Below are 144,179 nucleotides of genomic sequence, written 5' to 3'. Positions count from 1 at the left end.
GCATGTGTCACGCCCGATTGCAGTTGTGGATGGGAATTTCTAATGCACAGAGGTGCACATCTATGGTGAGGATAGGGCATTGTGTATTATTATGGTTAGTACTATAGATGTGCAGATATGTTGTATCAATCCTATACCAAGGCCACACATGTGTCTGCTGACAAAAACTCCCTCTCACAACTACCTAGGACCCTCTGATCTGCATATGGGATAGCAGCCTGAAGCTGGTGAGTATTATTTATTTTTATTTTATTTTTATTTATTTTTTTATTTATCATTTGTTAACCGGGAAAGTCCGACTTGGAACAAAGCCAATTTTCAGTGGAGGCCTGAGGAGAAAGGCTCCAGATGCATGTCTTTGTAATGTGGAAGGAAACCGGAGCACCCGGAGGAAACCCACACAAACGCAGGGAGGACGTGCAGACTTCACACAGAAGGCACCCCAGCCGAGAATCGAACCGGAGAACCTCATGCTGTGAGGCGACAATGCTACCGCTGCACCACTGTGCCATAGAACATTGCTCTGTTGTTGCCTGGCAATACCCCAGGCATGTGAATCACATGCAATTTACCATGCACACAACCTTCAGTAATAGCTATATTGCTTTATGTAATAGCTATCTATATTGCTTGTTGTGCATGTTCACTTGTGCTGGGGTTAAATGTATTGCATCACCGTGGTCACCACTGGGGCCTATCTGACGTGAATTCAACATTCCTGTAGCATACCTCACAACTTGTCAGTGCCAAAATGTCTTGACAGAGGCTAGCAAATTGTGCTGGGCAAACTGCCTATGATAAGGTCATGCGTGACATATTACTAGTATACAGTGGATATAAATTGTGTACACATCCATCTTAAGATGCAAGGTGTTCCTGTTACATACTAATTAGGACCACAGTATGACAGTCCACAACCTTAAAGAAAGCAAGGTAACATATCTTTCTCTATTACAGTGTAAATACTTACAGTCATGTTTTTTCTAACTCTGAATGATGTTTAGATAGTTCATTTATAAATTACCTGCCTTTTACTGCTAGTATAGAATATGATGTATTTACACTGACATATTAATGTGGTGTGTTTAAATGAGCATGATTCATTTTTATATTATTTACACTAAGCTGCATGAAATATCTAAACTGATGTATTTAATACACATAATAATATATAAAAACTGATAGTAATAACTGTCAAAAAGTGCCTTGAAAAGTAATTGTCTATTCTTTGATGCTAAAAGTGCCTTTTTGACTAACAAACAACTGTTTGGCTTGTATATCTGCCCTTAATGTTAAGAAAACTAATAGAAGTTTAATGAGCTGGTGTTCAGTTTAAGAAAGCCCTAAAAACTTCACTTACTTTGTTTTTGTCTTCCCGCCATGGTCACGAGCTGGGAACTCTTATTTTACCACCCCTGAATGAAGGTTCTTCAGTTAGAATCCATTACAGTGCGTTAAACCTTCTAATAGCACAAAATGAAAGTAAACAGTCATGAGTGATGTCAGCACTAAAACAAGACAGTATGGGTGTGGTGTCAGCTCCTAAGCTACTTAAAGTAACCAGCACACTATTTATGAGATGGCAAACTGCTTTTACAGTTTTAACAAATATTAAAAGTACACTGAAGTACCTAATAAATTTAGAAGGTATCAACACATACATGACGTTTTATTATATTGTAATATTTGTTATTCATTTTGAATTGTACACATAAATAGCACACAAAGCTTAAAAAGAAGTAAATCACTTGGAAGAAACTGTATGAATAGTTAACACATACAGACTTTACTATAATCTTTTCTGATAAGATCACCCACGTAAATTACTATAATTTAACTTAATTTTATAAAAATTTAATATATTTAAGTCCTTGACTGGAACTATATAACATATTTGTAAACACACTGCAGCTAGTGTACTCAACCTTAAGGACAGTAAGTCAATTAAGGTTCATGAATGTAGCTATGTGTTATTAGGCATTTTAAGGGTAAAAAGGAGTTGCTGTTTAATTATGAAGATACTCTGTAAATATTAAATTGTTCAAGTAGCACAATCATTAAGCAGTAATGAGCAAGAAAAAATCTCAGACTTGCTTATGAAATTGTTTTTTATATAAATATATATATATATATATATATATATATATATATATATATATATATATATAGGAAAGAACTGCTGAATTATAAGTATGCTTTTATTAAAGGCACGTTATATTAATATTGAACATCCTCACTGAAAATGAATGGTTGTGTAGAGACACAGTAACTCCCATTATATAACCAAGGCTAAAGAGATTGTCTTGTATGTCTAAATTGATCAGCCTTGAACCTTAGATTGCAAATAGACATGCAACATACTTTTACTTATAATACTGAATATATATTATATAACATCACAAACACTAAAGCCATTGTCAGCTACATCTCATATCAATCAGCATTAAAATATGATTTGAATAGCATAGGCATTTACTAACATATTGCTGATGGTACCTGATATGCATATAAGTAACAGGTCTAATTTCTGTCTATGAAAGTAAATACCAGGCTGTGTGCATTTGTTAATTATGAAACAAGAGAGTGCTATCTATTCTTTTTAATATCCTAAAGTATGTACTTGTTAGAGACACACACATGCTGCAAAGCTGCTAGTTATTGCATATTCATTAGTATATTTCTGACTGCAGTGTTATAAATATATGGTGTGGACCACTTGACTTGAGAATATGTCTCTATATTGGGCATGTTCTCTGTTTGAACATTGTATATTATCTATAATATGATATGGAGTACCCTCACTAAATTCAAAGAAGCCACGATAGAAACAAATATTTATTAAAAATGGAGAATAGAAGGATGAAGAGAAAAATGAAGGAAAATGGTTGATGGTCATATAAGGTTATCTTTTCCTGTGTATGTAGAAGAGGTGACAGTAATAAGTACCAAACAATTGTGTTATAGCAGATTTAAAGCCTACTTTGCTTCTCATATTTTCCAACCTTACAGTTATAATGCTGCAGATAAATCCTGTAATATCATAAGGAGTATGAGTTGCTATTTGACATATGACATATGTGGTACACTAGCGATGAAATATGCCAGTGACACTAACAAATATATAGGAATTGTTAAGAAATATAGTCTTAAACTATATAATACCAATGCCAAAAACAAATTGGTAGCATTCATACCACTAAAATATGACTTTTTGAATTAAAAGAAAACTATAAGATTACTGATAAATGACAATACAAATGTAACGTTATATTCATTGTTACGGATACTTTCTGATTTAATCAACTTGTGGCATGGTTAACTGATGCATATAATGCTTAACATTTTTTTTATGTATGTATGCATATATGTGTGTATGTATGTATGCGTATATATATATATATATATATATATATATATATATATATATATATATATATATATATAGATATATATGTGTGTGTGTATGTGTATGTATGTATATGTATATATATATATATATATATATATATATATATATATATATATATATAGGTAGACCATTACAATAAATTTGATACCTATGAATGCCACTCACACTATAAGGGAGATAGACAGCAAGCATATTATTTTTAAGATGCATAACCGTTATTGCTACACAAAAGATATATTAAAATAAAAGATTTTCCTTTACAATTTAAACAAAACCAAATAGTTAAGTATTACATCTATGTATAGTTGTGTTGCCTTAGTGTTTTATAAAATATTAAAAATAGATAAAGACTGTATTTAAGTAATTTGTAAAGACAGATACATGTATACTTAAAAGATATATAAGATACTTTTCATTATAAAACTACCATATGGCGGGGCCGGGGGAGGATGCTGAAATGCAGACTTAGAGAGATTGCTTGAATGATTAGATCATTCAAGGATGAGATGTTTTTTCTCATGGAGGGGTTTGGTGGTTGTTTATCTTATATTGTTCTCAGTTATGATTCTAATTTACTTTTATTTGGTGTCTATAATCTATTGTAATACTGTTGGAAGAAGAAAGAACAAGTAATTCTCTTCATGTACACACATCTACACATTGTTACAAGTATATGAATATGGATAAAAGCAAAGCTAATATAAATCCAATTGCAAAATGTATATATCTTAATGTAAATGGTTTAAATAATAGCTGCAAAAAGGGAAGTCTTTATAGATATTTAAAGCTATGTGAAGCTCAACTAGTATTTTTACAGGAAACACACCTTACACAGGAAGACATAAATAAAATAAGCAATAAAAATTATACAATACTAGTAAGTTCCACCTATAATCAGAAGTGAAGGGGAGTAGCAATTTTGTGGAAAAACACTACTTTAATGCCTAAAATCATAAACACGTTCCATGACAACGCAGGAATGTTTTGTCTAGTGACAATATCTATCAATGAAATGATATATACATTAGTGAATATTTATTGGATACCAGGACTAGGTGTTAGAGTGGCCAAACAACACTTAGAAGACATTGTACAATATACCAAAGGCAATTTAATCATAGCTGGAGATTTCAATTGCATTATAAAAGTAACTGACACAAATACTAAAACTACACGTAAGAGATCACCTTTAACAAATTTGTTATCTGAGTTTGTTGAAATTTTTAATATAGTTGACATAAATGAGTATGCTATCCCAGATTCACTATTCTTTACACATTTTTCCCATAGACATAATACATACACTAGAATAGATAGACTGTACATAACAAAGGATTTAACCTCTAAATTAAATAAATTAAAGACAATTTCATGTCCATTTTCGGACCATAACACCATAACGTTTGAGATAGACTTATGTTTCAAGAGAAGGATATCAGTAACAAGAATACCATCTTACATAACAAATCTCAAAGATTTTAAGGAATTTTATATTAAGGAGACCCAAACATTCCTAGATATCAATCTTACAAAAGATGTATCTGAAATATATATATGGGATGCATTGAAAGCATACCTATATGGAAGAGCGGTGGGATGGTATAAAAATAAACAAAAACAGTGGAATAAGGAATTAATGGAATTACAGTCAAAAGTAGATAATTTAAAGCTTGATATTCAAAATGGAAACACCAACTTAATAAAAGAACTAGAAGATACTAATAAAAAATACTCAGACGCTACACCACAAAACAATGATCAACTTAGAAAAAATTAAACTATGTTACTATTCAATGAACCCTAAAAACCAACGAAGAATAGCAAATAGGACTAAAAGGATTATTAAAACAAATCAAATCAAGGAAATACATAATATAGAAACCAAAAAAAAGTATCTGATTTAGAAGGAATACTAGAAGCTTTTAGGCTATTTTTTCATAAACTTAATAATCAAAATGAGAAAACAGAAACACATTCAGTATTGAAAGCTTTTCTCAAAAACAATATTAAAGTTAGGTTATTAGAGGAGCAGGTACAACTAATAGATAAACAAATAACAATGACAGAACTTAAAGCTGAAGTAAATAAGCTAAAATTAAACAAAGCTCCAGGTATAGATAATATCACCCTAGAAATGTTTAAATTACTATCAAATGAGGCTTTGCTGTTGTTATTGAATGTCTTTACATCAGTTAAAAATGGTAAAGACATTCCTCCTTCTTGGAAGTACACATTAATATCACCAATTCTGAAACAAAATAAAGATCCCAGTGAATGTTCATCATACAGACCCATTTCACTTCTTAATATAGATTATAAAATCTTTATGGCAATACATGCTGCTCAAATAAAACAATTACTACCACTTTTGATAGAGGAGGATCAAACAGGTTTTATAAAAGATAGGAACACTTATGACAACATTAAAATAATTATTTCCTTAATTGATTATATACATGTCACAAAAAACAAAATGAATGTTATTAGCTTAGACATAAATAGCGCATTTGATTCAGTGAACTGGGATTATCTGTGGTTAGTTTTAGAAGAATATGGCTTCTCAAACAACTTCACTTTGTTAATAAAATCATTATATGAAAAATCATTGGCTTATATAAAACTGGGATCTTGTCTGTCTAAATCTATTATAATAACTAAGGGCACAAAACAAGGCTGCCCTCTTTCTCCGTTATTGTTTGCGCTAGTCATTGAACCCTTAGCAAATAATAAATGTATGGATAAAAATATTGAAGGAATACAACTAGACAACAGCCTAGAGCTTAAAATTCAACTTTTTGCTGATGATATTTTAATTACCTTAAAAAATAATAATAGCAGTTTAAAAGCATTATGGGACTCAATTCAAAACTTTCAAAACTTTTCAAGTCTTAAATTTAATGAGAACAAAACAAATGTATTGCTTATAAATACTAATAAAAAAGATCTAAATAAAAAATACTATAAATATATCTCTACCTGTAATATAATTAAATACTTGGGAATTATAATAACTAACAACCTAGATACTACAATTGAAACAAATTATAAAGAGACCTTAAATAATATTAAAAATCTAATACAAAGATGGAATAAATTCTTCTTTTCAATAGAAGAAAGGCTTTATATAATTAAAATGATCATATTTCCAAAAATTCTTTATGTCATACAAGCTTGTTCTTTGCCATCAGCTAAATTGCACTTAAAACAATTAAATGATTTAATGGTAAGATTCCTATGGTATCCAAAAAAACCAAGGATAGCTATGAAGTATCATCTAGATGATTGGGATATAGGTGGCATAGGTTTACCAGACATAGAAATATATTTGCATTCATCCATTATTAAAACAATATCATTATGGCTAAATACAAAATATACATCAAAATGGAAACTAGTTCATGAGAGAATCTGGTTAAAATCAGGATTTGTAGTAGCAAATAAGTATACAGATTTCATACCAAACAATTTTCTATGGCTGATGAAGGAATATATGATGATACATAAGAATAAAAATATAAGTTCCAAATACATTACTTATACATTAAAAAGTTTCCAAAATCTTATTAATAGCAATCCTGGTATTAAAGCATGGTAATTTCTTTTATATCCAGTAGCGTACACACAAGGTAATATAATAACATTTAATATGGAAGTAGTCAACATGCTTAAAGAAAAGGGATTAATATATTGGCATTAATTGCTAAACTCTGGAAAACCTCTGACAATAGACCAGATTAAACAGAAATTAAATATGGAAGATAGTTCGTGGTTACATGTACAAGAATTAAGACAGTATATATTAAGCAAACAAGAAACAATGCAACCATCAATAAAACAAAATGTTCCTAACCTTATAGAACATATAATATTACTAACGAATCAACACATTACTGGAAAGGGATACTTATCATCTATTTATAAAACAAACAAAAAAATAAAAATGCATAATAATGACAAAATATGGAATTATTATAGATCAGTTAATGGACATGTGCCAAATGACAGAGATACAAAACTAATTCTTCTCTCTCCAAAGCAGATATCACTTTCATTACATTGGAGACTTTTTACATGACAATTCATACGCAGATCTTATGTAACCCCTCATAAAATGGAACTTATGTTTAAGAAAAATATTGGCTGCTGGAGGTGTGATTTATCAATAAAAGCAGACTGGCAACATATGTTCTATGAATGCCATTTGATTAAACCATATTGGGATAAAATAAATTATTTTCTGCAAATGGTATTCAATGATAAATTCCAGATTTCCAAATCTATTATTTTGTTTAATGCACCTGTACCTGACTGTGTGCCAAGAACAACATATGTAATCTTATGGACTCTCCCAGCTATTGCAAGGAAGAACATTACATCAAACTGGAAATCCAAAGCTTCTCCAACTTTTAAGCAATTCATGAATACGGTGTCAGAATTATCGCAATTGGAAATGAACACTATTAAAGGAAGAACTGAAAGAACTACATCATTATATGTAGCATGGCAAAAAGTAACTGAAATACTGGAGAATAATGACTGCAGCAGATTATAATCAGGAAACAATTGTATAGAAAGTCAATTATATGTCAACAATAGACACCCTTGTAAATACTTTATTTTGGTTTTAATGTTTGATATCTGTTTAGAGGTTTTAGCCTACCTTTTTAAATAATTTGTAAATACTTCATTGTCATAAATAACCTGCATTCATGTTTTCTTGTTTTTGGAAATGAATAAAACAATTAAAAAATATATATATGACAGTCCACATCTCTTCCAGCCTTTAATGTGACCAATAACAGGTACAGTTCACTTGCAAAACCAACCATCTGTCCTCATGTATTGCACCTACAAGGCAGGCCACCTGTGAGGATGGCAGACATCCTATCAGCATAATGTTTCAGTCAGGTATGATACCTCATGCTGCCATATGTGACAGTACACTCACTGTGGTCTATTTGGCTATAATATCACATACATGGGCATTGTTAAGGCACACAGACCACTTCCAACCACGTATAGGTTTCAAACATATGGATATTCCAGACACATCTGAACAAGGACTGTACAATGGTTTAACCTACTGCATGTGAGGCAGATGCTGTCACCATACTATATAAAGTAAATGGCAGCGGAAGGTGGTCACCAGCTATGTATGGTATACACATCAAAATGGTATAAGCCACACATGGTATGATCCTCCCACACACACAGTTGCCAGCATTAGGATTAGAACTCCTGCATATCTATGTATTCCTACTATAGTGCTACACAGGTATGAGATGATCCACAGAGCTTATACATTTCCACCTCTTCCAAAGTACTTCTAAGGTGGATGACATCAACAGGTCTACTAAATTGGAGTGAAGGGAAGTGTAAAGGGTAGTATACAGGTCAAAAATGACATGAGCCAGACAGTACATGATTCACACACACTTGCCAGTACTGGGATTAGAACTCCTGCTTATCTAGTTATTCTTACTACAGTGCTATACAGTTATCAGACACGTCAAAGAGCTTATACATTTCCACCTCTTCCAAGAGTACTTCTAAGGTGGATGACATCTATAGGTCTATTAAATTGGAGTGAAGGGAAGTGTAAAACCTAGTACACAGGTCAAAAATGGAATGAGCCAGACAGTACATGATTCACACACCCATACACACACACACACTTGCCAGTATTGGAATTAGAACTCCTGTCTATCTAGGTATTCCCACTATATGGTTACACAGTTATGAGATGCATCCAAAGGCTTAAACATTTCCAACTCAACCAAAGGTACTTCTGAGATGGATGACATCAACAGGTCTAATAAATTGGAGTGAAGGGAAGTGTAAAGGGTAGTACACATGTCAAAAATGGTATGAGCCAGGTAGTACATGATTCACACACACACCTGCTAGCATTGGGATTAGAACTCCTGCCTACCTAGGTGTATCTACTATAGTGTTACACAGTTACCACTTGCACTACAGCACTTACTAAACTTTCACTTGTCCAAAGCTGCTATTAACTGCACAACTCTGGTAAAGTATTACAGGTGGCAGACAGTCTGCCTTCTGTTCCACCTGTACATCATGCTAGCTCTTTCTGTCTTGCACTTCAACTAGTATTATGGCTTGGTACTTCACCAGGTTATTGTATCAAGAAGTGTGGCACACCTGTGAGCTGTCAGCAGTACTTGTTCATCACAGATGTCAACCCAGTACTTATTGGTTATGTCCACCCCTCCTGGCATGTTTGAAGGGTGCTTATCTGTGCTTTCACCAATTTACCTGGTGCACTTGTTCATTCTGAGGCACTGTTGCAACTGCCGCATGTACACAGACAGCCCTCCTCTCTAAACTTCAAACATCAGACCTGTGTGGGTTACCCATGTATCACCCAATGTGGACATATGCACTCTCCAGCAAAGACTGGACCAGCAGGTCAAGAGGATAAGATCAACACCTGCACTACACCATGTAGAACACATAGCTCACCATGGCACCCACTTTGACAGACATGACATACAGTGAAAAGCCACAAACCCAACTTCCCAGAGGCAGTCAATGGACATCTAACCAAACAGCACAGACCAGCAAGGCAAACACCCACTCAGACACCACGACATGGCACATGCCAAGGGACACATATTTAACCTACACAGTATGCTCCCAAACTAAGCCCCTAAGGCTAACCACCTTGCATAATACAATGATCATGGGTAACTCAATACTGAGGCACACACATCCCACTCACTAGGTTGAATATGGAGCAGGTAACAGCCAAATATCAATCACATGCCAGCATCTAACACATGGCACAGCCAGTCATGTCACTCCACAACAACTATGAGTATCACTCCATATCCATGTGGGTGTGAATGACTTGGGACACACCTCCCTGAACTACAGGACAGGATACGTGGTTGAACTGTCTTATTATGTGGTTCAGGCAGGTGTAACAGTAGCCCTGGGCAGTCTACTGCTGTCATCCAGAAGGATGCTGAGGTACTATCAAAAGATGGTTGACTGCAACATTGGCTTATGTGTTATGTGTCAGCCTCAAGGATTCCAGGACCTCTCTGCTTGGGATATCATGAGTGACAGAACGCAATGACTTGCTATGGTTGTCCTACATCTGTCACCACTGGGTTGCCAGGTACTGGCTGAGTGTCTTGTGACCCCTATCATGCCTTATTAGGTAGTGTTCCTAATGTTATTACCACCATAACAGCTACACATGTATTCAATCTGAGGGTCATGCTGCTCAACAGTGGACATCTAACTGTCAAGATGCAGTCACTCATAGCAGTTGTTGGGGTGGAGGACACATGTCTGCTGTAATGGAGAGGTAGTTCACAGCAGCAGACAGCAGACCTGCAGTATCAGGCTATGACACATTCCACAGCTGTCAGCCCCCAAACATGGACCACACCACACCTCCACAGGTGGTGTCTACATATTCATTATGAATAGGAACCCCTCCAGACAAGTATCATATCCGATATCAGACCCATCATAATGCATTGGAGATACTTCTGGCACAACTGCCTTAGGGTAATAATGCAATCCAGACCATAGCTTGCTATGGGTCCACATCTCAGTCCCTAGACTGTCAATGCACATTCCTCAACACCCTGCCATCTCTGAAGGTCCAATGCAACACTGACATAACATGAGTCTTCAACTACCCCTCCATCACCTGGGGAATGTAGCCAGTCACCAGTACAGTGACCCAACACTTCTGGGTTTCATTTTCATTGCCCTAGACCAGCTCATACTGACCCCTGGTAGAGCATGTAACAACCTTGACCTGTGTTGACCACTTAAATATGGGACTGTTGCTCATCCCCAGATGTCAATCCCTGCATGGTGAAATTTACACAGGCTGTAATCAACATGGAACTCAACATGTCAGCCACACACCCCACAAAGATAACCACCTGGCAAAAACTCTCCAAAGCTGACTTTGTAGCCATGAAAACAGGGGTGGATGTCTTCACTGCACCCATGGTAATGAGATGTAGCTGCATGACTGTGGAATCATACAGATAGGCACTGTACAAACAGATACATGAATGCATGGCACTAGCCAGAGCCAACAGAACCCAGACACTGTCCTCCAAATACTGGGAGACAATGTGATGGTCACCTGCCATTACTAAAGTTTACATCAGAAGGAGGACACTGTTGTAGGGAACAGTGGTGTCCCATGACTGTTGAACTCCCTTATTAGCCTCAAACACAACTTTGGATCCCTTATGGAATCCATGACAGGCAGCTATGGGAGCAGAGATACAGCAGACACTAATGACAGTCACAACAGCCTTGATAGTTATATCATCAACCTCCACAGCATTAAACACAAGTGCTGTGAGTTACTGCACAAAGCTAATACCTACCATGAGACAACAGATATTGGCCATAGTCTTGGCAACACATTCAGTGCCAGCTTTATCCCTCTCTCCCCCCCCACAAGTGAAGTGCTGAGTGAATGTGTTCTCACATGCTGTATCCCATTTTTGTTCTAGGCATCTGTGTCACCAGGAGGTGGCCCTGCAGCAAGGCCACAGGATATGGCAGTCTGGTGACACATCCACCATATCATAGGCAGGGTACAGTATGTGCACTGTAATTCCTGGTCTATAACACAGTGATTGCATATGCCTCACAGATTATATGGCTGAAGGTTGTACATAGGTACATGTTGATGTACAACATCTGTTGTAGAATGGAGAATGGTACATGTTCTGGTTTGGACACACCTCCAATTGCTAATAACCACAGCCACAGGGGATATTCATCGACCAAACACATTGGGATTACTATTCGCACACACACACACACACACACACACACACACACACACACACACACACACACACACACACACACACACACACACCCACTTGCCAGTACTGAGATCCATAGGGTCATTGCTTCATAGGTGTGTAGCAGGTGAATGGGCCTGAAGGCTCTACAAGGCTAGCCCAAGGGAATGCCTTGGCATCAAGCCACATGACAATAGTCACCAGTGTGGCTCAGGAGTATAGTCACTGGAGTGGTCCCCAGGAGTAGGTATTGTATTCCCCAGCCACTCATCCGGGTTTCTATTGTGGGTGGCCCATGATGTGCACTGCTTCCCATGTATGTGATCTATATTTCATAACATGGACAGTGTCTGGGTTGTGCCCATGCTCCACATGCATGTTCTTTGATGTGTGGAAGTGTGCTTAAGGTCTCTGGGGCATGTTGTGTGGACAGACTGGCATCTTCTGATGTAGCATTCCTGACCTCATTTGTTGAGACCTGGCTATGTAACTGATGTAGTGATTGCACCTGCTTTGACAGTATGATACTGGTATTCAGTGGAGTTAGTGGCATCTGACCATACAGGGCATGCGTATAAGGCATGGTATTCCCTTTATGGGGTACATTTGCAGACTCTACAGTTGTTGCTGGCATCCAGTAGGGAACATGGCAAAAGGGCCATTTACACATTGATTAGACTACTGAGGGGATGGATCAGGGTGCCTTATCCTTTTACTTGCTGGATAACACACACTCAGTCAGGAGATGTAACACATCAAAGTACTTTCTAATGTCAATGGTACTGTAGTGGTCAACAGGCATATAGCCCACGGCAATCACACAGGGGGTACTATCTGTGAGGCAATCTGTGGGGGAACTACCAATATAGTGGTTGCTGCCTAGCCAAGAGTGTTTGTGTATGATACGTGGGTGGAGAGTGTTCTCTGAGTAATAGAAAGTTTGCCTATATTGTTCACTAGTCCATACTGTCACATAGTTATTGCACATGGCACTAGACATTTAGGGCTGTGGATTGTCAACACCAACATCTACAATGTTTGACAACTGTTAGTCTTGTAATGTGGACATTGTGACATATTAAAACCAAGCAACGACACACTTAACTCAGAAGCACTCTGTACAACTGGCGTAACCAACGTTTCCTGCTTCTGAGTTAAGTGTGTCATTGCTTGGTTTTAACGTGGTTTGTCCGTTGGCTGCCAGTGAGGAGGGATGGAAGATACAACGGAAGGGGGCGACTCCTCACAGGGAAACCTCACACAATTGCTTCAACTCATCAATACGAGGCTCGACCGCTTATCGGAGAAGGTGGACGGCATTACCAACTCCAGCAGGGACCCTAGAAGCACAACAATCAGTACCACTACAGCAGCTTCGGGAGCACAATCTTTACACAACAACAACAGTGCAGCTTTGCCCCAACGTAACCAGCATGGTGAAGCAAATGTGAACATAGGTCGTAGGAATAACCCTGGTTCCAACTTGGGTAATAACTTCAATGTGGGAACTTGGCTTAACGTCGAATTGGATATGGATTGCCTACAGGCAAGTAATGAGGTTATTTATATTAACGAAAGTAACCATTCAATTATGGACAAATTGAAACTCTTTGACTCTAAGTTGTTTAAGATTAAAAAACTACAACTTGAACTGAACTATTTTAATAAGTGTATAAAAGAGAAAATCGTCCCAAAGTGGTTGAGACACCACTCATACCCCTCTGGATTGGACCACGGGTCAGACTTTTTCAATGACCTAACAAGTATGTACAACAAGCACGGCTTAGAAGTCATGCAATGTATGGTAAAACATTACCAAATTAGTCTTGATACACTAACCAAAGAGACTATCTCCCTTGAACAAGACATAAGAGTAGACGCTGATTTTAACAGGAATGAGTTTGAATACGACAGGATCCTTTCTAGTATAGCCCAACAGATGACGAAACTTAAAGCAAACAAAATCAAAAAACTGCCGAGAGACTTGAAAGCTTACCAAGAAGGGGTAGCTTACCCCAAACCACCAACATTCCAAAGCGCTGCAAGTAACTATAAAAACTCTGCAAATTATACCACACACAGAGAACAAAGTGGTCAAAAGTCTAACAGAAAATTTTCTAGTAACCCAGACATAGGGGCTGAAATGGATGTTGGGTTTATTGACAATGATGGTGACATCTTTGAAGGAGAACCAAACGGTTCAAATTCAAATCAGTTTTACTCTACTGACAATAATCAAAAACAACATCAAGCACCACAAAAAAACTACAGATGGGGGAGGGGGGGCAATTGGAACTCGAACCCAACACAGGGGTTCAAGCGGAGATACAATACCCGCAGCAACAACAACAACTACAACTAACTGGGGTAAAATTATATGAAACATTGCAAAACAGTGAGGGTGACTTTTCTATATATAATTTTACAGAGTGCAGGATAGACCACATGCTGGTCGACTTATTTGCTAAGGGTCTGACCTTTGTTCCTTTTAAAAAATGTGACATTGCTGAGTTGCTTGTTGACTTTAAATTGTTTATCCGTAAACTGAACCTGAACCTATTGTTTGGAAAATCTTCACAAAATGAAAATAACTTGAGAATAGCAAGTACATTCAATCCACCCCAGAATAGTACATTAAAAATTTTTGAATATCTTTGTGAAAACGAATTTAGAGAAGTTTTGAAATATTCTAACAAAGTCCAATGTAATTTGTCCACTGAGGAAAGAACCCTATTAGACTTATTAAGAGACTTGCCACTTAGACTTATGAAGCCGGACAAAGGCGGAGGCCTGGTAGTTTTTTATAAAGAAGACTACTCTAACACTATGTTGAAGCTGTTAGAAAGTAATACTTATGAATCAGTCAGTAGAAATGAACTGAACCAAGCATACAGTAGAATTAAAATGTTCATCAGTGACTTATTCACAGATGGACTTTTAACTTTAGAGCAACACACATACCTTACAATGTTAGCCCCAAGAATCCCAAAGATTTTTGGGATTCCGAAACTACATAAAAATACTTTGAATCCACCATTTAGGGCACTAGTTGACGCAAGGCAGTCAATATCTTACCCCTGTGCCAAATTAGTGGACAGTTTCTTAAAGAAATTTGTTAAGTTAGAACATCAAATATTAAAAGACTCATGGGCTTTCTTGCAACACCTGCAATCCATAAGATACGATGAGACTATAAACTTTTTAACAGTGGACATAATAGATTTGTACTCTTGTATCCCACATGACTTGGGAACTGAATGGGTAGTGGACTTTATTAGATCTAAAGGGGCAAATGACAATGAGTGTATATTAATAGAACAACTACTTGACATCATCTTAAAAAACAACTTTGTGTCATTTGAAAACAGGTTATTTTTGCAAAAAATTGGAGTGGCAATGGGTTCACCAGTGGGTTCCAGTTTTGCAAATCTGGTTTTGGGCCACTGGGAAAACAATTATATTTTCAACAGTCACTGGTTCAAACAGATATATAGTTACAGAAGATTTCTGGATGACATTTTTATTTTATTTAAAGGAAACAAGGAAGACGCAAGCCAGTTTGTGGACTTTCTTAATTCAACAACTACTTTCTCGAGGTTCACTTATAACTTTCAAGAAAGTACAATTAACTTCTTAGATGTTGAATTAAGGAAAAACAAGGTATCCTACACAGCAAAAATTTTCAGAAAAGCCACGTACTCTAACAACTTCCTTCATTTCACTAGCATGCACCCTCTCTACCAGAAAAAAGCTGTAGTTAAAGGACAGCTGGTCAGGGCAGCGAGGATGATTACCTTACAAAGTGAATTTGAAGATGAGTGTGATTTGTTACACCAAATGTTTTCAAGGAGAGGGTACCCTAACTCGTTCTTGGATAATATTTTCCAGGAAGTGTTGGAAAAAAGGAAAAAAAAGGTTTCTATGCCCCCCTTTTGGCTAGTGAGAAAGATAGCGAAAGATCCAATGTAATTACTGATTTGAGTGTCCACAATGGCAGTACATATGCTGACACAGACAGTAACTTAGTTCAGGGATCTTTGGTGAAAGATGGTACTGACAAGAACTTTACAATCGCATTCACCTTCACTTACTGCCCAGAGGCAGGGGCTATAGGTAAAATAGTGAGGAAATACTGGTGTTATCTATCAATGGACAAAAGTGTTTCTAAAGTCCTAAATTTTAACCCTGTAATATCATATCGAAGGGGTACAAACATGAAAAGACTTCTTGAAACAAAACCTACCAGTACAAAGATTAAAGGGGGAACAAAAAAATGTGGTGCATGTGAATACTGTAAAGACATTGAAACATCAAATGTCTTTATTATTAGATCGGTTAGTTACTATGTCAGGGGTTCTTTCTCATGTAACTCTAAGGGCATAGTTTATTTGGCACAGTGTACACAATGTCCGTCCTTTTATGTAGGAAAGATGGACAGACGACTGCGAGACAGAATTTATGAACATTTATACGCAATTGCAAAATTTAAGGACGAGAATGCCTTGGCTAGACACTGTGCCAATAACCACGGCCATGCTTTTGTTTTTATGGTCATTGATGAAATTGACAAGCATAGTTCAAGTAGTAGTTTTGTTAATGAAAACTATCTAAAACTAGAACTAGAGAAAAGGGAATTAGCCTGGCAACTACGTCTTGCTGCATGTAGTGAACCAGGCATTAATGATTCTTGTTCTATTTCATGTATTTTAAAGCTTAAAAACCTTCTGAGGTAGGTTTTAATTTTAAATTTGTTTTGGTGTATTTAGAGTAATTTAACTCTTGTACACCATTATTCTTTTACAATTATTCTGTATATTTGGGTACTTTTACCTTTTAAGGTTAGAACCACTGATTGTCTATTAAACTTGTACATAAAATAGTTTATTTATTAGAGCAAACCCAAATGGTATTTTAATCTAGTTAAATTTGAAGTTAGTAATTGTTTTTATAGTGTGAACTACATGTACATAAAGCACTTAGAAAAGACAATACATCATGTATTTTACTTATGTACTGACTTGAAGGATTACATTTAATACTAAATTCTATATATTAGACTTTAGAAAACAGAAGATCATTTTGCAATATGGTTTACAATATGTATAACTTTCAGGTTATGTCGAGACTTTTAGTAGCTGTTATATATATAGACACTAGTGCTTTGAATGAAGAATCTATGGCTCTAATGTTAATTGTAAGCACCTGGATTACTAATTCAGAGGCTACTTAAGTACTACTTGTAAATTTACTGGTTGTTGTCTGAGGAAGTTCTACTATTGGGTGGAACGAAAAACGCTGGTAGCGTTTCACATACTGTTTTATCTTTATACGTTGTTTATAAAAAGGTGAATATTGCGTGGTTTTTACTTAATTAAAGTACACTTGAACTCGTGCACAAGACTCCATTCTGTACAACTGGCGTAACCAACGTTTCCTGCTTCTGACATTGTGACATATACTAGGTCCCCAATATAATAATTTAACAAGCTCCACCCCCCAATGGATCCTGTTATTACACAATCACACCGACCCCTACACAGGATACTGTTGTCATACACACACACTTGCCAGTACTGAGTTTCAAACCCCTATCTAGCTATGTATTGTGATTACATTGTACCACATTTATTGCATGCATCACAGAGCTTATAGGAGGGATGTTGTCCCAAGATACTTCTAAGGTGAGGTATATCACCAGCCCTTGTAAATACTGGCATTGGGTGATGTAGTGGGTGAGAGATTCAAAATATATTTAACCCTACACACATCTACATTTGCCACGGGTGAGGTTTAAACCTCTATCTAACTATCTTTTCAGACTATTATGCTATGCATTTACCACATGCACCACTGTCCCTACATGGTTTAGGGTTGCCAACAGGTACTTCTAAGGTAGATGATATCTGCAGGACTGCTAAAGTCAAGCACTGAGATGTGTACTGGGTGTAAGGGGGCCAAAATCTTTGAGGTACAGACATATATATGTACACACACAAACTCTTGCCAGGGATGAGATTCAAACTCATACCTGTGTAGTTATTGCTACTATAGTGTACTGCATTTATTGCATGCAGCACAGAGCTTATAGGATGGATGTTGTCCCAAGGTACTTCTAAGGTGAGAGACATCACCAGCCCTTGTTAATACTGGTATTGGGTGATGTAGTGGGTGATAGATTCAAAAAAATATTTTACCCTACATGCACATTTACATTTGTCAGGGGTGAGGTTCAAATCTCTATCTAACTAACTATCTTTTTGGACCATTATGTTACGCATTTATCACATGCACAACTGACCTTACATGGATTAGGGTTGCCAAAATGTACTTCTAAGGTTATGATATCTGCAGGACTGGTAAAATCAGGCACTGAGATGTGCACCGGGTGTAAATGGAGCCAACATATTTGAGGTACAGACATGCATATGTACACACACAAACACTTTCTCACATTTACACAGTTGCCACGATCAGGATTGGGACACCTACCTAACTAGTTTGCTACACTATAGAATTGCACAGTTATACCATGTGCCATGGAGCTTATATGTTAGAGAGCTGTCCAAAGTTATCTTTGAAGGGGAGTCACATCAGCGGGAGTGCTAAAGGAGGGGTAAGGGGAGTGTTGTAAATGCGAATGACCACAAAATTTGGTCTCTACAAGGACACACACTCTCTCTCACATTTACACAGTTGCCAGGGGCAGGATTGGAACTCCTACTTAACTAGTGTACTGCACTACATTATTACGTGGTTATCACAACCACCACAGAGATTACATGCTGGGGACCTGTCCAAAGGTATCTGTGAAGGTGAGTGACATCAGCAGCAGTGCTGAAGGGGGGGTACAGAAGATTTAGTGAGTGTGAATGGCCTCAACCACATTAATCTAAAAACACACACACACACACACACACACACACACACACACACACACACACACACACACACACACACACACACACACACACACACACACACACACACACACACACACACACACACACACACCTTTACATTTGACAGGACTGAGATTACAACTGATACATGGATACCTATTTGTACTGTAGTGTTACACAGTTATCACAAGCACCACTAACACTATAGGTCTGAGGGCTAACCATCAGCACATCATGTGATATAGGCCAATGGGATATGTAGTGGGTGGAACAGGCCTCATAATGGGATTCTCTCTGTTGCTGTCTGTCTTTCTCTTCCCCATGTATCTGTGTGTATGTTTGACATATTATATTATGTTGGTCTTAGATATGTGTGTGTATTCCTATCCAATGTGAGTGTGTGAAGTATCAATGGTGTACAATTTGGAGTGTGTGCACAGACAGCTGCAAATAACAGATATCTGTAGTCCACTGTGTTGTGAGACATGGGCTTCATTTCTCTAAGTGTAGGAGCATGCCCAGCATGACCTTCTATATTGAGTGTGTGCATCCATTCCAGGGAGGGTTGGACTCCAGTTCAGGGTTTTGTGTGCTACAGCTACACCTACCAAACTGTTTCTGCAGGATATCTGTAGATAGGTTGCAAATATGGAGACACAATGGGCTTAACATACAGAGGATATTGTAACTATTGCTGTTTGGGCTGCTTGTGTGACATGTTTGGTTGTAGCATAGGTATTCTGACATATGTACTGTTTTACACTGTGATGTGTTATGTCATCAACTGCTGACACTTGTTATTCTTTGCTCATAGTTATTTACTGGGAAATACAAGATGAATGAAGCTGAGACCAATATTCGGAGGCATATAGACTACACATTCTGGCACACACCTGCCATTGTGGAGGGTGGCTACAGACAATAGACTGCTGGTTCTGTGTAAGTGATGCAGTGCCTTGTTAGTATGATGGCTGGGGTTCCCCTCCTTCTGCTTTTCTCAACTTCATGGAATGGCCATATCCTGCTGGGACCATACCTCTCAGATGTACAGATACACCCGGGTTATTCAGAGGCAGGACTCCTATATCTGGTCAGTTTACCTTCACATTGTGGTTTACAAGTGGTTTTGTGGCTATTCATTCATGGGTTTGCAGTCGGGAGTAGTGTGGGCGGACATTAGAGTTTCAGGCTTCACACACTCCATGACATCCATGCTTTTACATCCCCCCTCTGTTAATCTATCCTCACCTAACATTATGTAAGCAATATTTTAGATGTATCCCTATGGTTGGGCCTTTATCCCAGTAGTATTTATGGCCTGATCTACAGTCCTTGCAGTAGGACATGGGGAGGCATGCTACTGGCATTTGTCAACATGGCCTTGCATTTGGTTTCTGATTACTATTAGGTTGTTAGTTGGGATCCCCTGATATTCCATACATTGGCACTATGAGTGAGGCATGGGCCTTTCCCAGAGGACTGTAGGCCATTTGAGAATGCTGTAGGCCAGCTGTTACTGCATTTCTACATGGGATTGTGTGTGTGTGTGGGGGGGTGCACACCTGCAGACTTTAACATTTGAAATGACTGTACTGGTATTTAAGTTACTCTGTTGGCTTCCATTTCATATTGTATTGTGTTCTATCATGCAGACAGGAGGCATATCAGTAGAGTACACATGTTAGATCTTATCTACCACTATCACTTGTCTACCACTACCACAGAGGCTACCACTCCACCCATACAATATAAGAAGGAATCAGTACTACAAACTAAACAAGGATATACATTTTGAGCCTCAAGAGCAGGAGCACAGTCAAGCAAATCTGCAGTTTGTGGCTACCACTCCACCCATACAATATAAGAAGGAATCAGTACTGCAAACTAAACAAGGATATACATTTTGAGCCTCAAGAGCAGGGTCAGTTCACCCAGGCATTCTACTTGTATGTTTTATGAGAGTGAAACTATTACTTTAGCAGTATTTCTTAGTAGTTCTCAGCTTGCTAATAAAACTGACTGTTGTAGCCTTGTGTCCTCCCCCCCCACTAGTACACTAATCCTAACTGTCCAATACACAGTATACATTTAATTCACATCCCTGTGACTAAATTAACCATCAAGCAGCCCTCTCAGTTCTTTCTGCCTTAGTTTGTATCCCTTGGAGGCCCACCTGTTTATTTGCATCTCTATACATTCCCCTTCATTGCTAATGTATCTCCCTACTCTAATCTGTGCACAAACTGGTTACTAATCAGAAAGTCAATGTGAAGACACACTCCCAACCTTAATAAACTTTGCTGTCTCTTCTCTCCTTCACTTTCAGGTAGTTTGAATTATTACTTACCCCCTCTGAGGCCTTCACTGATTTCCACTGATTGCCTCTCTGGTTTCTTTGCATTCCACCTGGTTTACACCCCTTGTGCTATCTCCCTCCCCCGATACAAAGTCTATATTAGAATCCTGCTGAGCAAGGAGCCATCTTTAAGTTTCTAGTCTCCCACCAGGACACAAGTGCTCTTCAGCAATTACATTCTGCTTGCCGGTAAGCCATTAGTCCTCAGGAATTTATTTTAAGTGTTCAGATTTGTAAAGTAATACTTACTTTTTACTTTTTTCTCTTGTCTTGTTGGCTCTGCCCCGCTCCGTTTGCCCTTGCTAATGCTCGGGCTTTTCTCTGCTCTTCTACCCTGCCCCCTATTCCTTCCCACCCCCACTACCTCTACATTTATAGTAATCACAGCCACACCCACAGCTCACCCTCGCATCACCTCCACTAATCACAGCTCCTCAAGTCATATCACATTATACCACACCAACTTGCTCCACACAAAATACTCCCAATCACTCTCATTCCCACTAGGCATTTTTTACATCACCCACACTATTTCCCCATCCGCATATAGTGCAACCGTATAATTCCTATTCAGAACCCCCACCTAGAAACAACTTAAACTTTATAACCATGACTATCACACAACTAAGTCTAGTCTGTCTTCTCATAATTCTTTACAACACCACAAGTTATCACTCTAGCAATATCCCTAAACTTAGTAGCACAACAATACATTATGCACTCTTGTATACAGACACCACACATTATAATAATATCTGCCCACAATTATTCAAGAACTACATAACGGACCAATTCAGAACTAAACACATATGCTCTCATTCCTACTCCAAAAAAACACAATACTTTCTCACACTCCTCATCAAATTCCAACATCTGTATAACCATTTTAACTCCAGGCTCACCATAAGTGGGGATATCCAACCCAACCCAGGCCCAAATCCATCCTGTCCAACACAAACTGCTCCAACACAACTGTCAGAACACACCACCCCCACTTTCTTCATCCCTGGGCAAATCAACAACAGCAACAAAACCAACCATCTTTTAATGCTAAATATTAATATTAGCAGTATCAAAAATAAAATAGCTGAACTCTAGGCCACAATAGCACACTACTCCCCAGACATAGTTGCTTTAACAGAAACCTGGCTAAATAAAAACATAACTAACTCAGAAGTTCTCCCTACCAGCTACAATATCATTAGACAAGACAGACCACTTCGTAAAGGGGGTGGAACTGCCTTACTGTACAAGTCCAACATAACTGTCCATCAATTACCAAACTCCTACCCCTCTCCCAATAATTGGGACATACTTATCTCACAACTTCAATTTCACCCTAAAAAGGTCATCACCACAATTGTGATCTATATTCCACCTGGTAATACACCTGCTAGCCTTGAAGACTTCTTATTCTGGTGTTCTTCCACATACTCACAAGAAACCCTTATTCTGGGGGACTTCAACCTAGATTGGTTCACCTGTATATCAGAACCACCAAGTAATCTAATAAATCTCCATGGCTACCAGCAGCTAGTCCAAATTCCAACTAGATGTGATAAAAAATCTAAAAGGGAATCCATCCTTGACTGGGATCCACATTGTACCCTCACACAGGCAGTCTCAAAGACACCTTAAGTGACCACAACATAATATACTTTATGCATAGTAAAACAAGCATATGCAAAGCCACTAACTATATATCCACAAAAATATTCTCTCCTGAGGTCCTCAACACTTTACTCTGTAACTGTGAATGGACCCCCCTAAAAACCCTCCCACTTGACCAGGCTGTAGCATATTTCAACAAAACATTTCTACAACACCTAGACGCTGTTGCTCCATTGCACAAAATCAAGGTTAAAACCTCTACAAACCCCAGGCTCAGTAAAAAAACCAAACAAATCCTCAAGTCCAGACACTGCCTGGCTTTACTATCAAAAAAACAAAGAAACACAAAGCCTAACTAAGTACCAAGTACTGCGCAACCATGCAAAAAATGTATTAGGCTGGACAAAAAATCCTACTACACAACTTTACAAACTAAATACCAACACAACCCACAAAATTTTGGAAAAATGTAAACCAGCTAATAAACTCCACCCAAAAGGCTACCCCCAAACCAACCACCCCTGACACTAAAGTTCCCATCGAAACACAATTCAACTCCCACTTTGTGAACTCAATTCTATCCTTAGTATCACAGGACAGTTCCTTCCTCACTATCCCCCCAACACAAATAACACTAATACAAGCTTTACCCTCAAAACAGTTTCCACCACTTCAATCAAAAGCATGCCCTCCAAACTAAAAACCTCATCAACAGCAGCCGACCTACTCCCCAGCTATTTCTTGAAACTCACAGCAGATGCTATTGCTGTCCCAGTCTCCACTCTCATAAACAGATCAATTGTTGAAAACTATGTGCCCAAACTCTGGAAAATATCCTATGTTACACCCATACATAAAGGCGGGACCTCCACTGAACTTAATAACTACAGACCCATTGCTTTACTCTCCCCCCGGCCAAAATCCTAGAAAAATGCATCCATACCCAGATGCTAAAATATCTCCTAGACAGCAACATCCTGTCACCTAGTCAGCATGTTTTCAGACCTGCCCATAGTACCACTACAGCCCTCCTCTGCTTCACAGACACAGTAAACCATCTCAAAAATGAAGGCCTACAATTGCCAATTCTTTTTTTGGATATGTCCAAAGCATTTGACACAGTCTCACACCAAATCCTGCTAAACAAACTAAACCAATATCATCTATCAAATTCCACTCTTACCTAGTTCCATAGCTACTTAACTGACAGGTACCAAGCTGTGAAATGGGAAAATTCTCTCTCTCCTCAGCTGCCCATAACTATAGGAGTCCCACAGGGTTCTGTCTTAGGACCACTACTATTCACAGTCTTCACAAATGACCTCCATACCTCCACACAGCATGCATCTATAATTCAGTATGCAGATGACACTACCTTAATCTGTGCTGCACAAAACATTCCCACCCTCCTGCACACAACTCAATTAGCATTCTCTGATGTTGAAAACTACCTTACCAAAGCCCAACTTATCCTCAATCCAAAGAAAACTCAGCTTATGATTATAACCAGTTCTAACAAAAACACTAACAGTCAATTCACTATCTACTCCACAAATGCTACTCCAATTGCTCCAGTGGCACAGGCTAAGCTATTGGGAATAACCATAGACTTCCACCTAATATTTCATAGTCATCTCAACTTAACTATTAAAAATTACATGCCAAACTGGGGTCACTCTACCGTATCAAATCATTTCTTACCAACAACACAAGATCAGCCATTGCTCACTCCCAACTTCTATCCACCCTACTCTATGCATCTCCCATTCTGACTAATCTCAACAAAACTGAACTAAGCAAAATGGAAGCCTGCTATAACAGAATTGCCCACTTTGCTGCAAATTGCTCATATAGAATTCATCACTGTACTGCTTTGAGACAGCTCCACTGGCTTGAACTGCCCAACCTCCTAACCTACAATCAGCTCTGCCTCTGTCATTCTCTCTATTACCTCCCCAATAAGTGTCCTGCCCTCAAAAACCTAGTACAACATCACTCAGCCAAAAGGCCTCTTAGATCATCAAGCAAACTACTACTAGAAGTCACCAACAGCTACAATAGCTTTGGAGATGCACTATATAGTAGTTCAGTGGCTAAAAAATGGAACTCTGTCCCTACAAGCATTCAAAACACATCATCCAAAGCCTCCTTTAAAGACCTCATCAGGCAACATCTTAAGCAAAGTTGGCAGTGCCATGATTGCTCCCCAGGCTAGTGAAAGCAGATAACATATACATACTAAATCTAGAGCACTTGATAATAGTTTTCACTCTTACTCACAAACACTGGCTAATCTACAATGTACGTACTGTACCTGTGTACTATGTATGTATTCTACCTATGTTCCAAATTTCAGTTGTATACCACAAATCTATTAATTACCTTTATTTTTAAAATTATTTTTTTGTTTATTCTCTCCACTGTAACTGTTTATGTGCCGCATACCACTGTAAAAACACGTCTCTTGTAATTTGTGTGTATACTAATCATGTCTAAATAACTAAATGTGTCTGTAATTTTTCTTTGTTGAGCTTTTCTCCCCGTGCCTCTGCTGAAAAAGGGCCTTTTCGGCTCAGACACCCCCAGTTAACAAATGTAAAATAAATAAATAAAACAAATTAATGGTATATATTTCAGTTTCAGACTTCTTACCCTTTAGAACGGGAATGCAATTGCTAGACATGTTGTAGTATGGCTGTGTAGGTCTGGTGGGAGGCTGTTCACCATTGCCATCATTTGGGGGCCTTAACCCAGCCTTTCTTCATGGTTATCTACACCTGTCCTGCTGGGTGAGGCTGGTGGTGGGTATGTGACCTTCATTGACATCCATGTGTGTGACCTATTGACACTCACAGTTCTTTGGGCCATCACATGTACAGCGGTGGGGGTTGTCACCTTTTGTAGTGCTGCCTAGTATGTTGACACCAGTATTTGTTGTGAATTTCCTGCTGTCCCATATAGCTGTCTGCTGCTATCCCATTCAGACACCCAATTCCCTTGCATGCTTGCATCCATATCATACATACAAGTATGAGAACATACTACTTCATTCAGTAATTGATAGGAAGAGCTTCTTACTTTATTTCTGGGCCAGTATTGAGGACAGTGCTGGAGGTCTGACTATGTTGGATGCACATAGTACACTCCCTGTACATGGTTAAGCTCAGGTAGTGTCATGTTTGGCATCCCTTTTACTGTATGTACAAATCGGAGAGAGGTATCAGTCCCTGGGTCCCTACAGTGTCAGTGTGTGTGCTATGTGTTGCCTCTTTACCAAGGCCTGGGCATACTGTGCATGCCTCTTTCTGTCTACAGGGGCAGAATCAGGATGTTCCACCTGCGAGTCCCTCTGTTCCAGTGCTGGTCTTGGCAATGGTGAGGGACTGTGTGGCCCTGCCCCATGCTGTTCCTGCTGCAGCTGTTTACACAGGATCATATTGTGTAGCATGGCACATACTATGAACATTTGTGTACATATAGCTGGAGAGTACTGCAAGGCTCCACCGGATATGTCAAGGCAACAGAACCATGACTTCAGCATCTACAGTGATCCTAGTTTGTGCGTGTGCCTCATTATGGTGTTCTTATTCTGGTGTGTGTACATTTCTGATTGTATCATCAGCCACGGCTCCAGTGCATAGCCAGCATCCCCCATGAGATGGTCATATGGGATGTCCCCCCCGGCAAACGCCTGATACAGCTGTTAGCAATGCCAGATGTAGGAGTCATGATAGCTTCCAGGGCTGCCAGCGCACACATTCATGATAATGCCCTGGGCATCACACATGACCTGACAGTTGATGGAGGGGAAGCCCTTGCAGTTTATGTAGACCCTGCCCCACTCACTGGGTGATGCTTTGATGTGGATATGCATGCAGTCTATAGCACCAATGACCTGAGGGTATTCTGCTATACGGTGGAAGAGATGCACACGTGTGGTCAGCACCTCATGGGTGGTGGGGAAATATATGTGCTCATTGGCATGTTGTGTCATGGCATCCAGGAACTGGTGGAGTACCCTGGATGCTGATGCCTGAGAGACCCCCATGATAACCCCATTTGGTCTTTAGAAGGTACCTGTGACTAGCATTCTTAAGCCTAGACATACCTTGGGTTCCCCTCTATTAGTTCTGTCTGTAAGGCATGGCTGGCACAGCTCAATGATTTGCTGTAGAATGTCCCTGTTCACCCTATAGTGCTCTACTATTTCCAGTTCATGTAGGCCCTGGTAGGTTAACCTGGGTCTGTACACTCTTCTCCTGCTTCTCACTGTGGGTCATTTCTCAGCATTCTCCTCCTCACCACCCTCAGATTCTAGCACATATTGATGGAGTAAAGCAGCAGCAGCCTCTAACATATTTAGTTATTACTGCCAGTTAAAAATCCCCTACCTGTGTACACCAGTGGTGCAGAGTTTGTGGGAAAAAACAGTCTATAGGGTGTTTGCATAGTTTATATCAGTGTGCTGGGTTGCTGCATGTGTAATTGGCTGATTCTGATACATTCTACCTGCCAGCTATGCAAGTTCACCTTGACTGCCTTCCTACTGCTGTTTCCCCTTCCCACTTCCTCCCTACTAAAGCCTTGAGGCATGTCATGCATACCTGGTGTTCAAATGTAAACAGTTCTGCTATTTCCTGTGTGTTTTTTTTAAGGCCCGTTGCTCGCCACGCATACCTGTTTAGCTAATGTAAGTACTTTTAGGCAGAAATGGCCCTCCCTGGATGCAAAGACATTCTGCATTTCATGGAGTAAGGCAACACAGCCTCAGACACACACCCTTCCTTAGCTGCGCTTAGCTAAGGGCAAACATGGGCCACAGTGCTCCAATGAGCTTACAGGAAGAAAGACTCACCCCCTTATGAAGTCATTCAGCTCTTATACTTGCACTGTTGTATTGCTGCACCTACACGGTTAAGTACAAGCTGGCACTTTGAGGAAATCTGTGATAACTGTATAACTCCCATCATTGGCTTACCCCAGTGTGTAAGTCCTTAGTTACTGCACTTAGACAGACCCTTTCCCCTTGATAACCAGTGTTCCCCGGTATTGTTTACATTCTGCATGCCATTGACTATAATAGCAAAATGTAGAATTACCTTAAAATTGACTTTTCTCATTTTTTTTTAAATTTCGGCATGATCCCATTTGCACGCCACTGCCCTAATTTTAAACGGCCGTGACCGGCCAAAAAAAGTTTAATTTTATAAAAAAAACTGTTATTAATGCCAGTGTCCTTATATTTGGCCATTGGCATGTGTGTTTAACTGTAATGCATGCTTTCCATGAGATGTCCTGCCTCCGTTTACTCAGATGCAGAAATGTATTCAGTTACTAACTGAATAAATTTCTGCTCTGACACGGTTCCTGCACGGAGTCCAGCCAGCTTCGTGAATTGCAAAATCACCTCATTTGCATGTTTTTTACCAGCAAATGAGGTGATTTGCATTCCGCATGGCTTTCCATGCAGGAACAGTGTAGGACCACTCATGCACATGAAAATGGCACTTTCTTGGATTGCTCACAGCTATATTCCATGCAGGAGCTCCTACACTGATCTTGCATGGAAACTGTCCATTCCTGAATCCAGGGAGGTATCTGTCCCTTTTCAGTGAGCTACAGACATAATATCTATACTAGGGAGCTTTCTGCATTGTCTTTGGGGTGAAATAATTACTAGTCTTAAAATGTGGAGGAATGTAATTATTTCATGACTTACAGTGTCTGCCAAAGATCTGATGTCTATGTATTTTCACAGGTAGATGCTAAATACTGCCAGATTCCAGCAGTAGGGGGTTGACCTGGGATAGAGTCTGATGACAAGAAATGATGTCATTCTGCAAACTATTCCAGCAGTAATATTTGAGATATTAATTTGAGAACTCTCTTAGAGAGACAGAGCATTCTGTATTCTGTCTTGGACCTGACAAGGACTATTCACCACATATCTGCCTTGCTCTATTTAAGTTAACTAGGATGTAGTAATTCTCTTAGATTCAGTTAGGAATATTGTAAAGCTTAGTTCAGACATTTTCTTTATTTATTTGAGACTGTTCTGCAGTGCTGTTTTAAATATTTCTTATGGCTTTGAACTCTGATCTCACTGTGGATATACATTTAGTGTTGCCTTGCTCTTTTATTATTTATTATTAAATATATTTAAACCTTTTATCGTGGTTGATCTGTGTAGAGATATTTAAGTTTTGAGAATACTTATATTTATATAAGTGTAGATATATTTATATATGTGTATATGTATACACACATAATATATATATATATATATATATATATATATATATATATATATATAGTTCCCCTTTAGAAGGTCAAACCGCTGAAATCTCGAAAGTCATATGGTCGAGACTATATGCTCGAAATTTCCAACCTTCTGAATGGGATTAGCATACTGCATGGAACGGGAGATTTTCTGTTCTGCACTGTAGTGCGATCTTGGAATTAGAATAAATAAGTAGAGGGGGTGTGGGGGGTGAAGGGGGGCTTGCCCCCCTGCAGAAACATTGTTTTGTGTTTTTTTTTTTTTTTTATGTTCCCTTTCAGAAGGTTGAGCTACTGAAATTTGAGCATATAACTTTGGCCATATGACGTTTGAGATTTCAGTGGTTCAACCTTCTAAAGGGGAACCATATATATATATATATATATATATATATATATATATATATATATATATATATATACATGCACACATATATAGTAACTGCTGCATTTAACTATTTATTTTTCATTAGCTCCATCGTAGTATGAAAACTGAGTTGTCATTCTTGCAATTATATTATGGGTATGGCTCTACAAAGAATACTTCTGTCATTTATCAATGAATAATTCTGCTAAAATTAAAGGACTAAATAGAGGTGAGGATAAGGTAATAAGAATCATACAGTAATATTTTGTAGGGGGCAAGCCCCTCTGCACTCTTTGATATTATGGTAATCACCATACTCTTTATATGTATAAAAAATGTATATATATATATATATATATATATATATATATATATATATATATATATATATATATACATATATATATATATATATATATATATATATATATATATATATATATATATATATATATATATATATATGGTTTCCTATTGAAATGTCGGCGTAACATTATACACCTATGAACTATTCGAACTACAGATATTCGAATAATTCATATGTGTGCAAGCTACATAATCGAATGGTATAGTGTGGATGTACTGTGCATTCGCAAATATAACATTCGATTATGTACTGGGATCGATGTACAATGCGGTTAGGGAAATACATCCCTTTCCTCACTGTAGTGTGATCTCTGAGTTAGAATATTTAGTAAGGGGGGTGTGGGGGGGCAGTCCCTCCACAGAGAGATGCAGGGGGCTTTCCCCCTTGCATGAACAGGATGTTAAGTGTAGGAGTTAGGAAGTTATGATAAGGGTCGCATTGATGTTAATGCTGTAAAATGTCGTTGATGACATTTTCAGCATTAACAGCTGATTTTTGACAGTAGAACCATTAGGTTATGTGTACTTTCGGTGAAACAATTCACTGTTAAGTACCATTTTTATCTTAAACTTCGACATTTTAATAGTAAACTATATATATATATACATATATATATATATATATATATATATATATATATATATATATATATATATATATATATATATATATATATATATATATATACACACACACAGATCTCCCTTGGAACTTCGAAATGCATATGGCCAAGACAATATGACTGAAGTTTTGAAACTTCAAAGTAAAATAAAAAATAAAATTAAAAGAAAAAAATGATTTCTTTAAATTTTTGCACAGGTGCAAGCCCCTCTTCACCCTCTCACCCCTTGCTAATTAAATACACCAATTCAGAGATCACATTACAGCGAGGAAGATTGTACATCTCTCATTCTGTACTGTGCAGTCACCTCCATTTAAAATGTTCAAAGTTTCAAAACTTCATCATATGTTCTTGACCATATGCATTTCGAAGTTTTGAAACTGTAATAATCTGAAGGGGACCGATATATATATATATATATATATATATATATATATATATATATATATATATATATATATAAACACACACACACACACACACATTTATATATATATATATATATATATATATATATATATATATATATATATATATATATTTAGGTCCCCTACGAAATCCGAAACGCACAATTAGCTAGACAGAGAGACAGAGCTATGAAAGATGTGCAGCAGGTAAGGGTGATAAAGGACAATGAGGGAAACGTACTCACAAGTGAGGAGAGTGTGTTGAGTAGATGGAAAGAGTACTTTGAAGGGCTGATGAATGAAGAGAATGAGAGAGAGAGAAGGTTGGATGATGTGGGGATAGTGAATCAGGAAGTGAAGCAGATTAGCAAGGTAGGAAGTAAGGACAGCTATGAAGAGGATGAAGAATGGAAAGGCTGTTGGCCCAGATGACATACCAGTGGAAGCATGGAGGTGCTTAAGAGAAATGGCAGTGGAGTTTTTAACCAGATTGCTTAATGAAATTTTGGAAAGTCAGAGGATGCCTGAGGAGTGGAGAAGAAGTGTTTTGGTACCTATCTTTAAGAATAAGGGTGATGTGCAGAGCTGCAGTAACTACAGAGGGATAAAATTGATCAGTCACAGCTTGAAGTTATGGGAAAGAGTAGTGGAAGCTAGGTTAAGAAGGGAGGTGATGATTAGTGATCATCAGTATGGTTTCATGCCAGGAAAGAGCAATATAGATGCAATATTTGCTCTGAGAGTGCTGTTAGAGAAATACAGAGAAGGTCAGAAGGAGTTGCATTGTGTCTTTGTGGACTTAGAGAAAGCATATGACATGGTGCCTAGTGAGGAGTTGTGGTATTGTAGGAGGAAGTCGGGAGTGGCAGAGAAGTATGTAAGAGTGGTACAGGATATGTACAAGGGTAGTGTGACATTGGTGAGGACTGCAGTGGGAGTGACAGATACGTTTAAGGTGGAGGTGGGTTTACATCAAGGATCAGCTCTGAGCCCTTTCTTATTTGCAGTGGTGATGGATAGGTTGACAGATGAGATTAGACAGGAGGCCCCATGGACTATGATGTTTGCAGATGACATTGTGATATGTAGTGAGAGTAGGGACCAGGTTGAGGAGACCCTGGAGAGGTGGAGATATGCTTTAGAGAGGAGAGGAATGAAGGTCAGCAGGGCTAAAACAGAATATATGTGTGTAAATGAGAGGGAGGGTATAGGAATGGTGAGGATGCAGGAAGTAGAGTTGCTCAAGGTGGATGAGTTTAAGTACTTGGGATCAACAGGATGCAGGAAGTAGAGTTGCTCAAGGTGGATGAGTTTAAGTACTTGGGATCAACAGTTCAGAGTAATGGTGAGTGTGTAAGAGAGATGAAGAAGAGAGTACAGACAGGGTGAAATGGGTGGAGAAGAGTGTCAGGAGTGATTTGTGACAGGCGGGTACCAATAAGAGTGAAAGGGAAGGTCTACAAGAGGGTAGTGAGACCAGCTATGTTATATGGGTTGGAGACGGTAGCATTGTCAAAAAGGCAGGAGTCAGAGCTGGATGTAGCAGAGTTAAAGATGTTAAGATTTGCACTGGGTGTGACTAGGATGGACAGGATTAGGAATCAGTATATTAGAGGGTCAGCTCAGGTTGGACAGTTTGGAGACAATGCAAGAGAGGCGAGATTGCATTGGTTTGGACATGTGCTGAGGAGGGATGCTGGGTATATTGGAAAAGGAATGCTAAGGATGGAGCTGCCAGCTAAGAGGAAAAGAGGAAGGCCTAAGATGAGGTTTATGGATGTGGTGAGAGAGGACATGCAGGCAGTTGGTGTGAAAGAGCATGATGCAGAGGACAGGAAGAAATGGAAACAGATGATCCGCTGTGGCGACCCCTAACAGGAACAGCCGAAAGAAGATGATGATGATGATATGTATATATATATATATATATATATATATATATATATATATATATATATATATATATAGTTATATATTATATTTATATATATATATATATATATATATATATATATATATATATATGTGTGTGTGTGTGTATATGTGTGTATATATATATATATATATATATATATATATATATATATATATATATATATATATATATATATATATATATATATATAGGCGCCACGGAGGTGCAGTGGTTAGCATTGCTGCCTCACAGCAAGAGGTTCTCCGGTTCAATCCTCGGCTGGGGTGCCTTCTGTGTGGAGTCTGCATGTCCTCCCTGTGGTCGCGTGGGTTTCCTCCGGGTGCTCCGGTTTCCTCCCACATCCCAAAGACATGCTGCAGGTGGATTGGACACTCTAAATTGGCCCTAGGTGTGCGTGTGAGTGTGCCTTCTGTGGAAGGTTGGGCGCCGGGCTGGCAACTCAACACCGTAAAACTCCACTGCCATTCAATGTGCGGACAAGGTGATCCGCTGTGGCGACCCCTAACCGGGAAAAAGCCGAAAGAAGAAGAAGATATATATATATATATATATATATATATAGATAGTTATAGATTTTATATAATATATATATATATATATATATATATATATATATATATATATATATGTGTATATAGTTATAGATTATATATATATATATATATATATATATATATATATATATATATATATATATATAGTAGAATCGCAAAACACCAACAAACTGGAACAAAAAGCAGAAATAGGCAAATGGAATCCACGAACACAGACAAGGCAGAAATAAGCCAAATGACCCTTTATTGTTGTAAGCGCTTTCGGTAAGGAAAATTTTCCCTACCTTCCTCAGACAAAAAATGTTACAACCATAAAACAGTAAAGTGCTGTTAAATACTTAATTGGTTGTGACCTCATAATTATTCTCCAAAAACTTAAAAGGCTAACACCATTCTTTTTAAAAAACATTAACTAAATACAAAATAAACTTATATTTCTAAAATCAGTTGGATGAAAGTGTATATAAATATATATATTTAAAAGTTATTCATGTATATACACCCCTAGTAGCCAAAAAGTTAACACACAGCAAGCAAGCAAAAAATTGAGCAAAAAAAAAAATGAACTCAAGCTAGATGTAAAATGACAAACAGATTGAACACTCACCTTATGTTAAAGGTGCTGATTATTATAACTCCTCAACTTCAAATTCTGTATTATTTTATGTTGAATATTAAACAAATAATGGTAAACTTGATGACATGTAAAATATAACTTGTAAAATAGGAATTATATACAATAAAATATAATGAAATATAATACGATAAAATATAATATAACAAGTGGACAACTATTCAGATATATATATATAATTCTCAAAGAATTTAGATGTAAAAGATGTTAAACATCTAACCACCTAGATCTCAACTATATAATGAAAATAAATAATTTCATCTATTTAGTGCCATTAGTTTCAAAAAACACTTAATGGACACTATCTCGTTCAAGCCAGGGGCCAAGTATGCAGCAGTGCGAATCTGCCAAAAAACCTCTTGTTGTTCGAGCTTTAACTGCCATGGACCCCCCCTCCCCTGTGGTTGTACTTGTTGTAAAACTGCAAAAGCAAAGCTATGATCTAAGTTACCATGAACATGTTTAGTTAATGCATTATTCAAGTCATTCTTTTCAATAGCATAAAGATGTTCGTATATCCTTTTCTTGAGTGGTCTATCGGTCTTACCTATGTAAAAAGCTGGACACTTTTTACATAGTGCCGTATAGACCACACCCTTAGAATTGCAATTGAAAGAGCCATGTATGTCAAAACTTCTACCAGCCATAAAGATGGTAGGAGTGACTAAAATGTGTTTGCAAAAATGACAGGTGCCACACTTTTTCATTCCCGTTTTTTTATTATTATTAGTTTTAATGCTGGTCATTTCCAATAGTTGTTTTAAATTTTGCCCACGCCTGTACGTAATTGTAGGTTTATCCCCCAATAATTTTAACAGTATGTGGTCCTCTGTAATAATTTTCCAATTTTTAAACACAATATTATTAATAATCTGGGCATCTAAGCTAAAGGTGAACAAAAATTTAATATTATTGATCATACCATCATTTTTATGAATCTTAGTGCCCATGTTCCCACCTCTAAGTAGTGGTTCAAAATGTCCTGATTCCCTTTTAGTGTAAACCTCTTGTTTTAAATCTTCCACAAAATCTAGGGGATATCCCCTTGTGATAAACATGGATTGAATGTTTTCACATTCAGTTAAAAAATCTGATAAGTTCGACACCATATGGGCCGCTCGGACAAATTGTCCCTTGACTACACTTCGTTTTTGAATAATGCATTAACTAATGGCACTAAATAGATGAAATTATTTATTTTCATTATATAGTTGAGATCTAGGTGGTTAGATGTTTAACATCTTTTACATCTAAATTCTTTGAGAATTATATATATATATATATCTGAATAGTTGTCCACTTGTTATATTATATTTTATCGTATTATATTTCATTATATTTTATTGTATATAATTCCCATTTTACAAGTTATATTTTACATGTCATTAAGTTTACCATTATTTGTTTAATATTCAACATAAAATAATACAGAATTTGAAGTTGAGGAGTTATAATAATCAGCACCTTTAACATAAGGTGAGTGTTCAATCTGTCATTTTACATCTAGCTTGAGTTCATTTTTTTTTTTTTTTTTTTTTTTTTTTTTTTTGCTCAATTTTTTGCTTGCTTGCTGTGTGTTAACTTTTTGGCTACTAGGGGTGTATATACATGAATAACATTTAAATATATATATATTTATATACACTTTCATCCAACTGATTTTAGTAATATAAGTTTATTTTGTATTTAGTTAATGTTTTTTAAAAAGAATGGTGTTAGCCTTTTAAGTTTTTGGAGAATAATTATGAGGTCACAACCAATTAAGTATTTAACAGCACTTTACTGTTTTATGGTTGTAACATTTTTTGTCTCAGGAAGGTGGGGAAAATTTTCCTTACCGAAAGCGCTTACAACAATAAAGGGTCATTTGGCTTATTTCTGCCTTGCCTGTGTTCGTGGATTCCATTTGCCTATTTCTGCTTTTTATATATATATATATATATATATATATATATATATATATATGGCTATATAGATATATAGATATGAGTGTCTCATCAAATACTAAACGCTCATAAGAATGAATGAGGAAAGAATGATAATTTATTATATAAATGCTAAAGAACACTATAGTTTGACTCCAGTTGCAAAATAAAAGCAAATATGAAAATTGCCAGTTGGCAAAAGCAGACTTTATTTTAAAAAAAGTTGTGAATACTTTCAATACAAGGACTTTTTCAGATGGGTCCGATGATGTTTTTATCTTGAAAGTGCTTGCTGCTATTGCTAAAGTAAGGTCTGCTTCTGCAAACTGACTTCATTTATTTATCTATTTATACATTTACTGTTTGCTGTTTGGGAATGTCTCATTTGATAGAAATCAAATGATATGGTAAGTGGTTTGCATTTGTTGAAGTCTTATGAAGCTTTAGGAAAGAAGCTGAGCAATGTTTGGAGACGATAATAGAAATGCCAATGATAGGTACTGAACAAAGGCAAACAATGTATGATCAATGTATTTTTAGCAATCAGCTGTAAGATACACAGCTTGGTAAGTTTAAATATTATAATAAGTAGGACGCTGATGAGGAGAACAGACTAGTAAAGACGTATTATTTTTTGTCCCCTTTCTGACATGTTACCAGCCTGGCACCCCAGTGTTCCATGTCAATATCAAGTCTAGTAGCCCCCCCCAAGATATATTCCAGTATAGTGTGACTGGTCATGCATCCTAAGAACATCCTGGGTCATCAGACATCTTCACCTCTGGATAGGGTTTATTTTCCTGTATGATATACCCACTCCACCATCCCTCATGGTGACTTGTTTACATCCAAGGAACAGGTGTGCAATGGGATCATTATGGCATATGGCCCCCAACCTCTGTGGCAGTCCAGCTTGGTACATCTCACTTGCTCTTTGTCCATGCTTCCTCTTTGGACCTTGCCGCCTCCCAAAGTCATCCTCAGCCTCCACCAGGGATCATCACAGGAAATGCTGATGTCATCAACCTAACCCCAGGATAGGCACGCCCATCCTTCTGTGCCACTCTGTCAGTTTCCCAAGCCTCTAATGAAATGCAGGTCACCTGAGGCATAGTCAGTGTTTTATCCCTGTATGCTACCAGAGCAGGCAGTAATGATCCATTGTTGGCAGCAGACTGTGGGGGCTTACTACTCAATGTACATTTAAAAGTTATAGTTTACAGAGAGGGCTGTAGATCCAGAAAACAAATTGTTATAAGAAGTTATGGAGAGGGTTTGACAGAGACATTCAAGTGGGAAAGGGGCAGAAGGGGAAAGAAAAATAAGAATGTGGAGATAAATAGTAATTAAAATGTTAAGAGCACTTAAAAAGTGTGCTATGCAGGCTCATCATCTCCCTTCTCTCAAAACAATGTAATGTAATGCAGTCGACTGCTCATCTAGGGCAAATTTCTTGGTTATGTTTGATTAAAATTATACTAAATATAAAAAGTGGTAGCTTTCATCTTTATATATATTTTCTATCCCTGTGAACATGTTTTGTATGCTTGTTAAAGATAAAGATCAGAAGTAAATGCAGGCTAGTTTTGCAAGTGTTCAACAGATGATAAAACAAGTTAAAAAGTCACAAAAATGACATATGGCATAGAGCCTGGGGCTGTCATTTCTGGGATATACATTATATAGTGATAATTAGAGAGCAGTCTCTAGAGGTGGTAGAGAAACAATTTGTGTGAAAGACAAAATTAATATACACCAAATTCCCCTTGCAATTTAGAGATAAATACATTCAGCTGTTAGTAAAACGTAAAACCTAAATATTTGCTCATTTTATGCATTTACAAAGCTGCTTGAGGCAGTTTCATTTCACTACCATACTCTTTTGAAAAATGTCTGTCCATTACAGGGGAGAACAAAATTTTCAGCTGGTACATAAAATCTAAGTAATGGAGACTGGTCTGCATATGATAAATGTGACTTCCTTGATAGATTTCTGCACACAGAGCACCTTCAGCTTGTTATCTGTATGCTCTGCTATTATTCAAAAACTGCTCAACTCTATTGTTGTTGTTAAACTGCAATGAGCTCTGTGTGTACAACTTGAACATTTATGGACTGTGTACAGTGTTTCTGACATAACTAAAGGCAACATAGCTTTCACTGGAATGAGAAAGAGTGCAAGGTCATGATTTCATGCCTTAATAACTAGCCTTCTTATTCATTAATGAACATTGTGTATATAGATAAAGTTTGGATTACCTTTAGACATAAGGATTTTGAAATAAGGCAACTATAGTTTCCCAAAGTGTTTGAATCCCTCACTTCAATGTCCTATAAAACTGAATATAAACAGTAAATGCATTATAGGCAAAACAAATAAATACATATGCAAGAAAAGCATATAAAAGCTCTATGCAGATAAGGTAAAATTGATATGAGAAATGACAAGTTAAAGAGAGAAAAAGATTCTGTCAATAATATGTTTGACAAATTATACAGAACTTTCTTTGCACCTACAAGTATGCATCTTAACAATAAGGTGCTTTGCCTACCCTATGAGCTCAATCCACCTGGTAGCAACCCTCCTCAAAAAATATAAACAGACATTTTTTAATTCACCTTACCATGAATGTAAGAGTCTATATCACGTAATCGAACAGCATTTCCTCAAAAATGCCATTCATCAAATTCCCCTCACTCCTCCACAAACCCACTAATTATATACACCAACACTAAGATCGCACTACAATGCGGAAAGGGCAAATTTCCCAGTCACCATTGTTCTGCAGTCTGAGTATGAACAGTTCTATGAACAAAATGTTCAATGTAATTGCACTGAAAATATCATTCAATGAACTGATTTTTATATGACTTCATAGGGAGCCAAATGCAGTGAGGTCTGGGCCTTGCATACCTTCTGCTATGTCAATAACTGTTATGTTCTCATGTCTAGTGCAGCTTTTCACATCTTCAATTTGCTTCTATTGCGTTTGTACTTTATTGCTTCATACTCCAGCTGCCAGACATGTTTCAAATAGCCTACTCACTCGCCCACTACCACCACCACTCCTTCCTGCAATCAACTTGTACCTGACTTCATCACGGACGGTGTCCCACTTGATTATTACTCCCTGAAAGCATTTCAGAATATCATCAGTTTTTGCTTCCATGTTTCAAAGCACACAATGAGATTACTTCATAATTGCACACTCACCTCCACATTCCCTATAACAAACTTTTTATTTTAACCAGCCTTTTTGTCCCAGCAGCCGCAACTAATGGTGGAACAATGCATCTAAGTAGCTGTCTTCTTGCTTGGCTCAATAGCACCACTATATTTTTTTTAGCTTTCATGCATTTTGTTGATGCATATTTATCAACCTCTTAGAGCAAGAAATCTGGACAAAGCCATAAATAGTGGGGGGACAAAGGGCCAAAATTACGGGTGATTTTTTAAATATTGCTCTTACAAACTTAGAAAGTTGATAGAATGACAGGTTTTGCTTTAGAATTAATTTTCTGTAGGGTATGATGCCTGAAATTCAAATTATCTGTCATTATTTTTTTACTTAAATCTTTAATGAGTTGCCAATAATTTGCCATAAAACTACAATTTTATGAAAAATGGACTTAAAATATAAAGCAAAAATCTAGACATTTTGCAAAAATCTGTACTGCTAAGAGGTAGGCTCAGAAAGCAACGAGGCCAGATTAGCTCAAGTAATTTTATAGGTAAGCAGAACACTGACTGGCTAAGTGCACTAATCCTTTTGACAAGTTGATGTGCAAGGTATCAGTGAGAAGACCTGCACTGAGGTTGAATTTAATAGATTTAGTCATATTGGCTACACGGTTCCCTATTAGAAGACCGAAGACGCATTCTTTCGAATGTGTCTTGGCCGAACTCAAAAGCCTGAAATGGCAACATATCGAAGTGGCTTTTAAGCAAATTCTTTCCCTGGGAAAGAATTTGCTTGGCCGCTTTGTTACTGTGCTATTTTTGGCACTGTAGTGAGGTCTCAGAGTTGGTATATTTAAGTAGGAGGGGGTGTGGGGAGCAAAGCCCCCCACTTAATGTAATGTTTCAAGTGTATTTTTTATTTTTGGAAAAAAATCGCTGTTCTGACAGTTCGAAATTGTAAGCTTTCGCTTACATAGAATCGATTAATCACCGTTTGCTTTTTTAAGCGTTCGGTGATCTAATATAGACCCTAGCTACACTTATGCCCACTTTGCAGCATAGCAGAAACCATGCAGCTTACAAGACACAAAACAGTTATAATCCAGATATGATAACAGCTTTGTCTACCAACCACCCATTCAAGAAATGATGCAAAAAAGTACCAGAGAGTATTGGGTTAATAACCATAAAGAATATCTGCAGGTTGACCCTTATATAAGTGAACAATGTGTGGCACTTTCCAAGGCTGACTGAATACTCCTTCAGGTGGTATGCCACAGAAAAAGTACAGTTGGGTAAGTTGAACTTACCATAACAGTAGATGCTGAAATGGTCACTGCTGTAGTAGCCTTAACTGTATGAGTTATATCCTGCCAAGGATATAACAGCAAGCCAGCTTTCAATGCTTCAGGGCACCTCCCATGTACGCAAACTGTCAAGCAGTTTGAGATGAGCAGGCTAAAAGACAAAAAAGGATGTGAAGCCCTTCACAGCTTTCTTGTGACAGAGAGAGAGAGAAGGAGGCTGTGCAATGGAAGAACAATGCTATGAATAACAAAAAATAAATTTCCACTCCCTGGAGTAAACAGTACACCAAAAATCAAGGGGGATGGATGAATGGAGCACCTACTGCAGCAATGATCATTCAAACTCCTACTGTTATGGTAAGTTCAGTGTACATAACTGTACTATGTTCTTCATATTGAACATTGCTGCAGAAGCATTAGCTACATGGGTAGACTACCATAACTAACTATATTTGGGTTGAGGAAGGAAAATGGTCCAGGAGCTCCTGGAGAATTGTCATAGTAACATGTGACTAGACCTAGAGAAGGAATCAAGCTTATAGTGGTATGGTCAGAGGACTAAGTAACAGCTTCTTCAATGCTTCTAGTATTCAAGTCTTTCCAAAACACCATAGATGAAGCCAATGCCCTGGTAGTGTGGGCCTTGACCCTGATTTGAATAGATTTATCATAGTGAGTATAACAAAAGGTAATAGCCTTAGGCAACCATTTGGAAATGGTCTGGTTTGACACAGGTTGTCCCTTCTTACCTTCATACCTTCATGAGAAATGAACAATTGATCTGAATATTTGAAAGATTTAGCTCTGACAAGATAGTACCTGAGTTGTCTGTGGACATCCAAAATATGGAATATCCTTTCTCCCAGATTTTTAGGTTCAGGAAAGAAAATGTGGAGATGGGTAGTTTGGCTGAAAGTAAATGTGGAAACCACTTTAGGCATAAAAGAATGATTAGTTCACAAAGAAACACTGTCCTGTGGAAAATGCGGTAAGGTTGACTCACCATACGAGCTTACAACTAAGATAATCTTCTTGCAGAAGTTAGAGTAATCAATAAAATTAGTTTCTATGTTAACAACCTCAATTCAGCCAGATTAACTGATACAAAGGCAGTAAGTGTTAGCTTCTCTAACACAAAATGAAGATCCCAAGGAGGGGCCACTGGTTTACTTGGAGGCCTTTTATGCAAAACCCCTTTCAAGAACATTCTGACATGAGACTGCCTTGAAAGATGAGTATTCATGGACAGACATGCTGAAATGGCTGATAAATGTGCCTTGATAGAGAGATAAGAAAAGCCATAGAATAGTAATTCACACAAATACCATAAAACCAGAGAACAACTAGCCCTGAATGTCCAATAGTTATGTTGGCACCAGAACCTTTTCTATTTTCTAATATAGTACTTTCTAATAGCAGGCTTTCTTGCTTCCATTAGAATTTGGTGCTCATCTTCAGAAAACATGTGCCTTAAAGGAATTAAGACCCTATCAACCAGGCTGTCAGTTGAAGATGATTGATGTTAGCGTATATGAAACACCCCTGTTCTTGTGTGAGTGGATCATTTCTGCAAGGAAGCTTGTGGTAATTGCCCCTTACCATTAGCAAAAATAAGGGAGGACCACTGTTGGCTTGGCCAGAAGACAGTCACCATAATGATTTTGGGAGAGTTATTCTGAATCTTCAGAATTACCCTGATATTAGTGGAAAGGGTGAAAGCATTCAGGTACTTTCCTGTCCAAAGAAAAGAAAAGGCATCTGTCTTACATGTCTTTTGCCCTAGAAAAGTATTTTGCCAGTTGATTGTTCAAACAGAAGTCAAATAAGTTTACTTAAGGAATTCCTAACTGCCTAATCCAATTTCAATTTGTGAGGGGTTTCCCTGGTCCTGCTCAGCTTGGCAGACATGCAATTTTCTCTGATAAAATGTAGGATGCCTGTAGAATGAGATTGTGCTGTGAAGCTGTATCCCAGTCTATCAAGGCTAGTCTGCAATGTGGGTATGACTAGGTGCCCCCTTGCTGTTGATGTACTACATGGCTGTGGTATTGTCTGTAACCAACTGAAGAGGCCCCAGGGACCAAATATGGTTCAAAGAGTTGAGTGGCTTGATCAGGGTAAACATCTCTTTAATATTTGCCCTTGCATCTGTCCATGGTGTCCCACACCCCATGCACTTTTCTTCCTCCTGAAGCTGCTCCCCAAGCAAAGTCTAAAGCATCTGTAGTGACTATTTTGGAGCAGGGATGGAGAAGTGGAAACTTGCATTTAAGGATATCTATTGTTTCCAACAAAAAAAAAATATTTCCTGACAAACCCTAGTACTTTGATCTGAAAAGATAAAGAGTGTTGATGCTGGGACCAATGAAATTTCAGACACCACTTTATCTTTCTCATATGGAGTCTTACCAGGGGTATTGTGGGAATCACAGATGCCATGAAACCCAAAAGTCTGAGATAGTCCCTCTCACTGCCTGAAGTTTGAGTGAAAAAACATAGAAACAGATCTAGATAAAGATTTTTTTCATGTGGAATAAAGTTCTTTGAGAGAGTCAAGAAAGAATTTTGAATGTTCTCTTGGAATCGCAACTTGTGGAAGACATCTCTCACCTAAGAGAAAGACTCCTGATATTTTGAAAAAGACTCTGCAAAGATAAGCAAGTTATCTAAATATGGAAAATGTGGATATCCTGTGGCCTGAGATGAGCTAAACTGGAGCTAGACACTTTATGGACACTCTTTGCAGTGGACAGTTTAAAGGGTAAGGCAGAGAAGTGATAATGTGATGGGATGAGATGATAAGCATCTTTGTAGTCTAGTGTTACCAAGAAACTTGAAAGAGGAAGAAGAGGCAACAGGTTGTGAAGTGTCATCATTTTGAATTTGGGCACTAACACAAATAGGTTTAAGAAAGAAAGATTCAGAACTGGTCTCCAATCATTTATTGTCTTTGGTACTAGGAACACCATTGATTAAAACCCCTTCCTTACCTAGGAAGGACTAGATGTATCACTCTTTGGGACAGCATATTTTGAAGAAAAGGTGGATACCAGTGTCTGATCTGCAGGATGAGGAATGACCCCCATGGTGAGAAGTAATTTCTTCCCACTGTCAGCTGTTACCCTGTTGAATAATTTTCGGCACACATTTGTCTGAGACAATTTGTTTCCAAAGAGAAAAAAATGCATATTCCCACTTTCTGGAATAGAAGATGGACCGGGGTGAGAGGGGGTCATAAGGCCATTTGAATAGTCATTCAGACTTGTCAAACTTTCCTTTGTTTTGGAAGGTGCATTTTAGCAATAGTCTCAAAGAAAGAGAAACACCCACAGCAAGAGTCAGAAGCTAAGTTTTCATCTGAGTCTGATTCAGAAATCTGAAGATAAAACCCTGAATCTGTTCCTGCATCTTCCCATTCAGAATCCATAATCTTTCCCTGAAAAGAGGCATCTCTCTTTCTTTTACCAGAATCTACTCTACAAGAAGGATCGCTAGCTTGAATTAAACCATAAGTCAGTCATAGTTTCTATGTTAACAACCTCAATTCAGCCAGATTAATTGATACAAAGTCAGTAAGTGTTAGCTTCTTCTCAAATTTATTTGAATAGGAATAGTTTTATTCCTATTCAAATAAATTTGAGAAGGAGTTTTTTTTATGTTACAGGAAAAATGGGGCCAACTGTGTTACTAACAGCAACAGCAGCTGCCTCCCAGGGATTGAGTACAGCATTCTGACATAACAAGGAAAGCTTTACTTTTCTCTCTGCCATGACCCAAAGAGTGGATCTCCCTTGCCCACTTAGTGGACTCCAGTAGTTACAGAGGATGAGTCTAACCTCCAGTCCATAGCTGCTGTAAGTTTTATACCAGAGGGGTTCAGGGTAAATTATGAGTGGTCTGAGGTATAACAAGTGGCACAGCCGTGGCACCCACCTACAGCTCAGGCAAATTACTAGCCTGCTGTGAAAAGGCTGTTTACTTAACTTTTTCTTTTTTGTGGCTGGAAGAAGGGCTGACCATGGGACTGGCAATCCATTCCATGGTCAAGCCAAAAATGTGCCTATTTTCCAGGCAAGAAAAGCAGCAAATGCAAGTAAAACCACCAGTCCACAGAAGTTACTTTTTTGACAGAAAAAATAACAATAAAAAGCAGTTTCAGGCACTTTGGCAGCCGCACAATGGAAAATTACCTGACATTTCAATAAGTTATCAATTAGTTTATACTGCTTTAAACAGAATGAAAAATGAGTACTCTGCTTAAAGGTACATTACAGTCTTTAATTTGCATTAATTGCTATCATATTTCTTTAATTTATCATACTTCCCATATAATATTATATTCATATTTATACATTTAAACACTTTAAATCTATTTTCATTTTTAAAATGTTTGTAAATTCTTTATTCTTTTTACAAACCAGAAAAAAAATGTGTTGTTGTTTTTTTTCATCACTGTGGCCAACACATTTTCTTTTCCGATCACCTTATATACAAAATCTCTACAAAAAAATGCACAGCTTCATTAAAGTTTCCAGACTGTTTTCTTTTGTCTTTTATTGTATTTGCTCATCTTCTTTTAATTCATTTCATGGGTACACCAAAGTTTTTTTTTTTAATTATATTATACTATTACTTCTTTTCCCATATGTCACACTTACTTTTAACTATCAAATTTTATTTTTGTCATATTCTTTTCCTTCTGTGCTATCCCTTTTTTGTTTTGTTTTTCCACATTTTTCCTTCAATACATGTTTATGTTTTTTTCATATACCTCACCTATTATTTCTTTTTGTCTTTCTTTTACCCTTTTCATTACCCAAATAAATACATAGATGATAAATGCAGCACTGGATTTATTCTTTTTATTATATATTATCTCTCTTCTCAGCATGTTCAGCCTAGAACCCCAACATGAAGCTATAAAAAGTTACTAATAACTCTTTTTCCATTTCAGTGGAAAACATACATCCCCCTAAATATGCTGTATTTCCTAACATATAAGTATTCAAAATATGTCTTTTTCTAAAATTTTAAGTAAAAACTTTTCCACTAAGCTAACATTTTTTATTTGTTCCAGTATCTGTCTCCATTGACTTATACTTTCAAACTCACCAAATATAATTCCCAAGATCTTTACTTCCTAGTTTTCTGAAATGTATTCCATTTATTTGATATCTCACCAAATCTCTTACTCCATTGTGTTTAACTGTAAGCCAGTTTTTTTAACAGCTTTTTGATCCTTAATACAACCTCACTTATCCACCCCTTGTTTTTTGTTATTAGAAGTAAATCACCCACATATGCCATATATATTGGTAAGGTAACATTTCCTTCCATCTCACATCTTGCTTCCCTCATTTCATGCATACATGTCTGTACAATTGCATTCATTACTAATACAAATAAGTACATACTCAGTAGGCATCCCTGTTTTATTTTAATCAATGCTTATTTTTGCCTATACATTTATAACATGCACCAATGAATTGTCATAACATTTCTTTATTATATTAATATTTTCTCCTATACCATACATCTTTAAAATCTGCTACATTACTTTATGGCTCATTTTATCAAATCATATCATATCGGTCCAACTTTTTTATTTTTTTTCAGTATCAACTCTAGTACTTTTTTACTACAGTTGATATTTATTTTCCCCTTCCTTTTATACCATAAATCTCTTCAGCTACTACTTCATCCAATGCTTTCTCATTTGTTGTAGTATTTTCATAAATATTTTATAGTCAATATTCCTTTGTGTTATAGGTCTCTGTTTTTATATTTTTTCACCCTTTTCCATATTACTTTTATCAGTCCACACAGTTCTTCTTCCATTATACATTCCTTCATCCATTCATTTAATATTTTTTAAATAAACTCTTTCATCTTTATTCATTTTCTTATAATACTCTTAGTTTATACCATTTAATCCTGGCACTGATTAATTCTTACAGTTTTTATGAACTTCACTATTTGTTCTATTGTCATATCATTTTCAAAAAACGTCCTTCCTTTTTGAGATATTTTTTTTTTCACTTTCCATTCTTCTTGCACACCAATTTCCTCTTTTTCATACATTTTCTCTGAAAACCTTTCTACCACTTCCTTACTTCTTGTTATCTAAGAAAGCATAAATCATTCTCGCATTTTACTTAGTTTCCTAAATAAGTAAAAACCGTAAAAACTTCCTCTTTTTTTATTTCCAAAAAAAAAAAAAATCTTTGCCCTATGTAACCTCATTTTTACTTTGTCTATCCATAATGTCATACATCTTCAAATCACCATAATTTTTACATTTTATTCTTACTGCTGTTTATTTTCTCTGTGTCTGTTGAGAAACCACAACTGTTTGTCTCCTCTGAGTTCCTTTTTCCACTCTTCCTTGCTTTGTTGCACTAGTACATAATTTCTTCTTTCTTGTACAAAAAAAAAAAAAAACTGTTGCAGAGCTTACCCTGAAAGCTGGCTACTCTACCAGATGAGAATGCCTCCATTATTTTCCATTCACTGGCAGTTGCTCATGTTTATAATCCCTCACTTTTTTTTAACAAAAAACTTTCTTACAGAGGTAAACCCTGAAAACTGAATATCCCCGTTGCTTTATCTTCACCAGCAGTTGTTTGTGTTTCCAGTCTCCCAGTTTCTTCTTCATGTAATATTCTCTCTACTATGGCACTCCATCTAGCTTCTTCTTCCTCTTCTGGATCTGCCTGGTTAATCAAATTTATCAGCAATTGTGTCTCCAGTCCTACATTTTCCATCCTTGTAATCTCCTTTAATCTCCATCCCTTTCCTTCCATAAGTTTTATTCCTACTCCTCTCTCAAGGACTGCTGCACTCTCCTCCATCATGGGATTCCAATAATTGAAGTAGCAGTCTTCCAACACCACCTAGCAGTTCCAGAGAAGGCTTCCCTTCCTCCCCTCCAAAAGAGTAGGGGAATGAATTTCCTTAATGTTCTGACCAAAGTTTCTCTAGACATTATAACTACCACCTTGAGACTTCTCTGAAAAGAGACTACTAGCCTAGTAGAACTAACATGGTCAGCAACACAAGTGTTAAAATAGATTATTTTACTGCAAGCAGATATCTGAAGTGAACACTGTCAATAAAATTGGTTTAATTGCTAGTTACAGGCTCTTTCTCTGGATAAAATAAACTATTAACTGGTATCATTTGTTTAAATTAAGCAGTCATTATTCTGACTTTGCAGAACTAGTGAGCATTTGTGTGAAAGTAACTGTAATATTCTGCTGTGTTTTTTAACTCAATCAAACATCTGAGGTGTACAGAATCAAAAAATGTAATTGCGTGTATGTGGGGGGATTCAGTGCATGTAAAAGCAGCAGGTTTCCCATATTTGTCACTTTCCATCATAGTATGACATTAGCATTGTACACAATAAGTGGCTGTCTATAGCTGTTGAGGCAGGATGTGCATGATGGCAATTGTCAGAAAAACTGTCTAGTAGTTTTCTGTGTGTGACTAGCTCAAGTTGATGTTATTAGATGTAGTGAAAGGTGTTCTGTTGTCAATGTGTGATTTTGGTGTTAATAGTAGTATAAGAGTTAAAATTTTCAGTCAAGTTTCTACAAATGAGAAAGAATCCTGGGCTAGCTTTTGAAGTTCTGGAAGAAGATGGACAGGTAAGTGTTGAATTCTTAGCATATTGAATATGAGTGACATATCTAGTAGCTGAGCACAGATCACTTGTGAATATATTCAACAACAGTGGGCCTAGTCTGAATTGTTGTGGCACTTAGAAACAGGAAGCAAAGAAGGATGGATGGGAGGAAAAGCATTCATTCTGCCATTTGACTGAGATTTGATGGACAGGTAGCTGTACCATCTAACAGATTTCAAACACAGATGTTCCACTGTCGTCATGTCTAAGGCAAAAGTAGCTTACATTTAGAAATGTTGTGGAAGTAATCTACAGCTTAAGCTACATCTTAAGCAAATTGATGTTTGATGAAGTTTATAGTGGTCCTGCTGCATTGAAAGTGCTTCTAATTGTCAGGCAAATCATCTTTAAACCTTTAGCTTTAGCCTTAAGTTGTTCATGCCTCACAGAGATGCAAATATCTGTTAATTATGGATCAAGGTTTGGTTGTATAATTCTATGATAAATTAAGTAGATAGATGGCACGCAAAGGCCTAATTAAATTTTTTGTCTTGTGTAGAATCTGAATGAACAAACAGCATTTAGACATATCTGCATCAGCACATTCTGCTTGAGAATAAGATGTGCTCTCCGAACAGGAAAAATAAACTGGAAATAACTGTGAGGTAGTGAACTGTGTGTTATTTATTTAAAATTGTATTTATTTTTCTTGACTAAGTAAGTCTGAGTGGGCAGAGCCTATTTGCAGACAGGGCCTGGAGAGAAAAGTGCCGCAAATAAATAAATAAATAGGTTCATGAAGTACTTAGACTGTAGGATAAAATACAAGCTTCAAGAGGTGCATGACATGATGTACAGACATGAAGAATATTTTTTGAGCACATGTTCCAGTCTTTTGATTTGTGTATGCACAGCAAGGCTAGAACATCATATTGCTAAAATGGGAAACTCTTCTAACGAGTACAGTATACTGAAACTGGTGATGGCATCATATTATGGATGTGTTGGGAAGGACTTAGGGGGAGCACACAGTAAGCAACTATATAACAGAGAGTCAGTCAATGTAGAAAAAAATAACGCGTAGAAATTCTTTTGGTAAGAAATATTGCACATCTTACTGACATATTTGGAAAAGGGGCAGACTACAATTTGCCAGCTATTGTCACCTAATGAGAAAACAGTACTAGTAGCATCACTTACTAACAGATGATGGTTCTAAAGTTCATTTTGTGCCAGACCACTGGTATGAATGATGAGGTTACAGTAATGGGTAAGGAAAAAAGTGGGGCCTGCAATAGGCATAACAGCATCAATTTACCTTTGGCTTTTCTTCTTCTAGGAGATTTGGATGTGGATGTGGTATTTAGAAAATGTGACAATGGTTTCTACAGGAGGTTAGAACATGCTGGAGAAAGATATGTAGGAAAAACTGTGGATAAGGGACAGTAAATCACTGTCTTGTGTCACATGTTCTATAATACCTGGATACTGTTTTTAGTTGGAACTGTTTTTTTCTTATTTAGCTAAACTAAAGCCATTGCCCACTCATGCAGAATGAACAGCCACTGCACACAATGCTATGCTGCTTATGAAATTACTTCTGAATTTCTCCAGTTAATGAAAGGCATAGCTCCGTTTAAAGGATTGTGATAATAAGAAAATAAAATATGTTGTACAACACTGATTATTAAATGGCTTTTCAAACTTTGAAGGCTGTGTGAGATGACCTTCTGCTTATGTCACTGCATTGTTCCAGATGTTAATCCTGTTGTACTATAATGCAGAGAATCATACACTAATTGGATGCCACTGCTATATTATGTAAATCTGTTCTTAGTAACAGCTGTTCCTTGAAAATGATTATGCACATTTACTGAAAATAGCAACTCTAATATTCATGCTTCAGTTATGAATCTCTGGTAATAACCCTAGATAGCAACTCTGACAGAAATCCAGGCATTTGGGGGTAATTACTTGTACTAAATTGCATCCACAGTAACTTAGTTTTTTTCCTATTATTCTAAGAGAATACAGGTTTATAAATTTTGGAGTCAAGCTTATTCAAGCAGAGATATGCATATGGAATCTGACATAAATATAAAATTGGTGATTATTTATGGATGATTGCTGTACAGTAATGGAACATAATGTAACATATTGATGTACTAAATGTCCTCAGCTGCTAAATACATTCTGCATCCAGTGAATGTCTCATACAGTAGCTTCCTGTTCTAACTGGCATATAAACATAAAAAAACAGCGTATCTTCTAACTAATGTCATTGACTTGGGGAGGCATGATCACAGCTTAGAGATTTAAATGATTTATACAATACAGTCAAATTAATTTGTCGAAGTAAACAGATAAAACAAGTGGATTGGTTTACTAGTAAAGTGGGAGTTAATCAGAAAAGCAGAATAGAAATAGCTAAATGAAATTGTCCCAGACAGTCTTAGCAAGAAGCAGAATGTTCGATGCAGAAAAAAACAGGCTGGCTTGGCATGGATCATTCTGCCAGAGGGGAATTTTAAGTTATGCAAAGTGAATATGATATGCTATAAGCAAACTTCATGTCATCTTAACGAACTTTCCATCAGCACATGGAATCTCATGTTCCAAAAGGACTGATAAAGTTGTCTGTTAATGTACGGCCTGCTACATGCATCATGCATGATTCACGTAAATTGGAAGCCATCTTTGTACCCTTATCAGTATGGCCTGCCATACTTATGAAGTATTAATGACACAGTTGCTAACTATACATGATGTGCAGGATGGTCTTATACAACTTATGAATCTAAGGGTATATAGTCCTATAAAAAAATAAATTATCCACAACCGTGGTTTCATATTTCCTTAAAAAAAGACATTGTAGGTCCTAGTTTTATTTCCCAGGTTTTTTATCACTTTTACCAAAGTACAGCAAGAAACAAATTCCAAGTTAAAATAAAACCTCTTTATGTGTCCAAGTATAATAAAATATACACCTGAAACAGAGAAAATAGAAATGTGTTATGTATTTCTTCAGCAAAATTTCTCAAATAATCATGTAACAGTCTAACTGTATAATTCATAAGATTTTTTATCCTTGTGTTATGTTGCAGTAACCTTATTTTAAAGTAAAGCATGTTTCAAAATTACAAACAAGAAAAAGTTTTACATGAATTGAAAACTTTTATTAAAGGAAACATGTTATATCTTCTCCCATTATATGTGTTTGTCCACTGACATTTAAAACTAATATACAGTCCCTGTACATAACCTTTCATATAATATAGTCTGAAGTCATCTTGTCATGCTAACACATACAATAAATTTGCTTCCAAACAAGAAGTTTAAACAATAGTTTGTTATTTTATCAGACTAAAAGGTGAATTATTAATCTTTTTCTTAAAAAACGTTAAAAGAAATGCAACAAAAACTGAAGTTTAGCATCCTGACTTATAGAAAACTGCACACTGACATATAATTGTCTCTATCTGCCTTGTTTTGTAACAGAGAAATGCTAACATTGCATGCCCCCTGCAAGACGATCATCCTTTTTTTTCATAGTAAACAGTGCTCCCATAGTGGTTGTCCCTTATACCAATAAAACTAAGCCAAGCAACTACATAATATCTTGTAAGAGAAGAGATACACCTGGATTTACTAATCTTCCATGCAGGACTAGCTTAGTCCTGCACGGAAGTGGCTGTTTAGGAGCAGGACGGCAGCGCGCCATGCATATTAATGAAGGCACGCTGCCTGAGCTCCAAATCTTACACGGAACATGTAAGAGTGCAGGTGGCATGTCTGAGAACAGAGCTCTCAAAATATACATGCCCCCGCAATGAAGAACAGCAGAAAGGCCAAAAGAATGAACGAGACTGCTCATAGGTGTCCGCATACCCCCAGCAACATCTCCTCACGTGTACAACAGCAATAGTAAATACAAACAAAATAAGCATACCATTTTTTTTAATGAATCCAATTAAATCTAATCGTAGGTGAGCAGGTTTGCCCATCGCTTAGCTACAGTTAATGCAGCTTAAATGGCTGAAAAGGATAACAAGGAAGATATAAGCAAATGAAGCAGTACAGCAATAGTGTAGTGGGCAGAGCATTCGCCTTACGCGTAGACATTCCATTTTCCATGTCAAATCACGTTATGACCAATATTTTAGTTGCATAATCTACTAAATAACATATATTTGTGAACTGGAGTACTGCATTAAATGCAGAAGTGAGGTGTCAGTGTCATAATGTTGCAAAGTGCACAGATAATCACAAGTGCCCCATACAGTATATGTACACAGGAATCATGGATACAAATCAAAGGTAAAATGTGTAATGAATGATAACTCCATACAGCTTCCAAATCTCCCACCTTCCCAAGAGCCATTAAACATTACTGTCTAAACCAGTGCAGTTGTAAGTGGGAGTAAGCACTAGTAATCAAGTGTAGCACTATCAAGCAGTAATAAGCATAAGTAAGCACTAGTAAGCGGGTTTAAGCCCGTTTGCACGGAGGTAAGCAATGCACACACAGGTTAAGCAATATTGAAGCTAACACACTGTAAGCATCATTAACCGGAGGTTAGCAGTGCTTACCCTCACACAAACCAGCGCAAACCCGCTTACAACTTCTTAAAAGCACCTTAATCACTCTGTATCCAATGGCTCTTGTTCTGCCCAGCAACAAAATAAACAGCCTTGCAGGTCTTGAACCCAGGACCTTATACACTATAGTCACAGTAGTTAACCACCAAGCCATCACAGCAGTAGATAAGAATGAGGTATCACCAAACAAATCCTTACTATAGTAAAATCAAACTGAACATGTGAAAGGAATCAGTAAACAGTCATATGTTTTACAACCCACTACATAACATAAATATGTGAACTGGAGTACAGCAGTAAGCCCAGATGTGAGGTGTAATTGTAATAGAGTGTTGAAGTCCCCAATTAAACACAAGGACCCCATACAGTGTACGTACACATGAATCATGGATACCAGACTTATGTATAAGATGCAATGAATAATAAATCAATGCCAAAAAGCAAATATAATGCAAACTAAATATTAAGCAACACTAAGCATTGCACAGGCCAGCTTAGTTGGTGTAAGCAATGTGTAGGCCAGCTAACTCAATGTGCCCAGTGGTATACCCCTTTAAACAATGCCAACCTTAGGTAAGCAGGTTTGTCCATTCCTTAGCCTTTTCAAAACTGGCCAATCATGGCAAAGTGCAGGAATTCAGCCCTACTTAAACCCAGCAGGCAGGAATACGTCTCATAACTGGTTGTAGCTTCCCCTTGCAGGAACCATGGCAGAAAGGGGAGAGGGAGTGTGCTTCTGGGTGCAGTGTTGGGGCATCCAGGAGTCCAGAGTCATGGCAGAACTCCTTGTCAAAGACCATGAGCAGAGACTGCTGCAGGGCCAGTACCAGGGTTCCCAATATAAGGCAGAAGCCTGGGACCATCTCGCCCCTGACCTCACCAGTGCCACTGGCATACCCCGAACTGGTGAGCAGGTCAGGCATCATTATGCCGACCTGAAGCGGCGTAAGGGGGATCTCTTGGATCAGTGGATATAAGAGGCTAGGACGGCAGGGGCTGTCCCAGCTGTGTGTAAGTATCACTCCACTATGTGTGTAATAATTGCTGGCTCATGTATATTATGGATAGTTATGGCTAAATATTCTTCTTATGTTCTTCACAGCAGCAAGTGAGTGGGCCACGAACCAGGAGGCCCATGGCTGTCACCTGCAGAGGTTGCAACGTGAGGCAGGTCAGTAAAGTAATACTCGTGCATGTACTGTCATAGGAAATAAATCTAAAAGCATTAGTAAGGTAATTGAAAGTATAAAACCTGTATTGTTTAAGGCAAGTACAGCATACACCAAAAAATATGGCAGGAAGAGACTCATATAGTTTGTATGTAAATGAAAGTATAATAGCCTGACAGTAAAGGTTTAACTGCTGGACTGCATGTGTATACTCTGGTATCATATAGTAATGTAGATTTGCAATCACTTAATAGTTCTCCTATATAAAGCACTGTTACCCACACTGTGCAACATAAATATAATGTGTAGGAATGTATGTATATGACTGGTGTAATCCCCAGAGGTCATTTAGTACAACTGAGAGACACATAGATAGAAAACAGTGAAAAAATAGCCAACAAAATCCAAATAGCGCATGCAACTGAGACGTGAACTGTTGTATTTTTAGCACACACAACCATGGTTCGAATCCTGGGAGTGGTAGCAGTCTAATTGCAGAATCATACCCCACAACTGTACAGATATGTCCAGAATGCCCAGTAAATTGACCCATATCTCCTGCCTGTCACCCTGTCTCCAGGGAAATCAGTGGGATGATCCCAGACATATAGGCAGCAAACAGGAAATACAACTGATCGTCACACATCTAAGAGAACAAAGCTGGCCCACCAGCAACTCCCTAAAATCTTATGAGACTAATAAGCCACGTATGTCCCATTTACACCCCCATGTTGTCAAGCTGTGACCAGAGTGTGTACAATAACAGAGTGAGATGTATGTGTATAATAGTAATGGGGTATATGGTACTGTGTTTGGCAACATTCAGGTAGTGCTGACAAACATTGCTCCCACAGGTCAGATACGAACACTGTGCCCAGAAATAAAAGAATGATACCCTGTACTGATACTGTATACTTTGGTATTGTATGCATTGTGACTGATGCAAATGCTCTGAATAATAAGGTATTACTCATCACTGTCACCCACTCTGTGCTACATAATATAACTGTCTAGTAAATCCTGCATAAGAGTGTTGTAATACAAGGTCAGAAGGTAAAACCACAGGAGAATTATAAGACAGAAATCAGATAGGAGCTATACAGCATTATTGATATAGCACACACAACTGTGATGTAAAGTGTTTTAGTTTTAGCAGACAAAGCCATGGTCTGAATCCTGGGAGTGGCAGTAGGCTCCATACAGAATCATACCCCACAACTGTACAGATAAGTCCAGAATGTCCAGTATATGGACCCATATCTGCTGCCTGTCACCCTGTCCCCTGGGAAGTCAGTGGGATGATCCCAGATGTTTAGCTAGCAAAGAGTAAATACAACTGATTGTCACACATCTATGAGAACAATCCTGTCACTCTAGAAACTCCCAAAATTGTTATGAGAACAATAAGCCAAGTATGTGTTATCTACACCCCCATGTTGCCAAGCTGTGACCAGAGTGTGTACAGTAACAGAGTGAGATATATGCGCATAATACTAATGTGAAATCTGGTACTTTGTGTGGCAGCATTCAGGTAATGCTAACAGACATTGTTCCCACAGGTACGTCAGATATGAACACTGTGCCGAGAAATAAAATCTTGATACCCTGTACTAGTATTGTTTACTCTGGTATTGTAAAAACACACAAAAACCAAAACAGACTGTTTAAAACCAAAGGAAACCAAAGTGAGAACCGTTAAAAAACTGGATTTATTAACATATGCGCTTTCAGAAAAGTCAGTGCTCTTCCTTCATCAGATAAAAATCCACTACATTATCCCTTAGTTTTATATTAACACAATATTTCAATTAACCAATCAATGTCATCAAATGGTGATTTAAAGATACAAAACAAAATAAAATAAAATGAATACTCCAAAGTATTACATTCGTAAACGGAATTTCACTAGATCATAAAAGGTTGCCTGCAAAAATACAAAACCATGATAAAAAATTATTAATTCGTAGAATATTTTATCTCTTTAATGCTAAAAGTTTCAGAAGACATTTAATGGAAATGTTTTCATTAAGACCCGGGGAGGCATAGGCTACACATCTGATTTGCCACAGAAGTTCTTCTAGCTCAAGCCTAATCTGCCATGGGCCACCTCTTTCATTTTGTGTTATTTGTTTCAAGACTGTAAACCTGAATTTATGTTGGGGAAACAGAGATATGTGCCTTGCTAAGGCATTAGTCATATCTCCCTTATTAATAGCGTATTGATGCTCATATATACGCTGTTTGAGTTTTCTTTCAGTCTTTCGAATGTAATACTTTGGAGTATTCATTTTATTTTATTTTGTTTTGTATCTTTAAGTCACCATTTGATGACATTGATTGGTTAATTGAAATATTGTATTAATATAAAACTAAGGGATAATGTAGTGGATTTTTATCTGATGAAGGAAGAGCACTGACTTTTCCGAAAGCGCTTATGTTAATAAATCCAGTTTTTTAACAGTTCTCGCTTTGGTTTCCTTTGGTTTTATTACTCTGGTATTGTATGGAACTGTAAGTGTTGCAGTTGCTCTGAATAATAAGGTATCACTGATCACTGTCACCCACACTGTGCTACATAATATAACTGTCTAGGAAATCCTGTATAAGAGTGTTGTAAGACACTAAAGGTTGAATTGGGAAGTAGTCTACATATGTCCCTGTTCACCTGCATGTGGTCAAGACATGGCCAGAGTCTGTGCAAAAAGAGATGGACAGGTATGTGCATATCATCAACCTGGAATCTGGGAGTATATGTAGTAACAGTTAGTGTTAACAAACATTTCCTCCACAGGTATACCAGGTAAGAGGTGTATACTGCAGGTAAAACCAGTTCATGTACAAAGATGACAACAGCCATATCACTGTCCCAACTAAGGCAATAGGGTAGTGTAGTAATACTTGTAAGGTACAGATAACAGCACTGGCTAGGAAATTAATTTGAACTACAGGAATATACTAGTTGTTAATTGACATCTTTCTCTCCTCCCCACCATATCTCCAACAATAAACTAAATACCTAATTCAACTGGTATATAATGACTTCACTGTTATGTTGGGACATATGTCCTATTGGTTGATAATTATTTAAATCTGTTTCTATGCATGTGCTATGTTGAAATACTCCAACACTGGTGGCATGGTGCCATCAATGTACCTGCATGCTGTTGTTATTACCACTGTGGTCCCATATATGCAAGTGTTCCGTTTGCTATGCAACTGTTCCGTATCTGGTGTCTGGGTTAGTGGGAATATCTATGCATGCTATCATACCTAGCCCTGGAATGTGTTGACTATTACTAACTCACATATGTTGATACACCATAAACACCACAGCACATATGGGAATGCAGGTCCTAGCGGACACACCTGTCCCGCCTAAACTGGCCGTGGCACCAGGCACCAGCACATCTGGGGCCCAACTCGGGACCTCCTCGTCTGTTGGTCCTGCACCATCTTTGGGTGGAACCACCTCAGGAGATGGGGTCACCACCCCCCCGGGAGCGGGTGCAGACAGGAAGCTGTTACCAGTCGCCAGGTCCGGGTCGTGCTGAGTAAAGGGCTCGAGCAGCAGTTTGGAGATCTTCTACACCAGCTCCAGGGCCATGTGTCATGACTAGAGGGTTGACCTGGCTCTCCGACTCAGCCACCAGCACAGCCACCTTTGGGGTTGTGAAGGTGCAATGGTGACTGCCCATGGGTGGGGATCTCAGTCCCACTGTTTCCACTAGGGGGTTCATGGGCTTCCAATTTCCCAAAACCCCACCCCATCAAGGTGTTTACCCACTACATGTGTCAGATGCCCCTGTATGCATCTTGTTTGTCTAGTCTGTTAAACTACCCAACTTACCTCCCCAAATATACCTACTATCCCTCCCCAACATCCCACTCTTACCTGAAAAAAAAGGGCAATCTGTTCCCCAAAAATAATATCGCTCCATACATAGCTGTCCATTTTGCACACGTGTCTACTGACACATGTAATCTGGTCTAATTGGCATCACAACATATTATTGTTGTCTTTACCCCTCACTCAGGGGTTTGAGTGTCCAAACCTACCTCCATATTCAGTGTATATGCACAGCTGTTGCTGTACAAGCAATGGGGAGCTATGGACCTTTCCTACACCCTCCTGCACATCCCCAGCTATTTTCCCCACTGTCTTTCCCTCTTTGTGCCCCTTTTTTACCACTTTCCTATCAATCCTTTTTTCTTTTCTTTTAAAGAAATTAGCTCAGGGGTAAGCGGGAGTAAGCACTTTTAAGCAGCAGTAAGCAGGTGTAAGCCTGTTTGCACAGGGGTAAGCAATGCCTACACAGGTTAAGCAATTTAGAAGCTAACTGAGTATAAGAAACTGTAACCCGGAAGTTAGCAGTGCTTACCTCCGGGCAAACCCATGTAAACCTGCTTACAACTGCTTAAAAGTGCCTTAATCACTCTGTATCCAACGGCCCATGTTCTGCCCAGCAACAAAATAATCAGGCCTGCAAGGCTCAAACCCAGGACCCTGCATACCATAGCCAAAGTGATTAACCACTAAGCCATGTCAGAAAAACATAACTCTGATGTTTTCAAAAACATATCATCCAGCCCAGTCATTCAACACTACAGGAAATGTATTTAAATATGTAGATGTATGTGTGTGTGTACATATATTTATATCTAAATAGATATATACATATCTATATATGTATATATGTATATATATATATACATATATATATATATATATATATATATATAAACATATATACATACATATGCATACATCTATAGATATATGTGTCTACATCTATATTGTCTATATATATATATATATATATATATAAGCATATATATATATATATATATATATATATATATATATATATATATATATATATATATATATATATATATGTGTGTGTATATAGGTATATGCAGACATACATCAGTAGATAAAAATGGGAACATAATAAAAACATAGATGTCCACATGCACTGTGAATGGGGTTTAGGGGGCCCAAACAACATATGTCTTGTACGAATAGGTACCCCCCCCCACAGTCAAATATGTCTGCCCTGCAATACACTACCAACTGTTGCAGATCTCATAACCAGGACCTGACACAAGATGGGCACAAGATGTTAACAGTACTCCATCTCACCTGTATGATGTCAGAGTAGTATCAGTAACATATCATGAAGAACAGTCTGGCTACCATAGGAATGTACAATGTGGAACCAATCAACATCCCTAGGATATATATACACAGGCACATATATGCAGATACAGATATACATATATATATATATATATATATATATATATATATATATATATATATAGATATATACATATATATGTAACTACACATACACACACAGAGATATCTATAGGAAGATACACATGTAGAAGGTGCACACAATATGGAACAGCCATTATGCCTACAGTTACCACCTTACCGACTGGACACTGTATGAGCAACCCATACAAATGACAGTTGTTGCCTGCAACATATACCTACAGAGAGCTCAAAGGATAGAACACCACACACAGGTTTGCATACATGGGAAAGCTTTATTTGTGTACTATTACAGTTGAATATGCCATGTCATATAGCTGTTTAGACATTGACATCCATATAGACAGACTAATGCAAATGTGAAACAGTTATACTAATACAGTAGTCTGGAAAGGTTTACATATGTTGCTGTCGAGGCCAAGGCCTTCAAGTAGTACAATAGTAAAGGCAGACTGGCCACAGGATACCAAACAGTCAGCAGTAAGTAATGCAGATGTAAAGTCCAGCAGCCTCTATCTACACTCTGTACACAATCCATAGGGGGTAAAGACCTCGGTTGACACAATGGGATGTATCTGTTACAAAAAAAGGCAGAACTGACACCATCATAATCACACTGACAAACAGAACAGTCTGTATGGCAGGAAGCAGTAGGCCTGCTTTTACCCAAGGTGAATTGTATGGTAATGTACATCCAGATACCTTAAGGGAGCTTACCCCTGATCCCTGGTATCCCCACATGTTGTAACAGCCGTAGGTTAGTTATGGTACATACCCCCCCCCTAGACTCAATAATACAGGGCCATATAAAACTGTTACATACACTGGCCTCTGGAGTGCATAAGGGCACACATGTATTGTGTAGGTGAAGCCCACACATATATGGACCCGACCCTACAGTATGTGTGTGGGACACAACAACAGTGGACTGATGGCAGGAATGGAAACATGGAATACTCACAGCCCACTACATAACAACCCCTGACAACATGTTATATGTACACAGCCTGGTATGTAGGTGGAGGACAGAGGCTGGAACACAAGCCCATATGTGTAAAACAATTGTCATACACTAAGCAAGCCACTGGTGTTACAGGATAGTCTGCAACATACCCTTAGTCAGGAAAATGAAGTTAGAAACAGAAATAGATATAGCCATGTACTGATAGCACTCAACACAATCACTGCCAGTGATATATCTGACACAAGACCTGTGTGGTGGACAGACAAAACATAATAGGCACACCTCTGGCCATCAAGAGGATAGGCCCACAGTTGACAGCTATGCAGACAGACTGCATTCCAAGGTAAAATAGTATGTACACAAAAACCATGTAACACCGGTGCTATACAATGCATACAACAACACTACTCACACTTTGTCTGTAGTTCTGGAACCTCCTACAAATATGTAGCTGGCCTGAGTGTGCATGTTTTCCTGTAAGCGGTATTGCTACCTGCTGTCTGTAACACTGCTGCCCACATACAGGAAGGATGTCCATCATACAGGAAAGGTAAAGGGACCATACCCAGAAGATGTAGGGATTTATAGTAGTTGGTAACAATTGGAAGTACTACACAGCATGCTGCATGCAGCTAGCAAGTAGAGGATACTGAATGGTGCAGAGGCCTTCATCTGATCATGTGCATCACCTACAAATTCCATGCTGCAATCTATGCAAAGCAGCTCATTCCATTTACTGAAGAGAGACTGAGAGAGAGAGAGAGAGAGAGAGAGAGAGAGAGTGCGTATAAGGCACAGAAAAAAAACATCCAGAAGAGTCTGCATTCCTAGAAGAGGTATGTGAAGTATATATGTATGTAATTGATCGTAGTACTTGGTCCATAATAATGGGATAGATGATGTGGAATGATGTATATGTGCATTCAGGTGTTGTTGTTGTAATGATGTTCAGCTGAACAACTGCTAAGGACAATAGTGGGCCATACCCATCAACCGTGCAGAGCAGAATTGATTGATACAATGTAAGCCATAATATTGTGAGTTGTGTAATGGGAAGTATGTATATTATGTGGTCAATAGTTGGTGGTGGAAGTAATGCCATTAAAATGGACACATGGGTTCCACAGCCCACCTCTTGCAGGATACTCAGGATAACCTGTATTGTAGCATGCAGGAATGCCATAGGTGTGTAATAGGGTTACCTCCAATCTGGCCCTACATATACGCCCCAATGTCAGGCTGTGTCCATATGTGGCACCTGTCTGTGCAAGGCAGAACAGTGCAGCTGTGCAGAAATGTGTTGTGAGATTGTGGATCTGATGCCTGAATGTACCCCACATATAGGTATGCATATGTGTATGCACACACACACACACACATATATATATATATATATATATATATATATATATATATATATATATATATATACACTACATGTATGTCCACAAATATACAGATACCCATGTGTAGACATATATATGACCACATATATACATCACATATATCTACACATATATAGATATATGCCAATATGCATATGTCTGCATATATACAAGCACACACACAAACATATATGTATGTAAATACATGTCCCCTATATTACTACCACAGTGCTGCATGCTATGTGTGAGGAAACAGCACACATAGCAATACACACAGATATCTACAGCTGGCAGTGTGTGCAACATGGACAGGTATGTCACATGTGAACCCCTTGTTGGGACCACATTGCCTTTGTCTGTGAAGTATGGAATGGGAATATGGGGAAGTATGGCAGGTATAGTTGTGGAGGTGGTCAGGGTTGTTAGATATAGAGGACAGCCTACAGGGGTGGTATGTGACACATGTGGTGAGTAAACACCCTGGATGGTGTGTGTGGTCTGTTTTGTGGATGCCCCATGGGCCCCAATATGGACACAATGGGAACAAGCCTCCCACCCACTGCTACTCACAACAGCAGTTCATGTCCCGAAGATGCCTGGCCTGGAGGCTGAGCAGGAGGAGCATATGGGCCCTGTGAATGTCTACTGGGTGCTTCAAGGTGATGCAGCACATCCCACATGTGTCTGTGAAGCCCATTATGGAACAGACCCTGGATCTGACCTCAGGGACAGGAACATGTCTGTGTGTGCCCCCGGGGCGGGGGGGACAACATCCGCTGGGTTGGTTCCACCTGACTGTATTGCTGGACCACTACATGAGGAGGCTCCAGGTGGGTCATACATGTGATCTGGCCTGGTAACATGGGAAGATGAGTTTGGAGAGGTGGTTCTGCTGGCCAATAGTACATATACATGCTATTGTGTCACTGTTATAGAACATATGTCAGTAGTGATATTCTACACAATCTCAGAACATGTCCAACAGCATGCATAGATAACTGCAGCAACAGAGAATGTCAGATGTGCAGCAAACACATAGCAAGAATACCACAGGCATATATGGAACCATTGTGCCTTGACAATGTCATGCAGGTGAATAGTCTGTAAAAGGCCAGCAATAATAGTGTCCGCACAGGGCCATGGCTACAAACAAATTGCACAAAGTGTGGTAGAGTACAATATCTTCCCTACTGGTAGGTATGCTGTAGCCATACCTACTGAGTTGTGTGTACAGTTTGTTGTCGCTGATATGGTGGGGGGGGGGGTGACAGTTATGTGTATTAAGAACTGTGGTAACCTTGCTGCCCGACATGCTCACACCTTTGTCCATCTTTATGTCTTTCAGGCACGATGTCTCATGGAAGGCTGCCAGCCTACACAACATCTGAAAATGAAAATTTGCTAAATGGACTCATACAGCACTATGCACTTTTGTTTGGCTGGGCTGCCCATGATCAGCAGGAGTAGACCGCCCTATGGAATGACCTAGTCCACAGGGTCAATGATGTTAGACTGTACAACCACAGTTATAAGCAGGTCTGGCATCATTGTTCTGACCTGCTTCACAATGCCCATCAGCGTGCTGCTGCAGTCTGGGGGGATCACCTCACTACAGGAGTGGCCATGCCATCCAGCCCCCCGACACATGTGGAGTAGCTCCTGACCAGCCTTGTGGCACCTGCCCATTTGGTCAGCCACCAACTACCAGACACCTTTGTGGAGGTGGGTGCCACCCACACACTGACCACGGAGCATGCAGGTAAGGCCACAGGGCATATCAGTAGACTACTGTTGCATATACATCCACATTGGTACAGGTAGATCATGCATATCTGACATGTCATAGATATATTTTGTTGCTACATTGTAGTGATAAACAAATGTCCATATTTGGTAGTATTGTGGAAATATACTGTTGATGTATTGTAATACGGCAACCATCCTGTAGCAATGCCACATGTGTGGCCACTGACTTTGCATCTCTCACCCTCTTATGTAGGTCCCTCCAGGATACCACCAAGGCAGCAGCCTGTAGCTGGTGAGTATGGTTTATGTAGATGCTTGCCAGTATACCGGGCATGTAATGACAATGGTATATTCCATGCACACATCTAACACACCTACCCAGAATGCATGCTGTACATGTGCGCGTATTGTTGCTGTGAAATGCATGGCATCACAGGGGTAACCATTATGGGGTATTGGAAGGGTGTGTCAGACATCTGTATGATAACTAACATCCTGTCATTGTGGAATGTCTCCAAGGGAAGTAACATAATGGTGGGAGACATGGCCTACAGTAGGGACATGTATGGAACAACACCCATATACAGTGCAACACCAGTGTATGTACCTGTAGGACAATGGCGACTGCTGCAAAGATACACTATGGCATAAGGTATTACAGTGGTCCACATTATTAGCTGGGACTAGACTGTAACATGTGGTGTTCAGTGTATGGGACACTGCAAAGTGACACACATGTGTAGGGCTTACTTGTCATGCATCTGCAAAAAGTCTGAAGGAGGGGGGTTGTCAGCATGACACACCAGTGCACTGCAGCAGGGATCCTAAGGATGCTAAGAATGTCTGTATCTGCACATAGTCTGGTTCAGGACCTGTGGCAGGAGTAACCCTATCCCCACAGCAATAGTGATGGCAGTGTGTGAACACCAAGGGATGTGCATATGAGTAGACCTTGCAATCATGTAGTTTAGGGGGACATGTGTAGGGCAGACTGAACATACACTGGCAAATGCAGATGGCCCATGCTGGTATACCCCTGCCAGGAGTAGTGACTGCTGTAGAACACATAAGAGGTGCAACAAACCATCATGATAAGGGTGTGCAGACATATGCCCACATGGTGTGTATGCATCATGGTCAGCATCCACACACCTAACACATTCTGTAGACACTGCATGTGACAGTACAGGACATATGTCACATATTTTGGGCTCATGTACTATGAAGATATGCGGTGATGTGGTCCCATGGCAGATCAAGGATGGCTGCATCATATCAATAAGGGTGTGTACACCCCCCATAGCCAAGGTATGCTCTGATGATTGTCAGTGTAAGAGTATTGGATTGGTCATACTTGGTCTGCTGATGTTGAGAGCTGTAAATCAGACATCAGGCATTCACAAATGGCATCTGTCCACATATTATCCCAGGTATGTGTTGCTGGAAAACATAGGGGCTGTGAGCATTAAAGCTGACATAACAGACACAGTAGTATACATTCAGCAATGGGGTGTACACCTGTGAGGTGTTGTGCACAGTACATGGCAGTGTGCAGAACAGGTGCACAGCAATACTGTGTACATGGGTGCAGTGGTATCCAGGAGAAGGGGCATCACCTAGTGACACAGCACATGCATCACACACATGTATACTGTTGCTAGCATTGTGCATCCTCACCTGTATGTGTGTGTGTTCTGGTGAGTAGTTAGTTTGTCTGTAGGGTCACTCTGGTGAAGTGGAGGGAGGTTGATGCATGTAGGATGCATGTGTGCATGTGTGTGTATTTGTGTGGATGGCCATGCATGCACATGTGTGATTGTGGGGTGTTCATACAACAGTACCTCCCTTTGAGATCGTGCAGTACATGGACGTGGACTGCACAGTACACACCAGGGATACTTGTGATGAATATAATCACAGGACAGCTGATAATATAATATGGTCTGTAGCATGGAACAGGCATTGAGAGGGAAGGTAGACACCAGGAACACCCTTAATATCGCATTCAGCAGAAAGGTCACCTACAACCCACGTATGCAACACTACAGATGCATTGGGGAAGTACTAGTCAACACCAGGAAGTGTATCCATATATTACAGTTGTCACATGATAGGCTGATTGAGCAGCATATCTGGCATGTACTGAGCATCACATACACATGACACACCAGTGCATGATATTATGGAGTGAACATAGTAGCCCACACATATAGGGGCCATGCACATGATGTCTGGACATACACAGGGTGAAAACTGAATGACAGCAGTAAGGCCATCTAAAACCACTACACACAGGTCAGGCAGGTAATGTAGTAACAGGTCTTGTATTGTGATCACTTATGTAGGCATTTAGAGGACTGATATGTTAATGAGTAGTATCAATGTGTGTATGCTACAAAGTGTGATGCAGGATGGGGTACACATGGACATATACGTGGGACTGTCTGTAAAGTCACGGACATGTAGGTATTACGGTGGTGTGTGTGTGTGTGTGTGTGTGTGTGTGTGTGTGTGTGTGTGTGTGTGTGTGTGTGTGTGTGTGTGTGTGTGACCGTGTGTGTGTCTGTACTGTTAGGCAATGCTGTACAGGTTTTAAAGTGCATGTATTGTTTTTCCCTACAGGTAGCGAGGTGAGTCAGGGTCCATCCTGCATGCAATCTGATGTTGGTGTCCATACAGACACCAAAGATGATGATAGTACTGTTGGGGCACAGGTGGGGTTGTCAGGGACTGAAACAGCGCCATCATTTGACATCCCCTTTTAACCACCCCAACCCCGCACACTCTTTCAGTGCCTATACATACCCCATCACCAGTTGCCATAGTGGAGGGACAGCTGGTGTTTGGTGGCTGTGTACAGGAACATGTGCGGCAATGGCCCTGTGGATGTAGGCCAGCAATACCAACAGTTGGCAGTCAACATGGATGTGCTGAGATAACAAGGGGCTCCTGTAGTGGCAGTACCAGCCCCGGCACTGCGGGGGAGGATGCTGTCCACACCACACCACAGTAGGCCATAAGCACGTGGTCCTAGCCAGTCCCAGAAGGGACCTGGTACCAGTGGACATCTGTCATCATCAGTTGAAAGTAGCACATCAATGCCTGTACCTGCACATTTCCATGGAACCCTTGGCAGGCACAGTCCACATGTCCATGGCTGGAGGCAGTGAACTACACATCCTGCCAGGTATGGCCTGCAGCTGTCTGTGTAGGGCAGCAACATGGCAGAACTGTGTGCATGCATACCCACACACTATACAAACACACCTAGGGCAACCCCATGCCTACACACACCACATCACCATGCCCAGTTCACCTTGGTGCACCCCTCACCCACACACATGGTGTCGAATATATTGCCCACCCTTGGCTTTTGGCAAACCAACAACACACCCTGTGCATATGATGACACCTGTGCCACATCCCTGTCATCCATACCATCTATGCAGAGATAGGCTACTATGGTTCTGATGCACATGGTGACTGTACTACAGTGTACCACAGTACTGCAGTGTAACATGTTGTATGGAGTAAAGTGTAATGCATATATGTCAGTTAGTGTAGCCTTCCAGCAATGTTGCATTATAGCTGTTAGCAGCACTGGTTGAGTGTGATCTCTATAATGCTATCCATTTGTGTTGCAGGTGTACATGTGTCAGCACGTGGATGGTCTTCAGTCATATTACACAATGGGGCATGGCACTGTGGTGACACCATGGCTGTGACATATCTGGGGTACAGTTGAACACATGTCACAGGCTAGTATAACAGTTATTACCTGAGCCACATGAACAGGTGACCCGCTGGGGTGTATATACCCTGCAACTTGATGTAGACCCATCGACATGCGCGCACACTCTTACTTGGCAAAACTGGGACTAGACCCCTACCTAGGTATGTAGTGATACTGAAGTGTGTGGCTTACATTGCAGACACCACACAGCATTTAGGGTAAGATGTGTCCCAGGTTACATGTTACATGCAGAACATCCCCAGAAATGCACAGTATGCTAATGGGGGATGTAATGGGTGTATATGGACAATACATAGTGTGACATACCTTCATATACACATTATATAACACATAGGCAGATACACATCTGAGAGACCAGGGTCTATCGCTGCTAACTAACTTGGCCATGTTTCCAATGTGTTACAGGTGGGCTGCACACAGCACATGCATAACTGGCCTGGAATGTGGTATCAGTTACCTGTATGGTTGATGGTAACAGTGGTAACCATAACATAGTAGACAGGACATATACCAGTGTACTTTGGTGTAATGACAGTGTACACAGCACCCACATCCCCAGTGGATATTGTACTCCCTGGCACCCATGATGACAATCTGATTTACCCAATATCACACATTGGCCACAGCTGTGATACAACCCATTGTAGATCCCAACAGTGGTACTACAGGGATATGCATCTGATGCACATGCTACACGCATAGCAGGGTGCTGCAATGTCATGCCTCACAGATGGGCAGCAACAACATTATCTGTACTACCGTGTGGCAATGAGTATTGTAATAGGTGTATGTGGCCTCGGAAAGCTGTACCCTACAGATAAATGGATATGCACACATACCCACACTTGCCAGAACACAATGGGTATCCCATGCCTATCAACCCATTTGTAAAACACTGCTGTGATAGTACTGCAAGGCTCATGTAGCCAGTATGGGGAGGAGCTTAACAGGGTACATGTAATTTCCCATACAGCAGCAGCCATGACTGGCTATGGCAATGGGTGTTGCGGTGGTTGCAAAGGGCCTCATGGAATTCCCATGTACAGGTGTGCTAACACACAGACATTGCTATTCTCAGTCATGCACATGTACACATGTGTCAGTACTGGGGTGCATTGCTGCAGGTGGACATAGCTGTGTACCTAGTTATTGTCCAAGGAGAGATGGGTTGTCTAGGGGTTGTGTGTACAGTACTATCCTGCCACCTGCCATGTGGCAGCAGGCGATCTATTGACAGACACTACTGTGGTGACCCTCAAGGTGAGAGTGAGATGCATCAGCCATTCCTCCAGGTGTTCCTGCACATGGCCACTGAGGTGATCATGTTGACATGCATCCAACATGCATTAAAACACATGGTTAGTGTCTGTGATGGAGATGTGTACCCAAGCATGTTCTGTTGACTGTGGTAGTGTAGTGGAGGTACCCATGGCAGGTGGTGTGTACAGTGTGTTATCTCCAATATGTGCAAGTTCTTACACAGCTGGGAAGACATGTCAGTGTCAGTCAAGCTTATGATGCCTGTACATATCCCAGCTGGATACCTGCCATCTGCACATCTGTACAGGGACTGGCAGTCATCAGCTTGACAAGTAGCTATGCAGTAGGATGAATGTGTTGATAGACGTTTGACAACAATATCTGTGCCATACCTACATGTCAGGAGCCCTCACTATCATGTGCTGTACAGACGGTAGTCTACAGTTACATTCCACATGTTGGATCATTACCCAGTAGGGGTTATATATTGTGACACAGCTCACATACCAGGGATACAACAGGGAGGCCTCAGAGTCCAGCTATGCCTGCAGGTGAGCTTGTTGTCAGTACTGCATTTAGCACTCTATACTTGCCAGGGTAGGCACAGTCAACAGTAGTACTGCCATGATACACTGCATGCCATTGTGACAGCACATACCTGGGCTACTACCCCTGTATGTAACACAGTCACATGGATAACAGTGCTGTACAAGCCTCATATATGTCTGTGTCCCATACATGACACTTACACCCCTTGCTACTGTAATGACAGCACATAGCCGCATGTATTGTACATGGTATTACGTACACTTATTACACTGGTATACATTTGCCCTCATAGGTTATGAATTCACACACCCCTGTCTGTCCTGACACATACTAACCACTGGTACAGAGGTGCCATGGCCACATACTACCCACTAGTTAGTGACATACATCTGTACAGCATCCCACTGCTTTGTCCGACATACATGACTGCTATGGTGGCCTGGCAGCAGTACATCTGGCAAGTATCTGAACATAACATCACAATGGGTAAGTACACTAAGCTGCTAGGCATGTAACAAAGCACTATGTAGGCTACAAGCAGACTGACAAAACACTGGCCTACATTTCTTATGGGGAAATACACATGTACCTGCATATATATATATATATACCAGGCTCTACAGGCATGTCACAGCACAAAGTAAAAGACACCTGTGTGAACGTACATAATCGCAACCAATGTGAGCACCGCCACATATGGTAGCTAGTGTAATATTACAGTATATGGACTATCTGATCAACACCATCCTCATATGTGCCACTCACACACTAACCTTACATATACTGGGCCACTACACAGTGTGGTATGATGCCTATCTGTGGTATGGGACATGTGTGCATTTGGCCCTACAAATATGTAAGACAATAGGGTAACATACAGTGGAGCAGCATGCAACATCAGATAGAACAGGACCAAGAAAAATGACATATACCACAGTCTGTACACAGGCCAAGGTACATATTCACAATACATACAGTGTTGACAATCAACATAAGTGCACAGACCTCAGTACTGTACACATAATCATAAAATGCCCAGGCTATTTCCTCAAAGATAACCCCTACTATACATAACATGTGTCACAGTCTGATAGCTCACTGTCTTGTTATCAGAAATGATGTTAATAAATTATGGTGTACAGAACATATGCACCTCTTGCTGCATGACATATGTACACAGGTTGACAGAGTTGTGGCTGGGGGCACAAACACAGGGCCAATATCGACATGTTGCTGTGATAACCTCATATATTTGCTCTTGTAACAGGGTTTGTTGTGACATATGTCCTATGAGGGTTATGAAGTCAGTAACTCTCATGTCTGTCACCATGTACTGTCTGCAATCCTCTCACTATGCTTCTGCAGTTTAGATAGGTGCTCTGTGAGTAACAATAGAAACATAAAGCACCACACACTGCCCAGTCTGAAGATGACCCTACAGATGGGGGTATCCTCTGAAACATAGCACTGTCATAACATATATTAAAACATGTAGACCAGCCATATCCACACACAGCCTGTTAAACCAACATTACTCCAAATGCAGAATAGCGACACTTACATTCTGTAGTCATGTCAGGCACATCTCCCTCCTATGTGTTGGCCTGTTTCCACAGTGTATGTTGTTAGAGGTAAATCCCAAATCCATCTGTGATGCTGTTTGTCAAACAGCAGCTCTAGGTCCTGCTCACAGTGAATGAAAAGGCCTAACACCAACATGATGTTTCTAGATATTGGAGTATGTCTCCATGCAATTGGCTATGGGAATGTTACCACAGCTGTTCCACATACAATCAGCTAGAGGATGCCTGCAATTCGTGCAGAGGCCATCAGCTGATCATGAGTATCACTTACAAAACACATGCTGCTGCTTAAGCAAAGCAGGTGTTCATCTCCACATCCACCAATGAGTGAGTGAGAGAGGCAGACAGAGGCAAAGATAGGTCAGGGAGGGGGTGGTAGATTAAAACCTCAGTATGTTTGTGTCACACACCTACCACTACAGGGTATCAAACCCCTGACTGGCTATGTATTGCTATCACATGTCTATGCATTTATTGGATGCTCCACATAACTTACATGTTGAGGTGCTCTCCAAACATATATGTGATGGTGAGTGACATCTGTAACAGTAATATGGTAATGATACGGTAGGTGTAGTACACGTGCCTGTCCGCATGAACAGGTGTCAGCATCAACACAGACACACTCTCTCTGGGACCCACACACATTGACACACTGGCAGGGTCAGGTATACACTTCCTCATTAGTTAGTTTGCCACAATGCAGTACTGTCCAGGTATCACATGCACAACAGGGGTTATCCAGAGGTTATATGGGAAAAGGGTATGTGGAGGTGTCTGACATCAGATAGCATGTCTCAGTATGCCAATGGGGGATGTAGTGAGTGTGAATGTGGTCAGAAGCATCATACATCACACACACAGACACAGGGTGCCAGTACTGACATGCATGGGTGCATTGCTTCATGGGTGTGTAGTGATTGATTGTGCCAGAAGGCTATACAAGGCTAGGTGATGGGTATACCTTGGCATCAGTCCACATGAGAATGGTCTGCAGTGTGGCTCAGGGGTGTAATGTCTGGATTGGCCCACACAGGTGGGTATTGTATTCACCATCCAGTCACCTGGGTAACTATTGTGTATGGCCATTGCTGTGCATTGCTTGCCATGTATGTGTTCATTAGTCCATGACATGGATGGTATCTGGGATGTGCACACATCCCACATGCATGTACAGTGGCATGTGGAACTGTACCTGAGGTGTCTGGCCCATGTTGTGTACACAGATTGTCATCATTAAATGTGCCAGTCCTGGCCTCATGTGGCTGGAACAGGTAATGGACATCAGGTTGGCTGTGTACCTACATTGAGAGCATGATACAGGTATTTCCTGCTGTCAGTGGCATCTGCCCATACAGGGCATGTGTTTAAGGCATGGTATGTCCTTTGTGGGTTATATTTGATGGCACCACAGGTGTTGCAGGTGTCCAGTGGGGAACATAGTGAAGGAACACTGTCTGCATGCCCCCTGTAGTCCACTGCAATCACACCATGGTTACTATCTGTGGGCAATATGCAGGGTACTACCACCATAGCGTTTGTTGCCTAGGCAAGTGTGTTTGTGTATGAGACATGGGTTGACAGTGTTCTCTGGGTAATACAAGGGTTGCTAACTTTGTTCACCAGGCCTTGATGTCACATGTAGGGGTATGGATTGGCACCCCGACCTCTTGGCTATTTTGCATTTGTTATCCTTGTATGGTGGACATTGTGACATATAACAGGGCCATCGTATAAGACATTTGCAAAACGCACTCCACAGTGAGTCCAGTTGTTACACACTCACCCTCACCTCCACACAGGATAAGTATGACAAACACAGACACACTCACACACAGAGACACACCTGCCATGTCTGGGATTAGAACTCCTACCTAACTAGTTTATTACACTACAGCACTATGCAGTTATAGTATACGCCACATAGATTACTGGTGCACTCCTTCCCCAAAGGTGTATTTCACAGTGAATTACATCAGCAGCCTTGCCAAAGTAGGGCATTTGATCTGTAGTGAGTGTGAGGAGGTTAAAAAGCATTGCTCCCTACAAGGACATAGAAACACAGGCACAATCATCCATACTTGCCATGTGTGGGAATAGAACCCCTACCAGAGTACTATATCACACTACAGCATTACGCTGCTATAGGATGTGCCAAGGAGATTTCTGGGCTACACCTTTCCTAAAAGTGTAATTCACAGTGAATGACATCAGCAGCCTTGCCAAAGTAAGACATTTAAATTGTAGTGAGTGTGACTATCCTAAAAAGTATTTCTCCCTACACAGACAGAGACACACAGTTGCCATGTCTGGTATTAGAATTTCTACCTAACTAGTTTATCACACTACAGCAGTACGCAGTTATAGGATGTGCCATGAAGATTACTGGGCTACATCTTTCCCAAAGGTGTATTTCACAGTGAATGAATGATATCAGCAGCCTTGCCAAAGTATGACATTTAAATTGTAGTGAGTGTGACTAGCGTAAAAAAACATTGCTTCCTACACAGAGATACAGACACACAGTTGCCCTGTCTGGGATTAGAACTCCTACTTAACTAGGTTATCACACTACAGCATTATGCAGTTATAGGATGCGCCAAAGAGATGACTGGGCTACACCTTTCCCAAAGGTGTATTTCACAGTGAATGACATCAGCAGCCTTGCCAAAGTACGTCATTTGAATTGCAGTGAGCGTGACTAGCCTAAAAAGTATTGCTCCCTACACAGATAGTGACACACAGACACACACAGTTGCCATGTCTGAGATTGAAACTCTTACTTAACTAGGTTTTCACACTACAGCATTACGCAGTTATAGGACGCGCCACAGAGATTACTGGGCTGTTCCTTTCCCAAAGGTGTATTTCAAAGTGAATGACATCAGCAGACTTGCCAAAGTAGGACATTTGAATTGTAGTGAGCTTGACTAGCCTAAAAATCATTGCTCCCTAAACAGACAGAGACACACACAGTTGTCATGTCTGGGATTAGAACTCCTACCTAACTAATGTATCACACTACAGCACTATGGAGTCTTAGGACATGCCACAGAGATTACTGGGTTACACCTTTCTCAAAGGTGTATTTCACAGTGAATGTCATCAGCAGCCTTGCCAAAGTAGGACATTTGAATTGTAGTGAGTGTGACTAGCATAAAATGCATTGCTCCCTACACAGAGTGACAAAAACACACACACACACACACACACACACACACACACACACACACACACACACACACACACACACACACACACTCACACACACACACTTGCCATGTCTGGGATTAGAACTCCTACATAGCTAGTTTATCATGCTACAGCATTATGCAGTATTAGGACACGTCACAGAGATTTCAAAGTGGATGACATCAGCAGGCTTGTCATAGTAGGGCTATAGGGAGGGCAGTGTATGTGCATGGGCCATAACCCATTCATCTAGAGGTTGACACACAACATGCAGGCACACGCAGGGTTATATTCCACAGGTACATATATACAGCTGCTAGATGACTACTGCCTTGTACAGTCATGTTGCACAGCTAGCACTTGCACTACATAGTCTGTAATGCTGATGGATACCAGTGGCTAACTTCTACAGTGAGTGACATTTACATATCATGTAGTTGTAGCCATTTGGCTGTGTGCTGGGTGGGACAGGCCTCATGATAGATGGCTCTTTGTCACAGTCACTCTCTTCCACACATCTAAGTATGTCTACTTTTGACTTATTATAGTGTGTTGTCCTTGGATATATGTCTGTATTCCTATTCACTGTGTGTGCAAAGCATGACTGGTGCATACTGAGGAGTGTATGCACTAATATCTGTAAAAGTCAGATATGCATGGGCCACTGTTGTTTGCATTTGTTTAAGTGTGTGAGCATGCCTAGTATGTCCTTCTGTATTGAATGTGTGGATCCATTCCAGGTTGTTTGTACTCCAGTGCAGACCTTTTGTTTGTACACCTACAGGTAGCAAACTGTTTCTGCAGGGTATCCATAGATCATTTGGCAATATAGGGACAAACTGTGCAAGGGATAGTGTGCACTGTAGGTAATTGTGTCTGTGCTGCTTCTGCTACATGGTACTGGTGTTAGCAGAGATATTCAGACATGTGTACTGTTATACACTGTGATGCTTTATGTCCTCAAGTACTGTCAGGAGGACATTCTTGCTCACAGTGATGTCCTAGGGAACAAGGGTGAATGCAGCTGTGTCCGGTATTGTGGGCAGATGCCTATATATTCATGGTAAGTTATGCCATTCTGGAGGGGGAGCTGAAGACACTTGCTGCTGGGTCTGTGTATCTGGTTCAGCACCTTGGTACAGTGCTGGCAGAGGATTCCATACTTGTACATCCATCGACATGGCAGAAAGGCCTTTATTTGCTGTGGCAATACCTCACAGCTGTACAGATTTATACAGGTTACCCAGAGGCAGAGGCCATGATTCAGGACATTACCCCTATTGTGATGTATGGGCAGGTTTGTAGCCACCCATTTAAATGTTTGCAGCCAGGTATAGTTTGTGCACACAGCAGTGTGTCGGACCTTGCACATTCCATGCTGCCCATGTTCCCACCCCCCTCTATTATTCTATCCTCTGCCATACATTATGCATACAATCACTGATACTTTCCTAAGGTTATCACCTCATCACAGCTGTGTTTTGGTGTTGGTCCACAGTTCATGTAGTGGGACATGGTGGACATGTTACTGTGGTTTGTCCACATGGCCTTGCATATGGCTTATGTAGAGTGTGTTATGTTGTTATGTGGGAGTCCATGACATAATATGCATTGGCAGCACGTGTGAGACACAGGCCTTTGGCAGAGGCCTGTAGGCCATTTGGTGGTGATGCAGGCCAGCTGTGGCAGGCAACATTGTATTCTGTCAGTCCTACAATCCCAGTCTGCCATGCAGTATATTCCCCTGGGGTGACAGGGTAGGTGTGCTAGGTGTTCATGCCAATACTTTCTATCAGTACTGGTCAGATGGTATGGATGCTGGCAGGGTGCTACCTACAGCTAGGGACACACCTGCATTAGACACCTGCACTGCATGCTGCATTCTGTCACTATTGCCATTTACAGATGGGGGTCATATTGTACCCATTCCCAACAGTAGGGATACGACCAGAGAGGTACCTGTGGGTGGTGTTTAAGTGAGCTGGGTGCATGTGTGCTATGGACACTACTTGCATCTGATGCACAGATATGCATGGGGCATTCCAGTTATGGTGATGTGTGCAGGTACATCAGCTGTTTCCAAATACATCAGTCCTACCACCTTTGTGATCTGCAAGTATTTGGGCATCCTACACCGGTATTCCTTACTACAGGCCCAGATAATGTGATGCATACCTATATGTACAATTCCAAGGGTGTGTCCATTTCACAGTTACACATTATATACTGTATGTCTTGGGTACTTTCCCCTGTGTACTGCTTGTATATCTAGCCCAACAGCCATCCTATGTCAGTCTTTCTGATGGTGACACATATTACCACCATATGTTTACAATGGCTTACTGCCAGCATGTGTTATACTGTTGGGAATTGTCATTGGCACTGCAGTTGTAAGGACCTGGCCCTGTCATCATCAGAAGTGGGCAATGGCCACCAGGTCATACCTCAACATGCATACATACTGACCACTCTCACACAATATGAAACACACACCAACCTGATGCACACATACCTGCATATTGTACAAATGCTACAATCTATCCTGCTACCTTGTCCACCTCTGGGCATCCATGCTCCACTGGTATTATACCTACACATACATGTTACTACATTTCTATATAGGATTGGGGAGGCACACCTGAGTGTTACTACATGTCTACATAGGATATGGGGGGGCACACCTGACTGTTTCTACATTACTACACAGGATTGGGGGGCAAATCTGACTGTTACAATGTGTGTACATCAGATTGGGGGGCACACCAGACCATTACTACATTTCTATATAAGATTGGGAGGCACACCTGACTGTTACTACATGTTTAAGTAGGGTTAGGTGGGCACACCTGACTGTTTCTACATTTCTACACAGAATGCGGGGCACTCCTGATTCTTACCGCATGTCTATGTAGGATGTGGGGGCACACCTGACTGTTACTACTGTCTACATAGGCTATGGGGGGCACACCTGACTGTTTCTACATTGCTACACAGGATTGGGGGGGGGCACACCTGACTGCTACTATATGTCTACATAGAATGGGGGCACACCTGACTGTTACTACATGTCTAAGTAGGGTTGGGGGGCACACCTGCGTGTTTCTACATTTCTACACAGGATGGGGGGGGACACCTGACTGTTACTACATATCTATGTAGAATTGGGGGGCACACCAGACTGTTACTACTGGCTACATAGGCTATGGGGGGGGGCACACCTGACTGTTTCTACATTGCTACACAGGATTGGGAGGGCACACCTGACTGTTACTACATGTCTACATAGGATTCAGGGGCACACCTGACTGTTACTGCATTTCTACATAGGACTGGGGGAGACACCTGACTGTTACTACATGTCTACATAGGCTATGGGGGAGCACACCTGACTGTTTCTACATTGCTAAACAGGATTGGGGGGGTTGCACACCTGACACTTCTACACATTTGCTATGACTGTACTGGTATGTCAGGTACTCCATTTCATTCTGTTTTCTAACCTATCATGCTGACTAGAGGCATGTCAGTGTACTACAGGTCCTACGTTTGATTGACCTACATATTAGTTTCTGACTTTCTACCCTTCAGAACTAACATCCCACTGCCTGAACTGATGTGGTCTGTCAGTGTAGGCCTTCGGTGGGGGGGGGGGGGGGCTACCCATAGGCATCATTCAGTGGTCTTAGCACAGCCTTTGTTTGTGTTTGTCTACACCTGTCCAGCTGGCTGTGAGCTGTGACTGTTGTTGGGTATGTGAAGCTCCCTGACTGTCATGTGTGTGTCATATGGACACACATATGGCCCAGCACATTTCCTGTAGTGGGTTTTGTCAACATGTGTAGTAATGGCTACTATGGTGACACCCGTATTTGTTACAGATCTCATGCTGCCAATATAGGTGTCTACTATCTGCTGGCATCCTATTCAGCCACCCGATTCCCTTGCATGCTCACATCCATACCATAGATACAAGTAACTACACATGCTACTCCAGTCAGCAATCGGTAAGGGGAGTGACTTACCTTGTGGGTGTGCCAGTATTGAGGATGGTACTGGGGGCTGCCTATGTTGGATGTGCATAGTACACTCCCTATACATGGTTGAGCATAGGTAGTATTATGTTTGACATCCCTTTTACTGTATGTGTGAGTCAGAGAAAGGTTTAATTCTCTGGGTCCCTACTGTGTCAGTGTATGTGCTATGTGTTGCCTCTTTACCAAGGTCATGGCATACTGGGCATGTCTCCATCTGCCTACTGGGGCAGACTCAGGTTGTTCCTCCTCTGAGTCACTCTGTGCAGGCCTTGGCATTGGTGGGAGGCTGTGTGGCCCTGCCCCGTGCCGTTCCTGCTGCAGCTGTTTCTTCAGGATCATATTGTGTAGCATGGCACATACGATAAAAATATGGGTACATGTAGCTGGTGAGTACTGCAAGGCTCCAGTGGATGTGTCCAGGCACTGGAGTCATGACTTGAGCATCTCAAACACATGCTCTATTATGATTTTGGTCTGTGCGTGTGCCTCATTATGGTGTTCTTGTTTGGGTGTGTGTGCATTTCTGATGGGTGTCATCAGCCACTGCTCCAGTACGTAACCAGCATCCCCCACTAGGTGACCGTAAGGGATGTTCCCATTGGCAAATCTCTGGTACAGCTGCATCAGATGCCAGATGTGGAAATCGTGATAGGTTGAATAAAAGAGCTGCACCAAACTTACACAACCAAAACGTTTATTGACAAAAATAAAAAATGACGTAAGCGCTTTCACGACTACACCAGTTGCTTCATCAGACAAACTAAGCATCCATCAATCCAATTTATATACCACTTATCAACTGTCAGCTGATGCTCATAATAGGAATCAGATGTAAGTCATCTCAATTGCATAATTAAAACAGGGTAAAATCTTTATAAAAGGTGCTGTATCTTTAATGCTCAGCCCATAAATATATAAAGACGTCACATTAAAAAGTCTCTTAAAACATGTTAATAAATATAAATAGCCTCCTTGGGACATCTTAATATATATAAAAATATATTTATGAATATATGTATGTATCCACTGGGATGGGTTCCCCTCTGTTAGTTCTGTGTGTCAGGTGTGGCCTGCACAGCTCAACAATTTGCTGTAGTAGGTCCCTGTCCACCCTATAGCTCTCCATTATCTCCAGCTCATGGAACCACTGGTAGGTTACCCTGGGTCTGTACACTCTTCTCTATCTCCTCACTGTGGGTTGGTCTACATCATTCTCATCCTCACCACCCTCAGCCTCTTCCACATGTTGATGTCTGATAACTGCTGCAGCCCCTATCATTCTGTTGTTTTTGTTTGTTAAAATTTCCCCGCTTGTATGCACCAGTGGTGTAGAGTGTGGGAAAAAACAGAGGGATAGGTGTTTGCATAGTTTATAATAGTGTTCTGGGCTGGGCTGGTCTGCTGCCTGTGTAATTGGCTGATTCTGATACATTTCACCTGCCAGCTATGCTAGTTCTCCTAGATTACTTTCCTACTGCTGTTTTCCCTTCCCATTGCCTTCCTGTTTAAGCCCGCTGGTGCGCTGCACAAACACAGTGCTCAAATGTGCACAAACCTGCTATTTCCTGGTTTACTTTTTTATTTTTCCTGTAAAACCCAGTGCGTGGCACGCATACCCGCTTCGGCAATGTACAGAATGCAAGGCAGCCTCAGACACACCACCTTGCTTAGCTCTGCTAAGCTAGGAGCAAACCCAAGCCATGGGGCTCTAATCCACTTACAATTTGCCTGCCACACCCCATATGATGTCAGCTAACTCCTACATTTGCACAAAGCTATTCCTGCTCTTACACTGTTGGGTACTGACTAGCATGCAGGGGAAAACTGGGATTCAGTATCATTCCCCTCATTTGCATAGGATTGCCTGCTGATGCATAGTTACATGTCCCACACTGAATCTCCCCCCTTAGCAACCACTATTAACTGGCCATGTTGTCTTCTGCCTGCCATTGGGTATAATGGCAAAATAGTGATTTGGGTTAGAATGCTTATTTTATGTTTTTTTTCTTATTTTCCAGCCGATCCCATTTGCGCGCCAATGCCCTATGCTTAACCAGCCGAGATCGGCTAAAAAAAAATAAAAGTTGATTTTTTTTATTTTTGCAAATGTTTTTCATGCCAATAGCCTTATAGTTGGTCATTGGCATGCTTTCTACGTGATATCCACCCTTTATTTGGAGCTGTCATGGCTCCGTTTTGTAATTTGCAGAAATGTACTCTGTTACTGACAGAGTACATTTCTACCGATTACACTAGCCCTGCACGGCCAATTTCCAGTTATTCACCTGATTTGCATGGATTTCCTCCTGCAAATGGGGTAATTTGCATACAGGGGCTGAGTCTGTCCAGGACTAGTGCAGAAGCACTCCTGCAAGTCCCTGCAGGTTATTCCTGGATCACACGGCAGACATATTTCCTGCTGGAGCTGCTGCACTAATCCTGCACGCCGTGCAAGGCTTGCAGACCCAGGTGATAGTTTCACTTCTACATTGCTAGTAATAACACAAACTTATCACTTCTAGATTGACATCCCTGTTATCTAGCCTACAGATAAACAAATGTCTGGCCTGTTGTCCTCTAGAAACTCCATACTAGGAACATCCTGGTCTTCACAGACACTCTTTAACATTACCTGTCTCCAACCTGTGGTGTCCTAAATCTTCTAAAATCATCTAGACCAGCCAAGTAGAGCACTAGCAGGGCTATCATGTTATGTATCCTGTTTCAACTTTTCTTTTTCCAAAGCTTACCATTGCAATTTTAGTTATATAGGCTATACACAACTGCTTTGTTTCTGCAGTTCTTTTTTCCAGTTCTTCCTTCCTTCTTTTCTGCCTTTGATTTATTCACAATTTGTCAAAGACATTTTTACTAACATACCTCTGAACTGTACAGATTTTCACAGAATGTCCAGATCTTTGCTTCATATTTTTGGTCCATTTTTCACAAAACTGTTCTTTTCTACGAAGTCATTGTCAAATCATTGAAGACTGAAGTACGAAAATAATGACAGCCATTTCAGTTTCAGATTTCACACCCTTCAGAAAAATCCATGCTAATGCAAATCCTGTTATTCTATCAACTTTCTCAGTTTGTAAGCGCAATATTTAAAAAAAATTCCTATTTTGGGGCCTTTTCCCATCGTTATTTATGGCTTTGTCCAGATTACTTGCTCAAGAGATTGACAGATATGACTAAAAGCAGAAATGTGCACTCTTCCACAAGCATAAGGGACTCTATAGTATATTATGCACGGTCTTGGGAAGAATGAGAGATGCTCCATATTTGTGGGCTTGGGGTAATATGTTTTTTTAGGATTAAAGCATTTTTAATTGGCAAATTTTGGGTGAATGCTTTTATTGGAGTGCCACCAAGTCAAAACATTTGTTACACTCTGTAATATTCTTCTTCTCTTTTAATATGCTGTCACAGTAACTACAGTATCCAAACACACACTTTTCAGTTATCCAGTTACAGCATGTCAGATCTGCATGACATTTAGTCTGTACACTTAATACTTAAAAGCTGGGTCTAATTCTTTGGTGATGCACGAACAACAGATTAAGTGTATTAATACATTTCTGCTTATAACAGATATGAACCAGACACTGCTAAAAGATTGGAAATGTAAGATGAGCTCTCTAGCAAAATGCTTACGACACAAGTGACAGAACAATTATTCTCAAAATACCATTTTTTACAAGCAGCTGAGTGCTACTGCTTGTTGTAAAACACCTGCATCCTTAGGGCATATGACAATGCTTGCTAGTAAGATGGTTTATCTCAAAAGGGTGAGAACCAGTAATTTGAAAACTTAGAAGGTGCATTTGTTGCTATTTTTCATTTTCATATTATCAGATTAGCAAATCAATCTGCTTACTTACATTGCTCTGTTGTCCTTGTATATGATTTTATGGAGAAAAAATACACCATAAATAAGGTAAGGAATATTAAATTAAAAAAAGGAAAAGAAAAATGTGTCCAACAAAATTTTTGTAAGAAGTATGGATTCATTGTTGCTGCTTTTGACAAGATAATTTCCACTCTGCCTGCTGAGCTCACCTTGGGTACACAAACCAATGCCTGCAAGCAATGCAGCAGTAATGATTCTCAGAAATGATTTAGGGGTAGGGTGGGGATCATGATGTCAGTAACCTAGCAGCTGTGATGTTATTTTTTTTTTATTTATTAACTTTTTCCCAGTGGGCTTTTGGTGTGATTTCAAAGAACAAAAGCAATATTTTGTTTGCCTGTTTTCATGGAAGATAAGAGCATTTGGCCCACTTTGCATGACCATGTCCCTATGTGCTGAAGAAGCTGTGGTTTCTACCTAAAAAACTGAGTAGTGTTTCTTTTCACCTTTCAAGAGAATTGTTTGTCTTGTATGCTATTAAATTTCTTCTGATGGAACCTAGTCATTTACAACCATTTCCAGAAAATAATGCTTTTCCGTACCACATATGATATTCACCTTGAATTTTCAAATCATGTTTGTTTTTTCTGTTATCTCGTTATGTTTGAAAGAAAGAAGGCGGTTATTCTTTGTTGATTTCCTTGATGTGCTTAAAATATTTTATCATTTACCCCTTCCACTACCTCCTTACTTTAAACAATACAGACTCTTACAGTTTCTTCCTTTCTTTTTATAACATACTTAATAAAGACTACACAGTTTTTCACTTCTTTCAACTTGTACTTTCAAGTCTATTCCCCTAAAATGTAATTCTACTCAGAACACAACTCAGAATACTAAATGGCATAAATATATAACTTATTTTCTCTGTTGTTGTTTCTTTCTGTGCTTTTTTTGTATTTTTACCAACATTCCTTGTTCATCCCTACCATTGCTTCTTAGCCTTAGGCCATAATTTCTGAGTACCTCATTGCCCTATTCTCTTTGGTTGACTGAAATGAAGATGTACATGACACCCTCAGACAAAGATAACAAAGACTAAATTCACAAACTAAGGTTCACAATTCCATGCAGAATAATAAACATGAGCATAGTGATCGCCCTTAGTGGCAAATATCTGCTTGTGTTATTTCTGACAAGATTCTTTTTTTTTTACATGCAGAGTTGTATCATAACAGACAAGTGTTAGTAAGAAAGAGGGATTGGTTTTATCTGACAGCGAGTAGGGAAGGAGCAAAGAAGTTTATTCAACATAATCCGGTACTTTGCAAATGCATTTCTATTATTTGTCAGTAGTGTTGCTGGACGTATATGTAAATAAACTCAGATCAGATTATTCGCAATGAATAAGCAACAGCAAGCTATTTTTAAAAGCATGCCTATTTAAGGCAAGTGTGTAAAGTATGTAAAAGTCAGTGTTAGGAACTTGTGAATTAATACACAGAAGCCTGAAGCTTTGTATTACTTCTCATGAGTTTGAGAATTGTGGCTAAACATTGCTAAGTGCACTCATGCTTGAAGGGTATAAAGCAATCAGTGGACTGCACAGCATATATAACCAAAAATGCAAAAAAATAAAGGGGTTTATGTTTTATATGGGGATATCATTATGTGGACACCCTGAGGGATTTATTAACGAATAGCAAGGAGCAGCTAGGAAAGACTGAAAGAGAGGAGACAAACAAAAAGGGGAACACAGAAGGAAAACATCAGGAGTATCTGTGCTAGAGGGGGTGGGAGAGGTGGGGCCCTAGGTTTTTGTTGGGGGCAGACCCCCCCTATTGTTTTCAATTTGTTTATATGAGAGAGAGTAGTGCAGGTGGGAAATAGGTAGGGAGGTGATGGACAAAGGTTAAGGGAAGAAGGGCTGAAGAAGAGATGGTGCAGGGGTCTCCAGTCAGTAGAACCTCAAACACTTCCACTGGCAGGTGGTGGTGCAGCAGTGGACACCAATGATGAGGGGGTAGGGGCCTGTGGTGGTGCAGTGGACAGCACCAACTTGGAGAATGTGCCTTCAAGACTCTGAAAAGAGCCTTCAGCTGTATGAATAGATCTGTTTACTACCTCCTCCATTTTATTGTCTAACAAGTTCTGAAGTCTCCTTTCACTGAAACTTGCCAGGCTGTCACTTACAGTGGTGACTGCAGGATGTGTGCCACCTTCCCAACCCTGCCTTGATATCCCTGGACAGGCAGAGGGTGAGTGCTCCCTAACCTGGAAAGTATGTGCCTAGGCCAGTCCAGAGAGATATGAATCTGTAGAACAAGTAAAATAAATGGGAGAGAAACAAAGTTATAAAGGAGAAAACAATATATAACTAAAATAATAAACATGGAGGAAAAGGGAGGAGGGAAAAGAGAACATGCACAATAAATCCACATGTGATGCGTGGTATCTGATTTCTTAAAACAATTTTGCATTATAAATCTTTATTGAATTAACACTAGTGTTTTGGAAGTGATTCCTGATACAATGGGAGTACTCATTTGGGGAGTGCTTGTCGACTTGGGTGGGAGTACTCATTTGGGGAGTGCTTGTCGACTTGGGTGGGAGTACTCATCTGGGGCGTGATTGTCGACTTGGGTGGGAGTACTCATTTGGGGAGTGCTTGTCTACTTCAGAAGAAGGACATGAGCAATGCTTATGCATACCTGTGATGAATTCATATAAGAAATTGGAAGTGCTTATGAGTACATAGAAGGGGAGAGTGTTCATCTCAAGATCTGTACATGTTTCTTTGTTTAATATTCAGTACTGTATTAAAAACACTCTTTCTAAATATTAAAAATAATCAGTTAAGCACAAAATAATGCCATGTATATTGCTATATCTGTTACAGTTGCTGGAAGTGTAATGGTTTCACTGCAGTTCTTTAAGCTACAATGCTGTAAAAAATATGTCCTTATAACCATTAAAGAAAACAGTTTTAGAAAGAGTACAGCAGTTATACACTGATACATTTCTAACTCTTGTTTACTCTAATGTGATGATTTCAATGCTTAGTTTAAGCTAAGTAGTGTAAACATTTTTATACACATTACAAAATACTTTAAGACGAATAATGCAACTGAGTACTGATTTAGTTATGGTTAATAATAATGTGTGTGTGTGTGTGTGTGTGTGTGTGTGTGTGTGTGTGTGTGTGTGTGTGTGTGTGTGTGTGTGTGTGTGTGGGTGTGTGTGTAGGTACGTGTGTATGGCTCTACTTCATATTGTCATACAACCAAATGATCGAACGTCAGAATGTCGAGACTAGAAACATGAAAAATCACATAAATGAAAGTTTAAAAGAACGAATATCAAAACATTGAAAACAGCAAAACAATCAAACCTACCATTTCCACCTACATTCACTTTTGCAGGGGGGGCCTATGCCCCCCTGCACCCCCATCCTTCCCTGCAAATTTAATATACCAACTCTAAGATCACACTACTTTGAAGGAAATAAAACTGTCTACTGACTGCTAAATAACAACTCTTTGCACATTTCAGACCTATGGCACATACCACAATACTGACATACCTTCCGACTACCCCAAAATCTCCCTCGACATTATAACTGAAACTTTTTTTTAATTACTAAGCACCAGCTACACATACATTAACACCTACACCACTACTACTAACCATTACATTTCTACAAACAACACAGCAATACTTTAAAATTAAACCTACATCCTAATTACCAACTACATAACAAATCTAAAACATCTTTTACTATTAAATATTAAACTTACACAAAATACTCCAAATACAGCTAAACCATTCAACTACAATTCCGCCATACTTACATATGTTCTCACTACAAAACCTTAAAACAACAGTGCACAACTAACTCACTTACTGTTTACATTTTGCATTATGGTTCGATATTCTGGCATACAATCTTCTAACTTTTTGCAAATGTGATTTTACATGCCTATTATCTAGACATTTTGATGTTAATCTGATACGCAGTCTGCACTAAACAGAATTTGAAAAGAAATTGCATAATATAAGAGTATTATGTGTTTTCATTCATTTGCAATGCATTAACTCATGAAATATTGAAATTCAGGACATTCAGTATTTCTATATTTGAGTAAAGCACTACAGCAGAATTTATTCCTCAAAACAGAGAAAATGTGATTATTATTCATATGATGCCTTATGAGGAGCATTCAGGCATGACTTTACTAACAATAATAGCAGACCATGCACTTCACAACACAGCCTACAGATAGCACTGCATGCATCAGTTAAACTCTATGTGTTTTTTTTATATGAAAGGAAGCACTAACTTGAATGTCATGTCCATAGTGCTGGGTTAGATGCTGCCTCTTTACTTGCACAGCCAAATGTAGTGCATGTGCCTGCCACACGGGGTCCCTTGCTATGGCTGCCAAATGGTCAACATTAGTCATAGTACTACTGGAACTGATGAGTTGCAGTGACAGCATGGGTCACTTTACCACCAGAGTGATGTATGATCATGTTATGTAATATGCCACAGGCAGTAAACATCTTACATTCAATAGTTGGGTCATACTGAAGGGCAGCCACAGACTCATCCATAGCACCTGAAACAGTTTTTCAGGATGCTGAAGACCCTCCCAATGACAATGCAGGTCTGGGACAGGGATGTGTTATATGTCTCCTCTGTAGCTCCACTTGGATTTCTCAGTAGTATTATGAGCCATGGCTCCAGTGGATATCCAACATCACCTGAAAAAAAAAATAAGAAGGAAAGAAAAGATTGGTGGGGGGGGCAAAACAAAATAAACTGTTTAGTATTCAGCAACATATTTTAACATGAATAACTACATAAATACAATATAAAAAGAAAACATTTTTCCACTTTCCAACAATATCACCACTGGTCATCCTACCATGCAGGACGATGAGGTACAGTGAGCTAATGTGCCATATACTGGAATCGTGCACTGCCAGGATGTTAGGCAGAGAAGTTGGTGATGCACCACCATGCATCACATACTACCTGGCAAAGGGTGGAATGATAGCCCTTCCTATTGTGGTACCACTCCTCCTGTGGACCAGTAGGGGCCATAGTTGCAACAGTGCCTCAGGGAAACATGCCATCCCATGAAAAGCATGCATATCTCTGGTTCTATCCTGAGGTAATACCTGGAAATGGCTGTACTGATGCACAAGTGCCAAGAGTGCATCCAGGAACTACTACAACATTCTTAAGGCTGAAGCCTGTGAGATGCCCAGTGTGTCACCAGTCTGTCTCATGAAGGTCCCTGTAGCAAGTATAGTGAGGGATATACATACCTTACTGTCCACAAGGATAGGAAGCCCACACATTCCTTTTGTAACCCTCTGGGAGTCAGACATACCCACTAAGACCCTTATAATGTCCCATCCAATCTAAACCTCAAAGTTATGAGGATCCTTTGTTTATATTTTTGCCTTCTTAGATGATGGTTGCCACTGGGTGCACACAGTTTTGTCCCAGGCAAGACAGGACAAGCAACTCATACTTGGAAATAGCAAAACTAGCAGCAAATTACAGCATTATTATCATGGACTGCAGCTCAGATGGATGTGACAAAACTTTCCTTTGAATAATGTATCTGTGGACAGCACAAAAAAATGGAAAAATATCTATTAATTACAAATGGTATAGAGAATGCTTCATTAGCATACACTGAGTTGCATCATTTGTCATTTACATCTCATTTTTAGCACATCTACATAGGTTCATTTGAGGCCATCATGCATTTGTGTATGTGGCCTTTGTGAATGGCAGCTCAGCTGAGATCATTTGCAGACATCATAAATAGCCTAAACACATTTGCTTAAATGACTATGAATACCACTCTGTATCAGGAATATTGAGTGACTACTAGGGTAATCACTACTTTGAATGTCCCTTTCTGCTAACATGCTGTGATTTCCAAAATGATTACATGTATAGTTGCCATAGACCCATGCATGGAGTGCTTGAAAGCTTTGTCTCCAGATGTAATAATAATTTTTCTATTTTTGCTCAGTCATATTTCAGATACTTTGTTTGTCATTCTAAAGTATCTGCTAGTACTGTCTTGGTTCAGATTATTTTATACCCAGATGGGGAGACAGACAAAAATATTAACTAACAGCTGTATTATATTTTTTGTAATAACCTTAGGCTCTTCCTGTCTTATTTCAAGGAAGGAATATTTTGTTTACTGATCTATTCAAATAAAATGTCATGAGCTTTCAATTATTTATACTTTTGTCAATTTATTTAACATTATTAATCAGGTGACTGAACTTTTTCAATGACTGTTTTCAGCTACAACCTAGACCAAAAAGCACCAGCAACTTTTCAACATAACGTTTATAAACAGACACCATTTGAATTACGTTTCAAAACAAAATTTACATTCAGGTTACATTTACCCAGTATTAATCATTCAATAACTACTATATTTGTGATTTGACATGAATGTTATTTATGCAAGTCACTGCATTCTGTTTGGGTATCCTAGTGTTAATACAGAGCAGTAACTATTATAGTTGTGGTTAGACTTGAATGCTATTTGCACAAGTCACTGCATTCTTCCCACAAGTCCAACTGTTAACATAGTGCAATAACTATTACAGTTTTGCTTTTGCATGAATGTTGTACACAAAGATACTAACACTATTTACTTACACTTTGCACTGGTTGAATAGCTGTCTTTGTGCATCATTATGGTTGCACATTGCTAACTATAGTGTGATGTCTGGTGTGACAGCATAGGCACCAGATAATACAGTTATCAGTGCTCTAAATTCACAATAGAAGTACCTTTATAAAAGCAGGCTGGCTGTTAGCTTGCAGTGTAAGGGCAAGGTCCAGCTAAACAATTAAAGACAGCAGTAGCATTTTCAACATGCATGAATCTGTCATTGCTATTTCTGACAGGATTTTGTCACTTCCATGTCTCACACACAACTTTGTTGGTACCTATAAAAAGAAGGGATTCTTAGAAATGGGAGCAATATGGAAGGAAGGAAGGAAGTAATCTAGCAAGCCAGAGGAGTACATAGCATACTCTTTCTTTTAGAAAGGATCTTTTTAACAAAATATACATATTCAGCCTACACTTGATCTCATACAATGCATGTGTCAGAGAAAGGGTTTACGTTTTCTTACTAAGTGCTTGTCATACATTTGTTGCAGACAGAAAGACAGACGCAGTATAACTTTATGGCATTAGGGTGACGGACTGCCACCATCACAGAATTTGACCTGCTGTACAAAGTAATGAATGTAAATAACAAAGCTGGCCTTATTAGCAAAGCGTTTGTCACTATCTTTGATAGGTCTCAGCTGGTTCCATGTTGTATAACAGAAAAGGAAGCAACTTCTGCAAGTGAAAATGATTACCAGAATGAAATGATAACAGGATGAAATACAGTAACTTAGTAGCTTAAAAACTATGAGAACAATAGTAACAACCACTTTTGTCTCAGATTGGTCTTGTAATAATAAAGTGAATGATGCCTAATTAAGTGCCCAGTTAAGAAGCCAATAGCATACAAGCATAATATTGCTAGTATTATTTATACGTTTTTATTGCAGGAACCCTCACAAAATCTATTTCCCAAAGGCTCCCAGCACCCCCACACTAATGAGTCTAACAAAGTAATCTGACTCACAGAGCTTTGCACGTGCTGCTTTAGGCAATATCTTTTTAATTCAACATGCTGAACCATACAATGGATTCACATGCTAGTGCCTGTCAGTAACCAGAATGTCTAGACTATGGGTGGGGTGGAAGGAGTAAGTCAGCACAGTAACAAAAGGAGTACATTCGTATACTCACAATTGTTCATTGTCAGATTGCCTATAAAATGAAATGGAATGATGCTATTTATGTATTTGTTTGCTTTTGTTATCTGGGAAAGTCCACTGGGTAATAGTAACTGCTAGTTATTTTTGTGTCTAGATGACCTATTTGTAAAGAGGTAGTAACATTTTGCACCATGGTTTTTAAGCCAGTAACTTAGTAACATGAGTACATTTTCATAATCATAATCACAATTATAATAGAAGTCTTCTTTTTCTAAGTGAGAAGAGTTCTGACTTATTATGTAAATAACCCAGGAGCCTGCACGCATAATGTGATCAAAATTATTTGCATACCATTGCAGTTGATGCACTCACACAATTAGAATGATAGCTTTCTCAAGTTCTGTACCATCATTTACAGAACCGTGTCATTTAAATTAAAGAACTTTGTCCAATGAAAATAAAATGAGTTTGCATTTGGTGCTTGTTGCAAAGTTCTGATGAACAGGAGGAATGCAAGCCAGTTTACATTTATACATGTTGAGTGATAGTCCAACAATTCATTTCTACAATGCAATCAGAAACAGCTTAGTAATAATATTCACTTTCTTATTTTCCTTTTAAGCAAAGCAAACATAATTTATCTTTGCTGTTCAAGAATGCCATCCAAAAAGGGGCTATCAGTTTTAAACCATACCTAGCCAGTATTGTCTGACTTCAGGCTTAGAGCAAGCAACAAATAAAACTGACTGTGTTTGGTAATGAAATTTGTGTGCTTTGGTTTGGATCTTTCTGATAAATGTACAATGTGTCAGTAGTGGTACATCCAGTAGGACTGATAAAATCATTTACTTTATATTCAAAGAATGTTTTTGATACCACATCATGACTCGAAGCATGTAATAATCCTCAGTGGAAAGGCACTGATTTCTTTCTTTTACATGGTGCAAGTGTTGCACCTAGCAGTTAGTACTCTCTAAATCGACCCAGTTCTTTAATATCTTGGGGTTTGAAAAATGACTGTGTAATATAAGGACTGAAGTGCTAGATAAACTGAAATATTTTGCTTTGCACATGCATATTACACCATGACTAGCCTGGGATATTTTGCCAATAGAGCATGCAGCCTTTTTCTCAGCAAGGATATTAAAGTGAAACTGGAAGAAACTCCCGACTGATTTATCATTAAGGTCAGTGTTAAGACTAGGTACCACCAAACACCCTCACAGATCATCAGCTATAAAGCCAGCACCAAAAAATTCCGAACAGTCATCAGACTGTGCATCAGACACAATGATGGAAATTAATCTTTACATCCATTTACTCACTTCCTGTTGCATTACTACAGTTGAACACCTTCTATTGCTGCTGCAGAATCAAATCTACTTTAACATCAGATTTAAATGTATCTGCTTTTAATCCTCCTGGAGCAGGTGGTATACACACATTGGTAATAACTAGTTAAGGCTGATAAATCAGCTCTCTGACTTTCACGGCATTGGTAGTGTGGATGCAGAAAGTCAGTTATTTATATTTTAGCACAAAGGGTAAAGTCATTCACCTGCAAGTTAAAGGTGTGTGCCTAGCAATGTGCATAGGCTAGGTTTCCCAACTGTAAGGCTATCCAGCAATGCAGAGACTATTATATACCTACACTGCAAACCTGTCTTAACTTACTCTTGAAGGTCTTCAGTGAGAGTTTTTTTTTTTTTTTTTGGTTTACATCCCAAAATTCACACTGCTGTCAACTTGGCAACTCTGCTAGATTTCTGCCCAGGGCTAACACACTCAGCATTATGAGTGCAGACAAGTAATACAGCTAATGATGAAGTAAAGGAAAAAGATCTAAGAAAAGTATCCATTTGGGAGCAATTGCCATGAATGGGATATACTGTCTTCTGGCCCAACTAAGTGTAAACACATTTATACTAATGGTGTCATGCATGTATGAGATGGCAGTGTTAAAAAAAGCTATTTTGTGGGTTTGCTGCATTAGCAGTGTCATTTCCATCAGGGCTTTGAAGGCACAGTTTGATACAAAGGAAAATAATAACAGATGTCTAGCTAACATCCATGCAATAATCTTATGCATGTGCCTTTTCTAAGTCCTGAATATTACACATCAAAATCTGTTTAACATATCATTTCATAGGTACATTCCCACTGATTTTACTGAGACATGTTGTACTGCAATCACCAAATAGTACTGTGTTAACACATGTTGCCCTTCTGCTACCCTTTTCTATAAGTGATTGACTCCTCTCTTTTTTATACCCCAGGCTTTATATTAGGCTAACCCATCTCATACTTTCTGGAGTTCTTTATACTTTGTTACTCCTTTTCATTGCTGTATAAGCACTTTGCATACAGTACCATAACAAAAGGTGAGCTGAGTAACTTCACACAATCTAAACTATTGGCTAATATTTTTAAATAAACTCAGAATTTGCATCACATTTGACTTTCTTTTTCTATTTAACTGAAGTTCTCATCATGACCATCCTGCATTAGTCTGTTATCTGACCACTTCTTGGAGAACAATACAAATAAAAAGCTGTCCATTCTTGAATTGTTCTCCAGTTGTTACATTTGCTTCTTGTACTTGAACAGAATTAGAAGATCCTGCTAAGTCAGAAGTCCTGTATATTCCTTGAATGTAGTTCTGCCTGAGAGAGGAGGTCTTCACTTCTATAAGCCTCTAAATAAGCACGAGACACAAGAGCATGCACACACACACACACACACACACACACACACACACACACACACACACACACACACACACACACACACACACATTTTTTTTTCTATTTCATAACCCTTCTAACTGTCCACATTGCCAAAGATATAATCCGTATAAGTAACTGAAAAAAACAAATGAAGGAAGCAAGAGGTAAAACTGCAAACAATACCAAAATGAATGAAGTAGAAGGGTTCATATTAGAATGACAAAAACACATTTTGTCGAATGCATTTTCATGGACACATAAGGTGAACAGACAAAACAGCGCAGTGGCTGTTCAGCGAATTCTTTTCCTGGGAAAGAAATCGCTTGACCGCTTCGTTGCTTTGCTTGTTCTGGAGTGTAGTGTGGTCCCTTGTCCAATACAGCTCCTGAGCATGATTGTGTAACAGTTACTGACCTTAGGGTTAGGGTGCGGATTAAGGTAAGTGCATATGTATGAGTGTTTACTGCTTTTTATTTTGTGTTAGATGTATGGTTGAGTTATGTGTGTGTGTGTTTTTAAGTGTTTACTTTTGTTTTGGGGGGTAGGATCAGGGTTAAGGTAAGTGTGTTTGGAACTGTTTATTTAAATGTGCGAGAGTTACTGACCTTAGGGTTAGGGTGCGGGTTAAGGTAAGTGCATATGTTTTAAAATGTTTACTGTTTTTTTTTTTTTGTTAGATGTATGGTTGGGTCACGTGCATATGTGTATTTAGTTGTTTACTGCTTTTTTGGGGGGGTATAATTAGGGTTAGGGTATGTGTGCATGTGTTTGGAAGTGTTTAATGTTTTTTTTGGGGGGGAGGTTGGAACAGCGATTTCTTTCCCTAGGAAATAAATCGCTGTTCTGTGGTTTTGACATTTTCAGCGTTCGCTGAATATGTGTCGATGTAACACCATTCACTGTTTTCAGCATTCAGTGTTATAATATGAACTCAAGTAGAAAAAGGTCAGTTGCTGGCCACGACTGAATATAAACATAAAATAAGTTTATTAAAAACCAACAATAAAGTGTTTTCATGTGCAAGGCATTCCATGAGACCATCTGATATGTTAGTTAAAGAAGAAGATTTTTAGCCTCCATATTAAAGAAGGGCTCAAAACTCTAGAAAATTAGTAAAAATAATGTGAGGAAACATAATTGCTCATAGGAGAAACTAAAAAAAACATCACACCTTGACACTGAATCTATCCTTGAGAGGATGAAGGTGTAAAGTATTCACTGGCATCACTAATTTGATAGAAAAGGTAGAGATACTTTAAGAAACTTTAGTTTCCCAGTTGTTAAACAGAGTAGTGTAACTGCAGCCATATCTAAAAGCAAGACCATTGTATAATAAGTAAACCTCAGATGGCTTCTATTAAACCATATTTAAGAAAAATGAGTCAAAATCACAATATTCACAAATAAAGAGAAAGAGTGAACTCAAGGAAAATGACTACCAATCTCTATGTTAAAAAAATAATAAAACTGCAACTGAGCTTTCTGTGAAGAAATAACTTCCCTTAATGTTTAAACTCACACTGAGATTTAAAAAGGAACATCTACTATAGTTCTCAAATCATGTGACATTAAGTTTTAGGGGAAACAAACAGAATTTATAAACACTAGGAAGAACAGGACAAAGATGCAGAGTAATATAAAGTAAACTAGAGCCAAACAGGAAAGGCAGACAGAAAGGCAAAAGGCTAGAATGGGTGAAAATAAAATTTAACAAAAACAAAAAAACAAAAAAACAAAACAAATATTAATCTGCAACAAGAAAAAGTACGTTTATGCTCCAAATAAATGATACATGTCAGAAGTCTTGGTTGGCTTGACCTGTATGAAACCATTGGTGACAGTAAAGTGACATCTTTAGGATATTCTCTGTTTATAAGAATATTCATTTTGCTTGATCTAAATGCTTCAGTTAGCTCATCCATTACATTTAAGCTCATTGCTTATTCTTTTCCACCTTTTATTTATGCAATTATTGCTACCACATATGTAAATCTCTTCCATGTATCAACCGACAACAACAGATGATTATATCTATTCCTCTGTTTTATTTTTACTCTTGCTACTTTTATATATAACAGTCATTTATTGTGCTTTACATCTTATGCTGTGGTTCATGGCTGAAAGCTGTATTTGAAACAGTTCACTTATCTGGTTAATAAAGGTAAAACAAATAAATAAATTTATGAAGTATATAAACAAAACAGTAGTTGTCAAAATGTTACTTCTGTATAAAGATGGCAACAAGTTGTTGTTTTTTTAAACCTCACAAGCTCCTTATTATAGTAGGACACCAGTCAGTAACTTTTAGTGTCACATTCATGAATTTGAGATATATCAAGGTCATCTCTACTTGTACAGTCAATAAATAGTTGAAAAAAAGCACGGTGTGGCACAGTGTCTAAGATAACTGTATTCTGTTTTATAATTCCTTAACAGAGTGGCTAATAGCTCAAACTCCATTCTCTCATGATGTGGTTAAAGTGCAGGTGGATAGGGCAGGCCATCAGCCTTCTGTAAATAAATATCGACTAGACCTGATTCTGTGTTCTTCTCCTGATGATATCAAGGCTGCAAGATTACTGCTGAAATGTATATATGATTACCTATCTACCTTTGCAATTTAGGATCATTGTTGAGTCCAGCTGGCCCCAAATTGTTAAAGTTTGAAGCTTAAAGAAATGGAAACATGAGTAGATGGGAGACTTGGTTTCTCACTGAGTTGTAAGTCAACAATGAGTGTATCAGCCAAATTGAATAATCCACTCCTCACTGATGGAAAAAAGAGCAGATTTCATTGCTTTAAAAGTTTATCAGTGTGAAACATTAACTCACCTGCACTTGGAAGAGCTTCAAGGTTAAGAAAGTATCAAACAATTTTAACACATAAAGTACAGATAACTTTAGAAAAAAATGAAATTGCACGGTTATCCGAAGACTCAAAAAAATCCTCACAGATAGCTAATAGAAGTAAGACATTAAGCAAAAAGTCACAAAGCAATAATATCTGAAATTCTCACACTAATAAGCTTACTTCAGACCATAAGCGCCGGAAGCTGTTGAAGACTGGGGGAGGGGGGTGGAGGGGGAGAGTGGGGCACTTAGTGATCTAAAAAGGGCAATTATTTATAACTATTTACTATCACAACATGGGTTCACTTGGAGGACATTTTAAGCTTACCCAATTCCCTTTTGGTGCTTGAATTAACATTTTTTGATTGGTCTTACCTATCCCATGGCTGATAATTGTATATTAGCCCTAGTGAGAATAATTGTGATCATACCATAGAAAATTTGAGGGGACCCATGTAAGGGATGAAGCATTTAGGAACCACCTCTATCCATTAGTGGCATGAGGGGCAATCCTGGAGTACATTTTCTATTACCCATCCTTAGATCCAATTTGCATTTGAATATGGGCAGATGAGCTTTGTTTTATTTTTATGGATAGTCTGTTCTAGAACAGTTGTAGCCTCTGTGATGTATATTCATCTCTCCACAACATTCAGTTTAGATACCTGGACTGGGTATTTCTGATGCCATTTGACTTGCTGGTGTTCACTAGCTCCATCTGTATTAGGTCGGAGGATGCCTTGTATGCCAGATACATCACCTCTAAGCACTCTGTTGGATAGTGAGTATAGTAATAAATCTTTGAGGTGGTCCATGCAAGCCCTGTTGTTTAGGACTTGTATCCTTTTAGTAAGGTATCTCTGAAGGTATTCCAATTGCTGCACTGGGCTGGACAGTTACATGCCAAAGTGGGCATTATACAAAATGATTGACCTAATGAGAGCTTTGTAAAGGGGGACAACAACATCTTTAGATCTAGTCACAATCAATTTATTTATAAGCTATGCAATATAGAAAGACTTTCTTATGCCTTTGGGCATGTATTGGTCAAAAGTTAGGTTACTGTACACACAAGTTCCCAAATGTCAAACAACTGGGTCAGTTCTCAGAGGGTATTGTCAGGATTTTGACACCAGTTATAATTTGGGGCAAACCTTCCTGCATGATGTTTAAGTCATTTGGGGATTCAATAACTGCTCCTAGCTTGCAGTCATCTCAAACTTAGCTGGCCAAACTCCTTTGGTATTCCCTTTTACTTTTGAGATGTATATGCCAAACAGAAAAAGTCTCAAGACCGAACCCTGGGGGACTCCATTGGTGACTGGTCTCTTCCCCTATTTTGATCTCCTGCATCTTGTGAGCAAGTTGGCAATCCAGCTAGTGAAGCAAGTGTTTGGTCCAACATTATTCATCTTTTGTACTACATCTGAGTAGGGGATTGCATCAAAAATCTTGGCCAGGTCAAGATAATGTGGTGTGAACTGTTTTACCTTCATCCATTGCTTTGGTAACGAGAGTAAAGCTTAACATTTGCACATAATTTTGAGTCTTTTACACTTTCCTCTGGGCTGTTTTAAAACACATTTTTAGGGCCATGCATACATGTATGCATTCTTTGATGCACCTGCCTGATTGTATTAAATTATATTCCTTGTATAATACAGCACCAATTGTTAGAATGTGTTTTAAATTTGTAGTTTTGAACAGTCTTCTTGTAAGCAATGAAACAAAATGTATGAACCAATAATGGCAAAACTACCCATTTCAAAAAATTTCAACCATAAAAGACCACTTAAACTTCTGTCATTACAATCCATCAATATCAGTAAATATGCAAAATATCTCCAGAAGTCAGTCATCTAAATAATTCCACATTAAAGGGATCTCTAACTAACAAAGAGGTTGTTGCTAGGAAACAACTTTATTTTTCATTGTTTCATCAACATATAAAGTAGCTGTTGCCCTTGAAGAATAAATTGCCTATGTAAATTAAAAAATGATAAGCTAGTAATATTGCAATAGGGAATGGATGGCAAACTGATAACAGGTTCATAGTTACTAGGTAACTCCTCCAAAGGAGGGCATTCACAGGACTGCAGCATCCACTCCCATTAAAGTACAGCACAGTACAATATCAGTAATCCATCTACATACTCTGGAAGTAGAACCCACAGCTTCTACATCAAAAGTAAGGCTACTACCTGTTGTGCTACTAGCATTGCAAACAGACTTGGAATTAGCAGCACTAAACTTCTCTTGCCCTGAAGCTCTCAGTTCCTTGTAAAATGTTTTATTTATTTAACATTTGTTTACCAGGAAATTCTGATTTGGAATGAAGCCAGTTTTCAGCAGAGGCCCAGGGAGTAATGCACCAGACACATGTCTTTGTAACATGGGAGGAAACCAGAGCACCCAGAGGAAACCCACACAAACACAATGAGGACATACAGACTCCACACAGAAGGCACCCCAGCTGAGAATTGAGCCAGAAAACATCTTTCTGTAAGGCAACACTACCACTGCACCATGCACTTGACACAACTAAATCTCTCAATTTCACAGCAGAAGAAATCTGGAAAAAGCCAAAATTTATTTTGGGGGGGCACAAGCCCAAAACCAGGGACATATTTTAAATATTACTTGTATAATCTCAGAATGTTGCTAAAATAGTGTTGTATTACCATATTTTTCCTAAAAAGCTAGGAAGACTGAATGTTTTGTGTTACCATGTGTTTCCAAAAAAGATAGGAAGACTGAAACTTAAAGGGTTTCATTATTTAGTGAATTCCATTCTCACTGATTTGCCAGACAACCACACATTTTGAACCAAATATTTTGTGAAAATCTAGACAGCTGAGAGCTAACTCAACTCCCTGAATCACAAGTGGTGGTATGGGTAGAGAATGCAGTCCCTTGTTCCTAAAGTACAAGGTTTGAGCCTGGAGAATTCTAACCACCAACCACACACACAGCAGCTGAACTGGAATTAGTTACACATTTTTCAACACTTATGGGATATTAGAAATCAGTCAGCAATGCATAAAGTTGCAAAACATTTTACCAAATTTCATTTAGCCATTGACCATTCCTTAGAATTATGTGTTTCAGATGGTGTTTTAGAGGTGTCATAAAACAATGAGTAAAGTTTAGGTCTTTATTGTCTATGGTTGATTTCAGGTGAGAGGGAAAATCTAATGTAGCTTACCAACGAGTTCCATAGACACAGTGAAATATATGTCAGTGTGGCTACTGAAACTGGCACAAAGTAATAAAATGGGAGCTCTATGTCTGTCAGAATATAGATTTACATAAATGGAGCACATGGGGCAGATTTCCTCAAGTGACATTTCCAATAAATATCACACCTAAGGCAGGTCACTTGAAGTGTCATCTCCTGGAGTGGTTTGATAATGATTTCATACTACTGTGAGATCACAGTTATGCAAGCTCTGTTTCACTTTTAATAGGTGTTTTTCTCTTTTCCACCAACTTTGTCTAACTGAGGAAATTGGATATATAAGCAAAGGTTACCTGGGGGGTAAAGTTCCTCACACTGGGGTGCAGGAGAGTCTGCTCTCTTCAAAAAATGTTTTACTGATATTTCCTGGATTTCCAAAAAGACCCAAGTAACTTCTAAAAATTTCCCACAGATGTACATTTAGGGAGATTTCCCTGAACGGTAGGGCAGAGTACCATAACAAAGCAGTTGAGTAGCAGGGCAGAGTACCATAACAAAGCAGTTGAGTGGCAGGGCAGAGTACCATAACAAAGCAGTTGAGTGGCAGGGCAGAGTACCATCACAAAGCAGTTGAGTGGCAGGGCAGAGTACCATCACAAAGCAATTGAGTGGCAGGGCAGAGTACCATAACAAGTAAAAGCAGCTGAATGGCATGGCAGAGCACCATAACAAAGCAGCTGAACAGCAAGGCAAAGCCCCATAACAAGTAAAAGCAGCTGAACAGAGCACATAAAAATGTCTTCTTACCATGGTTGACTCTGGCAGCTGTGTTTAAAAGCATACTTCCACATACTTTTGCTTTTAAATTCTTCACGTTAGCATGCAAAGCACGCATGAGTCTTCTGTTGGGTCCTCTTCCCTCCACAGCTGTAAAAGTGTGTGGGGGGTGCTCTCTCCCTATGGTTCAGGCACCTATGCTTAAGACATAGTTGAAATGCTTAATATTTTTTTTACAAAATCCATGAAGATCTTAATAAACATAAAAACAATAATCCTGATGACTGCAAAATTAATAAATATTTAAAGAAAAATGTTACTAATGAACTTAATGATCAGCAAATTTCTCTGCTGAATAAGCCTGCCCACTAGAAGTTAATAACGTTTTCAAAAAAGGAAAAAAAATGACAAAGCTCCATGGTTAGATTGTTTAAGTATGGAATTATACAATCTACTTCTGTTAAATATTTTAGAATTACTGACTGAAGATTTCAGGATAATTCAGAGTGACAAAATAATTTCTTCCTCATGGAAATTTTCTGTAAACTCACGTACACTTAAACAAAGAAAGGCTATAAAATTAGTTTCTTCATATAGACCTATTTCATTATTAAATACAGATTATAAAATATTTGCTTCCATCTTCACTACAAGATTAAGAGATATAGTAGATAATTTAATTAACAAAGATCAAACAGGATTTTAAGTCAATGGGTTAACATATGGCAATATTAAAAAGGTAGCAGCAATATGAGATTTAGGCCGCAGTGGTGCAGCGGTAGCATTGTCGCCTCACAACAAGAACTTTTCCTGTTCGATTCTCGGCTGAAGTGCCTTCTGTGTGGAGTCTGCATGTCCTCCCTGTGGTCGAGTGGTGTTTGAAAGACATGTGTAAATGGGTGTGCCTTCGTTGCAGGTTGGGTGTCGGGCTGGCACCTCAGCACCATAAAAATCTACTGCCAATCATTAGCGAACCGGAGTTCCGCTGCGGTGACCCCTAACCGGGAAAAGCCAAAAGAAGAACTTGAGTAGCAGTATGAGATTTAGCAAATGGAATTAAAAAAATGGCCCTAATTAGCTTAGATATTTAGAGACTTTTGATTCTGTAGATTGGGATTACTTATTTAATACTTCAGAAGCATTTGCATTTCCAGAGCAATTTATTGGAATATTAAAAAAAAAAAACTTGCATAGTGATTCCAGCATGTGTATTAAAATTGGACCTTACATTTCGCAGGGATTCATTTTAAACAAAGGTGCAAAGCAAGGGTGTCCCCATCCTCCTTTACTATTTGCATTAGTTATTGAACTCTTAGCTAATAGTATATGAAGCAATGATAAAACGGATAGAGTTTCAATTGATAAGGATTGTCAATCTAAAATTCAGCTTTTTGCAGATGATATTTTATTAACTATAGGAGATTTAAATTATTCAGTTGAAGAAATAAATGAGAAAATTGGAAAGTTTCAGGATGTACTGCTGCTGAAATGTATTAATAATAAAAACAAAACTTTAGTGTTAAATCAATTACTAGATAGTAATTTTTAAAGCTAAATATAAATATAATTGGGATGGACAAAATTAAAATATGTAGGAATAAAAATGTATCAAGATGTAAGTAAAACTATTAATCATAATTTTGAAAAAAATAATTGAAGTAGTGTTAATCCTTATTAAAAATGGAATGCATGTTTTTTTTTATTATTATTATTTTAGAGGATAGGTAAGTGCTTATTAAAATTATTATTTTACCTAAGATATATATATATATATATATATATATATATATATATATATATATATATATATATATATATATTGCATTCAATAGCAACATATTGAATATATTATATATTCATATAGTATGTATTTCATATATATTATATTACATTATATTATATTATATGAACATGTTTCAAGAAAATGCAAAAAAAAGTTAACTTCATTTTTATGGTACTCTAAAAAATAGAGACTTGCTTATATATATCATATTAGACTGTGGAAGTATGGTGGTATTAGTTTCCCTGATGTAAAATGTTATTCTACTGCTGCAAATTGTAACTCAATTATGCTCTGGTTAGACTAAACTTATACTAGTCAGTGGTAAACCATTCAGGAACAGATTATACTAAACTCTTGTAAGTTTATTAAATATGATAAATTAGATGTATGTAACAATCCTTTCACTTGGTTAATGAAATACATTAGAAGGAAATTGATTTCAACTTTTAAGTATGGTAGTATTAGCTTCCTTGATGTAGAGTTTTATCCTACTGCTGCAAATTTTAACTCACTTATACTCTGGAAGGAAATTGATTTCAATTTTTAAACTTTGCATATATATGAAATCAATTCCAAAAATAATTAAAATATGTTTTCAAAACCCAATTAATTTTAAAATGGAATTTTTTGTCCTTTCCCATCACACACACCTTTAGATTTGTGGAAACTCAGAACAATGTTGAAATGAATTTACTAAAAAGAAATGGGTTAGTATTATGGCATGATTGCTTTGATAAATGGAAAGCTAAGTCACCGTAATGTTTAATAAAATATTTTAAGTTGGATGAATCTGTTAATCAGCTAATATTGCCCATCAGTAAGAAATTAAATGCATTTGTAGGTAATATAAGTGAAGATGAACAGAACACTATTTCCTCATTATGTAAGTATATCAGTGCTATCATCAATGGTAAATTGACCTTCAAACAAAGCTTGCCCAGGTTATGTAAGTTAATTATAAATAATAATAATAATAATAATAATAATAATAATAATAATAATAATGATAATAATAATAATAATAATACATTTGATACAAAATTCTGGAACTGTTTGTATAGTAGTGGATTGAGTGATGATAAGAATAAAATGATGATAAGAATAAAATTATATTTCTTATGTCAAACATCTTAAAGTTTATAGTGGAAAGTTTTTTATGTGGAAATATATACATAGAATTTTTTTTACCCCTTATAAAATTTAGTAAGTTTAGTAAAATGACTTCTTCAGTTTGCTAGATATGCATTAAAGATGTAAAACTGATAGGGCACATATGTTTTTGGATTGTGAAGAATTAAGTATTTATTGGGAAGCAATAAATATTTTTAAGGGGTTACAGTCTGATAATTATTCTTTAACTAGATCAACAATACTAATGAATGTTACAATTCTTTTATCTGTAAAAGTCAAACAACAAAAATGTTTTGGAGTGCTCTGGCAATAGCTAGAAAATACATTTAGTTTTTGGGATACCCTTGAAATATCTATACTGACATGCCAAGATTTTTAAATTGTTAATTGCATCAGATTACTCCAATGATTCAATATATTGCTAACATTGTGTAACATTTTATGATATTGAATTTCTTCATTTCTGTGTCTATATTGTATAGATGTTAAATCAATAAACATTTTCACAAAAAAAAAAAAAAAAAAAAAGAACTCTAATCAATGATACACAATAACATTTGAAAATGTGAAGGCTAAACCTCAGCCATCACTACCGGCAGTAAATGAGGAAATCCATGGTTAAAGATTGTAACAAAAGGAGGTACTGCCAGCACAAAAAGCTGAATTTTTGTAAATAATTATATGGCATTTGTGAATATCAAGCTAATTTATATAAGATGCTTATGTTACAAATGCATTAGAACTGGATGTTATGTGTATATCTAACTGCTCTGTACAGATGTGTGTGTTGAAAATGCATTTGTAAAGTGCTTGTGCTTAAATATAATACCCTTAAGAGTTGACTCAGTAGTAAGGGATATGGAAATATAGGTAGACAGCAATCTGGCCTCTAACCAACAGATAGCAAAGATAGTAAGAAAATCATTCTATGTTGTCCATCTTATAGGTAAGGGTATGTCATCCAGGTCCAAGGAAGTTATAGTACCATTTTACTTGGCCCTTATCAAACCTATAATTGAATACAATGCCCGCTTCCCCCCTTTGGTATGTATCTAACCAGACACTTGCAACAGTTGGAACATTCACAAAGGTTTCCCACCAGCAGAATTCAGGGCAAGATTAACCTGTCCCACACTGATTACTTAAAGTCTCTATCTCTGTATTCAGTCTCCTACTGATTGCTGAGGCAGGATCTTTGCCTGGGTTACAGGGCTTCCTCAGACCCAGCCCTGATGGATCAGTTGCATATGTATAAAACAAACAGCACCATGGATCTGAATTTCACCTGTGACATAAACAGAACATGCTGGAGAGACAGATATGTGTCCCAGAGGATCCCCCACAATGGAATAGGCTCCCGATCTATATCAAACAGCATTCACCCCTGACCTATTCAAATTAAGCCTTGACAATTGGGTGGGAAATTGTAAATTTATCCCTGGTCTGCACCCATGTGCCTTATGGACATAGACTGCCAATAAGAAAAGTATTATCTTAACTAACACCCCATATATAAATCCTTAGTTCTGTCCCTACTAACATGCCCCCCCCATATAAATGCCCATTATATAGGGGACTGAAGTGGTTTTGAATGCACAGCTAGGTCTATGAAGTAGCAGCAAATTATAACATGGAAATATACAGAGTCATTTCCATATGAAGTTTGCTCTTCATCATGTTACACACATGGCAGATTTGTGTTCCCAAAGAAGAAAATAAGACTTTATTAAACTCACAATTTTTCCAAGTTGTGGTTGGGATGAGTTTTGATATGATCAATGAATATAAAGCTTTTTAAAACATATATAGAGACCCTGTGGCAACTTTAGTTAAGTTTATTAAGCTAAAGACTCAATTTTATTTTTTTAGGAGATGCTGCATCTACTGGCGAATTAACTTATTCTTGTTGTTTGAAATCAAAATACTGCTCACTATCTCTAACAAGTTAGATTCCCTTGATATTTCTTAGGAAAAAGTCTTAGAATCTCTGTCAAAGACTAAATATAATAGTTCCATGGGACAAAATAGAACATCAGGCTGCATTCGTATCACTGCCATGTGTGCACTATCTGAACCTTTGCTTAAACTGTTCATCTTCCACCTATTTACAGATTTCGCACCTAATGCAAGGAGAACAACTTCTGTGACTCTTCTAAATAAGGGGGGGGGGTTGCCTTTACAGACCCAATAAATCACAGGCCCAAAAGCCTCACCAGTCTTATATGTAAAGCCATGGAATATGGCACAATAAAACTTACTATGCAGATTCAGGCAACTTAGCTGATCTAGACTCCAATCAGTTTAGTTTTCTAAAGTGCTGATCATGTCATCTGGACCTAGTAAATTTTTTGAACTGGTTAGAGAGGCTGTATACAGCAGTTACTCAGTGCACACTGCTTATGTCAACCTGAACAAGGCTTTTGTCTCTACTCACCACACTGGTACTACTGAAATATTAGACAAACATAATATAAACCCCTATATGGTCTTTTAGAGTGCAAATTAGAAATCTGATAGATCCTAAGTTGTGAAAATTCTTGGTACCAGTCAGAACATAAAATTATAACTGGTAGAACTCCACAGGAATTAGTGTTGGGTTCTTTCATGTTTGGTATATGCTTTGCTGATATCTAAGCCAATATCCCAGAAGTGTGGTTGACTATGTTTGCTGATGACTGCAATCTGGACACTATTATTTGCTCATCCACTGATACTACACAGCTCCAACAAGAATGAAGTATGCACATACCTCGTGTAACACAAAAGTTTTCTAGCTAAAGGCAAAAATATGCAGAGTTTTGCTATTCAACAAAAAAACTGTTCCTACCTTAGATATTATATATGGAACTCCTCTTCTGACAGACATCATCATCACTTATGTACACAACACTTTCTCATTCAACCATCATGCTTACACCATAGTCAGGAAGTTTTTGTAATCTGTCCCAATTAATCTACTAATAATACCCTGAAGATGTAAATAATACATCATACAGCTGTACCTTTCCCTTATCAGACCAATTATTGAATATGAATCCCCATGTTTAAACAAAAAAACTCTACTCCCTAGAAGCTCTCTTGTGAAAATTAAACCCTAGAGAATGCTTTTGTCTATGTGGTTAGTGTGACATGATTTAAAACCACAGAGAGCACACCAGCACTGCAAGGTTATAATGCCTTCCACACATTTAGCTACTACACAGACAGGGACAAAAGGTGGCAGTGTCTCTATTTACATCAAAAATAAATATAGCTCAGGGCTAGTCAAACAGGACAATGCACTTGAGCTGCTCTATGTTCAAATCATCATAGGCAAAATCCAATATCACTTCCTTACCAGCTATATGTCCCCCTCTATGTCCCAGGAAACCCATACCATGTATTTAAACTCATTAGAAACACTAACCATCCAGCCTAATATCACATTCATGGGCAACTTTAATTACCCCACGATTAACTGGGAATCCTATACGAAAACAATTGTACAGGCACAGAGATTCCTGGATTTTGTGAACACAAACACCCTGAACCAGACACTCAATACACTGACCAGGGGTGCAGCAATACTGGATCTGGTCCTCACTAATATGGGAGAGTGCTGCACATGCCCTACTGCAATGTCTTCCCTGGTAAGATCAGACTACAAAATGGTCTCCTTTGAAGTACAAATAAAACTTGGGCCCCCAGATAAACCTGGAATATTCAGGAACTACTCTAAGCCTGAATTCCTGCTATTTAGTGATAACCTGGCAATATGTCAAACCCCTATGGACCGTGAGAACACTGCTGCTTATGCAGAACTGTTCACAGAAACCCTGTACAAGCATGTTAATAGCTTCATAGAGGGAACTGTACCCACCGAGAAGATGTACAGAACTAACTCAAATAAAGCCACCCTGGTAGAATCACAAAATCAATAGACTGTATAACAAAAGGAAGTAAATCATAGCAAAAATTAGGAAGTGCGGCACCCAGCAGGATAAAAGCACTCTCATCAAACTAAACAAACATGTCAGAGGACAAATAAAGTCTACCAAAGCCAACTGTGAGGAAAATATGGCCTCTCAGGCCAAGGACAACCACAAGGCATTCTTTAGCTTTGTCTGCAACCTCAAAGGCAATATACAATTGTGTGCATTATAAATGGAGCCAACTATACTGAGCCCAAAGATATAACAAACCTACTGGTCGATACATTCAGTTCCAACTTTACCCTTCTCTCCCCTTCAACATTCCCTCAGGAAATACCATTAAATACAACTTCCCCTACTATCACTAGGGAACAGGTCCTTAATGCTCTCTCTAATGCCAAGAACACTGCATCAATGATCCCAGACAATATCTCAGGATGCCTACTAGATAGCATGAAACATGAGCTATCAGGGCCTCTGGAATTGCTATTTAACTATAGCCTCCAAACAGGCTTTGCGTCTCATGACTGGAGAACAACAACAGTCATCCCTCTGCACAAAGGTGGGCCACCTACAGACCATGGAAACTACAGACCCATAAATTTAACTAGTCTTATATGTAAAGCCATGGAATGAATTATCATGGCAATGATCAATAGTGATATAGTAAACCTCCAGACACTGGACCCTGCCCTGTTTGCTTTCATCTTGGGCAGAACATACCTACTCAACCTGGTGGACTTCTTTGAGAAGGTCACCAAAGCAATGGATGAGGGAAAAATTGTTCACACTGCCTACCTTGACCTGGCCAAGGAATTTGACAGAATACCCTACTTGGGCATTGTTGATAAACTCAAGAGGTTAGGTACAAACTTATATCTCACCCAGTGGATAGTCAATTGGTTCACAGACAGGACCCAGGAAGTTAGAATTGGAGAATCCACCACTACAAAGAGGCCAGTCCCAAGTGGATTCCTTCAGGGATCATTCCTTCGACTGCTCCTTTTTAGCATTTACTTCTCAGAAGTCAAGGCCAATGTCAGTGGTCTCTGGCTGACTAAATTTGCATATGATTGCAAATTAAAAGCTGTCATTGAATCCACACTGACACAAATGTTCTCCAGGAGGGGCTGACACAGACAAACAACTGGTGTCAGAGCCATGGACTAAAACTAAATGCCAAGAAATGCATAATAGTATCCTTCAGCAAGTCATCCACCCATGGTTGACCCAGTAGTCAGAGACTTGGGGACACATATAGATAGTAATGTGACCTTTGACCATCACATGTCTACAGTTGTGAGGGGATTTATTTTGTTTATTTTATTTTACATTTGTTGACCAGGATGGGAAATCATTCTATGTTGTGTAACTTATAAACAAAGGTATAGCATCTAAGTTTAAGGAAGTCATCTATGTATCTAACCAGGCATATCCAACAATTGAAATGTCCACAGAGGTTCCTCACTAAAAGAATACAGGGTTTAAGTAAAATGTCCTATGAAAACCAACTCAAGGCTCTATGTCTGTATTCTGTCTCCTACAGGCTTTTTGAGGAGAGATCTATGCCTGACATACAGGGTATTGTCATACCCCAGTCTGCTGACCTCCTGCATATCTGAAAAACAACCAGCACCAGAATTACCCATTCTAAAGACTTAAACCTTGCTTGTGATATAAATAGGACCTGATGGAGACACAGGTATGTATCCCATAGATTACCCCATCTCTAGAACAGCCTCCCCATCCATGTGAAGCAGGGTTCCTCCCTAACCCAATTCAAGTGCAACATGGACAATTGGATGGGAAACTGGAAGTTCTTCCCTGGTTTGGCACCTATGTATCTAATGGACACAGGCAGCCTGTAAATGTTTCATCTCCCAAGCCCCTGCTTACACTTATCAAGGGTATTAAAACTTGTCAGAGATTTGGGATGCATGGCTAGGCTTAAAATGGCCCTTGTGGTCATTAGCCTAGTAAACACCTATGAACCTATAAGTACACATTATAACAAATCACTAGGCCTTAAAGATGTTTAACAAAGAAAAGTAAAAGTCTTAAATCCTTTAACTATCCTCAAAGATTAGCGCAACTGTCCTTATACTCAGTAACCTGCTTACTGCTTCAGGATGACCTGTTTCTCTCTTTTCAAACCATGAAAGAACCAATCCTATTAATCCTTCTATTTCTTTGTAAAATAAATGATTCTGCAAACACCTAAAGTAAATACCCAACTCTACTAACAAATAAACAAAACTTGCTGGAGGGAAACGTGCCTAAGTCCATGTATTCCCAGCCTATGGCATATGTTTCCACTACAGTTCAAGTACAATACTTTATTGGCTATAATTAGTGAGTCTGTCTTGATGGTTGGATGGACAGGCATTAATTTTCACCAGGGATTTAAAGTATAGCTCTCCATCAGTTTGAGATGAGCATTATTAATGCTAGAAAAGGGTGGCAAAAACTTTTAAGCGTATATGTAGTGAATAGTGTATATAGCTAACCATCTTATGATCTCCATGATCACTTACAAAGTATTGTTCCTATGTTCTTATGTTACTAAAACTGCAGGCTGATTTCAGTAAATATGGATCTTTGTTGCAAACAAAAAAGCATGCCTTCTTATCTATACCCCCAAATCCTGGGAGCAGAAATCAGCTATTCAAATCAATACTGCACAATTTTATAAAATCTACATATTCATTATTAACATCAGATCCAACATCAGTCTTGCAGAAGAAACTGGCACTGTCATTTTTGATAATTAATATATTGAAGAAAAGGTAAAAAGCTGTAAGAAAATCACTCAGGTCTTATAAAAAGTATGTAATGTGAACTGTTTTGTATTTTCACTGGTAAGACTTAATGGCATTAATGGTAAAAGATGGCCTTTGTTGTCTATAAAACTTTCTCAGTAACTCTGGTGTGTAACCTGGCTCTACTGCATTACCGAATGACAGATGACATCTACATTAGAAGGAAAACCATTACACAAAAATAAAAAAGTAAAAAAATAAATAAAATTAGCCTGAGTTATATAATGCTTAACCACATTCAAATGGAATTTTGTTTTGTTTCAAGACTATCACCATCTTGTCTGTCTTGTGCTAGAGACATGGATATGTTAAAATAAATGTAATATAAACTTACAAGACTTGTCAACCATCCCTATTTTGGAGGAACGGATGATGTAGCTATTTTTGGAGGTATAACCCTATTTGCAGTCTTGATTTGCACCATTATACAATTTTATGAATTTCCCCAATCACACATGAATTTTGAAGCTGTCTAATACACAGAAAATAATGCTAGATGACCAATATACTAGCAACACCAATAATTTAGAGGAAGAAAACACACATCTTACATCTCCCTTTTTAAGAACCTTCTTTGGTAAACTTTTCTAGTACAGTTCATTAAAATCTACATATCTGAAACACTATCTTTGATAATGTGTTCATATTTTTCCATGTTTTGCCATTCAATTTTTTAACATGTTTCTGAGAAGTATTCCACATTCCTATGGGTTGAGGAAGAGGTATGTGCTATTTGGTGTTCAAATTTTATGCTAATTAGATGTCCAGATTTTTAGCTGGATGTACATAGTTTTCAATGGTCTTTGGTACTATTTTCAATGTCTTCAGGATGAGAGGTTGATAGCTTAATTAGCCACCATCTTGTAAAAGTATAGAGTTCACTTCCATAAGTGATCAGGACAAAGGACAGAAAACATATTTTCAAAAATACGTTTAAGTTGGAATATTGGAGCAACTTGCAATGTAGTTGTGGTGTAATCTCGTGGCATTCTGGGCATTAGAATAACTTTTGGGTATTTTATATGTAAAGTTACCTATGGATGATTATTTGATCTGAATTGGTTTTGTGCTATGTTTATTCTGATTTTATATGCAATTATCTAATGAATAGAATTCCTATAGATGCATGCTGGTTTCAAGAAGACTGATCCCTCAAAGACTGAAACTGTGAGAAGACCCCCTCATACCCCATAATTATAATTAACTCTGACATCAACATAAAGCATGGAAAATGATGCATCAACTTTCAGGTATCAATGTCTCAGACAATCAGTAGTGGCAAACTGCAACTTCAAGTCATTCCTTATTAATCCAAAAAAATTCTATCCTTGAAAATGGACAATATTTCGTGCAACAGTTTGGCAAGTGGCTGTCTCATGCATAAATGCAAAGTATCTAGATTTGTTGGCAAAAGGATCTTCTGCAGATTATTTTATCCAACTAGCCTTGTTTGTGCAAATGCATTGATCATTGCAACTTTCTGCATTGCCCCACAGTATAATCTTCTATTAAACCATTCAATTTACCATTACCTTTCCTTAAGTCTTCATATAAAGAAAAAACAAAGTAACAGTGAGGAATGTGGCCCACCAAATGTCTAAGTGGTTTATCCCTGTTCTCTGTAGCTTGCTGGCTGGAACACAGCTGCAGTGATGATCCACAGGTCTGCTAGTAAAGAAACTAGGACACTGCATAAGAAATTGCACACCCTTTTTTCTATTGTACATTGTGATGTCTGACCATTAAGTATAGATCAGAATTTTTTCTTTTATCTTATTAATTTTATTTAATTAGAAAGTTTTACTTTCTTGGTGTAAGTAATGAATACAGTCCTTTAGCATTGTCTGGTTTTCCTAGTATGTTTCTTCTTCCTTGTTTAGTCTACCTGCAGTGTTTGAGATTTTACTTCCTCATATATTCTAGAAGCTTCTTTTTTTTATTTTTGAGGGTACTGTCTATGACTTAAAATTGTGTGTTACAACCAGTAGCCCCACTCCTTTACCATCCTTATCCCTAATTTATATATAATTTGACTATATTTTTTCACACATTCCTTCTTATTTATTGCCCTCCTGCCACATAGTGTTACGAGTTTTTGTTCTATGTAATTTGTATTAGTTTACCATAACAAACACAAAAAAAAGAAACATAAAAATAATTAGAAAACATTATATAAAATTATACAATAACAGCTCATTGCCATTCAAACATGAGTGCAGTGATTGGACAGTTGAACCAGCATGCTCATTGAAAATCTTGCCTATACTAAATGAAAAAAATATCCAGACCCTGAAATACCATTCAGTGGACAGGCTTTCTATTGGTATATTCTCAGACAGAGCAACATTAGAGGAAATTCATGTATGTTCTGTAAAATTAAAACAGAAGCATACCTTATTTTCCTCATAATTTTGTGCTGTCAATGTGTCTATTTTTTTTTTAAATTTAAAAAATAAACAGCAGCAGAGATTCCGTTTTCTCCAAAGCTTCTCCTCCACTAATGTACTGTGCGAGTGTGGGAACATAAGTCTCATATGTATGTACTGTACATTAGTATAGTGAAAACAAAGTAGACAAAAACAGAAATGACCTTATACCATCACATTATTTAAGAAAGATAAGTAATTTCTTAAATAAAGTTATTGCATAATAGCAATAATTCACTTTTGGCGATATCAGGATTTACCCACAGTTGGCTTTGTTTAATCGCTTGGGCTTCACCCTCATGATCAAACCACATGAACTGTAGGTAAATCCTGATATGCTTATGCACTGTCATGGATTATTGCTTAGGTAAACAATTGAAGGTGGGTGTGATATATTGAAGAAGGGAGGAGAATGCTCTGAATCAAGAAAAGTGGAGAAATTGATATGATACCCTGACTGCATGTAAAAAAATGGTTAAAAGTAGGCTGGTGATGATGATGATGATGATGATTATCCAGGGTCTATCATTTTTATTGTCTCAAGGCAAGCATAGTAAATATTTGATCATTAGTCACAAAGTGTTTTTTGTTGACTATAATACATTGTTTAGCTCACTGTATATGATCAATAAATAGAACTATATGACTAAGTAAAATTGCGTCATTAAATAAAAATAGTAATAGACATAAAGTATGAGCCATTCCTCCGGACCTGTTCTGCCTCTGTTATGCTACATTTCATTTTACTTCTGATTAGTTTAACATGTTGTAAGCAATCTAGGTCACTAACTTTAGATTCTGTTGTGGCTATGTACCTATAAAGCAATGAATGACTTCTTGCTAACTACTCTCTTACATATGTACCATGACAAAACGGTTTATATGCCACCTGCAGATAATGGCTATTCTGTCTCCTTTTGACATATAGTTGTCATTTTAAGTGTGTATTTTTATTTGCTCCATCTGAACACTATAGTTAAAAAGAATGTCATGGGCAGATTCAGCATGACTACATCATGATAAACATATGAGCTCTAGTAGACACATTTAAGATGCAAAATAATCTGATGGAAAAAAGTAAGCATGTGTGCGCGTGTGTGTGTGTTCATTTATATTCATACCATAGCTAAAAGCCAACACCAGATTTATTATGTCAAATTCCTTCACTCAGATTTTTGTATTAAGCTTAAAATGTAAAATACTGTGCTATTGTATTTTTAACCAAGTATATTATGTAGTTAAGATTTGTGACAGTCAATGAATAAAGATGTTTAAAATGAATATATATTATTTGCAATATATATTCTGTGAATATAACAATAACCCAACCTCCTTTTAAAACAGCCCAGCACCCTCCATTACTCCAGGTTAAGTATCTTCCTTAATTTTCTTCAGTCTCTATCTTCAGCCACCCTATTAATCGGACATATAGCTATTTACACTAGTAAATGCAAGCTTTTCCTACTTCTTCTGCACGAATAACATATATAAATAAACTCCATAGTCTAGTCTGTCCTAGTCCTAGCATCCCATCGCTGTTTCAATATTGCACAATTCAGCTACTACTTTTTCCAATGCTACTTTATCCAGCTAAAATGAGCCAACCACTATCTATACCACACTACCACACCAGAAAATTCCCAACAAATTATCCAATATTCTCTAATTTTCTGTCCATTGCACTTATTAATGCAAAAAGCATATGGAGCAAGCTTGAGAAAATTAGTGCATTACTTTATTCAAAGTCCCCTGATCTACCTCCCATTACAGAATCTTGGATAAAAAATGACCATCACAATTTAAGCAATTTGTTCAAAGACTATAATTACCACATTGATTCCTTCCCTGGTCTGCGTACTGAAAGAGGTGTTATGTTACTTCACAGATCAACTTTTAACATAAATGTAGTAACATAAGCCAACAGCACCAATGACAATGAACCTAACTGGATTCTTGTTAAGCTCCAAACAAATGGCTTCCATAAACTTTATGTTCCAGTTTCCTATCTACCTCCCACCCCCTCCCTCTCTGGCAAAATTCACAGTTCTATTTAATAGCATTGTGATCATACCTCAGGGCAAACATAGAATTAGGACACATCACCTTAAATTTCTAAGTCCCACTGCACTCTGACATCTCAGAGCTCCTTGCTAGCCTCACTCTCCTTCAAATGGTCACTATGCCTACCAGACCTGATTTTAAAACTAACCACTACTCACTTTTTGACTTCATAATTATCTCCCATCCCCACAATACCTCCAGTATTATAAATCACCCACCCATCTTCAGTTACCACTGTCCTTTAACATTTCATGTACAAGATATAAAAATGAACTTTTTACTCAGAACTATCTCCAACAGATCAAAAACAACACCAAAAGTAAGTAGACTATATATTCATCTTGCAACAATAGATTGGTCCCCAGTTCTCACCCCCACTGATCCAAACACTGCTTTTAACTTATTCTCACAACATTTATTAGATCTTCAAAACATACAGACACATTCCTATAATATCTAGGCAATTTAAACATAGCAAAAGTGATTGGATCTCAGAAGAGTTGAAAACTCTGATGCATTTATGGACATCTTGGACATTCTGAAAGAAATGGCCCACTCTTAACTCAAGGTAGCAATACACTAAGTTACAGAACATTATTAAACGAGTGACATGCAGACATAAAACTAAGTGCCTCATATCAAAAAAAATCACCTTTCTTCACTCCTGTAAACAATTCTGGAATGACATAATTAGCATCTGTGGTAGAAATCCATCAGAAGAGCTCTCCTCTCTTGGCCTCATTCCTTGCACTACTTTCATCCTCTCATCTGCTGATTTTCTCAGAGGATTCTCTACTCTTCCCATGCAGTAGAACATTGCATCCTCTTCCACAAACATTTACCTATATCCCAAGAGTATTTTCCATCCTTCCACATATCCAAATTGCAAGCAAACAAATTGTATCTCTACTGGAAAAGATTCCGATAGACTTTCCCTCTCGTCCTGATAACCTCTGCCCTTGTTTTCTCTACTGCTGTTAAGATTTCAAAGTCATCCACTAAAACATATCTACAAGCTTAACCTCATAACCAGTTCAATGGCCTCTATATACATAATGTGTGTGTGGACAAAAAGCATGCATTGTGAAAACAAGTATATGCAATCATGTACAAAACAATTAAGACAATAAAACATAATGAAAAGTTGATGGAATAGTGTAAAGAAGGATGAAGAAGTGTAGCAAAAGTTGAAAAAGCAGAAAGAGAAAAAGTATGATGAGTGCAAAATAAAAAAGAGGTGAATGGAAGCAGTAGAAAATGAAAAAAATGTGAAGGCAAAGAAGAAATTAGTCCTTAAAATCTGGCATTATGGGCTTTAATGAGTTTGAAAGATAATGAAATAAGGAGACAATAAATTGTAAAACAGTACATTGAGCATGAAGAAAGAAGCAATATATGCCAAAGATTCAGTAGCACTGAGGATCAGAAACAAATAGTCCTTAATTTTTTTAAATTTATAAGAGAGCTAGTATGTCTAATGATAGGTAGAATAGATTGTCAGTATTTTTGAGAAAAATTGATCACTGCTTTTTTAGATGAATGGCAGTAAGGAATAATTGGAATGATATCTGAGGCTGTACATTCTTTCTTTAATTATTCTAGCAACCTTTTAAGTTTAGAAGGCCAGCAACTAAAATCTGTCCCTGGTTTTGGTTCTTTGTCCACCTTTATTTTTGGCATTGTCCAGATTTCTTGCACTAAGAAATTGAGAGGTATGTAGATGAGCTATCACTGGTAGGTTTACTAACATTATTTTCACTGAGAGAAGGTCTCTCAGCTTTAAACAAAAGCAGTGTGGAGAATTCAGGCAGATTTAAAATTATGGTAGAAGAAAAAGAAGGTTGGTGTGGAAGATGAAAGAATTTTGCTAAGCAAATCCTCAGGTGGTAAGTGTAACTATGGAAGTTATGTAAACATTATTTGAGAAAGAATGATATGTTTTCCTTCCAATGATTTCATTTATTTGAGACCAGTTGTTATGGTGATTGTAAAGGCTAGCTTGCTGATGCAAATAGCAAACTTTATACATTCTAAGGCTTTATTTAAGTAAATTTGAGAGGGTGATGCATTTTTCTTTAGATTCAGTGGTATTAATTTCTTTCCATATTATCCAGGCTTCATTCTTGTTAACCCATCTAGTCTGTTTTGGTCTAAAAAGCCTTGCAATATTGAGGATAATTTGTTCTGTATAGATATCAGAATGGACAGTCCAGTATTAGTGGCAGAGCAGAATGACACTAAAGTATTAGCTGCAATGTCAGGATCTTGAATGGAAAAAAATAGAACAGTCGATCTGAGACAGCATGGACTAAAGTTTATTGAAGCTACCACCCGATTTTTAACTAAAAGTAAGTAATATGGATCCCTATTTTGATTTAAGCTCTAAAGTACCAGGTGTCTGCTCACATGTACCTGTGTACTGCTGTCTCTTATACAGCAATAACTACTGAGGGTCACAGACTACATATAATTCACCAACTTAAAAAGTGAGAAAAACCTGTCTCATGTTGATACAAGCAATGCTACAGATAATAGACAAGATGCATATTAAGACAAAGAAGCATATTAACTTTGATATGAGCAAGTGTAGAAAAATTGCAATGGAAAGTGTGGTTTTGAAGTACTACTGAAATAAGAAACATCTGTTGTATATAGACAGAAAATGATTTATAGGGCAGTAATATAAATTCAAGTTAAATTATATAGTGCGATATATAATCAATATTGCAGTTTTAGAACAGTTATCAAGTAGTGATTTAGAAAGTTAAGAACAAATTTTAATAGGAAAAAAATGTAGCATCTCTGTGTATGTGATAGAAGAAATACAGCGTGAATGTTTTTGTGTGTTAATGCATACTTTCATATCTCAAAACAGAAAGAAAAAATATAGAAGAGTTTATAACATCTTTAGCAAGGAAGCAGTCCCACTGGGTGGCTTGTACTACTTTAACATTGCAAACTGTTTTGTTGTTGGAACAACAGGATTCAATATTGTTTACTATGGATTTTTCTTAAGGATCACACAACTAAATGCTTGGCAAACACTTTCACTGTGGACTAGGATAATTTTCTAAAGCTAAATGAAGACCTCTGTTACAGTACAGGACAGAGGCTGAAAGAATTGCCTACCTCTGTCAAGAGACAGATGGCAAATATATGTGTATTTATATGTATAGATGGGTGTATGACCATTAGTAGACTATTAAGCAATTGACTATCATTTTCCCAACACAATGTAATATTGAATGGTAAAACATTTTAAATGATCATTCAGAACCTCACACAAAATGCATTAACTACTTTCATGAAAGGGGTCTGTTCCCCCAGCACCCCGCTGGGAGATTAAATATACTAACTCTGGAGTCATACTACCAAAGGTATAGAGGGAACACATGGATGTTCTTCATCCCACATTGCTGCAGTCCTAACACTTGGGTAGTCCGCTGTCCCAGTCGGCCCGAATACCAAAGTATAAGGCTGACGTCGGTCAAGGCGCATTAGTCTGACGTCAGGACGTCAGGGTACAAATGCGCATGACCGACGTCATATCCTCAGTCTTTTTTGCCGCATGGTCTGATGCAGAAGCAGTATTGCGAGTGCAGGTTGGCATTCTGAAATTTTCTGAAGTCGGAGTTTCAGACCGAATCAAAGTTGGCTAAGTACCCCGTTGGGGAATATTTTGGTTTTTCTTGCCTCAGTATTTAACCGGATGTCAGAAAAAGTGAATAACTGTATTTCTTGTGGGAAACAGATACCTCATAGGGATTACCATACCTTGTGTATACCTTGCTTAGGGCCTGAGCACGACGTTGTTGGATGTTGCTCTTGTGCTAGATTTAACAAACGCACTATAAAGAGAAGATTAGACTGTGCCAGGTTAGTTTTTGGGAAGCGTTGTAATTATAAAATGCCGTCGGATGCTCCGACGCCCGCTTCGTCTAAAAAGCGCAAGGACAGAGCAGCAAAGCCTAGGTTGGAAGAACCATCTGTCCCGGACGTCGGTTCTTTAGAAGGCTCGGTGGAGCCGGAGGTTCTGCCAGAAGTTTCTTTGGAGTCTCAGGGAGAGACTTTACTGTTACAAGATGTGTCCTCTCAGGAGGTAGGCCAGGCTGAAGGGGCTTCTCAGGTAGCTGTTCTCCCCTCCCTTCCTAAGGTGGTTAGGCCCTCCCCTTCTGTTTCCAAGGCTTCTTCGAGAGGCAGGCCAGGTTTAACTTCAGTGGGTGTCTCTCCTAGTTCTTCAGGGTCTCTGCCTAAGAAACATATGCTTAAAATGGCAGAAGATTTGATTACTATGATTAGAGGTTCTATGCCCCCCCTGATAAGAGGCCTAGGGTGGAACCTGAGCTTGAGAGTTTTGAGCAGTGTTCGAGGCTTCTGAGTCTTGACTGAAGACTTACAGGAGTATCCTCCTTATTCTGATTCTGATGTAGATGATTCTACTCCTTGCTTCTCCTCCTGAGGATTTTTCTTTTCAGAAACTCTTCATTCCATGAGGAGCATTTTAAATGGGAAGGTCAAGATTTCTCTGATTCCAGGAAGAGGCTTAGGGAATTTCTGTTTCTACCCCAGCATAGGCCTTTAGCTATACCTCCTGTTCTGGATGTGGTGGAAGATGTTTTTGCAGAGGCTTCCCTGAACCCTGATTCTTTGCCTCCTGCCCCAGTTAAACCAGATAGGTATTATAGGGTGCCTGAAGCTCATAAGTATCTTTTTAAGAGTCCTAGGGCAGACCCAGAAACTGTTTCTCAGGGGCCTAAAGGTGTTAAGGCTTCTGTTGTTAAAAATCCTGTTCCTCCTGATAAAGAGGCAAGGGCTTTGGATAGATGGGGAAAGAAGGTTTATACTTCTTCCACTTTAGCCATGAGGGCTTTGAATTGTCAGTTCCACATGTTAAAATACCAAAATTATCTCCTTTCTCAATTGAAGTCTAAGGTGGATGCCCTGGCAGAAGGTATTGAGTGTAAAGAGTTGCAGGATTTAGTGCATGTTTCTGAACAGGTGGGTAAGCATTCCTTGCAATGTGGTTTTGATGCTGTACAGGCCTCTTCGAGGGTGGCTGCCACTGGTTCTGTTGTTCGCAGGCACGCCTGGCTGAGGGATCAGAATTTAGCTGAGCATGTTAAGACAAGGATTTTGGATGCTCCGTTACAGTCTGATGTGTTGTTTGGTTCGCCTGTGGAAGCAGTTTTAAAGAAAATGGAGGACAAGGCTAAGTCTATGCAGACTGTTAAAGATTTTTTGCAGGTTCAGCCTCCGAAGTTTAGTAGAAATTGGCCTACTAAGGGGTGGACATATCCTTCTTATGATTCCCAGTCTAGGGGTAGGTCTAGACGTGGTAGGGGCAGAGCTCAAGGTTCTTTTAGGCCTAGAACAGGGAGTTCACCTGCTCAGTCTTCTGGTGAGGGCAGGGGTCAGTCCTTTCATAAGCAGACCCAATGACCTGCCTTTTCAGCTGCCAGAGCCTTCTCGTCTGGCAGCACCTTTGGGGGGAAGGCTGGCGCTTTTCAAAGAAAATTGGAGTTTAATTACCCAAGACAGATGGGTATTGGATATCATTCACCACGGTTACAGGTTTTATTTCCATACCTTGCCTCCTTTCAAAGGCATGCCAGACATTCCTCCTCTACAAAGAAAAGAGGCCAACAAGCAAATTTCTCTGTTACTCCAAATAGGGGCCATTCAGCCGGTTCCTGTGCCAGAAAGGGGCCTAGGATTTTATTCTCGCCTGTTCCTAGTACCAAAAAAGGAAAACACGTGGAGACCAATTTTGGATTTATCTATCCTCAACACTTATCTGGACATTCCCAAGTTCAAAATGTTGACGTTACAACAGCTTTTACCCCTGCTGGGAAAAGATCACTGGATGGTAACTTTAGATCTCAAGGAGGCTTACCTTCATGTGCCTATCAGGCTAAGTTGCAGGAAGTATCTGCGTTTTCGAGCTGGGAATTCCCATTATCAGTTCTCTGCATTGCCCTTTGGCTTATCTACTGCCCAGAGTATTCACAAAGTTCTGGCTCCAGTGATAGCTTACTTCAGGCTAAAAGGAATACAAGTCTATCCTTACTTGGGCGACTGCCTGATTCTGGCTCAAGAAAAGGAAGACCTTTTTCAGCATTTGGAATATGTGATAGCAGTGCTAAGATGCCTGGGGTATTCTGTGAACGAAATAAAGTCCAGTCTAGTACCCTCTCAAGACATGTGCTTTCTGGGTGTGAGACTGAATACAGCAACCCAGATGGCCTTTTAACCCCGGACAAACAAAAGAATCTTTCCCTTTACTTCCATCAACTATCTCTTCAGTCCGGGCTGACTGCAAGGACAGTCCTTCAAGCCTTAGGGTTCATGGCATCTTGTATTCTGGTGCTTCCCAATGCCAAACTGCATATGAGGAAGCTGCAATGGTATCTCAAAAATGTATGGACACAGCACTGCCAGGATTTGGACACTGTCATTCAAATAATACCTTGCATTCAAAAGGAATTTTGGTGGTGGGCTCAGGAATGTCACCTAAACAAGGGACTCTCTGTGACCCGGCCAGAGGCGAGTCAGATTCTAACGACAGATGCCTCAGACATAGCTTGGGGAGCTCATCTGAATGGAAAGTGGATACAAGACAAGTGGCCTGCCAGACTACAGCATCTACATATCAACATGAAGGAGATGTTAGCAGTCCAGTTTGCATTAATGGCTTTCAAGGAGTTACTTCTTCCAGGGCAGGTGTTGATTCTAACAAACAACACAACTGTCATGTGGTACATCAACAAACAAGGGGGAACACATTCTTATCCTCTATGCAGGCAAGCAATGATTTTGTGGGAGACTGCGCTCAGCTTGCAACTAAATCTTCAGGAAAGGTTTCTGCCGGGAGCACAGAACTCCTTAGCAGATGTGTTAAGCAGGCAAATCATGGATCCCCACGAGTGGAAACTGGATCTTCATGTATTTCGGAAATTGACAGTGTCATGGGGAACTCCAGACATAGATCTGTTTGCTTCTCCACTAAACCACCAGCTGCCAAAGTTTTGCACGAAAAGGTTTCATCACACAGCTTGGAAAGTGGATGCTCTTTCTTTCAGTTGGAAAAATCTTCATGTGTATGCCTTCCCACCTCTGCCTCTCCTCCCAAAGGTACTCCTAAAGGTCAGACAAGACAAGCCAAGGATGATTTTAATAGCTCCAGATTGGCCTCGGCAACACTGGTACCCATTACTGAGGAGTCTGGTAAGGAAGCCTCCATGGCCTTTACCTTTGATTCCACACCTATTGTCTCAGAGGGAGGGTCATCTACTCAATGTCAAGCTTCACTCTCTTCATCTAACAGCCTGGCATATTCTGTTTTGAACCACAGCAGGTCTCAACTTCCTCAACAAGTTTTGAATGTGATTATGGAAGCCAGAAGACCTAGTGCGAGGAAAGTGTACAGAAAAATGGAAGAGATTTTTATTTTGGAGTGCAGCAAAGGATTTGGAGGTTTCTGAGCCTAATTTGAGTGTGGCTCTTCAATATCTTACTGAGTTATTGGACAAAGGTTTGTCTTTCTCTTCCATTAAGATTCATGCTGCAGCAATTTCAGCTCACTATGATTGTGACCCACCATTGTTTTCTCATCCTTTGTTCAAGCAATTTCTTAGAGGGCAAAGAATATAAGACCCCCGTAGAGCTCCTACTCCTGCTTGGGATCTCAATTTTTGTTGGAGAAACTTACTCTACAACCTTTTGAGCCTCGGCTACTGCTGACTTGAAATACTTGTCATGGAAGACTGCTTTTTGTTGGCCATTACTTCTGCAAGAAGGGTTTCTGAATTGCAGGCCCTTATGGCGGTTGAGCCTTTTGATTTTCCATAAGGATAGGGTATCATTACGTACTAATCCTTCCTTTATGCCTAAGGTGGTTTCTAGTGTGGCTTTAAACCAAACTATTCATTTGCCTACTTTTTATGCAGATCCCCAAAATAAGGGGGAAAAGATTTTGCACACTTTAGATGTACACAGGCAGTTGCGCTATTATTTAAGCAGGACTAAGGATTTTAGGCAGTCTCAGCAGTTGTTTGTTTCTTTTGCTTTGAGTTCTCAGGGCAAGCCTGTGTCAAAACAAACTATTTCTAAGTGGATTGGGTTTTGCATTGCTTTTTGTTATTCCCATCATGGCAAGGAGATTCCAGCTGGGATTAGGCCTCATTCCACTAGGGCTACTGCCACTTCAACAAAATTTTTAAGGGGGGTGGCAACTAAGGATATTTTGGAGGCAGCTACTTGGAGTTCAGTGCATACTTTCTCTAAGCATTACCACCTTCCTCTCTACTCTAAATCTAGGGCTGGTTTTGCCACGGCTATTTTGCAGGGCATGTTGACAGCTCCTGCTGCTTTATGATTTGCCAGCCTCCCTTACCTCTGCTTTGGGATTCTACCCAAGTGTTAGGACTGCAGCAATGTGGGATGAAGAACATAGTACAGTTTTGTACCTACCATAAATGTAGATGTTCGAAGATCCACATTGCTGCAGTCCAATTCCTCCCTCCTTCCCCTCTGTGTTTAGGGGTGGTTGTGTGGGTGGGGTTGTACTTTTGTAAATTTGTATATATTGTACATATATTTGCTACAGGAGTGTTTGGTGTTTTTTGGTTTTGGCCTTATCTTGTTAGGGTCTTCTGACATCTGGGGCAAGAAAAGACTGAGGATATGACGTCGGTCATGTGCATTTGTACCCTGACGTCCTGACGTCAGACTAATGCGCCTTGGCCGACGTCAGCCTTATACTTTGGTATTCGGGCCGACTGGGACAGCGGACTACCCAAGTGTTAGGACTGCAGCAATGTGGATCTTCGAACATCTACATTTATGGTAGGTACAAAACTGTACTTTTTCCAATAAACAAAGTATTCTAGTTCACTGAAACATTGAAGGGCAAAATGCCTGTGTCAAAAGTAGATGTAGGCAAAGACCTCCATGAAAAAATAAGCATTTTGCTTGTATTTTAACAATTATTATCCAACTTGTTTGATGTGGGAATGACACCATCATCCATGCAGCATCCCATCATATTCTAACTTATGGCTGTAATCTGTAATACTTGTGACAATTAAGTCAGGAAGTCAATATGAATTTATTTGGCTTTCTGAATAACAGAGCCTTTAAATCAAGCATTTGGATACTACATGCATACTTAGAGGTTGTGTCATATGTTTACTTTTGTTGAAAATTTTCTTTACAAGTGTATTGTGCATATAGTAAATTTAATATTCAGCTCTGAATTGATCAAAGATCTACTGTTAAGTATTTATATTCATTCAGTTATGTTGTATTAGCAGCTTTACATTTTTTATTTAATTTCCATTTGTTTAAAAGCTAATTGACCAGTCTACTAACCCTTATCAGTGATAACCCAGACACTTAATACAACAGGTAACAGATCAATAAAACAATTAAGAAAAAATAAGTTAAGATAAGGGCAATTCCTGTAATACATATCATATTTGGTAATGTTTAATAAAAGAAGGCAGTTCAGCATAGCCCAAATTTGAGTTCATTCATAGCTAATAGCTGTAATTCAACTAGATTTTTTTTCTTTATAGTAATACCGATACCTTAGGATAAGAAGCCATATTAGCCAAATTAAGGCATAACACTTGTCAAGTAGATAGCAAACTGACTTTTTGCAGTTAATATAAAAACATTCCATGGATCGACTAGCCAAAGTATGGTCACCAGTTACTCATGTCAAGTCTTGTAGATTAGAAACAATAAATGAGCATGAGTGTACGTGTGAGACACACAGACATATACACACACGTCCACACACACACACACACACACACACACACACACACACACACACACATATATATATATATATATATATATATAAGTGTGTGTATGGGTCTACTTCACTTGATTGAAAGCTCATTTGAAGTAGCCCACTTGACTGAAAGCTCACTTGACTGAAGCTCATTTTGTTGAAAGGTATATGCCCTTTTCCCCATTGTAGTGCAATTCTGGAGTAAGTATATATATATATAGTAAGGGGGGTGGGGGGCACTGTCCCCCACATTGAAGAGTGCGGGGGACAAAGCCCCCCCCACCTATTTTATACATTTAAAACCATATACATGGATATTCACAACTATAATGAATAACTCTTTTTAGAACACACTATATACCCAGACTTTGTGGGGGGCTACTCCCCCCACACCCCCCACACCCCTTACTATATATACTAACTTCAGGATCTCACTACAATGGGGAAAAAGGCATATCCCTTTCAACTAAATGAGTTTCAGTCAAGTGAGCTTTCAGTCAAGTGAGCTTTCAGTCAAGTGTGCTCCTTCAAATGAGTTTCAGTCTAGTGAGCTTTCAATCAAGTGACGTAGACCCATATATATATATATATATATATATATATATATATATATATATATATATATATATATATATATATATATATATATATATATATATATATATATATTTAGTTATTGGGATCTACGTTAGTTGACTGAGTTTTCAGAAACTCGAAATTCATATCGGTGAGATGATAAGATTGAATTTCCGAATACTTAAACATTATAAGCAAACAACACAACAACAAAAAAAAAATCTATCCTTTTTTACATTTTTGCAGGGGGGCGAGCCCCACCTGCACCCTCCAAACTCCGAGATTGTGTTATATTGAGGAAAATTATAAATTTTGCACTCCTCACTGAACCGTGATCCCTATTCAAATGCTTTGAATTTTCAGAAATTTGATCATATCATCTCATCGAAATGAATTTTGAGTTTTTGCAAAGTCGATCAACTAATAGGGATCTATTTATTGATATCTATAGCTATAGCTATCTCTCTATATCTATATATATGTGTGTGTGTGTGTGTGTGTGTGTGTGTGTGTGTGTGTGTGTGTGTGTGTGTGTGTGTGTGTGCACGAGTGTGTGTGCATACTGTCTTTATGAATTCTGTTGAACTTATGATCAGATTCCTTATCCGCAAACAGTATGTGAAATCCAATTACTTAGATATTAAAATGAGCTCATAAAAACTGATGCTCAATTTCTAGAGAAAGCATTCTGTCTGACTATACTGTGATTGAATCATTTTATTATACACTAGCTGTTTTGCACTGGTAAAATAGTTCTGTGAAACTTTAACATCTTTTAGATGCTTTTTTTGTACAGAAATTTAGCATAGTTCCTTTATTAGTTCTTCTACTCAAATTATTAGGGTACTCATTTACTAACATTATTTATCTTCCTTTACTGACTGCAATTTTCAGGTCATTGTTAAAGGTACGCATTTGTTAATATCTTGCATTTTTAGCTCTAAATGGGTATCTGGCTGAGTAGATACTTCTGTTCTATAAACTTTCCAATAGATGTCTAGCCCCAAAGAGCTTCCTCTGTTACATATGGGTGTACAGCTTTAATGCTAATTAGCTAGGCAGAGGAAGCTGCATGTCATGTGGTAAAGCTTATACAATTTTTTTCATCTAAATATATAGCTCAGTGAAGTTAGACCACATCCTCAGTGTCTCTTTGCTGTTTATTGTGCATTCTGACATTGCATAATTCAGAAGTAAAGAAATGCTGGTTGAGCTAAAATATAAATCTGTAATGGTTAATAAATATATTGTTTTCAATTATGTTTGTGTTTCAAAATACAGAAGTTTACTTTTTAGAAGAAGGAAGCTACAAACAAAACTTTTGTAATTCTCTCTCTCTCTTTGTATAACAACTAAGCAGAAAACTAAACTATCTAGTCAGAGAAATGAAATGTATTCCTTATCTTAAGTGGTTCATCAAGAATGCTGAAATGTTACAATGTATTCCATTCCTGTTTCTTACCTGTGAAGAAGCCTACAACATATTTAATTATTTTCTTTTATTTGTTTATCTATTTGAAAATGAGAATGACCGAGTAGCACCATTCAGAAAAACGTTTAGAAATTATTATGACCCCGAAATAATTTTTCTCCTATTCTCTATTTATTCTAAACAAGGTTGCAAGACAATACAGAGACTAAAATGTTATGTTACTGACGAGAAGACTAGAGCCAGAGATGGTGAATCGCATAAGCTTTATGACTCTATAATAAGACAGAGAATAATTCTGAAGTATAGGAAATAATCAGATAAGGACAAACTGTTAAAAGAAATAGCTCTGAGCATATCAAAAGCTGTGTAAGTGTGCAGAACAAGTGACATATCTAGTATGCATTTAGAAGCATTAAATGAGGAAAATGATGTTTGCAAGATAAACCCTAAATAAAATAGAAAGCTAGAAATGAGAATTAAAGTAGGAATGTGTTGCAAGGGTCTATATTAGAACATCAAAGTTTCAAAACTTCGAATGTTTTAATATCGACCCCTATTCAGCGAAAGCTGAAAATATCAAAAAAACAGAAAACCAAATTTTTTCCTAGGGAAAGAATTTGATTGTCTGTTTCTGTTGCTTCGGCATTTTCAGCACTGTGGTGGAAAGTTATGGGTCAGGTTTAGGTAAGTCTGCAATTTAGTGTGGGATAGGTTAGTTAGGGTTACGGTGAGGGTTAGGTATGTGTGCGATTGTGTGGACGTGAGGGTTAGGGCGAGTTAGGTAAGTTAGTGTTAGGGTGCAGGTTAGGTATGTCTGTGATTGTGTGGATGTAAGGGTTGGGGGGGGTTAGATAAGTTAAGGTTAGGGCGTGGGTCATATAGGTGTGCAATTGTGTGGACATGAAGGTTAGAGCGGGGTAGGTGAGTTAGGGTTAGGCTGCAGGTGAGGTGAGTGTGCGATAGTGACAGACCTTAGGGTTAGGGTTTGGGTTAAGGTAAGTGGATGATTAGTGTTGTGTGTATAATTTAGTGTAGGGTTAGGTGTAACATTTTAGGTGTATGTGTGTGGATTGCTGTTTGTTTGGTGTGCTTGTGTTGTGTGTATGTGTTTTGGAACAGCAAATTTTTTCCCTAGGAAAAAATTTCTGTTCTGTATGTTCAATGTTTTTAGCTTTCACTGAATAGCGGTCGATATTAGAACATTCAAAGTTTTGAAACTTTGATGTTCTAATATAGACCCATGTTGCAAACATTGATGTTTCTGAAAAAGTGAACCATATAAAAATATGCTCTAACAAAAAAAAAGGATACCAAGGAAAAAAACATGCAATTAAAATGTAAGCATTATATAGCAGGTGTGGCTATAAGCATGAAAGGAAGCAAGCCTATATTTAGCCAGTTCTGTGGAATCTGTTCAAAAGGGAAGTTTGATTATGTGTAGTTAGCATGTTGAACAAAATATGAATATGACCAATGCCAGCTGATTGCTCTAACTAAAACTCCATAAGAGAAAAGGCTTAAAAATATAAAGTCTGAAAATCTCTATGAAACGCTAAATTAACCATGCAAGTCAGACTGGTAGAAAGAAATGATGAAAATTCATCAGCAAAATATTAGGACTGTAATATTATGCCTGAAAGCACTTTACAAACATGGGGTCTACTAGGTGGCAAACAGAGAATTGTTTGAAAATGGTTAAATTTGGGTCACCTGATATAACTACTAGGTCAGTATCTGCTGACATATATATATATATATATATATATATATATATATATATATATATATATATATATATATATATATATATATATATATCCATACATAGTTAAAAGTAGATTTTTCTTCAAGTCATAACCCTTACTCTGATAAACTTCTGAGACATAGTTTGTACAAAGTGAAGAATGATAAAACAAATTCACAGTATTAGAATGCATGCACATAGACAGTTGTACATTTACAGACATGTGTCATTTACTGCAAAGAACCATAGAAAAAGTATTTTGCATTACTGAGTTATTTTTTTCAGGTTTACTATCAAAATGTCGAAATTCATATGGTCTAACGTAAAGGCAATAACAAATGGCACCACAGTGAAGTTAATGTTCCTGAGCAAAAGATGAAGAAATACATGAGTCAAATAATATATAAAGCTTAGGAACAACCCTGTGCAGATGGCAGTTGTCAGCATTCAAAGCATCTATTCAGACCAAGTATAAATGATGTTTCCAGTTTAAGAAGTGTAATCAGGTGCCACGAAATCTTAATAAAATCCAATCTTTTATTTTAAACACAAATAACAGGTAAGCGCTTTCACCAGAGAGGCTTCCTCAGACCATATGAATACAAATTAGTTCAGCACACTCCATCTAGATATATGCAACTTCAATTAAGAGATGACATCATAATTGATTGATATACAGGCTGAATTAATAGTTAGAAGTACTGCATGGTTAAATAAAAACATTTTATAGGTCCATACTTTTAAGAACAAATACACAGACTTAAAAGCAATATATGCAAAACAAATCAGAAACATATATAAATATATAAAAATATAAAAAAACATTTAAAAGCTACTTAATAAGCAGTCTCCTATTCTTAAGGGCTGGTTTAAGGGTTTTTTTTTTCATTTTAGACCAGGAATGATATGTGCCTGAAGTCTAATGATCCAGTTGGTTTCATTTCTTTCTGTAAAATTCCTAACACCCCCCCCCCCTTAAACTGGGTGAGTTAATATACAAGACCATAAACTTAAATGTATGCATATTGTTGGTCTCTAAAACATGTTTGGATAGAGCATTGGTGTTAGATTTGATATGTATCTGATACAAATGTTCCCTCACCCTGTCCCTAAGCCTTTTAGGAGTCTGAGGAAGCCTCTCTGGTGAAAGCGCTTACTTGTTATTTGTGTTTAAAATAAAAGATTGGATTTATCAAGATTTTGTGGCATCTGATTACATTTCTTGAACTGGAAACATCATTTATACTTGGTCTGAATAGATGCTTTGAATGCTGACAACTGCCACCTGCACAGGGTTGTTCCTAAGCTTTATATATTATTTGACTCATATGGTCTAACATTCATTTGATCGACACATATGGTCGACACATGAATATTAGGTAGTTCATTTGGTCGACAGAATGTGCTTGCAAATTACCTGGCAACATTATGTTGACAACAGGCAAAGATTTAACTTGTCAGCACTGTTATGCGATCTTGGAGTTGTAACATATAAGTAGCAGGGGGGGTTGGGGGGTGCAGGGGGACACAGCTCCCCTGCAAAAACACTAGTGTTAGTTTGCAGGTGTTTGTCGACCATTTAAACTTTGGCATTTTTATTTTCAGTATTTTGACCGTTCGATGTAATGATTTTGATGTTATGAACGTCGACCATATGAATTTTGACATTTTGATAGTAAACCTTTTTTTCAACCAGCTTAGGAAGTTTTATCAAGAGAATGTCACACACAGATAAAAATGAATGCAGCATCAGTCATATATGCTTCCAGAAATGTACCCAGAGATCTCAGGGCTAAAGTTGATCACAAATGAAAGTAAATTAAACTGAAAGCTTATGCATCATTGATAGTATGTATGAAATAGTATGGTTGCTATTGCAAAGAAAGAAAATATTTACATTTGTATTGACTTGGAGAAATTTGAAAAATAACAAAAAGAGAACATTGCCTTTTGCTTATGGTGGAGAAAATGGTCTCAAGAATGCCATGTGTAAAGTTCTTTTCAGTACTATATGTTCACTAACGTTTCTGACAGATAATGATAGATGAAGAAACCTCCAAATCATTTACTTTTAATACTCTATTAGTAAAGTACAGATTCCTAATACTTTCAGTTGATATTTTACTAGCACCAAAAGTACTCCAGATAGCTACTGCATAATACTTGAAGGTTTTGCAATATTTTAAACATAATTGATGAGATATTAGTGAGGGACACATAGGCTCATAGGCTCATAGGTAGGTATTAGGCTATTGGCCCTAGGGCCTATATAAGCTTAGCCAAACGGTACCCTGGCTTTCGCCACCCAAGAAAATTATTTTCCTGTGCCCCTGTCAAGCAGAGCCACAGAAGTGATCCCTGGGGTGAATTTCCTATATCCCATCCAATCATCAAGATTTTTCTTGAAGAGTGCTAATGAGGAGCTTTGTTTGATATAGATAGGTAGTTTGTTCCAGAGTATGGGAAATCTCTGGGACAGGAATCTATCCCTCCAGCATGTTCTGTTTATTGTGGTGACAAGGTTTAGGTCCCTAGAGCATGTAGCTCAGAGGGATTTGGATTTCTTTAAGTGGAGCATGTCCAACAGCTCTGGGTTTGACATAGCTTCATATATTATGCAGAGATCGCCTCTGAATAGGCGATATGCAACAGAGTAAAGCTGGAGTTTTTTGAGATGGTCTGCATAGGGCATCTGTTTGAGGCTGGTAATCCTCTTTGTGAGGTATTTCTGTGACCTTTCCAGTTGTTGTAGATGCCTTGTGAGGTACATACCAAAAGGAGCGTTGTACTCTATAATGGGACTAATGAGTGATGAGTAGAGGGGAACAATGACCTCTTTTTTCCTGGATGAGAAACCTTTTGTAATGAGGTGTGCCATGTAGAAGGATTTCCTGACTACTGTGGTGATGTGATTATCAAAGGAGAGACTACTGTCCACCTGTGTCCCAAGGTCTCTTATCACACTTTCGGTGTTAAGTAGACTACTGCCTATGTGGTAGTTCATCGGTACAGAGTTTTTACCAAAAGGGATGACAATGCACTTTTTGGCATCAAACTTGAGGCCATGGCTTTGACACCAGGCATCTGTCTCAGTGAGGCCCTTTTGTAGGATATCAGCATCTTTAAGATTTTTGATTATGGCTCCTAGTTTGCAGTCATCTACAAACTTTGTTAGCCAAAGACCTTCTGTGTTAGCCTGTACTTCAGAGAAGTAGATACCAAACAGGAGAGGACACAGGACTGAACCCTATGGCACTCCACTTTTCACTGGTCTGAAGTTGGATTTAGAGTCTGCTACTTTCACAGTGTGGGTTCTGTCAGTGAGCCAGTTGGCAACCCATCTTGTGACATAGGGATTTATAACTAGTTTAGTGAGTTTATCTATAATTGCAGAGTGGGGGATGGTGTCAAAAGCCTTGGCAAGATCTAGATAGGCTATGTGAACCACCTTACTCTCATCTACTGCTTTGGTGACCACCTCAAAGAAATCTATCAGGTTTAGGAGACATGATCTGCCTTTTACAAACCCAAACTGGGTAGTGTCCAGAGTTTGGAGATTACCAATGTCATTGTTTAAAAGTTCCATGATGATATGTTCCATAGCCTTGCATATCAGGCTCGTCAGGCTTATGGGGTGGTAGTTCCCATGGTCCATGGTAGCTCCCCCTTTGTGGAGTGGGATAACCATTGCTGTGCACCATTCATATGAAATGAGCCCAATTTGATGCAACTTCTAAATTAATTAAACTTAACCTCAGGTTAAATATGAGTAAATGTAAAAAAGAGTGACAAGTCTGAAATAAGTGGGCCATGTGCTTAAACCACAGGCACTGAAACCTGAAGTTGAAAAAGTTTTAGCAATTATGTAAGTGTCATGGCCAGAAGACAATCAGGTAATACAGGAAATTCTAACAATGAAGGAGTCTTCTCCAAAATGGGTACCTGACATGACTGAGACAAATGTATCTCTAAGAATGCAGTTGGATTAAAATGCCATGTATGATTGGAGGTTTGAACAAGAAAAGAGATTTGAATTGCTCTAGAAATTAACTACAGATGCATCATTAAAATTCTAAATGAACATGGTAGATATGTTATAGACAGATATAAATCGAAGCAGTATTGAAGCTTTGATTTTACAAGAAAATCAGTAAGCTGTTTATAGGCCAAGATCATTTACAGGCCAAAAAAAAAAACAGTTTAGTACTTAAACTTTTTTAGCTCTGAAGTAGTCTTATTACATTAAGATGAAAGTGCTAAACTGTCATTGTTTTTAAAAAATAAACATCTGTGGTGCATGTTTTTAGTTATTTGTAAACATTTACAGACCCACTGAAGGGATATACAGAAAGCAGCTGTTAGTAGTCGTACATGGATATGAAAGATTCAATGAATGTATAAATATATATTATAGAATAATAAGTGTGCTGAAAGAAGCTTTTCTAAGTCTGTGGCTGCATAGAAATTCCTAGCAAGTGTTATCTTCAGTGTCATTTTGAAGGTGCAGCCACAGTGTTAACATCTATGTGCATGATGGCTAGTTTGTTTATAAGCTAAAGTCACTTAACCTAGTTTATAATAGGTTTGTATATAATAAAGCTGCTTGAACAAGAATCCACAGCATTTGCCTGTTTCTTCCCAACCTGGAGAGTGACATGGTGTCACAAGTGGGATTGTGAAGACTTACTCTTCAGAGCCACGAGGTACAGAGATAACTATGAAAGAAAACTTAGTGAACTGTGAAAAAAGGCCAGAGGCAAGCTAAAGGTAAAGAGAATATGCACAAAATATTTATTTATTAAAAGAGATAAAATGGGGCATTACAAGGACACAAACATATTACTAAGCAAATGAATAACACAGAAATGTTTATTAAGCAAATGAGAAGCCTAAAAAAAGCTCATTAATCAAAATAAAGTTTTGAAACAAGGTAATTTTATAAAACAAGCATGTCTAGAGTTAAAGCGAGCACAAGAAAGTATAATAAGCATGAAATGAGATTAAATGAGCAAAATAAATATAACAAAATGACAGAAAGGGCAGATTAAGAGATTAAATGAGCAAAACGAATATAACAGAAAGGGCAGGAAAGGGTACAGTGAGCATAAATATAGCAAGGCGACTGCATGTGTTTTAGCAAATTACTGTGTTTTGTCGTAAACTACTACTTTGCATTGATTGAAGCCTTGAATTGCATAGCTACAGTTATTCAAAGTATCTCAAAGTATGTAAAAGTGCTTACAGGGTGTGTTTATTACTGTGCATTTATTCAGAAGAGTTTGTTGTGTGTAAAGTGCAACTATTTCATGAAGTGCAGTCAAATACATTCATTTCGAGAAGTTTCTTGTATATGGGTGTGTCTAAGCACAGAGTGCTGCCATTACAGAGCGTTTCTTGTACTGCACATAGTATTTGGCAAAGTGCAGCCATTTTGGGAAATTTGAGTATACTGTGTGCTGTTATTCACAAAGTGCTGTTATATCTCTTTCCTCACTTTGAGCTTCTTTTGCCCAGTTCATTCGCAAAGTACAATTACTTCTGAACAGTTTCTTTGCAAATTGCAATTATTTTGAAATAGCTTATTCATAAAGTACAGTTGCTTCTAAATATTTCTTACCCTCAGCTTCTATTGCCCAGTTTATTCACACTATGCAATTATTTGAAAGGTTTCTTAGAATGATGATAAATGACTTTTACAGTCAAATAATTTCAAGATAAGTGGCTTGTATTGTAAAATAATTTCAAGGCAAGTGTCTTTTAGGTTTACCTTCATAAGGTCGCAAATGAAATAAGCGACTGGTCAAATATCCAACTCAAAATGTCAGAAACTCCACTGTCGACTGCTTAAAACAGCAAAAGAGCTACACAACAAATTCCACAATCTGGAAATGTCGAATGTGTGAGAAACACCCGACATTTCTGGATGTCTCCAAACACTGTTATGCAGAGGGGCAAGCCCACCTGCACTCCGCAATCCCCTGCTACTTTAATATACAAATGCAGAGATGGCACTACAGTGAGGGAAGGGATACATGTCCCAATCCCCACTGTAATGTGATCTGCACTCGGAATGCTGAATTCACGTGAATGAATGCACACTGGCATTCACTCATTTGAATTCACACTTATTATTTTCGATATGTAGAAATCTTGCTGTTGTACTTTTGCACTTTAGAGTGTTGCACAATGACATTGCAACCTTATGAAGGTAAGTTGTCTTTTACAGTAAAGTGATTTCAGAGTATTACAGTGCCCAGGAGATTTATTTTGTAAAGTTCAGTTATACAAAGGCTTATCATGCTATTGCAAGTACTGGCATAGATTTCAAGCTCTGTACAAGTGTGTGTGTTCATGTACATTTGCAAAAGTCTTCGCTAAAATATGTTAATATGGCAGATGGATTTTGCAACCCACAACCACTTGTATTTGATCAGAATGTTGCAGAGAATTGGAGAATAGTTAAGCAAGAGTATGATATATTTATACAAGCAGCTTATTCTGATAAAGATGCATACACCAGGGCATTCATTTTGCTAAACCTAGCAGGATCAGAGGCCATTGAAAGGGAGCGTTCATTTGTATAGACACCAGTAGTGTATGAAGATAAAGGAGAAACTCATCATACTGTTGTGCAGGCTGAATCAAGGGAAGACCCTGAGTGTCTAAAGCACAAGTTCAGTGAAATGTGTAACTCCAGACTAATGTTTCATTAGAGATGCATCTGTTTTACATGAGAGATCAGAAGCAAGGAGAAACTTTTGCAGCTTACATTACTGACCTAAGAATCAAAGCTAAAATGTGTCAGTTTGGTGATTTAAAAGATGAGTTAATAAAGGACAGACTCTTGTGTGGTATAAATAATTCTGCTGTGAGAAAGATTTTGCTTTGTAGAGTGATTTAATACTGAACAAAGCCATTGAGATTTGTCAGATCCACGAAGTTACAGAGAGGTACACAAGTATGCTTACTAGTGATAACAGCATAGTTGTAACAGGCTCCAGAGCTAATGTAGACAGCATACAACATGTGACAGGCAAAAGCAGGCCTAAGCACATGGCAGCAGCAGCCCCTGTGGGACTTCCAGGTAAAATCCATAGTCTTCTAGCACATTCCAAGGCCAGTTCAGTTAAAGAAGCATGCTCAGTGCAGAACCAAGGTTATCCAATGCAGAACAAATGCTACTCAGTACAATATAGAGGTGAATCAGCAAAACCCAAAGTAAGCTTTATTGTTATCTGTTGCAATTGTGGTGCCAACCATGAGTCCAGAAGAGAAAACTGCAGAGCATTTGGTCAGCAATACCACAAATGTAAGAAGTGGAACTATTTTCAAAGATTTTGTAAATCAAGTAAACCTCACACAGTTACAAAGAAAGGTCACTAAAAAAAACAAGTTGAGCAAGTAAACCTGCAACAGTCCACTTTCTATGTAGATGGTGTGTCAGTGATTGGTGAAAAGATTGGTGCAGTAGATTTATTAGCATTTGTACTGTTCGGATCAATAGTTAATCCAGCAAGCTCAAAGTAGACATTGGTTCAAAGTGTAATGTTATGTCTGCAGATACTTTTGTAAGGGTCAGAGCTGGAGAACAACTAAATGTCACTAGTTGCACAAAGCTTTTTGCGGGTATCCTTTCGATGGAAGGACGTTGCACAAATCATGTTCAACAAAATGAAGGTAAACCAACATATTCATACAGTATAGTCTTATTGTATTAGTAGAATATGAGTTTTAGTAAAATGTCAAGCAATGATTTGGTAGAATATATAGGAAGAGAAAAAGTTAAGCTGAGTTCACAACAAAGCACGTGAAGTGAACTTAAAGCTCAGTCCTTTGAAGTGCATATTCAGACATCCATAAGTTACATATGTAGGTTATTTCTTTACAAGTATTGGCTTGAAACCAGACCTGTCCAAGCAAGCAGCCCTTCTTGAAATGCCAGCACCAGATAATGTGCAAGCTCTACAATGTTTCCTTGCTATGGTCAACTATTTAAGCAAGTTTATACCAGACTACAGTGAATTGACAGCACCTTTGAGAGAGCTCACACATAAAAATGTTACATGGTCATGGCTAGAACAGCACCAGAAATCATTTGAAGTTCTTGAGCAGAAAATTCCTACTCCACCAACATTAAGGTACTATGATGTCAACAAACCAGGAGCTATTTCCTGTGATGCTTTGAAATTTGGTTTAGGTGCAGTTATTGTTCAAGAAGATAGGCCAGTTGCCTACACATGTAGAACATTTTCCCAGACTGAGGTGCAGTATGCTTAAATTGAGAAGGAACTTTTGGCAATAGTATCTGCATGTTCCAAGTTTCATGATTATATCTATGGTCGACATATCCAGATTGAAACTGATCATCAACCTTTGGTTACTATTTTAAAGAAGCCTATGCATTCAGCTCCAGAAAGATTACAAAGAATGATGCTCAAATTGCAAAAGTACAACTTCAAAATGGTCTATACAAAAGGCAAACTTCTTTATCTGGCTAATACTTTTTCCAGATCATGCAGGAATACAACAGCACAGCTTGACACAGAGCATTTTGACTTTGATGTCATGGACATGAGTAATTTTTCTACCAGAAGACTTGATGAGATATAAGATCATATAATGGCTGATTCAGTTTTGCAAGAGCTCAATCACTACATCAGTGTTGGATGGCTGTCAAAGGAATCTAGTATACCACCCGATATGCAATCTTACTTTCTTTACAGAGATGAGTTGTTGATGGAAGATGGCATTATTTTCAAAGGTCCTAAAATTGTTGCTCCTGCTTCCTTACAACAAGAATATATCCAGATTTTGCATCATGGTCACCCAGGTTCCAATTCTACTAACAGAAGTGTGAGAGGACTTGTGTTTTGGAATTCTCTAGTGAACGACATTAATAAAGTACTTTCTTCCTGTTCAGTGTGTAATAGTACTAAACCACATTTGCAAAAAGAGCCACTTCAGCTAAGTCAAATCCCTGAACTACCTTGGTCAATAATAGTTACTGACATATTCAAGTGGAACAATCAACATTACTTAGTACTGGTAGAGTCTTATTTGAATTGGTTTGAGATCGATCTACTACCTCATCTAACTTCCACTACAGCCATTACTAAGTTGAAACACCATTTCTCAGTCCATGGCAGTCCACATAAATTACTTTCTGACAATGGTACCCAATTTGCCAGTCAATTGTTTCAGAAATTTGCAAGAGAATGGGACTTCATACATGTTACTAGTAGTCCAGAGTATCTGCAATTGAATGGACTTGCTGAATGTGCAGTGCAGAGTGCAAAGATATTACCTGAGAAGTCAAAGCATGATAATACCAATGTTTTTTTTTTTAATTTACTCAATCTCAGAACCATACCCCATGATGATATACTTGGCTCACCTGCTCAGAGACTTTTATCCAGGCAAACCAGAACAACATTGCCTATCAGTTCTAGATTTATTGAGGCTTAAAGCCAAAAACAACAAAGCCATTAGAGCCCAGTTATTTAAGAAGCATTCTTTTCAAATGTCCAGCTATGACAAAATGAGCATATTTCTTCATCCATTGAAAGAAGGAGAGACAGTGAGGATACAAACAGCAAAGGTTTTGACCGGATTGGTCACGTAACGAGTATATGGACAGAGCCAAGATCCTATTTTGTTAAAACTGAGGGTGTGGAGTACAGGAGAAATTGCGGGTATCTTCTTCCTGTAGCAGACATCACAGCATTGTTTCTATGACAAAGACTAGCAATCCAGATAATATTCCTGTTCCTGAACATCTCTTGACTCCTGATACTGTTCTTGCAGATGATCCCAAGGTTCCTAAGACTGAAAAGCTGACAGAGACAATTCCAGTTGCTAAACCAGATCCCAAATTTTATGTCACATGAAATGGTCACATCTTAAAGCCCAGTGTGGAATACACAGCAACTTGGTCATAGTTGTAAATGATCCTAGCTTCGTATAGTTGCATGATGAAAATTATTTCTGTGTAAATTACATATTTATTAATTCCAGTGACAATGTCTGATTCATTTGTCAAAGAGAGAGGATGTAGAGTAACAAGTGTGCTGTACATTTAAGAAGCATTTCTAACTTTGTGTGTTCATATAAATTCCTAGCACGTGTTATCTTCAGTGCCATTTTGAAGGTGCAGCCAGAGTGTTAACATCTATGTGCATGATAGCTAGTTTGTTTATAAGTTAAAGTTACTTAATCTAATTTACAGTGTGTTTGTATATACTAAAGCTGCTTGAACAAAAATCCACAATGTTCACCTGTTTCTTCCTGACCTGGCAAGTGACATATGAATTTTTGGTGAGCACATACCAGAGTTTCCTGATATGCAGATTCAGAAAGTGTTTGTGAAAGAGGTTGCATAGGAAGCTACTTTACCTGCAGTGGTTTGAATGGAACTGAATGGCAATCCAGATCACCAGAAGTGCATGAAAAGAAGAATGACAACAGATTATTTGGGCAATTTATCAGTTACCAATGTCAGAAGAAAGAGTAGAAAAAGATGTACTGCATTGTGCTGAAAACGGATTTACTGAAAGATATTGCAGTCAAGGGCTGGCCTAAGTGAAAATCATTTGAAAGGAAGGAAAATCAGTCTTATATTTCATTTTTGAAAGTGATAAGTTGAGTCCAGAGCATAACTGATAAAATGTCAGGAAAATGGAAAGTGTAACGTAAGAGCAAAATTATCTTCTGAAATGAAGAATTTCAGGGGAGTCAAGGTGGACGCCTCAGTGCTGTAGGTCTGAATCAGGGATGGTAATGATTCCATTAAAATGGTAGAAATGATGTAAAGGAAACTCAGTACCAATGTCTCCAAACTAGACCTCTAAATTGCCACTATTATCTCCACAAATGACCCTAAAAACTAGGAACCAAAGCTCTTTCAAAAAATACACTGAGGTAACCTCTTTCTAGATTATCCAACAATTTATGACCCTGCACTTTTTTGACCTTCTCGACCTTTAAGAAACAGTCTAACTTGACTCCCAATCCAAATATATAATCTTTCATGTAAAGATTAAAATTATCTGTTGGCATAGGAAGTTTCTTACACAATGCATTCCTCACTTTTGGAACAATCAGCCTCTACACATCAAAGTTAGTTTGTCTGATAAGATTTTGCAATTAGATTTTAGTCTGATATCTGGGGAATGACTGAATCCTATAAATTACCTTTTGCTACTGAGTATAGTGAGTCACCATACTGATTCTTTGATTTAATTACAAGATTTTAATTGAGAAACGTTAGATATTTACTTAGCTTGCACTTTTCTAGCAGGTTACTGACTACGGGGTATTTTCTTGATTGCCTATGTGCCATTATGTACTATTCTGAGAAGAGGGTAATGCAAGGTATTTGCTGTATTTGCCAGTTTTATCCAGTTTGTTTTATGCTGGGCTAAAGAGTGATGTGTTTTGTTTTGTTTCATTTGTTGCAAATCTGGCAGTTTTGTTATAGGTTTCTTCAACAACTGTTTTCTGAATATTTAGTTTATTTGAAGTATATACACGACTAGGGAGAAGAGTATGTTTTGTTTGGTGTTAGCACAGCTTTCTCATTCAAAAATGGTGCAAATTTATAAAGAGTGCATTTCCTTTTGTTTAAGATTTTGCATTACTAATATGATAGTTGAATTTTAAGTTTTATTCAATAATTACACTCAGAAGCTTAGTCTGGGATACTTGTTGTAGCTCTATGGCTGGCATTAAGAGATATGGTCTGAAGATGTGCACTGTTTTGTTGAGACATTTTAGGCTGAGAAGTAGTTTGGTTTTCTTAACATTTAGAAATAATTTTGATTCATTAATCTGTTTTTCAGTATTATATGCGGACTACTTAACAATAGTTTGCAACTGGTTATCGGTTTTAGCAAAGCATATTAATATTGAATTGTTTCCATATTGTACCATCGATGCATTTGCTATTATTATTGTGTGTATATCATTTATAAATACATTGAATAGCAGTGCAGCATGAAGAATTCCAAAATTAAAGTCATCTGTCCTAAATAAGTAGCCGCATTTAAATTTATAGCTATGGAATTCCATTGATAAATTCAGTTGGTTCATAGATTAGGTTTATAGATTAGTATTGTGCTAACTACCCTTGTGGACCATTTTAAGCCTGGCCAATTACCCCATGTGAGAATAAAACCCTGTACCTTGTGTCTGTAAGGTAAACACCTTAACCATTATACCAACCTCCCACCTCCTCAGCACAGTTATTTCCTGCACTTGTTCAAGCATAACTTGGACCGGTGGATGGGGAATAGAAAATGTACCCCTGGTCTGACACCTATGTCTCTGTTAGAAAGAGAAAGCCTATAAATGGCTGACCACTTATGACCAAGTTATATATACTCCCTATAAAAATATATGATTTTAAACCCTGTCCAATACAATTGGAAGCAAATCAAGTTTTAAAAGGCCCTATAGAGCTGTTAACTTAGTAATCACCTATGAACCAGTTGTATGAGTTTGTATTTCCTTGAAGTCGCTACATAATTTTCATTAAGTCATAATGACCAAAGAATAAATCACTGCATACAAGGGGTATGAAGGAATTTAATCCAGTGGATTTTGTGAATTGTTATTTACAAGTTTAGTTAAGGGCTGTTAGGCTATAAGGACAGCAACATTAATTATATCCTTATTATTTGACTGATGCTGGTAAAATGAAATGTGGTGTATGAAGAATATACTATAACACTGCTATTTTTTACACAACCATGCATCAGCTTTTCATAATTTTACTACACTCTGTCTGCAGTTAAAAGTTATATAGTAAATAATGCTATTCTAGGAAAACAATTCACTAAGTTGAATGAGTTTCACTTGAGTAAGAAACATAAACAATAAGCCTCCCCTACATTTAATCAAGTCCCAATATGAAAGATGCTTGGCCTAATTTTAACTCCTTGAGACCTCTTCCTGATGAAAAAAAATAAATAAATAAACAAAACCTTGCATCATTTTACAGGAAGCCCTTTGACACTGGCTTCACTCCCACCTTCCTTGCTTACATATACTAATACCATAGAGAAAAAAGAAAATACCACTGGCAGTGAGTCACAGCTGAAATTCACACAAAGGTCACACCATGAGTAATCATTTATGTTGAAGGCTGTTTGATGAATTACAAAAGCTTGAAGGTGAAACCTTGCCCAATGAGTACTTGTTAACTACTTGGTTTAGCTGAAAACTAAAAAAAACAAATACATTTATTAATTTCAGATTAATTATTTAGTGCAGACCATTTAAGAAAATGAAATGAAAGGCCCAGAAATCAATACATCCTCTACCTTTGTATCTGCTAATGTACTCTGCCATTGTAAGCATCTATATGAAGTCTTTTTAAATTTCAGAGAAATATAAAAATCTGAGTTTCTCGAGAGAAACATTTTATTCCTGCACCATAGATATAATATTTCTGCACCATAGACATGACTGAATACCCAGATGTCCTTTGTGGTACAGTTTTCATACTCCTTAAATATTAAGAAGGGAAACAGATCCAGATATAATGGTTTGCAACATATCTGAAAGTTGCTACATTCAAAGCAATCCTTTATTCCCCCCTCATGTGATTGCACCCAATCCACATTAGATGCGACACATATCCTAATTAATATACCATGCCAGTATGTGATAAATGGGTTCCTCCCATTGTTTACTTCAGATAGGGATTTAGTATCAAAACAATGCAAAGTCTGCAAGTCTTTGAACTGAAACTATCATCTGATGCCTTCTTTTTATAAGCTTATGTAAACTTTGCTCATTCCCCATGTCTTCTTTATTTACTGACACCTTTTTGAAAGTGACTAATATTGTTGGATAACCCTTATCCAAAACATGCTTGTCCAATTACAGTTCTTCAAATGGTTCATTAGAAGAACAAACTGCAAAAGTAGTATGGAAATTGTTGTCGTTCTGAATCATATCGGTGGTATAATGTACCAGCCCTAAGCAAAGCAGCAGGGATTTCCTTTCTTTAAGAATAATTTCATTTGTAATGCACCATTTTGACTCTCAAAGGAATCCCTTAGTAAAATGATTTTTATGAAGATAGGCTTTTTGTCAGGCTTAGAATGAGAAAACATAATATGACCTAGATTTAACACTGCCAGTCTTCCATGTTCTTGATTGAATATGCATTTATTTTTATATTTTCTCCCACCTTCCCATTGTCAGTAAGATTACATTCCCTTTATTTCTGTTAATTTATTCTGCCTGACCCGCAGCATCCTTGGACATTGAGAGTTAGAGAAAGAGTTATGAAAGCTGAAGATCGCAGCCACTTGCCAGCAGGCTTTAAAACTTTTTTGTGTATTCTTTCTCCACTCAAAGTCCAGTAACTGAGATGCAACATCCATTTTGATTGAAGTGGTACAAGTGCATATTTCTTAGTCCCCACAATTTTCAGTTACAGTGCTTGTGCATTTCTTGGGTAGGCTCACATTACACCCTATGATAAGACTGCAAAAGCAGCCTCCCCTCTGGGATGAGAGACGACATGTTGTGCACTGATTCCTCACCATCACCATCACCATCTGTTTTCTACATCACTTAGGCCCTAACCAAACCTGACTCATTCATACTGGCTCCAAGATACAGAAGGGATAAATACATAACAGCAGAATAAATTACCCATGTTCAGTTAAGACAAAGGTGGTCAGAGAGATGTCAGCTCGCCTATCAATGAGGAGAGGGTGGGGTATTACTCCATATTCTACTGCTGGAGCAACAACGCTAAGTTAGTCCACAGGAATACACTCTGCTGTATGTACCAAGGTAAGTTACATGGACATATACTTGCCAAGGCTGGCACTGCTCAGAAGAGCAGGATAGTGGGAGTACAGAAATATGCACATGCACAAAGGCCTTAGCCAAAAAGGGGAGGAGTTAGGTACAGAAAATAAAATATGTGGTGCCTCACAAAACAGTAGTTCGTGATGTCATGCTCAGTGTTCTTGGATTCCAAGAAATGGGTGGAAGGAGGTGGGTTGGGGGAAGAACTCAGTAACCTTTGGGAGATCTGGGACCAAAACGAATATGAAAAATTGGTTACCAGAGGCAAAGGCAGGGTCAAAACTTCTGTGTGCTGCAAACTCTGCTTATAGGTAAATGTATGTTTGAATGAGTATTCTTTGTGTCAAATATGTACACTGCCTCAAGACATTACTTTAAAATATTATCCCTGCAGACATGATATTTTTAAGGTATGGTTTTGCATATGATTTATCATAGATGGCTTAGCCTCTGATATGGTGCTTAAGATAAATGATGTTAGCATTGAATTGAAGCACAAGTGATTGACTTGGTAGACCTTTATTTTATAGGACTTGTTAATTTGGTTGCAGAGGACATCTTCATAGCCTAGATAACCTTGACTACTGAGTAAAAGTGTAATTTTCTGTGAGAAGTGGATACTATTTGGTAATATACAGTGACTTTAGAATTTATTTTTGAATAAGATGGTGCGGTAAGACAGAAGCCCCCACATATAGAGAAAACATTTATCATATTTTTGTTTTAAACTCTTATCTGGATGTTTTGTGATCATCAGACATAATATCTTGTTTATGACCAATGAAATACACCTTCCTACCTACCTATAAATATGTTTTTGTTAGTTTGCTTGAATGAATGTATAGTTTCTGTGATCTGACCTTTATCAAATAATTGCTTCCCCCATTTAGGGTACCCTAAAATAATGTATTTATCATAAAAACATCATAAGATTATATCCATGTAACATAGACCATAGTAAAAAAATACAGCAAAACATGTTAAAACTAACATTCTTTCCATTAACGGCAAGCTGTATACAAATTGGGTAACCAGTTTGTCAAAGGGAACTTTTTTAAGACTATGATCAGATGAGAGAAATGGTTTGAAAAAACAATGAAACCTGGAAACAACATGTAATTTATTTTTATACCCAAAACAGTCCTACCTCCTCTTCTGCAAACAAAACCAGTTATTTCAGGGGAAGCAATTATTTGACAAAGGTCAAATCACAGAATCTATACATTCAGTTAAGAAAACTAACAAAAACATATTCATAGGTAGGTAGGTGTATTTCATTGATCATAAACAACATATTATGTTTTTTATGATAAATACATTATTTCAGGGTACCCTCACTGTTGTTTTAGCAGTGAAAATCTTATATTCATATTTCATTTCAAAATTATCTCCCTCTGATACATTATAAAATAAAGAACTTGATACATCTCAGTTTTGGGTTTATATTATTTTTGTCTTAATATAGTTCCAAAGCATTCTTTCTGCAGCTTTATTGCTTGTGATGCCAAGAATATAATCTTATCATTTAAAATTCACAGCTAGCAAGCAGAAATGCACTTGTTGTGTATCATGCTGCTGTTTCTATGATGGAAAAACCAACAGATCGTTAATGGAATGAGTTAGAGAACACTATTATTGTATGAGGAATGGAGATATGCGTAGTGCATTGGCTAAGCATTACATGGAGAATGGCATTCAGCATACTTTTAGGTTTAGAGTGATTGAAATTATTAATATGAATATACGAGGCGGTGATGTTAAAAATTACATTGAGATTAGGGAGTTACAGTGGATTATAAAAATGCAGGCAGATAAGCCTCCAGAGTTAAATGTCAAAGTCTCAGTTAAACCCATTTTGAAAGCACAAAGTCTCTTTAAATGAGAATTGGTTCCTCCTTGTCTCTGTTATTCATTGGTCAGTTTGAATCTAATTAATTATATTGCTAAATTGTTTTGTGTATAAAAGGACTGCTTATCTCTCTTCTACTTGTATGGTCCGAAGAAACACTATTTTATGGTGTGAAAGCGCTTACCTACTACATTAAAAGATTGGATTTTATGCTGCCTGCTGTGTTTCTGTGCCTGATTGTTTTTTCATAAATCAACAGTTTAAAAATATGACAGAAAACCAGAACATTCTGCAAAATCAAGGACAAATGAAAAGCCACTGTACTTGTGTCTACCTTGGATGGGGGATACACTGCACATTTGCACTACATAATTCCTCCTTGCCTTGCTTGGACACATCTAAAGTCACTACAATGGGGGAGTGGGGTACAACAAGTATATCACAATTTTGGCTGATGGTAATGGCCCTGACACATTTGTCATACTCTCAACATCAGAGCAAGAAATCTGGACAAAGCCATAAATAAAAGTGGGACAACAGCCCAAAAATAAGAACACATTTTAAATATTGCTCTTACAAACTTAGAAGGTTAATAAAATAGTAGGTTTTGCATTAGTATGAATTTTCTGAAGGGTATGAAATCTGAAACCCTAATGTCTGTCATTTTTTTCTAACTTCAGTCTTTAATGATTTGCCACTATTTTGCCAGAAAACCACAATTTTATGAAAAACAGACCAAAAATGTGACGTGAAAATTTGTACACACTACACACACAGACACAAAAAATTGACGT

This window comes from Protopterus annectens, chromosome 1.part0 (genome assembly GCF_019279795.1).
Source record: "Protopterus annectens isolate FY-2018-M chromosome 1.part0, PAN1.0, whole genome shotgun sequence".
In the NCBI taxonomy this organism is placed as follows: Eukaryota; Metazoa; Chordata; order Ceratodontiformes; family Protopteridae; genus Protopterus; species Protopterus annectens.
This window is presented reverse-complemented; position numbering follows the sequence as displayed.